The sequence below is a fragment of the Gossypium raimondii genome, chromosome 4, assembly GCF_025698545.1.
Source record: "Gossypium raimondii isolate GPD5lz chromosome 4, ASM2569854v1, whole genome shotgun sequence".
NCBI lineage: Eukaryota > Viridiplantae > Streptophyta > Magnoliopsida > Malvales > Malvaceae > Gossypium > Gossypium raimondii.
The window spans coordinates 43,772,611-43,916,789 of NC_068568.1; the positions used below are offsets into that span (position 1 = coordinate 43,772,611).

The 144,179-nt window shown below is 31.1% G+C and overlaps 6 protein-coding genes and 4 long non-coding RNA genes across 16 annotated transcripts in view; 4 read left to right on the forward strand and 6 right to left on the reverse strand.

The window, feature by feature from the left end:
- Positions 1–11,640: 11,640 nt before the first annotated feature.
- Positions 11,641–13,808, forward strand: LOC105780572 (transcription factor MYB16). Its single transcript, XM_012604968.2, has 3 exons — positions 11,641–12,001; positions 12,111–12,240; positions 12,811–13,808. The coding sequence occupies exons 1-3, from the start codon at positions 11,869–11,871 to the stop codon at positions 13,625–13,627; spliced, it is 1,080 nt and encodes a 359-aa protein (XP_012460422.1). The 5' UTR covers positions 11,641–11,868; the 3' UTR covers positions 13,628–13,808.
- Positions 13,809–55,739: 41,931 nt separating this feature from the next.
- Positions 55,740–56,791, forward strand: LOC128040586 (uncharacterized). The gene is made up of 2 exons (XR_008195356.1): positions 55,740–56,266; positions 56,358–56,791. It is a non-coding gene; the product is annotated as an uncharacterized LOC128040586 (long non-coding RNA).
- Positions 56,792–59,438: 2,647 nt separating this feature from the next.
- Positions 59,439–63,647, reverse strand: LOC128040587 (uncharacterized). 3 transcript variants are annotated; one of them, XR_008195359.1, is made up of 6 exons: positions 63,191–63,647; positions 62,496–62,659; positions 62,337–62,365; positions 61,616–62,186; positions 59,789–59,918; positions 59,439–59,687 (listed from the first exon to the last, which is right to left on the reverse strand). It is a non-coding gene; the product is annotated as an uncharacterized LOC128040587 (long non-coding RNA). The 3 variants fall into 3 exon arrangements; XR_008195358.1 differs by adding an exon at positions 62,987–63,064 and having other exon boundaries at positions 59,789–62,186; XR_008195357.1 differs by having other exon boundaries at positions 59,789–62,186.
- A 9,753-nt stretch (positions 63,648–73,400) lies between these two features.
- On the reverse strand, positions 73,401–74,421 carry LOC105780130 (uncharacterized). Its single transcript, XR_001129194.2, has 2 exons — positions 74,022–74,421; positions 73,401–73,724 (listed from the first exon to the last, which is right to left on the reverse strand). It is a non-coding gene; the product is annotated as an uncharacterized LOC105780130 (long non-coding RNA).
- A 20,927-nt stretch (positions 74,422–95,348) lies between these two features.
- On the forward strand, positions 95,349–99,329 carry LOC105780101 (cystathionine gamma-synthase 1, chloroplastic). The gene is made up of 11 exons (XM_012604222.2): positions 95,349–95,909; positions 96,434–96,537; positions 96,758–96,831; positions 96,941–97,109; positions 97,470–97,529; positions 97,622–97,825; positions 97,932–98,018; positions 98,292–98,399; positions 98,552–98,647; positions 98,774–98,892; positions 99,076–99,329. The coding sequence occupies exons 1-11, from the start codon at positions 95,438–95,440 to the stop codon at positions 99,200–99,202; spliced, it is 1,620 nt and encodes a 539-aa protein (XP_012459676.1). The 5' UTR covers positions 95,349–95,437; the 3' UTR covers positions 99,203–99,329.
- Positions 99,330–104,185: 4,856 nt separating this feature from the next.
- On the reverse strand, positions 104,186–108,247 carry LOC105779235 (phosphate transporter PHO1 homolog 9). Its single transcript, XM_012603007.2, has 13 exons — positions 107,536–108,247; positions 107,149–107,440; positions 106,969–107,017; positions 106,814–106,885; positions 106,587–106,716; positions 106,337–106,457; positions 105,960–106,218; positions 105,771–105,875; positions 105,605–105,649; positions 105,364–105,513; positions 104,819–105,103; positions 104,545–104,684; positions 104,186–104,466 (listed from the first exon to the last, which is right to left on the reverse strand). The coding sequence occupies exons 1-13, from the start codon at positions 108,110–108,112 to the stop codon at positions 104,367–104,369; spliced, it is 2,325 nt and encodes a 774-aa protein (XP_012458461.1). The 5' UTR covers positions 108,113–108,247; the 3' UTR covers positions 104,186–104,366.
- Positions 108,248–122,338: 14,091 nt separating this feature from the next.
- LOC128040588 (uncharacterized) lies at positions 122,339–123,288 on the reverse strand. Its single transcript, XR_008195360.1, has 2 exons — positions 123,005–123,288; positions 122,339–122,743 (listed from the first exon to the last, which is right to left on the reverse strand). It is a non-coding gene; the product is annotated as an uncharacterized LOC128040588 (long non-coding RNA).
- Positions 123,289–126,884: 3,596 nt separating this feature from the next.
- LOC128040589 (transmembrane emp24 domain-containing protein p24delta8-like) lies at positions 126,885–128,594 on the forward strand. The gene is made up of 3 exons (XM_052629682.1): positions 126,885–127,310; positions 127,424–127,500; positions 127,647–128,594. Exons 1-3 carry the CDS (start codon positions 127,257–127,259, stop codon positions 127,789–127,791), a joined length of 276 nt encoding a protein of 91 aa, XP_052485642.1. The 5' UTR covers positions 126,885–127,256; the 3' UTR covers positions 127,792–128,594.
- LOC105780551 (vesicle transport v-SNARE 13) lies at positions 128,436–132,326 on the reverse strand. Its single transcript, XM_012604948.2, has 6 exons — positions 132,160–132,326; positions 131,933–132,068; positions 130,125–130,183; positions 129,848–130,036; positions 129,573–129,743; positions 128,436–128,753 (listed from the first exon to the last, which is right to left on the reverse strand). The coding sequence occupies exons 2-6, from the start codon at positions 132,024–132,026 to the stop codon at positions 128,601–128,603; spliced, it is 666 nt and encodes a 221-aa protein (XP_012460402.1). The 5' UTR covers positions 132,027–132,068; positions 132,160–132,326; the 3' UTR covers positions 128,436–128,600.
- Positions 132,327–142,236: 9,910 nt separating this feature from the next.
- The window catches only part of LOC105780543 (ARF guanine-nucleotide exchange factor GNL1), a 5,893-nt gene continuing 3,950 nt past the window's right edge, over positions 142,237–144,179 (reverse strand). For all 5 annotated transcript variants that reach the window (XM_012604934.2, XM_012604931.2, XM_012604933.2 and 2 more), the window contains one exon: positions 142,237–144,179. This exon is cut by the window's right edge and continues 2,001 nt beyond it. In XM_012604934.2, the coding sequence (XP_012460388.1) occupies positions 142,611–144,179 (1,569 nt within the window). In that variant the 3' untranslated portion in view covers positions 142,237–142,610.

Below are 144,179 nucleotides of genomic sequence, written 5' to 3' on the forward strand. Positions count from 1 at the left end.
AACTTAAAAAGCGCATTTGACGTACAGTTGGGAAGTTGAGTCGGTAGTACTGTATTCAAAATCCCACGAACAAATTGTCGTGTTCAATTGGAAAAAGCTTGTTAAATTCCGTTAAGGGAGAGTAATCAGATTTAAACGACCACACAATTGAGGCCGTTAATTTGAGTTGGGCTTTTCAGATCGTAAGGTTGTTGAAATCTTGAATTACGGGTAAGTGCCACGTGGTTGGAAATTTGACAACGGTCGATTTGCAGGTGATATTGGGATCGACTACGAAAGGAAGAGTTGGCGGTTTGAGGGATCCTCGATTGCTATAACCAGCTTACCGCTTGGAAGGGAAATTTTGTTTCAAGAATCAATTCAAGGTTGGAGTACCCCAAGGCTAAGGCTAAGCTTAAAAAAAATATTTTATTTATCCATTTATTTTATTTTCTTAAATTTATTTATTTTTTGCATTTTTGATTCTATTTTATTTTATTTTTTGCATTTTCTTCTTTTATTATCTTAACCAATTTAAACCCCTCATTTTTATTTTTATTTTTATTTTTAGCATTTCTACACATAGGTCGTACGCACGACTGTGACCGCGACATTGATTCTGGTCACAAAAAAAGGAAAAATTAGATTGCCAGTCCCCGTGGATTCGACCCTCCTACTCTATACTGCTAATTACTATTATTTTGTCGTAGGAATTTATATTTGGTGGTTTTGACGCCCATAAAATTTTGGCGCCGTTGTCGAGGATTGGTAAAAAATTCTAATTTTTGTTTGTTTTCTTTATGACCGGGTCAGAATCGGGGACTCTAGCATTTGAACTAGAGATAAAAAAGTTGGCTCAGACATTTCGAAGGGAAGCTATTCGGCGCGGTAAACAATCACAACCCAATTTTGAAGAAGGATCTTACACTGAAGATATGTACTCATCTGAAGATTTAGACGAAATGGCAGATCAAACTATACGCCAACTGGCAGCTGCATTAGATGAACAATAACAGCTATGTATAACTTATCCGAAGGGTGAAACACTGTTTGAGTTAAAGTCGGGATTAATACATTTATTGCTTACTTTCCACGGTTTGAAAAATGAGAACCCCTATACTCATCTAAAAGAGTTCCACATGGTTTGTCTAAGCATGAAACTAGAAGGAGTAACTGAGGATCAAATAAAACTATGAGTTTTTCCTTTTTCATTAGCTGACTCTGCTAAAGAATGGTTGTTTTATTTACCTCCGGGGTCTGTTAATACTTGGACTGATATGTCTCGATTGTTTCTTGACAAGTTTTTTCCAGCAGCTTGAGCAGCCGAATTAGGGAAGAGTATAGTTGGAATACAACAAAAAGAAACAGAATCACTCTATGAATATTGAGAGCGATACAAGAAGTTGTGCACAAGTTGCTCACAACATGGCCTATCTGAACAATCGCTTTTACATTATTTCTACGAAGGGTTACTCCCAATGGAAATGAAGATGATTGATACCACTAGTGGAGGGACGCTTGTAAACAATCCAAACCTGAGCTATGGGTCAAACCCTCAATACAATCAACCATATCAACAAAGACCACCCCCACCTCAACAGTATCAACCTCCAAAGTCATCTCTTGAAGCCATAGTAGAAAGGTTAGCTGTTAGCACCGAAAAGTTCCAACAAAAGACTGAAGCACGTTTCCAAGAACTAGATCAACAAATAAGTAAGCTAGTACTTACGGTTAGTCGTTTGGAGAACCAAGGAAAATTGCTATCTCAAACCGAGCCAAACCCACATCAAAATGCAAGTGTTGTAACTATAAAAGATGGCACAGAGCTAGTGTTCGGCACAAGTCATAACCACGACGTTGAACAGAAAGCCGAACTAGCAGCTCCCACTGAGTCGGTACCTCATAAACCATTTGTTGTACCATTCTCATACCCTGAAAGGCTCGCCTAAGTTAAAAAGGAATGAGAGGAAAAAGAAATCCTTGAGACATTCTGAAAGGTAGAAATTAATATTCATTTACTTGATGCAATTAAATAGGTTCCACACTATGCAAAATTTTTGAAAGAACTGTGTACCGGAAAAAGAAGCTCCAAGGAAACAAATGGGTGAATGTGGGAGAAATTGTTTCTGTAGTACTACAAAGGAAAATCTCGCCTAAGTGTAAGGACCAAGATATGTTTTCTATATCCTGCAAAATAGGTAATATTGGCATAAAGAAAACCATGAGCGATTTGGGAGCATCTATTAATGTAATACATTTATCTATTTTTAAATTGCTAAACACTAGTCCTTTGAAAAAAACAAGGGTGATTATTCAATTGGCAGATAGGTCATGCGTATATCTAGAAGGGGTGCTGGAAGATGTCCTCGTAAAGGTAAATGGACTAATTTTTCCTATAGACTTTTACATCATTAATATGGAGGACGACTACTCAAAAAATGCTTCTGATATTTTACTCGAAAGACCATTCCTAAGTATCGTACGTGCAAAGATTGATGTTCGAAGTGGAACCATCACTATGGAATTCAACGGTGATGTGGTAAAATTTAATGTTTATCAGGCAATGGGCCAACCCAGTACAATGTCGAATATTTCTAATGTTGATATTATTGAACCACTAACGAAATTTCATTTTGAGTATGATAAAGAGGATGAGTTACAAACTGTGCTTTGTAGGAACTTAGACCTCAATACAATGGATAAACTGAAGGAATTAATGACATTCAAAGAGGCAATTCGTGAAACTGTCGTTTTCATGGAGGCACCATAGTTTCCTAGAAGTCAAGGTAAATATTTTGAAATTTGTCCTTCTAAAACTAAACTCTTGCCTTCTATTTTGCAGGCTTCGGAACTAGAACTCAAATCGTTACCGGGACATTTAAGCATTCCGATAGAGGAAAAGACAAACCTGAACGGAGAAGCTAAAAAACGCCTTAATCCACCAATAATGGAGGAATTCCAAGTGCACATAATGGAAAAATTAATTCTTGAGAAACCAAATAAATAACACTCAGGTCATCGAGCTAATGACGTTAAACAAAAGCGCTTTATGGGAGGCAACCCACATTTATTTTTATTTATTTAGTTTAATTTTGAATTCTAATTTAGCTTTAGAATTAGATAAAGTATCATTTTAATCTGTTTGATTGTGTTAATTTCCAACATGGACGAAGACAGTCATTTTTTTTAGAGGTCGAAATTAATTCATGGCATGAGCATGCACATACCTTGTCAAATTTCAGTGTTGCCATTTGTTGAAACATTCACCTAGGACCTAACCGACCAGAACCAACCTGAACTGCCCAAACCAACTTTCGCCAAATTAACACTAGGAGTACACTTGACCCTTCTATTCATTATTATTTTAAAATTGCATATTGAGGGTAATGTGGGCTAAGTAAGGGGGTTCGTAGGATCATGCCATACTTTCTTCTTTGCATGTGTTTTGCTAAGAATAATTTCTTAATTCATTTCAGATATAAAACTATAATTATTATGTTTAATTTACTTAAATAAGTGGGTGAATCATGAATAACTATTGCTTGCTTAATCAATGAATGTTTTGTAGAATTGAAAATGTTATGTCTTAGTCGATATTTCATGAAAATTGTTGGTTTTGTTGAACTTGCCTAATGAAAGTACTCATTTAAATAAATAAATTTGCTAATATCTTGGTTAAGAGTGAATATTCGGAAATGTGACCAAGTTGAATAACCGGGGTGAGGTGCTTGGTTGTCATCTCATTTCACGTCAAAAGGTTTGGTGATAAGCCGAAGCTTGTAACACTCCACTAACTGAGCTGTCTTGAGAAATAATCGATTAGAGACATGTGAAACTGAGTAACCGGGATGAGGTGTTTGGGTTGTCATCTCATTTCACGTCAAAAGATTTGACTATGTCTCAAATTCGTTAAAAATAAAATAAATAAATAAAAAGAACGTGTCGAGTTGAGTAATCGAGGTGAGGTGCTTGGGTTGTCATCTCACTTCGCGTTAAAAGACTTGACTACGTTTGAAAAAAAAATTAAAATAAAAAATAAAAAAAATGAATATAGATTTAAATAAAAGCATATATTGGGTATGATCGTTTTGCATGTTTGATTGAGCCTAAATTTACTGAAATAGTTGAGTTTGACATACTGTTTGAGATTTTATAAAATGCTTATTGATTGAGTTTAGCAATTATTTATTTTTTATTCACCTAATTGTTTGATGTATGCTAGACTAGGAAAGGGGTTCTGATTTTGAAAGGGATTGACAAATTATTTTTAGTGGATATCATGCTTGAGGACAAGCATCGACTAAGTAGGGGGAATTTGATAGCAAGATAAATTCGTATTTTTAATATATTTATTTTTGGCTAATTATCAAATAAACTGCTATTAAATTTGGATTTTTCTTATTAGGAATGAAGTTGATGTGTTGAATTAAAACTCTTACAAAAAAAAGGTTGAAGGGTTGATTGATTGAAAGATTGAATATTCAAATATGACTGGATAAAGATTGAAGGGTTGAGGATTTTTTTTAAAAATGGTGGATAAAGATTTAAGGAATTTTGATATTGTTGCAACTCTGTAATTAGTTTAAATTCTAGTTTAAATTTGATTTTTAAATTTAGAATTATTTAGTGATAATATTTAGAATTATTTAGTGATAATATTTAGGAAAAATCTAGCTAACTTTTAGCACTAAAATATGTATAAATACTTAGTGGCTACAACCAATTGAACACGATATTACCTTTAATTCTCTATTTTTCTTGGGTTACTTTTCATTTTGTTGTTTCATTCTTTTTTTTTCTCTTTTACTTTTAACTTTTTGGTTTAATTTCCTTCTAAGGCTTTGCCCTTTCTACTTTCCAAAATTCTATTTAAATAATTTATTTTCAAGTATAATTCTTTCCATGATTAACTAAATCCTTTTTAGCTTTAGCCCGGAAATTACTCTAACAAAAAAACCGTGAGAGACAAACGTGCTAAAAAAAAACCTCTCAATATGATATTTGCTATCTCTCTGGTGTAATACCCAAATTTTGCCCCGGCCTTAGCCCAAATATTAAAACCCAAATAAATAAATAAATAAAACCAAATTCAAAGTCCATTTACATAGTCCAGATCCAGGTTACAGCAAAATTACAGACCCAAAATCTAACCCAATTAACCTAGTCCAATAAAATAGGCCCAATTTAAATCCCAGACCCTAAACAGACCTTAAACTCAACTTTCATAACTCGATTACAGTGGCCCAAAATCAGAAACCCTAAGGGTTTCTAGACCATTCTGGTGTAGCCGCAGCATTGATCCTCTGCTCCAGCATCATAGGCAAACCCAAACTAGAGCCCCGCGCGTGCATCACCACCAGGCAGGTGCGTCATCCCCTCCGTACCTCCAAGCTGGTCGAATACCTGCAAAAACACACGAAAACAGTAGCAAATGGGGAGATAACTTAATAGAAGGAACCTTTTATTTATTCTATTTTTTATTTTTTCTGTAAAATCGGGCTATAAGAGGGCCATTCGAACACTGTAAACGGATTACGCATTCAGAATACAAAATTTGAAATATCAAAAGGTGATTACTGGGTTCTTTTTTTTCTGTTCTCATATTCGCAGTTCGTTGCTTTTCTTTCCTTTTTCTTCTTTCTTTATTTCACATTTATAGATTGTTATTAAAAGAAAGAAACAGTAGCAGTAAAGGAGGGAAGGCGTACCTGAAGGCCGTATTTTTGCCCTCTCCGCAGCTATCGGAGTTGAGGCGAAGATCGGAGGTCTTCGGAGGCGGTGAATTGTCAGAGCGGCGCAGAGAACATTTGTTCTCTTTAGGTTTTCGAAGTGAAAAGTGTTTAGGATTTTAGTTTTTAAACACAGGACTAAAACGTCACCGTTTGTCGCTAACATAATAGCTTCAAAATGGCGTCGTTTGACGACCAGATTCAGGCGGTGACCCGACCCGGGGTAGGATCCGCGCATGCTGGACTAATTGGTCTATTTACTAAGTAGGTCCCTGTGTGTTTACTGAGATTACGATTTAATTTCTTTAATTGGTTGTAATTTGTACGGTGCATTTAACTTTGTTTTCGTTCAGATCCAACTAGAAACGGTATCATCTTATGTGGTTGATTTTTTTTAATGCTTGCGTTTAATTGCTAGTTTGGTCCTTCAATGATGAAAGAGATTTCTATTTAATACAAATTCAGTTCTCCTTTTTTAAAATTCCACAATATTTTTAATTAATTAAATCCTACTTTCGTATATTATAGTATTTATTATTTGTAATATTTATTTTTAATGGTGTTTAAATTTATTATTATAGTTCAAAGTGTAATAACTTTTTATTTTCGTTTATTTTTATTCATTATACACCAAGATTTTGAGTCAATTGTATTTTAATTTTGCTCTCGTTTATTTTTTTCTAATTTTATTTAAGTCTCGATTTAGAATTTGTTGATTATTGTTCTCGATTTCAAAAAATGTTTTGCATATTTAATTTTGATTTCAAAAGTTTTTCTAAATCAAGTTTTATACTAAGTCATTGTTTTAATATTATTGCGACATTGGCTTAATATTTTCAAAATTATTATTGATATGATTTCTAAAATACAATACTTTATCCTTTTAAATTATCATTAATATGTTCTAATTTCATTGACAACATTTTAAATTTTCATTATATGGAATTATTTTAATATATATATGTGTAAAATGTATTGTAACATGTAACTTCTAAAATTTTATTCTACGCTTTAAAATTTTTATTCATTTCGATTATGTTGATTAGTTTACTTGTGATTAAATTATTTTTGTATTAATTATTCTCATTTTGTTATTTGTTAGTTTGATTATTAGTTTATTTGATTATAAATATTGATGTATTATATGTTTGGTTGCTCCAAATTGTAGAATTAGTTTGCTATTCATCATTTGCTTTGTATGTAGTTATTCAATTATATTGTTTGTAAGAATTGCATTTCATTAAAATATTATAATCGTTTTATTTCAAAATTCCTAAAAAAGGCTTGGTGTTCATAGGTTCTCGAGAGAATTATGCCCTAACTTACTGGGCTTCAATTCTTCTCAATGAACTAAGATAATCAAGTGTTCGTTTTATTAAAACCATTCAATTATTAAAATAAAATTCTTTAGATTTCAAAATGTTGGATCCTAACTTACTGGATACGATATTTTGTTATCTCGATTTTAAATAAAGGCAATATTTGATGTTTAAGAATTTCGAGAAATTGAACCCTAACTTACTGGATTCTGATTTCTCGATTGACTTAAATAATCAAATATCCTTCTTAAAACATGTTTAAATTTTTTTAAGAAGGGACGAACCTAACTTCGAAGATTGAACTGTTGCACTCTAACTCACTGAGTGTGGCGATCTGTTTCTTTGAAATAGGTCCGTCCACTTAACCAATTCAATTATTTAAGCTTTCATTTCATGGGATCGTATTTTAAAATCTTTTCAAAATTTCGACACTAAGACATTAAACAATCAATTTGGTACCAATTTTGGGCGTCACGAGGGTGCTAATCCTTCCTCGTGTGTAACCGACTCCCAAACCAATTTTCTCAAAATTCGTAGACCTAAAATCATTTTCAAGGTGATCCGATCACACCTCATTAAAGATCGGTGGCGACTTCAGTTTTCATTTTTTTAAAAGTCGATCCCCATTATTATTTTTTAAAATGAAAAAGAGGTTTCGACATCTGGTATATGGAATAGTACAAATTCGTCCCTCAAAGTTGATCTAATTTCAACTCAAAAAATACGCGTTGGGTTGGAATCGTTTGGCGTACAGTTGGGAAGTTGAGTTTGCGGTGCGGTATTCAAAATCCCGCGAACAAATTGTCGTGTTCAATTGGAAAAAGCTAGTTGGATTCTGTCAAGAGAGATAGTGATCAGATTTAAATGACTCACACGGTTGAGGCCGTTAATTCAAGTTGGGCTTTTTAGATCACAAGGTTGTCAAAATCTTAAATTACGGGTACGTGCCACGTGGTTGGAAATTTGAAAAGGGTCGATTTGCAGGTGATACCGGGATTGACTACGAAAGGAAGAGTTTGCGGTTTGAGGGATCCTTGATTGCTATAACCAGTTTATCGCTTGAAATGAAAATTTTGTTTCAAGGATTGATTCAAAATTGGATTACACCGAGCCTAAGGCTAAGCTTAAAAAAAATTTATTTATCCATTTTTTTATTTTCTTAAATTTATTTATTTTTTTGCATTTTTTAATCTGATTTTTTTTTATTTTTCACATTTTCTTCTTTTATTATCTTAACCAATTTAAACCCTTCATTTTAATTTTTATTTTCAGCATTTCTACACATAGGTCGTGGACACGACTGTGACCGCGACATTGATTCTGGTCACGGAAAAAGGCAAAATTAAATAGTCAGTCCCTGTGGATTTGACCCTACTGCTCTATACTGCTCATTACTGTTATTTTATCGTAGGAATTTATATTTGGTGGTTTTGACGCCCATTAGTAATATTTTAACAATAAATATATAGATTGTAATAAATATTTTACAATATAAAATTTGAGTGTTTGCTTAAATCTCTTCCTGCTCCAATATGTCACTATCCACTCTCGTACATGTAACTTTAAATTTAAGTTTTAAAAAGACATCCATTATTATTAAATGTATATAAAATAATATAGTTATTACAACATAAATTTCGATTATCAAAAGAAAAATACTTCAATAATATTTAAGAAAATTTATCAAACACTACACAAAGTCATCCAAACACTAAAAATAACAACTTTTCAGAAAATTAATCCTTTCAAAATTCATTTTCAACAAACCCAACCAAAATCTCTTTACATCTAACTCTTTATGAATTTTTCAGTTGTTGGATCTAAATAGGGATATTCCTTCTACAGTCCCTCTAAAAAGCATAAATTAAAAAACATATTTATTTGTTACATAACTCAATGAAAACTTTGACTCATTTATTTGGGGTGACAATATATTATCTTAAACTATATACATTTTCAATTACCTCAAATTTTTATTTTGATATTTAAATAATTCTTTTATTATTAAATTTAGTTAAAAAGTTAATTGTATTAAAAATACAAGTAATATATTTAGCCAATGAAAACATGCCACGTGTTTGCCTTTTTTCCATGTCACTGTTGATGTGTCCATTGACTGCTAAAGTGGCCATTTGATCAACTACTGACCAGCATTGACCAAGTTTTTATCGACCATTGGCTTTTATTTGATTTTTTTCCTAATATTTTTTTTTAATTTAAATCATCTTTAGAAATTAAATATATATTTTTATTTTCTTGCATTTTTAAATATATATTTGTTACAAAAAAATACTTTTTTGGTAATTTCTGAAAATGTAACTATTTTAAAAAACTCATACACATTTTTAAATTTTAGAATTTCCTTTTATTTTTAAATCATGTATATTTTATTTAATGTTTTATAAATTTCTTTTATATTTGATATATGATAAAAGATTGATTTTTTGAATTTAATAAAATTTAAAATTGATATATCATAAAAAAATTAAATTTTTGAATTTTATATATTTTCAATGTATGTCACGTACTCATTAATTTTCATATGTAAAAGAACATGTGTAATGTGTTGTTATTGGTTGAGTGTAAACCTATTTTTCTCAACATCGTTAAATTTTTTAATTAAAATTTATAATGAAAAAATCATTTAAATATGAGAATAAAAATAAGTTAAATAGAAAAATTAGAAAAAAAGTGAAATTATGAACAAAGGGGGAATCAAGTTTTGGTTTGTTGAAAGGGTAATGGGCAGTCAGCTGAAATTTTGAGAAAGCATGGGTTTACTCTAAATTTTGAGGTTGGTCCAATATAAAGACCTTATAGTCTCCAAAACAGTTAAAATCTACACTTTCTTTCCCAACTAGGGTTCTAAAGCTTCAAACCTTGAGGTCTAAGTTAAAAGTTTCATAACAGTCAATATTCTTTTATGCATTTATATTTACAATGCTAATTTATTAAATGATATGGAGTGTAGAATCCTTGTTACCACTATGAGGCCTAGAAAATTATTATATTTTAAAAGATATATACTATTAAAATAGTGAAACTCTATTTTTACTATCGTAAAAATAAACAATTTAATTTCGGTCTCTCAAAAAAAAAATTTCTGGCTCCGCCACGAAATACAATAACTATTTTTTTTAACAATCTCATTATAGATTTTGATCATATCTGCTCTCAAGGGCATAGCTAGGGGGCTGGCAGAGACTTCGGCTCCCTCTAAAGTGAAAAATTTTTCATTTAAACCCTTTAATTTTTAAAAAATTAAATTAGTAAAAGTAAAATTATACTTTGACCCCATAAAAATAATAAAAATGATTTAATCATTTAAAAATTATAAAGATATACGCTATTCAAATGGTGAAATTGTAAATTTGCTATAGTAAAAATTAAAATTTAATTTCGCCCTCTAAAAATTTTTTGTCTTCGCCCCTGTTTGCTCTTTTTAACACAATGCCTAGAACTACCTATAGCCCCTCCCTAACCCATAAATAGAAAGATAATGCGTTTCAATGTACTCAAACCTATGTCCTCCTGCATTGACAATATTGCTCATGCCAATCGAGCTAAGACTCAATCGGCTAAATACAGTATGTATTAAACAGAGTTTTAATGTTCAAACTTTTTCATGTTTTTAAGAATGATTTTGGTTTTTATGCCATATAAAATCATGAACAAGATTTCTCGTTCTTGTGTCAACATTGTATGTTTTTACCATAAATTATATTTCATTTTATTTAACAAAACTTCTCCTAAAATAAATCTAAATGCACTTGAAACTACAATATTATTTATTCTATTTCTAATTAATTATTTTTGGCCAATATTTTAATTAATTAAAACTTAACTTCACAAGCTAATTAATACAGCTTTTAGAGGGAAAAAAGGAATCTTTATTCTAGTTCTATTTAATTAAAATTCAACTTTATGAGCTAATTAATACAGCTTTAAAAAGAGTTCAAAACTTATAATAAGAAAAGTCACCATCATAATGAGTAGTATATAGTGAAATAATTTGAGAAACTTTAAATTTGGGATCTGGCCCCATATCATTTACTAACTCTTTTGCTTTGTTAATTGTAAGGACCAAAAAATCCTTTCATAATTTGTTTGGGGGTTTGAGGTTTTTTTGGGGGAATGCTACACATGATGAAAAGTAAGATAAAAAAAAAATACAACATGAATATATAAATTATCAACTTTTTTACCATACATGGGACATATTTTGGATGCCCCATGGGTTAAGTAAAGGTATATAATGAAGCAGTAATGCTATAGATAAAGGAGGGTTGTAAAACTTTTAATAAATAGACATCTAGTGCTGATAAGGTTTTAGGTTAATGCTAAAGAAGAGATTATAGTGAAGATGTAATTTCAAATATATATATATATATATATGGTAAAAATATAAATTTTGGGTCTTGAGTATTTAAATTTAAAATTCATTAGACGCAACTACATTAATCAGATTCCGAGCCCCATAATGTATTATTTAGTATTTTGATATATACAAATATTCTATTTCCAGACTATACAACCTCCATTGTAACAAAAAACGGTCGGTTTTAATTTCATCTATCATGTGACTTTAGCATATACTCTGATGAAAAATTTAATTTCTCTCTATCCCATTAATTTCGCTGACCTTTCTTCTCTGCCCCCCATCTCTTCATTTACAAACACAGACTTCCTTCCCTTTCTCACTGTCGCTCCCTTCTCTTCATTACTTTTAATTCTTTCATCAAACATTATCTCTTTGTTTTCAAAGTGTTATATAAAGAGTGAACTCAACTGCCTTGTTCCTTTGCTGCTTCAGTTTTTCACTATACACCACTATACCCAATATGGGGAGATCACCTTGCTGTGACAAAGTAGGGTTGAAGAAAGGACCTTGGACGCCAGAAGAAGACCAGAAACTCTTGGCTTACATTGAAGAACATGGTCGTGGAAGCTGGCGTTCCTTGCCCGCCAAAGCCGGTGACTAAGCCCTAACCCTAATTCCTTCTTGCTTTACTTATAGTACAAGTTATTCTTCAGTTCTCAGCTCATTCTTTTACTTGTTTTGGGTCTCATTGTTTTTTTTAAGGTCTTCAAAGATGTGGGAAAAGTTGCAGGCTCAGATGGACTAATTATCTAAGGCCTGATATTAAGAGAGGAAAATTTAGTTTGCAAGAAGAACAAACTATCATCCAACTTCATGCCCTTTTAGGGAACAGGTAATAGTAGTTCATTCTTTATTTAAAAAATAGAAAGAATCTTCTTTTTTTCTCATGATTTTTTAGTATCTTTCTGATCTTGGGTTTTCAATTTCTCAACACTAAGATTTTAATTTCCAATTTTTGTTATGAAATCTAAGCTCAAACTTCTTGAACTCAAAGGACAATTTTTTTTTGGGGGGGGGCGGGGGGTGGATTTAGTGGAAACATATAAATACTCTCAAATCTGAACGGCTAGTCTACTCTATTTATCACCTATATAATCTTCTCTTCTTTGTTTTGGTTTCGATCCTACAGATATTAAATTAAAATTGTGCAGTGTCTTCTATTTTTGCAATAAGTTACTGTCTCTTCTGACATCTGATTTTAATGGAATGCTAACTTTAAATGCAAAAATGGGTCTTCAATTCTTCATTAAAATGCAATAGCAAATCAGTTTTTTTAACATTTTTTGTCTACTTTATAATTTCTTCTTTTGTCTTTAGATGAGTGATAGATTGAGAAAATTCTAGGGTTTTGTGTGAAGATTACTCTCTATTATGTTTTTGCTTGTCTTTTTTTTGTCTTCAGGTGGTCTGCCATTGCCACTCACTTGCCAAAAAGAACAGATAATGAGATAAAAAACTACTGGAACACTCATCTTAAGAAAAGGTTAGCTAAAATGGGGATCGATCCCATCACTCACAAGCCCAAAAACGATGCTTTACTCTCCACTACTGATGGTCAATCCAAGAAAGCAGCCAACCTTAGCCATATGGCTCAATGGGAGAGTGCTAGGCTCGAAGCTGAAGCTCGACTGGTTCGAGAATCAAAGATCCGTTCACATTCACTTCAACATCATCACCACTTCAACCCCCCTGCTTTTACCCTTGAGTCTCCTACATCCACTCTTTCTGTCTCAGAAAATGCACCACCAATCATTACAGGGCTCGGTGTGAGTCCGATGCCCATGATCGAGTTCGTCGGTACCACCTCGGGTTCCTCCGAGACGGCGGGGATCGTTAAAGAAGAAGGTGAACAAGAGTGGAAAGAGCTTGGAAGTTCAAGCAATTTGGCTGATTACAAAGAGGGTATGGGGAATTCTTTGTCATCATTCACATCTAGTCTTCAGGATATGACAATTTCTATTGAAGGAGGATGGACTCCAGAGTCTTTGAGGCCAAACAACATTAATGTTAATAATGTTGGGAATATAATGGAGGAAGGTTTCACTAATCTTCTTCTTAATGATTCCTTCAACCGGAGTTTATCGGATAGCGGCAAAGAATCTGACGAAAACAGCGGAGGCAGCGGGGATGGCAGTGATTACTATCAAGATAACAAGAACTATTGGAACAGTATTCTTAATTTGGTGAATTCTTCCCCATCAGATTCACCAATGTTCTAAACAATTTAATTATATATATATTGCAATTGTTCTAAAAGCTGTGAAATACCATCAGGTTATATAAATCGGAATTTTCCACTGTTTCCTCTACAAAGGGAAAAGCTTTGACATGTTCTACGTAGTTGATAGAATTTTAACATGTTTTGAGTGAAATTCAATGACAATTTTCTCTTTGTATTGATATGTTCATATATATATATATTTGAAAAACCTTTGTAGTAATGAAATTTCATCATCTAGATCTGTAGCTCATAATCAAGAAATGGTCATCATCATTTTACAAAAGAGGTGTATGAAATTGGAAATCAAATTTACACTCAAAGTTCATTTCTTTTGTGTTAGACCATTTAAATATAGACAAAGAACAATTAATAAAGATATTATTTGTATGTATTTATGACAGACTTTAATGCTGGTAGTTTCAGGTCACATTCTGCTAATAACAAGCATGAAAATTTCTAGGTTTAAAACAAAAAAAAAATTCCTATAAGGCATTTTGGTATAATTTACAAATTCCAGCAGAAATGAATTCAAATCAAAAGTAAAAATTGAAATGATCAATGTGGTTTGATATTTCCTTGTAAAATAGAACCCAAAGACTACTTTATCAGCAGAAGATTGCTACTGTTCTATGCGTTCTGTAGATATAGGATATTGATTGAGACCTGTTTTATCAGTTTAAAGAAAACATATGAGAAGATAGATTTGTGTATTATTTGTAAAATACAATATATTAATTTTATTTTAATATTATTACAATTAATAATAAAAGTTTAAAATAATGATTAAACTTAAAATTAAAACTTACTATAATTAAATAATTAATGAACATTTCGAGCCAATACTAATATACATTGCAACTCTAGCCTATTCATCATAGGTGTTTATCTCATAACTCAGTCATTGGTTTAAGTAGCAGAAAATGTTCGTGAAAGTGATTTATTTTCTGCTTAGAGTGTTTGAGTTATATTTATATATATTACATTTTCAACTGGATAGTTTTTTCCTAAATTGATTTTTGATTAATGTGGGGTCATGATGAAATTAATGCCGCTATATATATATATATATTCAAATTTAGAAGTTTGAGGTAAGTTTTTGAAGTGGTTGTTTATGTGTTAATGCAAGTGGTCATTATGATTAGTATTATGATAAAACAACTTATTTTTCATATTTGAAGTCGATAAATTTTGAAATAAAATCTTTGGGCTATAATAAATGTTGATATTATGTTATTATTCAAACTCATCTATGAAGATCAATCCATTTGGAGAAACACATCTTAAGGACCAGATCATATCGGATCATGCAAATTTAATCCATTGGATCAAGGAAGTTGGATTATGACAGGCTTTGAAGACTTATCTCCAACAATTCACTTTACATTGGTCTTTTTTTATTAAGCTATTTTAGTTGTCATTTAATATTGGATTTATAATTGATCTCTACTATGTTAGCAAGTCTTGAAACTCTTATATATTGAGAGACTTGTATAGGTTTTGTAACTAAGATTTGAGTTATCTATTCATAGTGGAACGTATTTTGAGAGTGCATTTGAGAGAGTAAACAAGTGTTAGTTACTACTTAAATTTTTAGGGGAAGAACTTAGAGGTGAGCGAAATAAGTTTTTAAATGCAATAATGGGTGTGATAGAACTTGAACCACTTGTTGTATTGAAATTAAAGATAATAAATTTACTCATTAAACTAGGCTCTACATAAATAGAAAAACTACACTGCGTAAACACTATTGTGAATCAATGTTTTTATCACAGTAGCAACTAAAGTATTTATTAGTTTTGTTATAAAGATATTTATTAAATTTTATGTATATAAATATGAATACAATGTCAATGAATATCCTCGTAATATATGAATTTCTCTTCAAAAGATATTAAGCAATTATAGATAGAAACAAACAGAAAATCGAAAGTCCATAATATCCTTTTAGATTAACTCTCGTACAACTTAAGGAGATTCAAAAATACCTGTAGACTAATAAAATTTATATCAACTTGTTTGGCCATGAAATTCGCATCTGCATTATAATCCCTAAGAATATGACAGATATAGACTTTCCAATTACTCTTTAATTACTTCTAATTAAGTACTTGTCTTATTATTGTATTTTATCTTTTCATACATCTAACATCAATTTTGGCAAATTAAGATAACTTGAAAAATGAAAACCCTAATCTTTAGTCATCAAATTTTCCTAATAAACACTAATCTTTCGTACGAAATCAGATAACAGTGTTTGATAATCCTATCTTTCAATTGTCTAAAACTACTTGATTTTCTAAAATCCTAATCAACACTTCTATTTTCTGTTTTTGTTGTTAGGAATTTATTATTAATTGAAATGTAATGCTTCAAATTTAGGGATATAGTCAAAGCTTTCCATCATATGACAAGTGATTGCTAAAGTTATAGTTCTATACTGCTCAAGATTTGATATGCAGCAATTAATATATATGAATTAATTAAACAATATCCATCAACATCCCAGACAATTAAAATTATCATGCATTAAGCAATATTTAATTGAGGATCTTTTTCACCATATTATTTATCATCTTTTTCCAATTATTTAATGATATTTTAAAAAAATTCATGTCATTGACATATAATTTTGGCAATTTTTTACTCTGAGCCTGAATCACAAACCCTAGATCCAAAATCCCGAACCAATATTTGGAGTTTGAGGTTCAAAATTTAGGGTAAAAATATTACCAAAATTATGTGTCAATAACATGGGAAAAAAAATGCTAAAATGACATTAAATAATTAGAAAATTATGACAATAGATGATGTGGTGGGAAGCATTCATAAAATAATTTTTCTATAATTAATTATTCATTATACCCCAATTTTTTAGAGTTAATTGCACCAATCCTAAACTATGACTCTCATTATAAATTGATATTTAAACTTTAAAACATTCTAATTACATCCTCAAACTATTGATGTTATATAAATAAAGTTCTTACGCTATTAAAATCATTAATTTAACTGTTAAATGAGACACCGGATCTTATGTGACATAATTTAAAATGAAAATTTTAAAGAAATATAAATATTGTAAAAATGGATGTAAAAATTTTGGTTTTGAGGTTTTCAAAACTTTTACGAAAATATCATTCGCCCTCTCTTTTTTTTTTTTCAATTTTACTATGTTTTTAGTTTTTAATTTTAAAAGTTATGCAAGAACATTTTACTTCTCTTTAAAATTTTCATTTTAAATTATGTCATAAAAGATTTTACGTGTCATTTAATGGTTAAATTAACTATTTCAATAATGGAAGAACCCGATTGATATAACATTGATATCTTGAGAATGTAATTAGAACTTTTTGGAGTTTGGGGATGTTATTTAGAATGAAAGTTATAATTTGGGGATGTCTAGTGCAATTAATTTTTTTTTATTTGAAAGACTGACAATTTATTAAAACAAAATATTTGGGCTATGCTTATATTGTTGGATGATTTAAGCTCATCAATTCACTTGGAGAAACATATCTTGAGGATTGGATTGATCGTACCAAATCTCTTGGATCAAGGATGTTTGATCAAGACAAAACTTGAAAACTTATCTTCCAACAGTCCACCTTACTGTGGTCATCATTGTATGATGTTTAGCTATTTTAGTTGTAGGTCGAAATGGGTTATGATTGATCTTTAGTATGTTAGCAAGTCTTGAAATTTTCTACATATTTGAGAGACTTGTATAGGTTTATGTACTAAATATTGAGAACACTTATCAGTTCTTTGAGGAACGTTATTTATGAGGGTGCATTTGAGAAAGTAAAATCTTTTGTTGTTGTATTTGAAAGGTCTAGTCTTTGAAGTACAAAAATGAGGATTATTCACTAGAGTGTGTTAGAACTAGGATCACTAATTGATGGGTGTCGAATCCACCAATATAAATCTACGCCTAATTTGCAATTTAAGCAGTATAGGGAGTAGGGTCGATCCCTCAGAGACTGGGTTTACTACAAATTGTTTCTCTCTTGACCAGATTTATGTCAGGGCAGTTGTCGTGCCCAAGAAATTAGGGGGGAGGATAAAATCGAAAACCTGGAACCTGAAATAAGTAAATAAAATGCGTAAAAAGTAAAAGTTGAAAATGAAATAATAAAAAGCAGTTAAATAAATTTGAAGAAAAATTAATTAGAATAAGCTCAGCTTCAGGCACGGATTTTTTCTCGTCTTTGAACCGATCCTCGAAATTAGATAACTCCTCTTTTCCAATAAGCTAGTTATAGCTACCAAGGACGCCTCGGACACCAACTCTTCCTTGTGTAAATTAGTTATGGAACGTCCAATAACTAACCCTTACCGATCGAACAACCACGAAACGTTCGTGATTTAGAACTCCGGCAGCCTTGCGTTCTAGAAGAACCTATCTCGAACCAATGTCCTCAACCGCGTGGGACATTTAAATCTGGTTACTACTTCCCTTGACGGAACCAAACAGCTATCTCCACTTGGCACGCCAATGTGTTCACAGAAAACCGATTGAAACGTTCCTTTGGGAATTCCAACTGTACGTCTAACCACACTAACTCAAACGACGTCTTTTTTGACTTAGTGTTGATCTGACTTTATAAGCTGACAAAATCATACTCTTAATCCGGAGAAATAATAAGTACTGGAATTTAGGAGTTAAATTGCTCGGGTTCGTAACTCACGGATCTTGACGAGGCTAATTCCGACCTAAAGCTGAAAATGGATTTAGTTAACTAAGGTTTGGGGCATGTTGGTATTAGGCATAAATTAAATAAGGTAAAATGGGTGGAAAGAATGGTTAGCTACTGGAAATGAAAAGGGAATTTGAAAAAGGAATTGCAAATGGTTTAAGTTGGTGGCTAACTAGGAATTAATAAATTGAAGAAAAAGAAACTAAAAACAACAAATGCTACGTGAGTAGAAAGGAGAGAATGTATTGAAAGATAAAAGCTTGATATTTTACTTGATTGATTAAAATGAACAAAATAGACCACTATTTATACTAGTGGCTTTGCTAAATTAAGAGCCAACTAGTATAGAAAATCAAGGAAAAATATTCCATGATATAAAAAAATCCCAAAATAATCTCCCACTATGTCAACAATTTCAGCTAATTAATCTTGGAAAAATTCTGCTTTGGCCCTCCTTCTTTGCTTCTTTCTTCAATCTAGCCCAATTGTTTCCTTTTTCTTCTATTTAGCCCCAAATTGCATCCCTGCACAAAATTCAATAAATATGGCAAAATTAGTGGTGCATTCTCATAAATTAACCAATTTAATTATATAAAATATGTAAGTTTAGCATTTAATCACTAATTATATTAAGTTCGAACATAGCGGATTTATCTTAATGAACTAGGTTCTACGGATGTAGGAAAATTGTACCGCATGAACAATTTTGTTGTCCCTTATATTTCTGGTGTTTAGTGCAGTTTGATCAGAAGTGCCCACTTTCACTGTCACTTTTGCTCAGACATTGTTTCTTGCACTTAAAGACTATTCAGGTCAACAATCTTCTGTTTCCACATAGGGTAAGACCCTAATTTTCCATGAGTTTCAATATAGAAACCATTAGAAAATCTTGCAATGTTTCTAAGCAACTCCAATGTGCTCCTATTTTGATTTGTTTCCATTAGGAAGATGATTGAAGGCTCATAAGATTGATGAAGTTCCTTTAGAGCTTGAACCATTGGTGGTTATCTTAGGCCATGACAATTCCAAAATAAAAAGGACTGATAAAATCTAAGAAAAACGAAATCCATAATCAATAAGGCAGATGTTAAGGAAAATAGCTCGATCGCTGGAATCATGGAATTACAAACCCTAGAGGACTTTTGTGGTAGACCATCCCTGGACCAACACGAAGAAACCTTGAAATCCTTGTCAAACGAAAGAAAATCTCTTACTATTTGCACATGAGGTCTACATGTTAAGCTTTAAGATTTGCAGCAACATATGGGATGAGTAAGTGTTGTACGAAATCTTTTTTAAGGTTAGTATGAAAATAGGGAAGCTATAAATACATAAATCAATCAAATTAAATTAGGGTTTTTATTTGATTTTAAGACTACATATAATAATAGATAAAAAAAATTTCATCCTTCTCGAGGAAAATGTAACAATATTGCATCTTTATACACAACACAATAAATTTAAATACAAAACAAAATATAAAATATGGTTACTTATTAAATCTTGATAAAGAAATATAGTGGCAAAATAAGGAGATTTGTGTAGGGCTTAAGGTTGAGGGCCGGAGGCCCTCACGATACCGACCATGATGCATAAGTAGAAGTCGTATAGAACTACACTTCTTCTATTTGACATTGATTAAAATAAGGTTTTTCAACCTTTAAATAGATGTAGTCGAAACTCCCTTATATCATTTATTTTTCAACATTAGTAAATTTCTTTTCCTCTGCTCGTAATTTTTCCCGAAAGAATTTTCACATAAAATTTGTGTGCTCTTATTTTTTTTATTTTTATGATCATTCTATTGCTATTATCGACATCAATTATAACATGTTGTCATAATTTGAACCTTGCTTATCATACCAGAACATGTCATCTCTCATGAAAACTCAACTCATTATATATTTATTAATGAGAAAAAAAAAGAATTAACCGTTACTTTCTCATTAAATGGAAGGATGATGTAGCCAGGCTGTTGTGAAAGTGTTGGAGGGAATAATGGTGAAACTGTGGCCACACATTCAATTGTTCAAGTCATCAATAATTCAATATTTATTATGTTCGTGGTCGAATTTCACAATTTGTGATATTTATTATTATTATTTTAAGACTAGATTTTATACTTCCCTTACGTTAGGATTTAAATAATTAATTAAAAATATATTATTTTGATTATATTAAATAAGTTCTATTTAAATATCTTATATATTTTTATATTTTAAGTAGATGATATAGATTAAAATTGAATAATTAATTAGAAAAAAATTAAAAATTATAATAAATTATGTAAAATACAAGATAAATTAAAATAGATAAAAATACAATATGGTAGTATTAAAACATGGCATGAAGATCAATGTGTGAACCAATCTATTTAAATAACATAATTTAAAATTAATGTTATTTAGTAATAAAATAATTTTCCCTATATTTCTCTATTAATGCAAACTCTTTAAAGGGAGCTATTTGGTGTTCAGAACTTGTCCATAGAAAATCCAAACACCGAAATTTTGAATAGGAGAAGAGAAGGAAGTCATTCTAAGAACGATACTAATGCCAACCATGATATAAGACAAATAATGATTTGTTTGGGCTCTCTAATGCAGTATAATGAACGAAGAAGGAAGCAAAGATTCAAATAGAATAATTGAATATTTCAATCTCGAGGATGGTATTGGTGATGAGTCTCCTAATGATGAAGATATTCAACATTTGATTACAAAAAAATTTAACAAAGAAAATTCCATTGTTGCTGAAAATGAGATGCAATACGAATGTAATTTGAAGTTAGAATCAAGCCAATTAGTCGAATGTATTTTTCAACCATTGATGCATTGTTTGACTTTTATTAAGAGCATACTAAAGTTGAAAGGGTTTAGTGTGGTGAAGAGATCAATGTGCAAAAGGGTGGTGATATGTTCTATTAACTTGTGATAAAGGTGGAAAATCTTGTGGCAACAAGAGTAACGACAAAAGCAGTTTTCTTGCACGGGTCAATGTTGTATTAGATGGTGATGGGTGGTGGCGTGTAACTAAGCTACTCACAAATGATAGTCATGAACTCTTTCCGTTTACACATAGGCATGTTTCGCTTGATTCAAGAGAACCCTTGAAGTAAATGATATGGTGCATTAGAATTGCCAAGAACATTAAATTGATCGAAGTTCAATAGAGTGAGCCAGATGAAATTCAATGTTTAGCCGAGGATTGTAGAAATTTAATTTATATTATTAGGAGGTTAATTATGGAAGAGAGGGATGCTGAGTCATTACACAAGTTTTTTACAAAATGCAAATGAAAGATAGGATTTTTTATCATCATGTGAACATTGATGGTGATGGAATATTGAAAATATTTTATTTGGATCTATTCACAAAGTAAAGCAACTTACGAGGACTTTCATGTTGTTATTAAATTTAGGCTATCCTCCTTAGGTGTGCTTTGATTTCATGTAAAGATACTATAACAATCTGATTTTCAATGGTATTGAAAACGACGATTTCGGAACTCTATTTCCATAAAATGAGTTTGTAAATATTAATATTTAATATTTATGAGACTAATATATAAATACATTAAAGTTTGGTCTAGTAATTTTGCCAAATTGATAGTTAATTGAGGTATAAGGATTAAATTGTAAAAAGTTATTACTATAAATTTTAAATGATCAAAGGACAAAATGAGCAATTAGACCATTTTAAATGGTCAAATGGTGGTGGATGGTATTAAGAATCCACTAACCTTGTTAATCATAATTAATTTTTAATTAAATAAATTTAATTAAATAATTGTTGATTAATTAAGTTAATATAGGTAAAAAGGTTAAGCAAATGGATGTTATCATCCTTATTTCATTTTGTAACACCTTAAACTCGGCCTAGAGGTTATGACTGAGTATTGAGGAATTACATCAACTTGTTTAAAGGCTTTTGTTTTAATCAAACCTAGAATTTGAATTCGAAATCGTGTGTTTTAATAGTACTAATGTTGGCACATCATTTCCAAAACTAAGGCAAACATTTGTTAAAAACCATTTAATTATTTACAGAAAAACACTTAAGTGATTATTTAATCTTTGTAATGGAACTTTCTAGAGTTTTAATTTTGAAAACCAAATTTTTAGTTTGGTAAATCATACTTTCTAGAGTTTTAATTTTGAAAACCAAATTTTTAGTTTGGTAAATCATATGATTTTGCAGTTTAACGTTAAAATATCAAAATCCAACAAACAACACAAAAACCAAAGAAAAAATCCCAAAACAAATTTACAGTCCAAAAAAAATTAAAACATAAACCAACTTATATATTTAACCAGTAAACAATCCGAGCTCCTGCACGTCGTCGGTCCTAAGTCTGTAGTTCACCTGAAATGTATTAAAGAAACGAGTGAGCTAGAAGCTCAATAGAATTTCCTTATACTTATAATGTTCACATATACAAATATTAGATCAGAATGACACAATACCACAAATATATAGTAAATTAGAATATCATATTTCCAGAAGATATATCATATCAAAACAAATCCTACCCCCATCTGTTGCACACCAACTCCATCCAACCAATCACACCAATAGGACTACATGAGTGACACACAAAAATAATTCTCTTTTGCTCATGCATATATTCGAACATAAGACCAAAGGGTAAGATAAAGCCTTACCACTAAACCAGCAGGCTCATTCTTATCACAATTGAGCGTAAATATTATTTATGCTAGATGATTTAAATATAAGGTTAGGACAAAAGTAACAAAAAATTCAAAGAGAGAGATTTGAACAGAAGACCTAAAACACACATCCAGAGCATTTAACCACTGAACCAAATCAATTCATTTGACAACATTTTTCACAATCTTAACTCAAAAGCCAGACGTAACCACTCTTGGTTTCACTAACTCGATTTCCTCTAATCTGGTTTTTGGGATGTGACACATTCTCCTTCACCGAATGAACACAAAACCTAAAAGGGAAAACCATTTTTGAATAGCAAGCTTTGATCCTTAATTGGTAAGCCATTTTAAGTCATTTTCTTGTAATTTTTATGTTTTTAAGTTTGTGGGAGCTTGATTTAGCCAACCCATGTACCAATTTGTAAAAATATTAAAGTTTTTGAAAGCTTTCATTGTTGGTTTCTTGAAGAAATTTGTGTTAAATTGTTAGATTTTAAGTTTGCATGTGAAAAAGGGCTAGATTGTAATGTTTAATTGTTAGTTTTTGAACATAAGGACTAAAGTGTATAAATTGTGAAATTGATGTGAAATTACTGTAATAATAGATAATATAGAGTCATAGAAAGATGTAATTGAGATTAGTTTCAAACTAAAGCTCAAAAGTGAAAGATATTGTTATTTCGATTTTAAAATTAAATTGAATAAAATTAAAAACTTTAGGGACATTCAAAAATGAAATCAAAATGGTTCGTGTATTTTAGGGGTGATATTAAAGTGTTTGGTATTGATAAATTAAATTGAATAATTGTATAGATCGAGAATTGAACCAAATCAAAGATAATCGGGGAAAAGTTAAAATTATCGATTAGTCCTTGCAAATTTAACTTGTTTGCTGATTTGACCAAGTAAGTTAATATGATATGATTGTATTTAAATTGTTATGTATTTGAATTATAAATATGTGTAAGTTTAGTTATAAATTGAATTGTTTGCGAATTGGTACAAAATGTGAGATATGAACTAAATTGTAAAGAAAGGTAATATGAGTTGAAAATTTCCAGGTGAACTTAGTAAAGATTTTGTGCACACTGATACAGATTGATTACCGAGATCCAATATTTATTGCGGACTCAGAGATACATGTGATACAGGTTTAGCCTGGACCGATAACTTGATGTCATTTTAAAAGTTTAGCCTGAACTGGTAATCTGACATAAATATATATTTTTTTCAACTCGGACAAGTAATTAGTGTATCAAAGATACTTGTGACACAAGTTTAGCCTGGACTAGTAACCTGATGTCAATTTAAAGGTTTAGTCCGAACAAGTAACCTGACATGTATATATATATTCAGCTCAGATTAGCAACTAGTGTTTCAGGATACCTATGTATGATGTTAATTTGATATTCAAATGGTTACATGTTGAATTGATCATGAATATGATATTAAAAAAGTTGATTTGTTTTAGTTAATTGGATTGATATATGTTTGAAGTACCATTTTATGTGATTATATATTAAACTCACCTTATTGGTATGTGTTGCCATGTTTATGCAAACTTGTCAAGCTAAATAGTTTGTTGTATTAAATTGTAAAATGAGGTAAGTTTTTGTTTAATGCCTATGAACTTACTAAGCATTCAATATGCTTACCTCGTTTATTTTCTCTTTTCCTTGTAGATCATCTTATGGAACACGTCAAGCCGAATCAACATTCGAAGCTCACACTATCCCATCACCGAATCAATAGATATTTTATCATTTTGAACCTTGGGTTTGTAGCATGTATATAGGCGTTTTTGGCACAAGCTTGAATGTATGAAGTCTTGATGATGTTTGAAATTCATTTTTATAGATTGAAAAACATGATTTGGAAATGGTTGAAGCTTAGTTGATATAGTATATTTTGATTAAATGTTTGAGTTATGTATGGTATTGAAATGGCATAATTGGAATAGAAGAATTGAAATGCTAGCCTAGTTAATAAGTGATTGAGATGAAAATTAGTTTGAACACTTATAATTTGAAGTATGCTTGAAATGAACTTAAATTAAATAGTTGATGGTTATGCATTATGACATATAAGTCATTGGATTGTATGTGAGTTTGTAAATAGCTTAAATGAGATTGAAATGGTAAGTTTCAAGTTAGTTTTTTTATAGGTAAAGTCTAATGAATTTCATGACTTATTTGCTAGGTGAAATGTCATTGAATTGTTAGGCTTGAATGATATGTAATGTGATGTTGGACTTGTTAAAAACTTGAGCATTGATGATTGAACTATTTAGCATGCTTTTGGTGTTGTTTTGAGTTTTGGAAAATTTGTATCACATGGTCTTATTGATAATTTTAATTAAATAGTATGAGATAGGTACTAAATGATATAAAATTTACCAAAATAGTATGTTACATCGCGACGTCAAGAAATGGTTGTCGCAACGAGCTCTAGACTCCAAGCCACGACACAATGAAGAACCTTGTCACCATGACGAGGAGGCCATTAGTCAAGTCAGTATGTTACGTCGTAATGAGTAACCCCCTTACATCGTGACGTCAAATTGAAATTTTGAAACTTTTACAAGTTGGCTCTTGTTCGATCTTGGGTTAACTTTAGAGCATTCATACACTCGTGTGAGACGCAGGAAATGTTGTATAACATATCTATTGTTTGTAATGATTTTGATTGCTTGTATGTTGTTTTGGATTGAATGTTAAATTATTGTAATTGTTGCGGCAATGAATGTAGCATCCTATTGCTTGGACTCAGCGATTGGATTAGGTGAGAGGTCTTATAGATATTAGACGCTTAGGTGGTTGTTTACAACATGGTTATCTACTATTGGGGACATTCACCCTCGTTGCATTTTGAGACACCAAAGTGGAAGCATAAGGGTAGCAATCAATGAGGAGATCCCTAATGTAACCTATAAATTCTACATAGATACATTTACACTAAGCTTACTATAAAGTTGAAGGGTGTTCCTAATTATAATACAATAAAGAAAGAATTCAAGGTCATTGTCTAAGAAAACTTAACTATAGTTGAATTCAAGCATATTTGGGCTTAGTTTATTAATAATCATGGCTTGAATGAGGATGAATGGCTTCTGAAATTGTATAATGAAAGGGGAAATTGGGTTCCCATTTATCTCAGACACTTTTTTTAGGCTGAAATGAACTCAACTCAAATAAGCGAGGGCATGCATGCTTATTTTGATAGAAGCACTCTCAAGATCTTTATTTAGCATTACAAGTTGGATCTAAGAGAAAAGTATAAGCTTGAGTTGAAATAAAAAATACAATAAATCTAATTGTATACATTTAAACCACAAACAAAATTTAATGTATATAATTGCATCAGTCAAAGTTTAGGTACCAATACCAAATTGTACATTGGACAAAAATTCAAGTATAATTTTATATGGCTTTAATAGTAAAAGGCCCTTAAATTATACCCAAATTTCCAAATTGGTCCTTAATTTTTGTCATAAGTAACCCTAAAATTTTATTTTGTCACCTATTTTGTCCCAAAATCTAATATCATTAAAAACCCAATGGCATAATTCAAACATATCACTATTGAGGCTGCTTTTATATTATTAAAATGTTAATAAAATAAAATTATATAAAATAATTTATAAAAAAATTAGTAAAAATTATTTACTTCCCAAAAAATTACTATCAAATTAAAAAAAAAATCTCCAATTTTCATGCAAAAAGAAAAACCCATGGTTTCCTCTTATCCTCTGCAATTTCATTTCCGAACACTATAGTCCCTTGAAAGATTTGGCCATGAGTGAGAATAGTTGAATCTCAATCACATGAACAATTTATTCACCGTCTTTCACTTCATTCAAACGATTCATCTTCCATTTCTAAACTCACTTCTCTCACAACACTCAATCTTATTAATCTATTTTAGAATCCTCCATTCAAAATCTCAGGTTCTCCACTAAGTCTACCCCTAAACCTAATTCATTGTTATTCCCTTGCATGCATCCTATATATCCAACCTACATTTACTGTTTGAAAAAGCATGAGTTGCAAATAAGAACCCAAAGTGGCGGCCATGATTTTGAGGGTGTCTTTTTTAATGTTTCTGAAGTTCCATTTGTTCTCATTGACTAGAGGTGTTCAAATTTCGGTTTAAACCGAATTAACCAATCGAACCAGTCTAATTTGGTCAGAGGTCGGTTAATATTTTTTGAAAGTTCGGTTATCGATTAATTCAGTTCAAAATCAGGTAATTAACCGAATTAACTGAACTTAATAATTGATATTATGTATTAATGTTTTAGGCTTAGCCCACTGCCTACCCAAGCCCCAACCATCGGCCCACCCCAGCACTCCTAAGTCCTACCCAGTATAAACCCAATCCGATATAATTTATAAACCCAATCCAATCCTAAAAACTAAAAATAATTTAATAAAAAACCTAAACATCCAAATTCCTAAAAACAAAAAACACACAACAACCACCACACACCAGTAACCCTAAATTTAAAATCCTTTAAAATTCTTAACCCACTAATCTTAAATCCCTAATCAGTAATCTCATCTCCCCAAATTAAAAATCCTCTAAAATCTCCCAAAATCCCTACTGACATCAACCACCAATCAACACCATAACCCAACGTAGTGACATCCTAACCATCACCTTCGAGTTCACCTTCACTCACCATCGTTCGATCATTATCACCTTCGAGTGACGCGCTAACTCGATAGCTCGAAACACTCACCACCATCTGGTGTCCACCACCACCAGGTCACCAAATCCCCCTTACTTTTATCTATTGATTATGTTATTCGCGTTGTATTGTCTTCATGTTTTAGTTTTGTATTGTGTAATCTTATTTGTCCATGTATCAATAAGATGTTTTTAAAATTGTCGATGAACCCAAGTAAAAGACATCAACACATATAGACTCCACTCATGTCTTTTAAATTATTTGTAGGTTGTGAAGTTTAAGAAATTGTTAATGTCTTTGACTTTTCTCCATAAGAAGAAAAAGAGCTTAACTTGAGGACATGTCTTTTAAATTTATAGATAACTCATTTAATTTTTTTAGGGCTATATAACAAAAGAGAAGTGGATTTTTTTTTACTTTATTTCACTTTCTCTTAAGAAGATTCTAAATTGGAACCTAACATGTTGAAAAAATCTGGTGATCTTCCTTTACTTCTAACATCTATTTTGAGCGGTTAAACTTCTGGCCAATTCTTAACAACTATACTAAACTAATTAAGGCACATAAGTAACCTTTATTTTTTATTATAAAATAGTAAATATGGTTAATACTTAGTACATATATAGGGGAAAATCAATATGATGTTAAGTTGTGTAACAATTGGTCAAATGTATGCTCAGGCTTAAGCTTCAAATCCACTTCCTACCATATTTGATGTTTATCTTTAATCCAAGCGTTACTATATTTTAGAAACCAAAATAAATTTGTTTAAATATAATAATATATTGTTGTTAGGAAGAGTTAAATTTTCTGACAACCTTTTTGAATTTAAACTCAGTAGTTAAATGTGCCTTTTTATCAAATTTGTTTATGTGGTACCCTGGTCATGTTTCCTAACAAATTAACAACCTGAAGGTTGCAGTCTATTCTATACCCTCTCAAAACAGAAGAAAAGAAAAAACCCAAGTCTAGCCTAAGAACCCTAAGTCTAGCATCTCATTTACATTTTAGTATACTTCTTATTCCACTTTGTTGCTCAAGCATTATCGGTCTTTTTGATTGCACTATTGATAAAAGTGAATGATTTGTCAAATGGTTTCTACAAACATATTTACGAAATTTTACGTCTCATTGTATTTTTTATATGTGACATGCTTCATTCACATATAGTTATGTTCTAGCTTGGTCATCCCATTATTTGTTAACAATTATCACAACTGTATCATAATTTTTATTCTTGCAAAATGTTCATCAAACCAACATCTATTGAGGATAGTGTTACACCTCCTACTTCGAAAGATTCTGGAAATTCGATAAGTGAAGCTTCAAGCCAAACAATGGAGACTGTTGGGAAAAAAAAGTCATTCCTCAAAGGGTAGAAGTTTGGTCTCACTTCACTAAGATTATTAATAGTGAGGGTGCAAGTAAAGCTAAATGTAATTATTGTGAAAAGGAATTTTGTTGTGATGGAAAAAAATGGTACGAGGTCATTGAAATATCATATCAATTCATGTAAGAAAAATCCTAGTAATATTATTGACACTAGCCAAGGATAACTAGTTTTACCTAGTAAGGGAGTTGAAGGGGGAGGGGGGGAGGGCATCTTTCAACTTGGAGATTTAATCAAGAAGCAAGTAGGAAAGGGTTAGCACAAATTATTGTGATTGATGAATTACCTTTCAAGTTCGTTGAAAGTGAAGGCTTTAGGAAATTTATGTTCGTGGCATGTCCTAGGTTTCATATTCCTTCACAAACTACTATGACTAGGGATATTTATCAATTGTATTTAAATGAAAGGGCCAAGGTAAAACAAATTTTCTTGGAGTGCATCAGAACTTATCATGAGCTTTCGTGAGTTGAAGAGTATATTTACTATCTTATTGTTGTTAACGTACAATCTATTCCTTTGTTTATATTATTTGATTTTTTTAAAATGTATATATTTCTTTTATATGTTCATTTTTTGCACATATTTATAGGTATAATGCAAATAGAGATCCTTTGGAGAGAAGAAATGGATACAAATGGAGAATATTAAAGACTTACGTTTTAATTATCCTTTAATTTCAAGACTTATGTAGTGTTTCAAGACTTAAAATTTTGGTTAATTCGGTTAACCAATCAAATTAATCGAAATATTTTGATTTGATTAACGGTTAAAGGATTAAAATATTCAGTTAATTCGGTTCGAATATAAACCGAACCGACTGTTTGAACACCCCTATTTTTATTTATGTAGTGTTTCAAGACTGAAAATTTTGGTTAAGTTAGTTTATTTTGTTGATATGCTTTATACTTGTTTTGACAAAAAAAAACAAAAACATATAAATTTTGGTTAACCAATTGAATTAAACGAAAAATTTTGATTTAATTAACGGTTAAAAAATTAAAAATTTTAATTAATTTGATTAATGTTAATTTGATTCGATTAATAATCGAACCGACCATTTGAACACTATTACCGTTGACTTGGTTAGCGTTGGATGAAACGATGTTGAGGTTGAAAACCGCATTAATTGTATGGGTTCAATTAGGGTAGATGAAGTATATTAGAGGGTTAGTAAGAAAAGTGATAGAACACTAGCTTTTCCGCCGGCTACTAGCCATACCCATCGGTATTGGTGGCCATATCAACGCTATTCCTAATATTATAACGTCATATATACTAATAATACATCAAATATAAATTATAACATTAACTAAAATTTTTAATTAACTTTTTTTCTGTTTAATTTATTTGGGTATATAATGCGATCCACATGGGTCATAAATTATCTTGACTGCGCCCAACTGTGCTTGTTTAATGATCATCTTTCTTTTACTTTACGTGACGTTGCACGTAACAATGTCCATAGATAAATGTAACAAATTTATTTTTACATTTGTGTTGGTTGAACTTATCCTACATTATTATTTTTTTAAGTGAATTGTTGACCAAAAAATCCCACTAGATTAACTCAAATTATAAAATGCTTTGCGCAAGTGGAGTATAAATAAGTAGCAATTTAGCACCAACCATTCGTTAGATTTAATTTACTGTAATTTTTCCCAGAAAATAATTGTTACATTTAATTTAATTTGATTTTTGGTGAAATCTTAAATTTCAATTTTAAAACAAAAACGTTCCAAAATTAAGAGTGAAATTATAAATTAAGTTATAATTTTAAAAGATTCTAATTTTGAAATTATTCATATCTTTCTTATAAGCTTATTCATCAACCATTTCATTAACTTCTTTTTGTTATATATTTGGATGGCGACACACGTCACCATTTAGTTGCAACACTTATTTGTTTTCATTTTTATTTTTCGTTTTCGTTTTTCCTTTTTATTATTCCTTCATTTTTATTTTACATAAATAAATAAAAATATGTTATGTGGTAAATAAATTATTTTTAGATTTATAATTGAGTATGATATTAATTAATTGTATTAATTTATAAAGTAATCGCCCATAATTTTAATTAGTTGTACTAATTTAAAATATGTTTTCAATTTTCATTTTCCTTTTATTAATATAAAGTTTGAAAGATAAAAACTTAACCCATTGTCAGAAAATATCACATAATAGAGCTTTTTTGGTTATAAATTAATTTATTAAGCTCCTTCATTAACATTGACTGTTAAACTTTCTTCACATAACAATTGATAGAATATGATGATGACATGGAATTAATGTTGATGAGAGAACATTTCACATTACTAAATTATAAAATATAAAAATATATTATTAGAAGTTATGAAAATTTTGTGAAAATTATTAAAAATATAAAAGAATTAAAATTATAAAATATAAAAATTACAAAAGATAAAATAAAGAAATTATAAAATTAGGTAAAAGTTATAAAAATAATAACGGATAACTTTAAAAATATGAAAATTTATAAAAATAATAAAACTATATAAATATTATACTATTATATTATAAAATTAAAAAAGATTACTAATTTTTGTTTTCCCTCGTACATTTACTATACACCTACCTTAATCCATCTTTATAATTATCCCTCCCATTCCGCCTACTCAACTAAAACCATTAGCCATCACTCTCACTAAGCCACTAAGAGCTAAATGCATCATCATTCAAACTCCTAACTTAGCACCTCACACAAGTTGATCACCACACTTTAATTTTTCCATTTTCCTATTACCTAAGCCATCGTCACCCTTAACATATTCCTCACTAGCAACCTTTTCCAAACCAAAATCACCCAGTGAGACCATCTCACGACCTCATCTTTTAGTGGTGAGGAGATAAAGCTTGGTTTAATGGCTTTGAGAAGACAATTAGAGGTAGCGAGTTCTATTGCTGATTATAGCTTGGAACTATTGCAGGTTTAAGAACTAGTAGACAGTTCTTAACCTAAGGAGGCTTGTTGGCCATTAAAACTAATCATCTCAATAGACAATCCAACATGTATGGATTTTTATGGTTGACTGTGTTGACATGAATGGTGGATTGATCATGTTATGGAACGGTGGGATGGCTTTGAACTTGCGGTCTTACTCTAGCCATCATAATATGTATGTATTTAGTTATGGGCAGGCTCGCTTACGCATTATAGGTTTTTATGGTCATAATGATAGAAGGCTTAGGGATGCGTTGTGGGAATTGCTTAAATCTTTGAAGAGAACATTGACACTGCCATAGTTGTTTTTGGTGACTTTAATGAAGTATTAGCATATTGGGAGAAGTAAGGGGCATCAAAATGCTAGAGTTGCTTTAGATTATTTTAACAAGGCTCTAAATGTGGCAGGGCCAGTTGACATTAGTCAGATGTGGGATGATTTATATGAACCAATAATCGTGGTAGTATTAATCTTGTGAAAGAATAGTTTGACATATTTGTGGCTTCCATATAATGACTCCATTTTTATTTGAATTTATAGGTTGAGGTATTGTCATAGGTCACCTCGGATCATCATCTAATCTTCTTGGATGTCGATGCGTTACATAGGACTGATACTCTGATAGCAAGATGGATCATAAAGGTAGTTTAAGGTTTGAGGCTTGTTGGGCGAATGAAAAAGGCTACAGAAAGGTGGTTGTGGGTTTCTAAAGAGAGGGGGATAGGTTGGTTCTTGAGACGTTAGGGTTAGTGGGCAATGAGCTAGAGAAGTGATTGTTGGATTTAGTGTCTTAAGTGTAGTATTTTTCTCTATATACACTTATATATTTTTAAATCAATTGGTTTAATAAAATTATCCATAAATTACATTAATATCCTTTCTATATTGTCCTCAATAGTTTTTTCACTCAAAGCAAAATGGAAGCAAATATTAGCTCATTAATTATCTAATGTTTAACAAATACTAAGTGGTATTATGTGGTCCGATCGTAATACAGAAAGACAACTTATATTAGTAGATGAACTTAAACATATCCTTAGTCTAATCGAAAATAAGAAAACCGATTGAAAGACTAATATGTTGTCTATCAAGTCCAATTGGGAAGATGCTTTGTCTTGGGCATCAGAGCTAATGACTCTCAGAAGATAGAGACATAAATGTGACTGACTGAACTAAAAGTACATTAGATAGGACCCAAGTAGAATAGATCTTGAATTCGTTTATGAATTTATTCACTTGTGACGTTAATAGTGTGACATGCCTTAATCCTAAGTGGATGATGGACTATGTATGTGTGATTTGTATACTTTGATGTAAGTAAAAGTTTAAGTTCAAATAGATAAGGAACCGGAAGCTAGTGTATTGGGTATACGACTCCTACAATATGTAGCATCATTCACAATAGTGAAATTCATAGCCCAAGAAATGAGTCAATGATATTCTCTTATCGACATTACATGACTTAATTTCTATTTGATAGTAATTAATTTTTCATAAAGGAAGATGTAATAGTTACCATGAGATAAAATAGGATCATATTGAGATAATGAATTTATCCCAAAGAGATTAAGGATATCCTATGAGGGTAACACACTTATAACAAGTTCATTGGACGAGCACTGATCGAGTAGCTTTAGTAATGGTATGCAATTAAAGAGATCTCAGTCGCGATACTATAGTGAAATAACTTCGTGACTAAATGAGTTTATAATTAATAGGTGAAAAGTCAAAACTTAATTATAAATCATTTCAACCCTAATTGTATATTTATAATCAATCCATCCGTTAACTCGTTGAAACTAAAAATAAATTACATTTAGAATCAAATGAATAGAAATAGATAGAAATGATAAAGTTAGAGAAATAAGTTACATTCGAAAATGAATGTGGTTTCTCACGAAATATGATAATGACTTAAGAATTAATTTAAGTTTTCAAATTATTATTTAATTAAATAATTGAAGTTCGAAAATGAAATTAAATTAATTGATCATTGTGAATTCGTTAAATATGAAAATTAAATATATTTTATCATATATTCATTTACGGTAAAGTTGTCATGACTTTAACGAAATTAGAATTGGGTTAAGAAAGTTATTTAATTAAAAATTAATTAATTTAAATTAATTTAATAAATAATATTTATTTTGGGAAATAGAAAAAAAGTATATTGGGTTAGATTAAATTATAAAGTATTAGGTTAAAAGTCCAGGAAGCATATATAATTGGACTCAATATAAGAGAAGTCCAAAACCCCTCATAATATGTATGAGAGGCGACAAACCTAGTATATTTAACTAGGGTTAGCCACCCCTCTCTCCTAATAGAACTAGGGAACTTGTTTTCTATTAGATAAGTATTATTTGTATTCTACTAATTCAACCAAGATCCTCCAATCTCTCCCTATAAATAGATGGAATTGGTAGGGTAAAAAACACACAACTTTGGGATATAGTTATTCTGCCCGAAAATAGTTAGAATTTATTTCTAAGTATAAATTATATTTTCCGAGAATAAACAATTCTACCTGTTTCTATTGAAATAGAGAAATATTTTCCTACTAAAAGTAAGAAAATTATTTTTGATTCTGTGTTTGATTCGAGATTGTTCGAGCCCACACTCGAAGTGCTTTGTGGTACGAGAACAGTGGAGAAGGTCGTTCGATTGAAAGCCAGGAGCATTTAGTATCCATCTCGCACAAAGCACATGTATTTTTTTGGAAAAGTTTATTGCTATAAATATTGTCGAAACCTTTTTTGAAATCGACATTTATTTTAAAACAAAAATGGAGTCGCCACCAATCCTTTTTTATTTGGTGTGATTGGATCACCTCGTAATTTGATTATTTTAATAAAATTTTAGATTTTCTAAAATGACGATTTTCGGTTTACAAAATCTCAAAAATGGGTTCGGGATTCGATTACGCACGAGGAAGGGCTAGTGTCCTCGAACGCCCAAAATTGGTACCTAGTTGATTAATTAATGTCTTAGTGTCAAGAATAGAAATTTTGAGGAGAACTTAAAACACGATCCCACTTTGTATAATGTTATCTTTAATTAAAATCACTTAAATAAATTAATTTTATGAAAAATGACCTTATTTCGAGTTAATCGAGAAGGAAAGATCATATCTTGTAAGTTAGGACACAATCCCTCAAATTCTCGAAAACCAGAATAACCGTCATTTGATTGTTACCTAAATCTTCTTTTCTGTTATTTTAAATAGGTTATTCGGTTACTTCGGTTCTAGGGAGATGCCATACTCAGTACGTTAGAAGCACAACTTCCTCAAATCCAAGAATAACGAACATTGCGTCGGTTTTAAATGTTTTAGATAAAATGAATGTAACCTTTAAAACGGTATTCATTTAGTTTATTTGAGCATAATGTAAAAATGGATAAATATGTTTTAACAAGATAACATGGCAATTGGCCAAATGAAGTTACATAGTGGCGAGTAAAAAATTGATGATATTAACATGGTAGATAAATAAATAAATGAATAAATAAAATAAAATGCCATGCTAATTAGTAATGATAATGAAATAATAATGAAAGTAAAACACCAATTTAGGGTAATAACAACGATATTGCGTCGTGATTACTACCATAACATTAATATAAATGATAGAAATAATAACAATAACAATAAAAGGGATAAAATAAAATGCATAATAATAAAAATAAGTAACAAGGATTTTGAATGTTAAAATAAAGCATATCGTAAATGAATAGGCGACATTAAATAAATGAGGATTAAATCAAAATTTAAACGAAACATAAAGCATAAATTGTGAATAAATAAGAAAAAGGAAATAAAAGGCTAAATTGAAAATATAACAAAATTTATCGCCTAAATTACAAAGAAATAGAATTAAAGGATTAAATCAAAATAAATAGAAAGTTAAAGGGGGTCAAATGGCAATTATCCCCATCATATTGACACATGTCACTCCCCAAGGGATTCACAATGAGTCAGGGGACTAAATTGCACAAGGATTTAAATTATGGGGCAAAAATTTAAAAAAATAAAAAATGAATAGGACTATATTAAAAAGATAAAAACAAAGCAAAGAGACTAAATCTGTAAATATCCCTTTTCCTTAAAAAACACGTGGATCTTGAGGTATTTCAGGTAGGGCAATCGGTTCGGCCGAAAATGATGTCGTTTTGGCGTCTGAAAGTTAAGCCCAAAACGACGTCTTTTTATAGGGCCCTTTTTTTTTCTCTCTTGGCTCTCCAGAATTCAGCCACTGGACCTCTGTGGCCCCGCCGTGGCCACCGGTCATCGACAATGGCAACCGTCACCTCCGGTGGATGGAGCTTAAAAAATTACTGTTCTTAACCTTTTTAAACCCTTAGGAGCTCTATTCGAAAGCTAGTGCCTAAAAATCAAAAATAGAAAAAGGAAATCTCAGCCTTGCATGTTCGTTGAACCCTCGGCAGATCCCTAATGGGATCTGAGGTGTTCGTAATTAGAGGAGGTCCCCAACGGCGATAGAAGGCAAAACCGCAAGTAAGAGAGCCCTCCCTTTTTTTATATATTTATTATGTCTTTTTTAAATGGAAAATAAATAAATAAAAACTACCTTTTGTTTTCTTTGTTTTCGAAATATGGCTTTGTATTTCTTTTCTCTCTGTTGTGTAAAAAAATACATCTCAAATCAGGCTTTTATAGCCGATTATACATATTTTTCTTTTTATTTTATTGTTTCTACCATCTTTATCATCTGTTTCAGTTTCTTTTTCTTTGCAGGCATTCGTGGACAATCAACAGCAACGATGGGAGTCGCGTTTTAGCCACTTCGGTGAAACGATGGCAGAGCACCAGACCTCGTGCTGCGGGTGTCTTCGGGCGAAGTGCCCACTGACGTGGCAAGGAGCGGCGGCTCAAAGGGCTAGGGTTTTTTTTAGCTTTCGGAAAACTTAAGGTTGTGGACTATTGGTAGTTTGGGCCTGGGTTATTAGGTTTTAAGGTTAGGTTATATTTTGGGCCTTGGGATTTTTTGTATTTGGGCCGTTTTTTGTAATTGGACTTGGACTTTTTATTTGATTTTTTTATTTTTTTATTTATATTTTTGGTTTCTTATTTGGGCCAGAAAAAATGGGGCCCTTACAAATATCATAAACCAGCCTCGATTTTCAAAATTTAATTTCCCACTGAGACAAAAAATTGTTTTTAATTCGGATTTGAACAGTGGCAACATAAGCACTATAATGCATCTAAAAATAGAATTTCCAAGCTCACTTCGCAACTTGGTCGATTGAAAATTACACCTATACCTTATGCTTAATTGCAAGCATACCCGACTATTTGTGGCACTTGACTTCAAAAATGGGCTTCAAGGGGCATGATGGGTGCCAAATCCACCAAAAATAATATTGCTATGCCTAAACAGGAAATAAATAGCAGTATAGGGAGGAAGATCGATTCCACAAAGGCTTTGATATCTAAAATTATTTTTCGTTTTCACCAAGTTGCGCGTCTAGCTAGTTGTTGTGCCAATGTGTGACAGTATGTGCAAAAATAAAAATGGGAATTTAAATATGATAAAAGTAAAAAAAAAAGATAATTGAAATCTAAATAACCATGAAAATAGGAAAAAAACAAATTTTAAATTAAATAAATCGATATATTGAAATTCCAGGTTCAGGCTCAATTTTGCTCCGGTTTCAAACCGGTCTTTCATAACAAATATTTTCCTTCAACCAATAAGTCAGTTATAGTGATTAAGTACGCTTCAAACCACCAACCCTTTTGTTTGTAAATTAATTGCAGGAACACCGAACAAACAACCATGACACACGTGTCCACGATTTAACTCTCTGTTAGCTTTGCCAACTAGAAGGGCTCAACTCAAACCAACGACCTTAACTGCACAAGTCGTTTAAATCCGATTGTTGTTTCCCTTGAGGAAATCCAACCAACTACTTAATTAGACACATCAATGAGTTCTTCGGTAGACCGAATACGACAAACGATAAGCTTGGTACTTCCAATTGTACATCTATCAATACCGAATCAACGAACTCTTTTTGACTTGGCGCTAATACAATATTGTGAGATGACAGTGTCTATCTCTTAAAGTGGATAAACAACAAATATCATAATGTTTTTAAGTGCAAGCTTGAATCTCACGACTCTCTAAAGAATTATTTATAAGTTTAAAGCTAGATGAAAAATTGAATTACTCATGAAAATAAATATATTAATGGAGGCTTTAACAAGGTTTAATTTAAGAAAGGGAAAAAAAAACAGCAATGCGCAATTGCCCTAAAAGAAACAGAATTGGGGAATTGAAAATTTCAATTGATTTCAAATTCTAAAGTACAAGGACGTCTCTCGACTTGCGCATATAATATAAAAACCCTTTACTCTAATCTAGTATTAAAGAATCATCTAAAAATATTAAAAGATAAAATATTAGAAAATTAGAACTTGTCCTAAAAATAAAATATTATCGTAATGAAAAATTAAATTATTACTTTAACTAATGAATCCTTAAAATAAAAATTTTCAAAATAAATCATTATTCATCAACTTTGTTCTTTGGCCCAAAACTTTTATGACAATCCACTTCTTCAACTCTTCTTGACTTTCATGGGTTTGCTTTTATACATAATAAAAAATCAAATAATAAGCCAAAATTAACAGCATCTCATTCAAAAATATATCAAAACAAAGCACAATAAACATGTAAATTGGGCGTATTATCAAATTCCCTTCCACTTAGCCAATGCTTGTCCTTAAGCATCTCATGCATTTATCAATCCAAGCATACCATAATCATCCAAGTTAGTTCAATTATCAAAATCCTCAATTCAATCAAACAAATAGTCATTAGTAAAATTTCGACCCTACAACCATCTTCCTCAAGCTAACACTTCGATTCACAATTCAATTAAGCATTTACATAATTAGACTTCACAATATCAATTCATACTAAATTGTCAAGACACCAAAATTAAACAAAAATTTGCAACCATAAACAACCACTTGTCCCATTTCTTGTGTTTTTTTCCTAATTAAAAAGCTTATCTAGAGTGTCCTTAAATCTTTTTACACGAAGAAGATGACAAACCAAGCACTCCATCCCGATTACTCAATCTACCACATATCTAGACAACTACTAGCTCTACTCATAACTATTAAGATCAGTGGAGTAAGTGAATAACTTAGAATCTCATTCGATCTTTTGACACAAACACATATGACAACCAAGCACCTAACCCCGGTTACTCAATCAGTCACAACTCTAAGACTTCACAATTAATCTAAACAATTAAAAGATTATTTACTAAACTTTTTTCTCCTTTTTTTTTATTTTTTTGAACACAAGATAAAACAAAAGCTCATTTACGACAAAAAAAATCATGCAAATAAAGCGTATCAACCAATTTAACACAAAATTAACATAATAGAGCATTCAATTTCTCACAAACATTTATCTCAAATAATTAAGCGAATCTACGTGTTATCTTATCAAAATCAAATTATAGAATCAACATTTTCCTAATGTCTAGATTCTTCAAAGAATTGACAATATAATTTTTGAATAATGAAAGTAGCATGCAAGGGCAAAAACACAATTAATGCTCAAGGACAAAGTAAACAACAACACAATTTATTGAGGCAATTAGAAAATATAAATTAACAATTTAGTTCAAACTTCCCCTTTCTTAATCCATACATTTTCCTCAATGTATCGCAATAAAATTAAATTAATGAATTAAGTATGAAGAGGAAATTTCCCTATAGCTATGGAATGTGATGGGGCGGCAATGCAAGGAACAATAAGAGTCCAATCCTATTGAAGAGAAATAAAAATAAAATTGTGTTACCTCCCAAAAAACACCTTTGTTTAACGTCATTAACTTGACGTTTTTCATTGTTCAGCTCAAGCCGGATATCTAATTTGAATTTCTTTCACATCTTGAGGTGGAAGCTTTCGGTGGTCTCCAAATAATAGGTAGTTAAGGAGACTGAGATGATCAAACAACAGTTTCAGTTCCCATGTCAGAGCTTGCAAATTAGGTGGCCAAAGTTCATAATAAGTGGGCAATAATTTCGCGTTATCAGCGTCATACTCTAGAAGCTTCAATACCTACGTCTTACGCATTAGGTCTAAAAAGTTTTCTTCAACCACAAGATGTTCTCCAAGTTGACTCAACTTTGTCTCTTTGACGTTCCTACAGGGTGTAACACTCCTATACCATGTTCGACTCAAGGAACCTGATATAGGAATATTACATTTGGTGCCAAATTAATTCTTGGCTAATTACTAATATATTTGAACATAAAAACGGACACTTGGAACATACTTAATATCTTTCCTAAGTACATGTCATTCTATTCAAAATTTGAAAACATACCCTGTTGTTGCTTGAAGATGTGATGAGATGAAAGCTTGCAATCTCAAATTCAACTCTTTAAAAAAAATTTGTATATAATCTGCGCACGGAAACAAACCGTACGCTGAGTATACATCCAGTGGTATTACTATAATTCAAATACTTAAGGTAAAAACAATATATATATACACATTAAATCTTACCACTATTTTACCTTTAATAAATCATTCATGCATTCAAACTTTAATTTTATTTTAATAATATGTATTTTAAATAGCTTTTTTTCATTTTAACTTATATATCTTCTTACTATATCAATATCCATTTCATGCAATTCATCAATAACCATTTCATAAAATCATTATTTCATATATTTCATTTTCACATCTCAATTCAATGTATCATTTCAAATCAATTTAGTTCAATTCAAATCGCTTTTAATTTCCAATCAATATACCTTCAAATATTCACATAATTCATAATTCAATATCATTTCTTACTTCAATTCTTTTATTTTCCCCCTATTTCTTACTTCAATATACCTTCAAATATTCACATAATTCATAATTCAATTTCATTTTCACATCTCAATTCAATGACTCAGACTTTGGCGGATACACGGATCCAACCAAACATACCAATACGACACATTGTGCCTAAAACGGTACATAGTACTTGATCAGTATACGGCACATAAGTGCCTGAAATACGACACATAAAGTGCCTGATCGGCAAAGCAGATAAATCTCGTACTCTTCCAAATCCTATGGCATGCCAACTATAACCGACTCAGCCCGACTAGTTAATAGGGTATTCAATATATATATTTCTCAATTCAATTTCAATTAATGCCATTTCAATCACAATATCTCATATTTTCCATTTGATTCAATTTCACATTTCAATCGATATTTCATTCAATTTCGATAAGCAAATTCACTTCCAGCATCAGTATCACCAATTTCAACTTTCCAGTTCAATACCACAATAGTTCAATAATTCAATTCAAACAATTTCAATTTCTATTCAATAATCACATTTCAATTTCACTTTCTTAATTCAATATTCATCTCAATTACTCACATATAATCACAATTCAATCTAATTTCATTCAATTCAATATCAATACTTAATTTCAATAATCATATTCACTTGAAATCAACTCCATTCAAAACAACATTATCATACCAAATTTCTTACCTTATTTATTTACCATGCATTTCAATTAAAACACAATAATTAATAATAATTAAATTTGAATTATAGTAATACAAACCGTGATTCTTGTGTCTACTCCTCGTCCACTTTTTCTTTTCCTTTCTTCGTGGATACCTCGGGTGTGATATTAGCTACGAAAAATTAGGATAATTTTCATAATCATTAATACAATATTAATTTATGTCTAATATTTAAATTTTCCTATTCAATTTCTATTCAATTTCTACCGTAAATTCAATTTGGTCCTAATTAAATTCACTTACTTTCCTATCTTAATTCATACTTTATTTCTACTCAAATTTCAACCAAACTTAGACATAACTATTTAAATTTCATCATAAATACCTAATTTTGAAATTCTTGCAATTTAGTCCCTACTATGCAAAACTTATAGCTTACTTTACAACTTAATCCTTTAATCAATTCTAACTAAAATTTCTATCAATTAAACCCCTAATTCAACAATTTGTTCAACATGAACTATATTAAAAAACCTAATAATTTCCAAAACTTCAACTTGATTTCAACAAAACGTTGTTCCAAAGCTTCTAAAACATCAAAATTAAGTAAAAAAGACTTAATTGGCTTACCAATTAAAGCTTTAAGCTTCAAAACCCTAGTTTTTCCTTTTCTTCTTTCTTTTCCCCTGTTTCGAATTACTCTTTGTTTCTTTTCTTCTTTGTTTTGTTTGTTTGTTTCTTTTTTATTTTACTTCATTATATATATTAGTTAACAATAATAATGATAATAATATAATATAATAAATATCTACTTACTTAAAAAGTAATTAACTAAATAATTACAAATGTATAAATACTATTATTACATTTGTATATTTTATCACCATACACTTGGCTTTAATTTAATTCAATTTATAATATGATATTTATAATAAATTAATTTAATAATAAATATCTTTAGTTTAAAATATAAGTAAATAAATAATTATACTACAAATGTTTACATATATTTATTACACATGTGTTTTATCATCACCATACACTTGCCCTTATTTTATTGATTATAATATAATAATTATAATTTAACATAATTAAATTTATAACTAATTTATTTTTATATTAATTAAACAAGATTTTTGTTTTGTTTGCCGCCTCAACTTATGCTAAATGACTTATTTGTCATTTTGGTCCTTTTTATTTTCTTTTAATCTACAATTCAACTTTTACCCCTTATTTACTTTAGTCCTTTCTCCTAATTACTCTTAATTAAGCTAAATTCACCTAATTAGAACCTAATTAGGCACACCACTAGTCTAATAAATATTTATAATAATTATTTACGAACCCATTTCACTAAGACAGAGGCCCGATATTGTACTTTTTTTATGCCCGTGAATTTGGGGTCATTACATAGAGCATCAAAATCGATTCAGTTTCATCATGTAAGTCCAAAGATTCTTGTATCGCAGAATCAATCATATGCTCATTGGATACCTCAAAAATTTCGCTACGATGTTCTAACAAATCATAAATATTGAATTCAACAACCTTACCATTGAATTCCATAGCAAGTGTACCGTTAAAGATGTCTATTTTGGTTCTTACAATGCTAAGGAAAGGTCGCCCTAATAGAAAGTCAAAAGTGCCCAAAGAGTTATCATCCTCCCTATATACAACAAAGAAACCTACAGTAAATATTATGTCGTTAAGCTTAACCAAATCATTTTCCAACACTCTGTTTAGGTAGACTGTAGTGTTGTCTGCCAATTGGAGGCTAACCTCTATATCTTTCAAAGGATTGACACTAGTGATTCGTAAATAGATAACAAAATTTTGTTAATAAATTAACCTAAATCAAATATAACTCTATTAATCCTACGTTGCCTATTTTACATGTAACACCCTGGTATCTTATTGACCTAAAATTTAGGGAGAGTTAGGATTAAATTGAAAGGATTAGTGAATTGTTGGACTTCATCGAGTAATTCAAAGACTTAAATGGCTGATTTTTCAATTATTTGGATCTCAATTCTGGTTTGGTTAGGATAGAACCGACTGGTTCCAAAGTAGAAGACAAAATGATTAAGGATTAATGGTAGAGACGGACGGTGACAGTCTTGCTAAAGGTGTATATATATATGAGTGTGTGGAGACCAAAATTTTCTATTCTGTTTACACCTTTTTCTATCCATAACATCATCTTCTTCAATCATTCTGAAGAAGAAGAGGATGTAGCTGAAGGAAGCTCTGCATGTCGCGAAAAATGAAAGAATTGAAGTTTGATAGTAGAGAAATTTAGAAATTGGTAAGCTTTCTTACCTTTTCGTACTTGTGGATTGAAGAAAGAGTAAAGTGGTAACTCTTAAAAGATCCAACAGAATTCTAGATTCTGAGTTTTAAAAGGGTTGACCAGTAAATGGTTGCCATGCTTAGCTGCCAGGACAAAGAAGGCTCTGACATTTGAACAAGATAAGTTGAAAAAGATAAGGAAATTCAGGTGAGTTTTTATACCATGCCTTCTGAATAATAGATGTTATTGTGTGACTTGCATGTATCACATTGATTATGTACCGATGTTGCTTAAGATATGGTGTATAAATGCTTAAAAAAAGAGTAGGCTGTGTGTTTACATAATACTATGTGAGCCTTTGCCAGTTGATTGTTTATTGTTTTATGGTAGATAATTTGGCGTGATGTTTGTTTAATGATCAAATGTATTATCTGCTTGATAAATGTATGCGTAGTGTGATGGGAAGAGTTGACAGGATAGATAAAGTTAGAATTTAGGAATAAGAATTTATGTTAGATACTGCCACACGGTACTGTTGTATGCAAACCGTGATGTTTGAAGCTACGAGCCTTGTGGAGCGGACACTATGATTTTTTAGCATCAAGGTTAGGAATGGCGAAATGGAGGAATCGACGGAGTAATAGGGAAAATGGGATTCTTGTTAGATATTACCATACGGTGTTGCTAAGTGCAGACAATGATGTGCGAAGCTCTAGACCTCGCGAGGGGGAACACTTCAATGTTCAAGCATCAAGGTAGATATGAGATGAATCAATGTTGATAGTTATAAGGTTCCATAGAGCAACACCGCGACAGCGGTCAACAGGTTCTATAGGGTGACATTGCGAAGGCAGTAAAGTTCTATGGGAAACGCCTCAATAGAGGTCTAAAATGTAAGACCATAGCTCGACTATGGTGACCAGTATAGTTCATCAGGACAGTAAATACAGTGTAGTTCGTCGAGACAGTAAATACAGTGTAGTCCGTTGAGACAGTAAACACGGGGTAGTCTGCCGAGACATACGGTAGATATGCGATGAATCGATGTAAACAATTGCAAGGTTTCATAAAGCGACATTGCGATAGAGATTAATAGATTTTATGGGGTGACACCGTGACAACGATAAGGTCCTACAAGGCGACACTTCAATAGAGGTCTAAAATGTAAGACTTTAGCTCGGCTATGGCAACCAGTATAGTTCGTTGGGACAGTAAACACCGAGTAGTTCATCGGGACATGAACACAGGATAGTTTGTCGAGACATTAAACACAAAAAAGTATATCAGGACATTAAATATAGGTATTACATTTAGAAATTTCACAGATCAAGAGGGACACCAAGGGATTTAAGTGAAGCTCGCGGTATGACTAGGACAATAAGTCACAAGAATGAATGAGTTTGGTGTGTTCAAGGAATATAAACCACAAGGACAATGAGAAAATTTACCAATGGTACATCTCAACTCAGTTAGGGTGAAAAGAGAAAGAGACTCCTTAGATGAGGAGGTATACATAATAGATGATAAGACGAGTGTGCCAGGGAAGTTGTGGATCCCACATGGTTTAAGCAGAAATGGAATAAACTCTACTAGGATGAAATCATAGACTATAATATGGAAAAAAGTCAATTGAAGGGTCTAATAGGCCGATAAGGATCGTCATGGGAGGAAATGCATGCCTAAAGCTAAATGACCAATAATGACCATTAGAAGATAGTGGAAAGCGAAGGTCCAACATAACCACGAAAAGTGGCAGAGAAGCCTCTTTTGGAAATAGACCGAAAGAGCGAGTACTATGGTGTTGTGTGGTAAGCACTACTACTCCATGGCAGTTAGGACATTAAAATTTGGTAAATACTGCAATTATAGTGATTTCTTAGGTAGATGCCAAACGTCACCCGATAGAAATTATGAATTCAATTATCAAGGACTTCAATTCCGAGCTGGAAGTCTTACATTTTCCTTAAATTTGATATATGGATCTCACTAAGTTCTTGCAAACTTATAAAGTTTCTGCTTGATTACAAGTTAGTTAAAGATTCGAAAATCAAGAGGGACCAAACCATACTCCGCTAGAAGCTAGGTGAAATGCAATAACTTTTCGTGTGTATAGAGGGGCTTCTATAAAGGCTTCGCCTTAGGTTTAAGTTGTCTATATATGTTATCGAGTATCTGTCCAAAACTTGTAAACGATCGTTGGAATCAAAGTCTTAAATTTTTATTATTAGATTAATACGAGTCGAAATTTTAGTTAGATTCTTAAGTTCAAGCTATTTATGTATGTAATTAAATCAAAAACAAAAAAAAATTGTTAAGTCATTTTGGTTAGTGTAGTATCCGATACCCGGACTTGGAAATTGGGTCAGGTAAAAGGTGTTACAAGTTTAGTGGTATCAGAGCTTTGGTTTAGTCAATCCTATAGACGTAGAAAGACCCTATATACATGTTACATTAGATCTGGCTTAGTCCCTCATGAGTTGTTATGAGATAGCAAATGTGACAAAAATAAGTGCAGGATTGGCAACAACTATAACGCAAGAAAATAGAGGGAAGGAAAAAATGATAGTTTTTATTACTACGAGAAATTTAGTACAAATATGCGGGAGGATTAAGCATTATCCCCAATTGGCAGATCAGTTGTTTCCTCTATTGTTTTCTCCCCCTCATCATTAGCTTCCTCTATATAAGCAGAAGTGGTGGGCTCAGGCTCTGATGGGAATATGAAACTATTAAAATCTTTCCATTTCTTCTGAAACTCTTTACGCATAGCACCAAAAGGTCTCATCGCAGTAAAGCTCAAATACTCGATGATGTACTAGTACAGCCAGCTGAAGTCCATTTGGCTCACATTGAAGGGGCCATGACAATCTAGGCATGAATGATGTAATTAGACCTCTGCTTGGCAAGATATTCCGTGATTCCCAAACACCTATCAACTGACCTTTACCGAACGAACAACCACGAAACACACATCCACGATTTAGCTCTCTAGTAGCCTTGTGAACTAGAAGGACCCAACTCGAACCAACGACGTCAACCGCGCAAGTCGTTTAGATCTGATTGTTATTTTCCTTAATGAAATCTAACCAACTACTTAATTGGACACTCCAATGTGTTCTTTGTTAGAAAAAATCCAATTCGAAAATAATTTTTTTACGTAGCGGAAAATAAAAATTTTGAAAATCAACTTGGTTTGTGATATTTATAGCAATAAACCCTAGACCGAATTTGCACTTGTATTTTTAGATAGACGAATCATTGTCATTCTCAACTTTTAACCAAACGGTCTTCTCCGCTATTCTTGTACCACAAACTACTTCAAGTGTGGGCTCAAACGATTCAAATCAAACACAGAACTAGAAATAGTTTTCTTTTCTTTAATTTGAAAACGAAAATTTCTTCTCCAATAGAAACTGACATAATCATTATTTTGTAAAATATATTTAATTATTAAAGAATAAAAGTCTCTCTATTTTTAGGCAGAATAACGATATCTGGAAATTGTGTAAATAGCCCTATTAGTGTCATTTATTTATAAGGAGAGAAGGTAAAACCCTTGTTGAATTGTAGAAGTTTATTTCAAATAGAAAATAAAACTCTTATTCTAACTAAGATATAGGAGGCAACAACCCTATTTAATAATACTAGGGTTTGTCATCCCACCCTATTACATAAGGGGATTTTGGGCCTCTTCCATATCGGGTCCAATTACAAGTACTTCTTGGGCTTTTAACTCAATACTTTATAATTTGATCCAACCTAATATTTGTTTTTCTATTTCCCAAAAATAAACTTCAATGTATTTCCAATTAAATAATTTTCTCAACCTAATTCTAATTCCGTTTAAATAATGATGACTTTACCGTAAAAGAATCTATGAGAAAATATATTTAATATTTCGCATTCAATGGTTCACTATGACCAAATTATTTATTTCCATTTTTAACTTCATTTAATTAAAAAACATAAATTCATTTTTCAGGTCATTTTCCTTTTCCTTTTTCTTTTTCTTTTTCTTTTTCATTTTGGAGAAAACCACATTCATTTCCAAATTATTTCATTTTTCCATTTTCATTTTGGAGAAAACCATAATAATTTTCAAAATGTTTCCTATTTCTCCGTTTCACCATTTTTATTCATTTTTGTTCATTTGATGCAACATGCAATCTATTTCTAGTTTCAACGAGCTAGAGGAGGGACCAATTGGACATATGCGATTGAAGCTCAAATGATTTATAATTAAGTTATAGCTTTTCGCCTATTAAGTATAAACTCATTTAGTCACAAAGCCACTCTACTATAGTACCGTGACTGAGCTTTTCCCAATGACATATATACCATTATGAAAGTAACTCAATCAGTGCTCATCCAATGATCTTATCATAAGTGTGCTACCATCATAGGATACCCTTAATCTCTTTGAGATAATATCCATTCTCCCAATATAATCCTATTTTATTTCATGATAACTATTACATCTTCCTTCATGAAAAGTCAATTACTATCAAATAGTAATCATTTACCCATGTCTCGGGCCGTGAATTACACTGTTGTGAATGACGCTACATATTGTAGAAGTTGTACACCCAACACACCAGCTTTCGGTTCCTTATCTATTCAAACTTTGGTTTTTACTTACATCGAAGTGTATAAGTTGCACATACATAGTCCGTCATCCACTCAATATTTAGGTATGTCACACTATGAACGTCACAAGTGAATCCATAAATAGGTTCAGGATTTATTCTTCTTGGGTCCAATCCGATGTACTATCAGTGTAGTCAATCACATATATGTCTTTATTTTCTATAAGTCATTTGCTTTGATGCCCAAGACAAAACATCTCCCAAATTGGACTTGATAGACAACATATTAGTCTTTCTATCAGTTTGCTCATTTTCAATTAGATTAAGGATATGTTTAGGTTCGTCTACTAATAAAAGTTGTCTTTCCATATTACGATCTGACCATGTAATACCGCTTAGTATTAGTTTAAACATTACACAACCAATTAGCAACATTTGCTTCCATTTTGTTTTGTGTGCAAAAATCATACAAGGACAATCATACAAAGTATATTAATGTAATTAATGAATTTGTTTTACTAATCAATCTCGAAAAAATTGTAAATTTACAAACGAATATACTACACTCAAGGCACAAGATCTAACATTCTTTGATAGACCAAATACGACAGATGATCGACTCGGTACTTTCAATTGTCTACCTATCAACACCAAATCAACAAGCTCTTTTTTACTTGGTGCCAATACAACTTTTTGAGATACCAATGTCTATCTCCTAAATCGGAAGAACAACAAATACCAGAATGAATGTTTTTAAGTATGAATTCAAATCTCATGACTCTCTACTGAATTGTTTATCAACCTAAAGCTAAATGGGAAATTTAATTACTCATGAGAATAAATATATTTAATGGAGATTTTAACAAAGATTAATTTAAAAAAGAAGGGTCAATGCGCAATATTGCGCGAGCAAGGAAAGAAAGAATTGGAGAATTGAAAATATCAATTGATTTCAAATTCAAAGTACTGGGACGTCTCCTTGCTTGCGCATATATATAAACTCTTTTTTTTTTTTTTTCATCTCGTGCGAATTAAAATATATTATATTTATTTTTTGAAATTTTATTATAAAATTTGTAAAGTTTAAAAATAGGTTAAAATATTAGTTTTAAAAAGGTTAATATATGCTAAAAGTTAACGTAGTATTCGTAAATTTAAAAATAATTCTTTTACTTTAAGCAAGTTCAATTGCTAATCTCGCTAAAAATTTTACGTTAAACAAATATTTATTACAATATTATTTTCTATTACATAACTATTAAATTAGTTTTTCTTTAATGGAGATATCATTTTCAATTGTTTAAAATAAAAAGTATATATAATTGCCGTCAAACCGTATTTCATCAAAATTAATTATTATTATTAAAATAATTATTTTTATATTTTATATAGTTTATTTTATAACTCTGGAAAAACTAATAAATCATTATTTTCAGTAAAATTTAGTTATTTTTTCTTGAAACCCTAATATATCATATTGAAGAAAAATATTATACATGCAAATTTGATAATATAAAATAGGAAAATTCTTAACATTTTTAAAAATTAAAGTAGTAATTAAAATAATTGAAATTGGAAAATTAATAAAAACATTTTAAAAGTAAATGTCTATATTAAATTTTGTACATTTATAATAGCACAACTTTTTCATTAAGGATAACACAAAATTTTAAAAAAAAATCTATATGTGTTTATTTATATGAATGGCAAAACCATTTTAAGTGTATCTCAGAACAAACAGTTAAAAACAGTAAAAGGCAATATGAATTTTAAAATAATTAAGATATGATTTGCAACTTTTAAAAGATTAATCAATTAAAATAAATTTAAATTGAGAGTAATTTATTCTTTAACGATTTAAATTTTTAATTATAAAATGTGGTGATATTAAAAAATCAAATAATGAAATTTATCTAACTTAATTTTTTTGGAAAATATACATTTTTCTATAATTTTTACATTAATTACGAAATCAAGCAACAATGATGACACTTGATAATGAGACGAATATATTTTTTGAAAAGTTTTAACAATGATATCTCAAAATCAAGCATGGGATAATTTTAAAATTTTACCTAAAGGTATATATTAACGTTAATTTTACCTAAACGTATATATTTAAATTAATTTTAAAATTTTCAAAAGCCCTCTTGCTTGCTTCCCTTTCCCATCCATAAATCAAATTATTTCGTGGATTGGATTTCATTTGATTGTCTATGGTTTCATTGCATGTGCCCGGGGTAGAAGTTTTGTATAAATGTATCGCCCTACTATTAAGTATTTTGATTTAAGTTCTTTTCGTTCTAAGAGGTGGAATAGAATAACCCGGTTGAAGCGTAATGATCATACGCCTGTAATGTATTGTATGTCCCATAATAGGTCCCATTCTTCTAGGGAGTCGATGATTAATGATTCTTGATTTTCTATCTTCTTTCTCCACTATTCCAAGGATGGTTCGAGCCTTCTGAATATGAAGTCAATAAACCTTGTGGCTTTCACCTCTCAATCTCTACACCAAACCTTGAGATCGACTTCCTCAACCCTAAAAACTAATATATGCTTTCACCAAAACCTTTAACTCCAAATGAACATAATACCTTCAATGAATTTCCTTGAATTTTTTGGTGCGATTATTTTACGTATTGTTGTAGTTGTGATTTTAGTATAGATATGACTTTCGAGTTTAGATATTTACAGGGTTTATCCATGTGGGAGGATGAATAGGAGTGGTTCTAGATGTGTACGCAGTGATGAATATTGGCAGAGGTGGTTGATAATGGGGTAAGTTAGCATCTGGTATGATTGGTGAATAACGGAGTCAACAATGATGGGTTAAGGATCGTGATGAGATAATGGATAAAGCTGAGTAAACTATGGTTTAGTGCTTTTCTTTTTGTCTGTCATCCTCTGTTAGAACTTAGAAGTGGTTCTTAAATAGAAATTTAAAAATATCAAAACATAAAATGCTAGAAAATTAAAATATTACCTAATGAAAAATTAAAAGTATTATTTTTACAAATAAAAGTTTCGTTTCTTCAACTGTTTTTTACTTTCCTGAGTTTATTTTATACCTAATAAAAATTAAATAATAAATTTAAAATTAATGAAATCTCATTAAAAATGAATCAAAATTAAGTACTATAAACATGTAAATTGAATGTATTATCAGGACGATTGACATAGACATGTGGAAGCCCATGTTATCATATGTGATCTACAGTTAAATAAAGATAGAGGCTTTGATAATTTTATTATTGAGTCGATTAATATCTTGTAATTTCTAAAATTTAGGACTTGTCTTTATTAAGCTATGTAAAGCTTAATTTGCACCAAGAAGGAGATTAAAACCTTTGCAAGAAATATGACAAATAAAAATTGACACAATTATTTATAGTGGTTTGACGACAATTGCTTACATTTACTACATTAATTCTTCACAATTAAAAATTTTTTAAATCCACTAAAAATGAAACATTTTAAGGAAAAAGTTTAACCTTTACAACACTATCTTTTGAGAGTCACTTTCTCGTGAGATTTTCTACCTACAAACCTTAAGTAAACCCTCACAAATGGAGATAATACAAGAATGATTGGGTGGTTAGCTCTTGAAAGTAAATATACAATAAATTTGCTCTTACATATACAAACAACACTTAAAAGAATGAATAAGATTGTAACTCACAAATGTTTACAAGTAAAAATAAAAAAAAAAAACATGGTAAAGGATTAGATTTTTACTCTTTGATCTCTGAAGGCTTGTTTCATGTCTTCATTTAGGACTCTTTGAACCATATTTATACCCTCTAACAAGTTTGGAGATATTCGTTGCAATATTAAATTTGTGCATTAATTGCAATTTGCAGAGAACTTGTATTGATATAAGTGTTTTGGTATTGATATAAGTGCTTGAAAATTATAGTCGTTAGAGGCCATGGTATCAAAACAAGTTAACTTGTGTCGATACAAGTCCCAAGGAAAAAATCAACGGAGCTCATTGCCAGACTTGTGGCGATACAACTCCTCTGGTGTATCGATACAAGTCCCATGAAAAACTTGAGGTGCTCACTATTTGACTTGTTGCAAAAAGGTCTAGACTAGTGCCAATACAACTGAAGTTGTACCGATACTCTGGGGTGTTGTTGCGGATACAATTGAGCCAGCATAATAATAGTTAGCTTAGTTTATGTATGTTTGATACGTAGAAAAAGGTGATTTCATAAGTCGTCTAAACCTCCATTGATATCTCCTTTGGTTTAGAGTAGCGTGAAAACATTGATGAAATGTTTTTACTGACGTTGTTTATGGCTAATTAATAAAACACCCTCATCCATCTTTATATTTAAAATTTCCATATTTTAGTTTTCTTATTTATTTTAGTTGATACCCAAAATGAAAAATGTTTTTATTTTGTATTCCATTTCGTGAGATGATCTCGGACTTCCCAATTTCATTTATTACGCTCCAAAAAGCGAGTAAATATTGTTGGAGCAGTGCCTGATCAGAGACAAGCTTTACTCATAACTGTCAAAGAAGACAACATAAATTAATTCATTAAAAACAAACAAAACAAAGAACAAATTTACAGGTAACATTGAATGTGGATTTCTCAAACCTAAGTCTCCCGACACTTATTTCTGTACTTTTTCTTCCTTCTTTTTAATAGCAGAGCATTTAACTCATTGTTCTTATGACGAAACTGTCTATCTCACTCTGAGCTCACCCATCTAATTTATATTTTATATTAATCTCCCAAACCTAGCTACAGTACCACACACATCTTGACTTTCATGGAAAAAGAACAAGAAAATGCACCAAACCATATTGTTTCCAAATATTATTCACCCTTTTTTTTTTCTTTCTCATGATGCTCCACCATATTATAATGTAAATTTATGAAATTGATTAGGGTTTTGACGAGATATGAAATTTGAAAATCCAGTGATAAGATGTGTCGACAAAACAAACACATCGGGAAACAATCACCCTTAAAATAAATAAATAAATAGATAGCAGACGTAGGTTTACTTGTATTTGGATGGATGGGAGGTGGTAGCCGTTTCCGAGTGCTATAATTATCATTTTCTTTAGGGTTCAATGCCAAAACCATGTCATTCTCCGGTGAGAATAATTCCACCTCATGAGGTTTCAATCTCTGATTTTATAGAAAGTGTTTTTTTTTCTTTAATATTTATTAAAAATTCGTTCAACATTTTAATAAAGCCAAAAAATTTATAATAGAGGAATTGGAATTAAACCAAAAATTTTAGAGAGGTCCAAACAGAAATTTTCCTATTTATTAACTAAAATTTATCAAAATTTAAGGGTTCAAAGAGATAAATATATCAAACCAAGCAGGTTAAAGTCCTTGCCAACCCCTATTGATTCCACCCCTGTTATTAATGATGCATTAATAATGTATAAAACTTATGTATCGATAGTGCATTAAATATTATCTTTCAATTAATAATAATTTCATTAAGAATTAAGGTCACAAATTTTGTCCCTAACTAGTAGTTATTTTCGGAGATCTCAAAATCGTATAAAAGAAAACAACTTGTGAGGAATGCCAGTGGTATTCTTGTTTCAAACTTTCCATAATATATGTGTATTTGTAATGAGAAAATTAAAGAAAAAATATATCACCGATGTTTTGTTCATTCTATATTATTATTTAATTTATTGAATTGATATTACAAGTCAATTGAATATTAATTCAATTAAAAAATTAAAAATCAACCGGATTTGAACCTAAACTACTATAATTTTAACTTTTAATTTTTCCATTTCAGCCAAATCTTCATTTACTTCTTGTACAAATTTTTAGTACGATATTTCTTAATTATTTTTCATCCAAATCATGAGTATATCATAATGTATTCTAAATAACAGTTGTTAGAAAAAAATGTATCATTCTGCTATTTTAGTTAGAAAATCTTCAAAATTTTTGTACCAAAAACATGAGATTTATATCAAATAAATTATAATAGTTATATATAGGGGTGAGCATTCGATCGAATCGAATCGAATCGAAAATTTTCGTGTTAATCGAGTTTTCGAATCTCATTTTATCATCCTAACTTTATTTGAAGTTTTCTCGAATCGAGTCGAGTGAGATGAAATTCGAATCGAATCGAATATATTTGTTCGAGTTAAATTTTAAAAAATAATTTTGGGTCCTTGTAACCATCGTCACCCATCGTAATAAAAATTGTCCACCTTAATCAAATTTTTTATTAACTTTCATCACTTCATAATTTATTTATTAATTTTTATATCTTGGTTAGCTTCTTTGCTTACTTAGTTGTTTCAATTATCTTGATTCTTGTCACTATGTATTTTAGAATTAAAAATATATTAAATGTAAAAATATGATTTTTAATAAAAGTTATTTTAAAAATAAAATGTGAAATTGATACCAATATAAAATTTTAATACTGAATATTTTATGGCATAATTAATAATTCAATTTTAATATAAATATTCAATATGACTAAACAATTCAATAATAAAAATAATATAAAATGTGAAATTTAATTTAATAATATAAATAGTAGATATAAATAAAATTATTACTATTTATGTTTAGTGATTTTTTTGGATAATTTTAATTTTTTATTTGAGAGTAAAGGGTGAGAAGTAAAAGTTTAGGGGAAAAATAAAAAGTTTTGGGGAATAAAAGTTTGAGGGAAAGTAAATAGGGGGGAGTAAAATTTTGGAGGGAAAATATTAAAAAAAAATTGGAGGGGAAGGTTTGGGATATATGGGAGGTGGGATGGGAAGGGAATAAAAGTTTTAGGGAAAAGTGGGAGGGAGTAAAAATTTTGGGGGAAAATAAAAGGTTTGAGGGTTTTTGGGAGTAAAATTTTGAGAAAAAATGAATGGGAGAGTAAAATTTTGGTGGGAAATGGATTTTGGGTAGATTGGGGGGTTGGGAGGGGAGGGGAGTAAAAGTTTTGGGGAGAAAGTGGGAAGGAGTAAAAGTTTTGAGAGAAAAGTAAAAAGGTTTAGGAGTTTGGGGTAAAAATGTAAAATATTATAGTTTGATATTCGAATTATTCGAATTATTCGAGTTATTCGAATTCGAAAACTCAACTCGATTCGAACTCGAAATTCGAAAAAAAAATTCGAGTTGATTCGAATAACTCGATTAACTCGATTAACTCGAATAACTCGATTCGTTTAACTCGAAATTTGAATTTTTTTTAAATTTTTTCGAGTCGAATCGAGTTTTGCTCACCCCTAGTTATATATGAAATATATCAAAATAACAGTTTGAAACGTTTCATGAAATGAAATTGCCAGCACGCAAAATGAACTAAAGATAAGATAAAAAACCAAAAACCAGCTACTAGGAAAGTAGGTGTAAGATGGAACGCCTTTGTTTGCTTCAGACCCTTTCCCTTCTACTACGTCTCCTTCAAATTACCCGATCATGGAGACTCATTACACCCCCTCTTCAGACGTGCCCTAATCAGGCGGATCCGTCCACCATCGATCCTCCTCTACTGCAGTCACAGCAAACATGGGCACACCATTTGACAGATAAGTTTCTTTCCATCTCCTTATCCCCTTTGTCACCAATGTGTGGGCTACTTCATTTGCTTTTCTCAACGTATACCGGAAACTACAACTTTCAAAACCCCCTTGACAATTTTTGAGTTTCTAATGTGTGCCCCTATTTTAGATCTATCATCACCATCTACCTACAACTTTTTGATACTTGTTAATGTGTCCCCCTCAATCTCCACCTCTCGATGGCCCATACACAGTCCCAACTGCATCGTCTGGCAGCACACAAGGGCTTCCACCATAAATGCCAATGGTATGTGTTCATTTATCTCTAACCACCAAACCTATGCAGGACTTCTTGAAATGGTTTTGAAAGGCGACATCAAATTTGATCTTCACTACAGAGCTCTTCGGCAACCTCCATCTCTCCAACTCCAGCCTCCAAGGCAATATGTTTTGGGCAAGTGCCTCCATCTCCTGTATGTAACTGTATATTCGACTTACAACATCCTCAGCCCTCTATGTTTCCTTATCACGAACCAATATGCTTTTGGCTAACCATATTGCCCATACTACGCATCTTATTATTCCGCATTGGAATAGAGAATTGTTTGTAAAAATGTATGTCATCCACTATATATAATTAGTTTCTGACATATCTTGTGGCCATATGTGTAGCAACTGCCATATCCCTTACGAAGCTAATCAGTCCCGAAAGACATGTTTTGTAGTTTCAGATCCCTCACCACATCTTGGGCACTTAGTTGAACCCATCACCCTTCGTACTGTAAATTAGAAAAAATAGAGATAAAATTATAAAAAGCTTTCCAGCTTCTAATCTTCATTTTTGCTAGTAGATTAAGACGCCATAGATTTTTGTAAAATGTTATATAAGTGGAGTGATTGTGGTGAAGCATAGCTGTTATAACTTATTGTAGCAGCAACTTGTACCCACTGTGGATAGTGTAATCTCTTAAGGCTTCCCCTCGCCATACGATTCCGTAATCATGTGGATCTCGTGCTAGAGGGATGCATAAAATTCTTTCTGCATCAACAGCATCAAAGGTAGAATTAATCAGTTCCTCCTTCCATAAACTTGTATTAGGGTCTATTAAATCTGCCACCAATCATAGATTTGCATCACTAACAAGACTCTAAATTCTAAAATTTGCAAACCGCAGTATCCAGGCTACATCTCTGATTAAAACTTGGGTCCCTGTTCCCACTCTCCAGCCCATCCTTCATTCAATAGACCCTCAGCAGCCCAAATACTTTTCCAAGTATAGGATTGGTGAGTTCCCAACCTTGATTCTAAAAAACTTGAATTCGGGTAGTATTTAACTTTCAAAGTACGCGTTAATAATGAATTCAAATTATTGATAAGTCTTCATCCTTATTTTGCCAATAATGCTACATTGAATTTTGATAAGCTTGCAAACCCCTTTCTCCTTAAGCGCACACAATTGGGACCATTCACTCCAATGAATCCCGCATCCCATAACTTTTTTGCCACCAAAACTTACCGGTTATTCATTCCATCTCCATGCAGAACGTGTTTGGCAACAAGAAACATGACATTGAATACGTTGGTATAGCTTGTAGGATGGACTTAATGAATACTTCTCTACCCCCTTAAGAGAGAGATGTTTACTACTCCAATTTTGTATTCGACTCCTAATTCGGTCCTTTAGCAACTGAAAAGACAACCTCTTTCTCCTCCCCTACCATATTTGGCAACCCAATGTACTTCTCTGGATCATCCGAAGAGCTAACATTTAAAATATTTGTAATATTTATTTTGTCTTATATTGTAACATTCGTACTAAAATAAACCAATGACTTATAAAAATTAATGCTCTGACCCGAACAGTTGCCATATTCATCCAGAATGTTCTGCACAGTATGCGCCCCTCTTTTTGTAACTTCACTAAAAAAGATACAGTCATCAATGAATAACAAATGAGATATTGATAAGGGTCCTCACCTACTTACCTTTACACCATTCAATATTTCCCCAGCCTCATCAACGAAGACAAACCTTCACTATATAACAAAAATAGATAATGACTCAACGGGTCACCCTACATTAAACCTCTGGTGGGCTTAAAAACCTCTCCCGCCTCTTCATTAATCACAATTAAGAAACTGTGTTAGTACAGTTCATGATAGAGTTTACCTATTTTGTAGCAAACCCTTGTTTCAACATTATACCCCTTAAGAAAGGCTACTCTACCCTATCATATGCTTTCCTCATATCTAACTTGAGTGTTATAAAGCCTTTCTGCCCTGTCCTTGATACTTGAAAGTGTTCAAGATTTCATAGGCAAATAGGACATTGTTTGTAATTAGTTGACCTGGTACAAATACACTATGTGCTTCAACTATACATACGTCTAAAACTTTCTTCAATCGATTAGCCACCATTTTCGATATAATTTTGTATAGCACCATACACAGGCTTATGGGTCGAAAACTTAACAAAGAGTTTGGGTGGGCTACCTTCGGTATGAGAATAATACGGGTTAGATTAAGAGCTTCTAGTGACATACCTCAATTTAAAATGTCAAGGCAAAACGTACCAACATCTTGGCTAATAATGTGCCAAAACTTTTTATAGAATATCACTGGTAGGCCATCAGCCCTCAAAGCTTTAGTTGGTCCCATTTCCTTCAATGCTGGCCCAATTTCTTCCATTTTATATTCTGCAATTAATTGTTGGTTCATGCTTTCAGAAATGCATTTCTCAACTCCCATAAGAATATGATTAGGGTCACTAAACCTTTGCGTTGAAACGAGATCATTGAAATAATTTCTCGCTATGGATCACATCTATTGATTATCCGAGATAACCTTACCAGCATTATTTTGCAGCTCTTGAATATGGTTCGTACACCTCATTTGAAACGCAAATCTATGAAAACAGGTCGTATTTTGTAGAATAAGAGTAAAAGAAAACTGCTCAAGTATATTTGATGTAAAATGTGTTGTCACTACACCAAAACAGGCTTTTAGCGGCGCTTTTCCCACAAACGCCGCTAAAGACCGCTAAAGACCACGACCTTTAGCAACGTTTTTTCCACAAACGCCGCTATAGATCAAGACCTTTAGCGGCGCTTCTCCACAAACGCCGCTATAGCTCAAAATCTTTAGCGACGCTTTTTACACAAACGCTACTATAGATCAAGACCTTTAGCGGCGCTTTTCCAACAAATGTTGCTATAGCTCAAGACCTTTAGCGACGCTTTTCTCACAAACGCCGCTATAGATCAAGACCTTTAGCGGCACTTTTCACAAAAACACTGCTAATAACATATCTTTAATTTTTTTAATAATATTTATTTCTATGATAAATATTATATTATGTTTTAAGGATAAATAAAAATATTATTTAAATTAAATTTTCTATGAAAATTTTAACTTTAAAACTAAATATAAAAATTAATGAATTTAAATTTAGAATTTAAAATAATAAATTAATAACACAATTAAAATCCAAAAGTTAGAACTCTTAAGTAAAAATAAAAATTTAGAATCAAAACTAAAATAAATAATACATATGCAAGGTAATAAAACATACAATGCATTTTCTTAATCAAGTAAATCTTAGTAATAAAAGATATAATACATTTACTTAATCAAGGAAATCAAAGATATAATACACCATCAAATCTGTACCCATCAAACTTGTACTCCTCCAGCCACAATCTTGCATTTGAAAGAAGATACCTCAGTACCTAAAGCAACAATTAAGAAATAATATTTACAACTGGAAGGGAGGAAGCCAAAATCTTTAAACAAGCTATTCATTAAGAAATGTTTAGGTAGAAGTACATACTTCCCAGCTTCCATAATTAAAAAGGCGAGAATCCCACACCGAGTGGTGACCCCTTGACTCCGTATGGAAGTAATAACCATCAGTTCCATCAAACATGTTCAACGCATCTAACACATTATTGGAAGCATGGCTATATTCATAAAACATCATTCAGATACACAGGTAGATAAGAAAATAAAATTAGCAACTTAACTATAGAATAAAAATGAACGGGGAAATAGCAAACAAATGCTTTCACAACAAGCTGGTCGTGAACAATCATACTAGAAATTTTATAGTATTCTAGTCATTTATATGTTCTCAATCAATTACGACTTTGCTTCTCTCTTTTAGATTTATTTTTTAGCAACCTTTTAGGAAGCAAAATCAACTACAGAAACGAAGGAGTAAAAGTGACAACCAATAAGAGCCTAAATTCTCATGGCCATATTTGCATCAAGTCTACTGGAAAAATGAGCATAAAGCCAAAGCAGGAAAAGAATAAGAGTCCAAGTTCTCATTTCCTGTACAAACAATCCAGGAAATTTTGTCTGCACAAAAAATCTAACAAACACAGGAGTTTAAGTTTTCATTTTATTTACAAAACAATCAGGGAAAATGTTTGCACAAAAAGTATAACATCAAACATAGTTGAAGGGCATGTTTCTAGAAATTATATTCTCCTGCAGACATAACTATATAGTGAAGATGAAACAATTATAAGGAAAATTATAGCTTTAGTACCTTTAATATCTAATGAGCCTTGCAAATGGTTGGTGTACAAAGACGCAGGAAAATTATAGCTTTAGTACCTTTAATATCTAATGTTTCATAATTGCCCAAACATAAACATGAGATTTTAAGATGTTTCTTTTATGTATAATAATGATTTGGTCTCAAGAAAAAGTGAACACTCAACCAATAGACAATAATTTAAAGTTTCTAATATTAGTATTTATTTGTAATAATTATATTTGGTTACATTAAATAAAATTATTGATAAATTTTATTTTATTTAATAATGATGATGTATAATATTATTATTTTTAATGATAACTGAGACCCATGCATCCATACATTATAACCTAAAAATCAAGCATTAATTTAGTTTTCTATGTTAAAAGATAGAACTTGTTTTAAAAGGTATTAATCTGAAATAAGATAATTGACTAATATTTTATATTAACTTCTTTACTTGTATTAATACAAGTTATTGCCGAAACTATGATGAGAAGAAAGTAGAGGAACAAGAAAAGAGATTCTCATAGTTAAGACAATACTCTTAGGGCCCAGGGAGCAGTACAGACAGAACATTCTATGGACAAAGAGATTCTCATAGATGATTTTAAATGCACAAATATGATGTCTAAGAATTAAAAAGAACAAAAGCACATTAACAGATCAATTGAGTCACACTTGCTGCAGTCAATGCCAAAACTAATAATTTGCGGACCAATTTTTCATACACAGTAAATCACGTGATACAAGAAAATAAAAAATAGAACAAATAATGGAAGAAATGCATCATTAAAGAAGTAATGAGCTTACTTGCATCCACCAACACCTCAATGGAACATCACGTACAGTTTTATAAAAACATTTTTATAAAAATGGTCCAACTCATTTTCACCTGACTATTAATGTATTATGGTAAAAACCCGTTCTGTCAGTGAAGTTTTTAGGAGAGTTGCCTAGATTTAGGTCTCATTATGCGCAAATGCGATGAAATTATGTGAACTCTATCCATATTTATTTTGATCTAGCCTGGATTTGTAAACTCTTCAGTGGTTGGTTGCTAGTTAAAATTCAGGAATGAAGAAAAGAAGTCTTTGCAATTGCGGTACTTACATTTTTCTCCAGAAATATGCACAAGAAATAGATGCCAAAAGCTTCAGCTGCTCTTTGAACTTCATCTGAGTTTAATTCACCAAAAGCAAAAACCGGGACAATTTCGTTTGTTCTTTTTATAACAAATAGAGCTACAAATTACTGCAGCAGACAGACTATTGGTCCTCCTCAAGATTTAAAAAGAGAAGATAGGCAACTAAGCCAACCACAGGGATAAATCTAAGATAACTCACTACACCAACTTTGCTTTTCTCAACATTTTGTAGGTTCTCACCAATAAACCAAGGCTGGAAGACTGTGTATAAACATATGTCCCAAATGAAGGCATAAGCCAGTCTTTCTGAACCTAAATAACTTACCAAGAACTGCCAACTGTCTGTTATGTTTACAAACTCACCGTCCATTCGACCATAAAGAGCCCATATTGCAGAAAACACACATACAGCCCCACCAATTAATCCCACTACGGCTGCACCATTTGTCATTACGGAGCCTAGACGAGAAAGCTGGCTAGGACGGCTATCTGCATCAGCTTCGTTCAACCGGATTGCCATGTAAGGAATTAAGAAAGCTGCAGCAGGTCATGGAGGAGTAATGCAATTAGATTCATCACATGCTAGATAGGTTATGTTATAATTTTGATAGTATGGTAGGGAAAGAAGCGTACTGTTAAACTCAATTTGTGCATAATTAATATATATTTAATTATATATTCTCATACCTGATATCTTTAATCTTTATTCCTGAAACCTATAATTATCAAATGAAAAAAAAAACCAATAAAGAAAGTAAAGAAATTAAGCAAAATACAAAAAAAGAAAACAATCCAGTGATAGTAGATAATTATTTGAAAGTAGTAGTAATGGTAATTTTGTTATACCTGACCCGGGCAATTTTCGCTGTGAGGGCAATAATTTTGATCAATCACAATAGGGTTTTGAACATTTCTCATCAAATTAAGATGAGAAATCTTTACGTACAGTTTTATCAGGCAAGGTAGCTGCAATCTTTATGTACTTCATAATACTTGGTTCATCTTTATACCTATATACACATACATTAAAGTAAAAGCCAGCACTTAATCTCATCTCAAAAAGAAGACATACCTAATAAATACCTCCTTAAAAACAGTTATACCATAAAACGTATCAGCAAAAACACACATTAGAGAATCTATTACTTAATATTAATTACGTAATAGACCACTCGACAGCAAACCCTGCCTCATGCTTCTGCCGATTTCACCCAAAATCCACTTTACCTATAAACTCAGACCAAATTCAAATATAAAAAAACTTCCTTACTTCCACCTTATTATCTCATGCTCACATATCAAAAAACTTTATTCATTTCAGCTGCTCAAAAACTTACAGTTGCATAAGGAGAACAATACCAAAAACAGTAACAAAAATGTCATATAATCTCTGAAATTCAACCCCGATATTGAATCTAGAAAATAAAAGAGAGCCATCAATTCGAAGTAAAACAAAAAAGAACCCGAGGTTGAAAAACAACACCAATAAATAATAAACAAAAGGAAAGGAGAGGAGTGAAGAGGGTAGGAGGCAAAATTACCTTGTAGAGGGCGACTTTTCTAGAATCCCTAATTGATTTTGCCTTTTTCTGGTCAAAGCTTACCCATGAGATACCATCAGAAAGAGATGCTTCTGCTATTGCTCTTCTAAGTGAAGCTTTCCGGTCTAACATCTCTTCTCGGATCTTAGGGTTCCATTGATAGGGTCAGGTGGAGAGGAAAGAGAGAAAGGGAGAGGGGAAAGGGTAATAGGAGAAAGGGCTTGGTGAATGGAATGGGAACGAGTATCAAAAAAAAGTTGACCCACGTGAGGGGATTTGAGGATGAAGAAAGCGACGCCGTAGATGGTGGCGGAAGAGAAGTCTAAGAAAAGGGGCGGGCACCACAGCGGAGAAGGGAGTGAGAGGCTGTGGAGTGGCCTTTGGGGTCTCATCAGCCATGGGAGTGCAGAGTGTTTGTTGGAAAGTGGCAACTGAGAAAATATTGTCGGCCATGGGAAATTAGGGATTTCTGGGGGGAAATTTTGGGGTAAAATGGCGCCATTTTTTAAAGTTAAATAATTTTTGCGGCGTTTTCTGTAAAAATGCTACTATTACTTTTTTCATTTTGAACAAAAAATATTTTATTTAAATATATTTATTAATTCTATTTAAACTAATATTTAAATATTTAAATATATTTTATTTTAAATTAATTTTATTTAAACTAATATTTAAATATTTAAATATATTTTATTTAAACTTATTTATTAGTTCTATTTAAACTAATATTTAAATATATCAAATGGTTTAGATTAAATTTTTAAATATAAAAGTATTAATTAATTGTATAAAATTTTATCATTTAACAAATCTCAAGTAAACCTTAACCTTAAATCTTAAATTAACCATTCAATACATATAAAGTTTATCTATTATATATCTATTAAATAATTTAAACTATACTCATAATTTCAATATATTTAATTTATTATTATCTCTTTTACAATTATATAAGAACATATTTAAAATATAAATTAAAAAAATAATTAATCTAAACCAAAAACCCTAACCCTTAAACCCCTAACCCATAACGTCTAACCTTTAACCCCTAAACCTTAAATCCTTACTCTTAAACCCCTAAACCTTAAATCCTTACTCTTAAACCCCTAAACCTTAACTTAAATCTATAATCCCTAAACCCTAACTCAAATCCCTAAACCAATTAAATAACCTTATTTAATATATAAATTAAAAACTAATTAATCTAAACACTAAACCTTAACCCGAATACCTAACCCCTAAACCTTATTTAATATAAATTAGAAAACACTAATTAATCTAAATCTAAACCCTAACCTGACACTAAATCTATAAACCCTAAAACCCTAACTCTTAATCTCTAACCCTTAAACCCTAAATCACAACACTTAAACCAAAATCCCTAATCCATAATCCCTAATTCCATAATCTATAAACCTTAAAATTGTCACTCCTAAACCAGCCTTAAATCTTAAATTCACCATATACATTAAACCATATATATTAAACCCTAAACTATAATGATAATTAATTAAATATTTTAAAATTAATACTATCATATCTTTTACAATTATATATGAAATTATTTAATATATAAATTAAAAATCAATCAGTCATGACCCCAAAATTTTAAAATTATTTTAAATAATAGTATTTTAATTTTTCCATTTTTAACAAATATTCAATTAAAAATAAATTAAATTTTAATTAATATAAATAAACAAATTAAATAGTAAATAGACAGATAAAATATTTTTGTGGCGCTTTGTCAAAAATGCCGCTAAAGCCCCGAGCGTTAGCGGCGCTTTGTCAAAAACGCCGCTAAATCCCCGAGCGTTAGCGGCGCTTTCTCACAAACGCCGCTAAAGCCCTAAGCATTAGCGGCGCTTTGTCAAAAACCTCGCTAAAGCCCCAAAAAGTCAGAAAACGATGTCGTTGGGCTTAGGTTTTTTGCGGCGTTTTTTCAAAAAACGCCGCTAATGCCCATTTTTAACGGCGCTTTCCTTAAAGCGCCGCTAATACTCGATCTTTAGCGGCGTTTTTTATCCAAACGCCACTAAAAGTGCCGCTAAAAGCCTGTTTTGGTGTAGTGTGTTATATACAAGTAAGAAATGAAATAACAGAAAGAAAATAACAGAAACATAACTGCTAACTAACTAACTAAAAATTAAATTAAACTATATGACTAACAGCCCCCCTCAAGCTGGAGAGTGTATGGGAAACGATCCACTTGGACAAAATAAGTTGAAAAGGAAAAGAACAAGAGCTTTAGTGAAGATATCAACAAGTAGATCCTTGGAAGAACAAGGAAGCAGTTTAACAACACCGGACAACACCTTCTCACGAACAAGATGACAGTCGATTTCGATATGTTTAGTACGCTCATGAAACGCAGGATTTGTAGTAATTTGAAAAGCGAAATTGTTGTCACAAAACAAGGCAGTAGGACCAGAAATAGACAAATGCAAATCACACAAAAGAAATCGAAGCCATTGAATTTCACAAACAGTAGAGGCAAGGGCACGATATTCTGCCTCTGAGGAAGAACGAGACACAGTGTTTTGCTTCTTGGCTTTCCAACTAACAAGAGAATCACCATAAAATAGGCAATAACCAGTCATAGAACGACGTGTGAGATGACAACCAGCCCAGTCAGAGTCACTAAAAGCCTTCAGTATAGGTGAGGAAAAAGCAGAAAAGAAAAGACCAAAGTCAAGGCAGCCTTTCAGGTAGCAAAGAACACGATGAGCAGCTTGAAGATGAGTGACTGTAGGTCGGTCCAAGAATTGACTCAACTATTGAATTGCGAAAGCAAGATCAGGTCTAGTAGAAACCAGATACAACAGGCGACCAATAAGTTTCCTGAAAATAGTGTTGTCAGGAAGCAAATCTGCAGAGGCATCTCAAGGAAATTTGGTGGCCATTGGAGTCTTAACAGGCTTGCAATCTGAGAAACCAAAGTCAGACAATAGGTCTAGAGCATATTTTTGTTGACAAAGATGAATACCAACAGAGCTGCGAGTAACCTCAAGGCTAAGAAAATACTTTAGATCACCCAAGTCTTTGATGTTAAATGTAGAATCCAAAAAGACTTTCACTCTTGTTATTTCATCTAAATTATCACCAACCAGAATAGCATCATCAACATAAACCAATAATGCAGTAAAAGAAATGTCATCCTTTTTAACGAACAAGGAAAAATCAGAACTGGATTGAATATAACCAAGAGAAGTAAGAGTTGCTATGAGTTTTCCAATTCTTGTAATAGCAATGTTGAGTTTTCGGTTCATACAATTAAGTTCTTTTTGCACATTCATTTGTAGTTCTTCGAGCTTTCGTGGCTTATCTTCAATTAATAATTTAGGAAATCCCATATAGATTATCACCTGAATTAGATCCAGTCTTTTTTGAATCTCTATACATGCAATTCCCTCGACACCAGAAGATAGTCTCATATTTTTTTGTACATAATTCTTGATACAGACTCTTATTTTTTTATCTTCTTGTAGACCTCGGAATACTTTTTCAGTTGTGCAAACCAAAGAGAATGATGACTTGCAAACCACTGTCGACTTGCTTGCTTTAGACCATATAAAGATTTTTGCAACTTACAGACCTTATGAGGAGTGGATGAAGCAAAACCAGAAGGTAAAACCATATAAACCTCTTCAGTCAAATCTCCATGTAAAAATGCATTGTTAACATCAAGCTGGTGCAAAAACCAATTCTTAGAAGCAGCAATAACAAGTAACAAGTGAATGGTGGTAAACTTGGCTACAGGGGAAAAAGTATCAAAATAATTGACACCCTCGGTTTGTTTGAACCCTTTTGCAACCAAACAAGCCTTGTAACACTCAATAGAACCATCGGCTCGATATTTCACTCGATAGACCCATTTACAATCGATTGCAGTCTTGCCTGGAGGTAAGTCCATAATGATCCAGGTGTTATTTTGTTCAAGAGCAGAAATTTCAACTTGCATTGCTTCTTGCCAATGGGAAATTTTACTAGCTTGTAAATATGTTGTAGGTATAAAAGAAGCATTAATGGCAAGAGTAAAGGGTGTGGAGCATCGAAGATGATTGGTAGCAGCCTTGCTTAAAAAACAGTGATATTGGTCTAAATAAGAAAGTGGTTTCCTAAGACGATGTGGCTTAGAAGGTTGTAAGGGAACAGGAGGTGGGACCTGTGGTTGAGGTGGCAAATCATAAGTAATGGAGGGGTCAAAGGTCAATTGTGGGATGGAGGAAGGAGATGGTTGATGAGAAAAAAGAAAAACTGACTCATGAAAGAGGACATTCTTGAGACAAAAATGGCATGAGTTGATAAGTCAAAAAGAATATAACCTTTGACGTTTGGTGGAAATCCAAGAAAAACACACTCACGTACTCGATGATCAAATTTGTGACGATGAGCAGTAAGGGTGGTAGCAAAACAAAGACAACCAAATACACGTAGATGCTGAAAATTAGGCTTAGTTTGGTATAGTTTGTCGAAATGAGTAAGGTTAGCCAAAATAGGAGTTGGGGTATGATTAATAAGAAAAACAGAATGAAGAACAGCATGTCCCCAAAAATGCTTAGGTAGACCAGAATGAAATAAGAGAGCCCGTGAAACATTAAGAATATATTGGTGCTTACGTTCAACAAGATCGTTTTGTTGTGGAGTTTCAACACATGAGATTTGATGAATAATGCCTTTGGAAGCATAAAAAGCTGGAATAGCAAACTCACAGCCATTATCGGTTCGAATGACTTTAATTTTGGAGGAAAATTGAGTTTTAACAAGTGTGAAAAAATTCTGAATATGAGTACGAACTTCAGATTTGACTTTCAATAGAATGATCCAAGTGAAACGACTGAAATCATCAACAATGGTTAGAAAATAACGATGACTAGTGATAGAAACAATATCAATCGGGCTCCAAATATCAATATGAACAAGTTCAAAAATTTTATTGGAAACAAAAGTGCTTACAAAAAAAGGTATTTTCTTTTGTTTTGCCAAATGACATGCTTTACAATTTGCATTATTTGTCATGGACAAAGAAGGAATGTAAAGGGAAAGTAGCTTCAATCTAGAATCAGAAAAGTGACCGAGATGATGATGCCAAAGGGAACATGAAGTGGCGGTAGCTGACAAGGTAGTGGGAACAGGAATGGAGAGGGTTTGAGCTGGTATTTTGTCAAAGTAATAGAAGAATCAGATGGCAAAATAGCAACAGACTGTAAAGAGTCCAAGAGTTGTGCAGCACCATCATTAAGCACTGTGTGTGCACGAGAAGCCCGACCACGAGACTTATAACCAAGTGGATAACCATGCTTCTCATAGCAAGTATCAACAGTATGTTTGGATTTACCACAAAAGGTGCACTGCCGCGAGTCAGGAAACGATTTTGCCTGAGATTTCTTGGAATAAGGGTGTTGACGCAGTGTGCTACTAACAAACATTTGAGAAGATCCAGCAGTAAGGTGACATTCCTGTTGAATGACTAAGGAAAAAGTTTTATTGATCGTAGGCAACGATTAATGAGCATGATTTGAGAACGAACAACAGCAAAACGATCATGAAGGCCTTTAAGAAAACGAATAACATAATCATTATCATGATATTTCTGAAGAGTAGCAAAAACACCATAAGAATAATATATTGGACAAGAACATACGGGAATCGGTCGAAAATTCATCAACTCAGTAAAATAATCAATGACCGAGCGATCATCTTGCTTGAAAACATTGATCTCTTCTTGTAGATCAGAAATGCGGAAAACATCTCTCTGAGAAAAACCTTCACAGAGATCGCACCAAACAACATAAGCAAAATCGAGCCAAAGAATACTGTTCATGATCGAAGGCGATATGGAGTGATGCAACCAAGAAAGCACCATAGTATTACACCGTTCCCAGGCTAAATAAAGAGGATTTGTTCGGAGCAGAACTGTGATGGTGCCATCAACAAACTGAAGCTTATTCTTGGATAAAAGCGCCATTGTCATTGCTCGAGACCAAGAATGATAATTCGAGCTAGATAAGATAGGAGAAACAAGAACTAAGGCTGGATTTTCATTTGGATGAAGATAATACGGACTAGAAGGTAGTGTAGGATCTTGGAGTGCCATCGTAGGGAAAAAATCAAAGAGACAGAGTGTTTGGGAAGCAAGAAAGTCCAAGAAAATTATAACAGCAAGAAAATGCAGGAGAATAGAAAAAAATTTACATCTGATACCATGTAGAATAAGAGTAAAAGAAAACTGCTCAAGTATATTTGATGTAAAAGGTGCTGTTATATACAAGTAAGAAATGAAATAACAGAAAGAAAATAACAGAAACATAACTGCTAACTAACTAACTAACTAAAAATTAAATTAAACTATATGACTAACATTTTTCGATCTCTTAATTTTAGCCAATTCACTCTTGCCCGCTACTCCCAATATAGTTCCTCTTTTTCAATTTCCATGCTAAGGTGCAATTTAACATCCAATATTTCCGCAATGGTCTCCTCATTATGGTCCATCTTATCCAAGGAATCCAGGCATTATAAAAGATTCCTTGATAATCCCATTTTTTGTTTCTTCAATTGCTTCACCCAAATTAGTAACCCCACACATAACTCTACAAGTCTAGTGGGTATATTCCCCGAAGTTATTTCCCAAAGCCGCCTAACTTCTGGTTCACATGACTCCTCCATTGTCCACCAAGCTTCAAACCAAAATCGACTCATCTCCCTTTTTTGGTTGTCTTGAGTCGTGTTGATAAGTAGGGAGCAATAATCAGAAAAAGAGTGAGGTAGGTGACTCAATGAGTACCTTGGGAAAATATTACACCGTACACCATTCACTACTTGATCTAGCCTTTCTCTAATATTTGTTTCCAGCCTATTACCTCTTTCCTATGTGAACCATATTCCTAAATAGCCCATATCTTCTAATTGACATTTCGCTAATATTATCTAAAACTCTTTTATTCGTCTTTCATCCTTCGGCAAACCTCATTTGTTCTCACAAGCATATAAAATTTCATTGAAGTCGCCACACACCATCAATGATAAACTTTGGTTGCTCCCTAGCATTCGTAATAAATTCCAGGTCTCTGTTCTATTTCGAGCATCCGAAGCCCCATAAAACCCCGTCATCCTTCACCTCGGACTATCTACCTCCTCTTGGATCTCAACATTAATATGGTTGCTAGAAAAACTTCTCAATATGACACAACTTTTCCCATTCCATCCAAGGTTAAGACCCCCTTAGTACCATCTATTAGAACATCTATGTCGTTTTGGAACCATGTTGTTTTCTTACTTTCTCCCTTCGAATTGCATTCCATTTTGTCTCTATGAAGAAGACAATTTGGGGATTATAACACTTTAGAATGTGCTGAAGCTTCTGCACAACCCGTGGATTTCACAATCCACAGACATTCCAATATAATATTTTCATTGTGGCTGGTCGACTTGCCTGTTAAAAGTCGTCGATATCCTTCAAATACGAGTTTGATCGCACTCATCTAAACTCTCCAGTCCGTCCGTGAATTCAGAAGAATCAAAAATAAGTATTTTATATCTTTGTCGTTTTTTCCTTTCATAGTTTTTCAAAGGACTCTCTTTCAAACCATGCTCCATATCATATTTCCCAATTCCACTAAACAATTCTATCATCTTTTTTTCCCAGATCATATAGATTCCCTTCCAGATTAAACCCCAAAATAAGGTTGATCTATTTTCGTGATTCTTGCCTTAAATCCCCCACCTATTTCTCATTATTTTTGTGCTTCCTGAATTGACACCCATGAAATCTACATTAGTTTCCTCCTGGAGCCAAACACTCGTTATGGTAGCGGCTCTTCTCAACAATGCTCTTAATGATAAATCCCACCGCAACTCCAACTCCTGCCCATTTTAAGTAAACCGAATAGGGAAAAAGTTATGTCCATAGCCCAAGCATCCATACAAAAAACAGAACAGTGTCAACCTCTCATATCGAAACTTAGTATAGACAAAATTCAAGTAAGAGATTAGAATTTTCTTTCTTCTTTTCAATGATATTCTGACATCCAATTGAAACCACATCTGAAGAAAATTCTTAAAGCCTCGATTTAATTGCTTTGCGTCATACTTCAAAAACATACCTATGAAGTCACCAAATTGCTTTGCTACACTGTTTGTGAAAAAGCTTGGAGGGAGATCATGTACTTGGACCTAAAAAGGTGTCATAACCAATGGAACTTGCACCGGATCGTCATGTCCTTGTATCCGATGAAAGACCAAAAGGTGATTATTAAAAGTCCACAGGGCCCCTTAATAACTCAATCAATATCGACTTCATGATAGAATTTAAACAAAAAAATGCTTCCCCCCCAAATCCGAGATTAGAACCCCTCCAGGAGGATGGTAGAGGTTGGCCATCGTATTTTGCATGGCTGGAAAATGAGCTACACTCTCCGTAAGAAAACACCTAACCAAGCAGAACTCATAAATCGATGGCTGAGATTCAGGTCCACTATGGAATTGTCAAGCTTCCTCCTCCACATCCTCAATACTCAACATCGCTAACTCCTTTTCCACCAATCCGACAATAGAGCAAAACGAAGCAGAGATTCAATAGAAAAATTGTGATAAAAAATGTGGATTAGGAGCGAGATCTAGAAATCAACAAAGAAACGTCACAAATCGTGCCACTATAGGCATACCAAAGAAACAGAGAAATGTGCCATTATAGGCAGACAAATTTTTAGCATTGTTATAAAAAAGTTGATTAATAAATAAACTTTCAATTTTAAATAAATTTGTATTTGATATAGTAAATTTTAATTAAAAATATACTATTTAGTGTACACTACATTTTAAAAAAAACATAATTCCAAACCTTAAAAATAATATTATCAAATAGAGTTATTACAAATCTCGAATATAAACAATAAAATAAACCTGGAATAGAAAAATTTACTGTTTGAACTTGTGGAAGTATGGGCTTGAAGTACTTGGATGTTCTCATATTAGCCGAATTGTGTCATAATAGGGCTCAATCAACCTAGGCCATGAGGGCAAAAATAAAATCCCAAATTATGAAAACAAATCCCTGCGTACGCCTGGGTTTCTAATTTTTTTTGAGTATATTTTCATATTTGGTATCTATATTTTTATAAAATGTTCAATATGATATAAGTACTTTTATAATTTTAATATGGTACTTAAACTATCAATTTATTATTATTTGGTACCTCCACTTTTATAAAATGCCCAATGTGTTATTTATACTTTAAAATGTTCAATGTGATAAATGAACTATCAATTTGTGTATACCTTTAGCAAATGGTAAACCAACCAATGAAAATTTGGCATGTGAATTTGTTTTCCAAATTATCAAATTCTACATGAATAATGTAACGTTATGTGAAAGCTAAATAAAACAAAAAAAAAACTAAATAAATGAATTTTGTGCTTTTTTTAATGTTAAATTTATGCTCTTTAAGTTTAGTTATTTGTTTTCAATTTTTTATTTAGCTTTTATGTAATGTTATCCATGTAAGATTGATGGTTTGGAAAAAGAAAATTTCCACGTGTGAAACTTTTAATTGATTGATTTAACATTCACAAATGGCATTAACTCCGGTATTATAATAATATACAAATTGATACTTCAAGTATCACGTTAGACATTTTAAAGTACAAATACCACATTGGATATTTATGAAAATATAGGTACCAAATAATACACAAATTGATAATTCAAGTATCACATTAAACATTTTATAGTACAAGTACCGCATTAAACATTTATAATAGTATAGGTATCAAATTTAATATTATCCCTTTTTAATAAAATGTTAATTTATAAGTTTTAAATTAAATTCATTAAATGATAATTATCTATTCAATTTTTAAGTAGTAATATTAACATATTTTATTTTATTGATTATGGAATTAAATTATGATAATTATTAAGATATTGAGTACATATTAGTCTAAGTTAATGTGTGGGTTAAATATGAATACTAAAGGTCATTTGATTGGCGGTAAAATGTTTTCCATAAAATAATTTCGGAAAATGTTTTACTTTTTGTAAAATGATTTACTCGAAAATATTTTCGGTGTTTGATTGAATCTGTGTAAAATATTTTTTGCTGTTTGACAGATTTCTTGAAAATATTTTCCAGAAAAGTTATTTTTACATATATTAATATATATTAATAAATTTTTATATTTTAAATAATTTTTACATATATTGCAATAATTTATTTATAATAATACTCAATTATTAAGCTATAGTTTTTGTTACCGTCTTTAGTCCCCTTTGCATGATCATTGTAATACCCAAATTTTGACCCGGGCCTAACTAACCCAAAAGCCCAAAACCATTTACACAACCCAAATCAAATACTAAAATTAAATACAATTGAACCCAATAAAACTTGGGCCAAGCTAAACCCAATTACAGGGCCCAATTGACCTAAAACAGCAGAAATCCTAGCAGCAATTAACAGCACCACATTCCCCACGTTCAGTAGCCTCCACACCGTCCCACGTTCAGCACTCCGCGCACGCCACACGCTCGCACCTGCAACAACCACGAACAGTAAAGGGTGGAAAAGAGGTTTTTGGGGGGGTTTTTTTTTCTTTTCATGATTTTGGCTAAAGTCAAATCGAATATGTAATGGGGGTTAGCAAAATTTTGTTAGAAAAATTCTGTATTGAAAAATATCAAAGAAAATACAAAAGAGAAAGAAACAAAAAAATATTTTTGAAGGTATCTCGTTTTGTTTTTTTTTTAGAATCTGTGGGATTGTTGTTCTTTTTCTTTTTTTATTTTCTGTTATAAAACAAAAACAAAAGGGAAAGGAAAAGGAGGGCTTACCGTTGCGAGAGTCGTCAGAGAGCGTCCTCGTTTCGTCGTCATCTGGTCGGACATGGGAGGGGACTGGAACGGCGGAGGAGAACTGCTGCGGCGCGATTTTGAATGGCAGAGGAGTTCTCTTTTAGGGGTTTGAAATGGGTTTTATTGGCTGCAAATGAAATGAGATTCTATTTATGGGTTATTTATGTTTTTAATCCTTCCATTTTATCCTATCATTTCAAAACCATTTTTTTTTGTTTTCAAATTTTTCCATGAAATATCGAATCTATTTTATTTTAGCCCAGTGCTGTGCAGTATTTTTGGGTAATTTGCTCCTTCGACCCTTCCCTTGTTACGCGTGTTTCAAATTACTCCCTTTCTTGTTTTGATTTTCAAATTCAAATCTCAAATTCTGTTTGTTTTCTGAACTTAATCCTTAATTTGTTATTTTTAGTTTTTTTTATTATATTGTTTATATTGTTTATTAGTATAATTATTACTATATTATTATTGTACGTATATATGTGCGCATATATATATGTTAATATATATATGTATATTCTAAATGTTTTAAATACCTATATGTAGTACGTATATATTTTATTATCATATCATTTTATTTTTATAGTTTATATATTTTTATATACATTCATATTTATTTATGATATTTACAATTTCATGTTTTATAATTCATATGTTTATACATTTTTATAACATGTACATATATTTTTGCATTCCTTTCAAGGCTATTATAAATATTTTTCATGTTTTTATATTTACTAATACATTATACTTATACATTTTTTTAAATGCATTAATATATTTTATATGTATTTTATCATTGTTTTTTTTCTATGACTTACGTCTTTTCTCTCATATCCATATACATATTTGCTAAAATTGTTTATATATCATACTTATGTATACACATAATTTAAATAAAATATTTGTTTCATATTGCATTAACATTTTTAACATATTTTAAAATACATTTTGATTTTGTCAAAACATTAAAATCATTTTTTATGATTCAAAGATTTTCAAAATAAAAACAATATTCAAAGTTAGGGATTTTCGAGGAAAATTGAGCCCTAACGTATTGGGTTCCGATTTTCTTATGTCCTAACGCATTGGGCATGACATATTGCTTTCTCGAAATGAAGATTTTCTTTAAAAAAATTAATGGAAAAGCGATATTCAAAATTCGGGGATTTTGAGAAATTGTACCCTAACGTATTGGGTCTCAATTTCTTCGCATGACTTGAATAATTGATTATCCTTTTCAGATTTCAAAATTTGAGTTTAACAAAATCTTTTTAATTTTCGACACTAAGACATTAAATAATCAATTTGGTACCGATTTTTGGGCGTTACGAGGGTGCTAATCCTTCCTCGTGCGTAACTGACTCCCGAACCTGTTTTCTCAAATTTCACAGGCCAAAATTGTTTTTAAAGTGAGCCGATCACACCTCAATCAAGGATCGGTGGCGACTCCAATTTTTTGTTTTTTTTAAAGTCGACAACTTATTTTTGTTTTCAAAAAAATGGTTTTCAACAATCATCACTGCAGCTCTAGGATCTTTTATATTAGCAGAGAAAGTTCACTTGGAAAGGTATTTTACTTCATCATTTTACACCTTAGATTTTCCTTTCCATTTAGCATTATTCACTCATGTAAATTTCTTTTGTTTTTTCCAAGCATAATAGGAACTGTAATCATAATATTTGGACTCTACACTGTGCTATGGGGCAAAAGTAAAGATCAGAAGAACTCAACAGCAACAGAGAACGGTAAAGTTCAAGAATTACCAATCACTGACGGTTCTAAATCGACCAAGTTGGAGGATAGCATGGAATTACTTGCTACGGTGTTGAAGATTCCAGCTGAGAGTCAATTAACTAGAGAAACATGAAACAATGACTGTAGACTTGCAGCCAAGTTTTTTTGAAGCTATAATATAGTGATTTATATATCTAAATCTAATCTCTTCCTCTAAATGGACTATTGAGTGTTTTGTTAGAGAATAAACCAATTGTCGGGCTTTTAAAGCTTTTTAAGTTAAAGGTTCTTCACTGTACTATGCTACAGTTCTTGTCTATAAATATAATTTTGCTTTTGCAAGGATATTGTGCTTACCTGTTACTGATAAAGCTATATTCATACGGTAAAATTTAGCAAAGATAGCAGAAGCTATATAGCATACGCATGCATGATGAGGTGCTAAAGTTTGTAATTTTGTATTGATGTGGTTGGTTTATGTGGGTTGGCACGACTGTGTTTTATGTGCAGTACAAATGCACTGGACCAGGGGCAAGCTTTGCAGGCAGGGTTTCATGGTCAAGAGAACTTACAGATGAAGAAGCCAAACCTTTTCTTTCTCTTAAAAAGAATCATCCTTAATAGCGAAAATTGAAAGAGAAGACATGACTATCTCTTTGCTAACTGATTTGGCCATGAAAGTATCCAAATTACCCATTTTCCAGTTAACCCAGAAACTGATTTGCAGAAAACTACCCATTTGCAGAAAACACATCTACTACAAAAACTTGCAATAAAACTTGCAGAAATCAACAGATCCCCTAACCTAGAGCTTACAATTTTACCTTGGATAAACCAGCAGAGGTGAACCAGCACGCTAACGAGGCAAGCAAAGAGAAGAGGTGAACTAGCAGAGATGATGAGGCTGCAATCGATAAGGTGAAGAGAGTGAAGAGAGGAGCTGTGGAAAGGGTGAAGAGAGGAGCTGTGGAAATGGTTTCAAGAGTGAATAGATGAGCTGTGGAAAATGTCTTACCGATTTCTAAGGGGTAAGACATTTTCCGGAAAGATGAGATTATTTTACCCGTGTTTTGGAAAATATTTTCTTTAGGAATTCATTTTCCAACAATCAAACACCGTAAAATGTGGAAAACCAATTCTGAAAAATATTTTCCCCCTATCAAACAGACCTTAAATAAAATCGTGAGTAAATACATAATTTAATTCTTTGTATGCATTATTTAATAACAAAGAAAAATTAATTATAATGTGAGCTGTGGTAGTTGCTCACTTATCCCTTAACTATTTGGTTGGGGGTTAGATTCTTAATTATAGAAATGGAACATATTTCATAGTCAATCATTTACCTTTTCGAAGAATACCTACAACAAAAAAATTAATCATTCTTGTTGATAGTGGATATATTGTAAAAAAAAAAACAAAATAAGATTAAAACATTGCTTTTCCAAACAAATCATGATCCTAAACCAATCAATGAATGAATATATTAATCAACCTATTTAAATATATCATTTAAATTAAATTTACTCATAATTTTTCTTCAATTATTAAATAAAAAATAAACACAATACAACTGCTCGAATCCAAACAAATCTTGCATACCATCGAAAACTAACACACTACAAAATAAACAATTTATATATATATATATATATATATATATATATAAAAGACTTAATTTGATATAGTCTAAATACAATCATATTTATCAATAATTATTAAAAAAATATTCGAATCACGATATAGTTTAAATCAAATTAATTATGAACAAAACTTACATATGATAAGATTTAATTTGATGATTTAATTTATACGTATGTAAATGTAAATTTGAATATTTAGGATTGACATGAGGATTGTTGTTAATGTAGTAGGACGTGAATTCGAGTGCGCTAAAATGCGTTATCCTCCTATTTAAGAGTTGAAGAGACTATAAATAATTCTAGGCATTATATAAAAAAACATATATTATCCAAATTTACAATAAAATTATTTAAAAAAATTCCTAAAACTCAATCCCACCACATAACCAAAGTATTGTATATTTATATAAGTTTTAAAAGCACTTAATGGGAGAGCGGGTGATAGTAATAAGGTCAGAGCCTTAGTCTTTAGGATGCCAACTAGATGCTTAATTACTACTCCCTTTAGTTGTTGGCAAAAATATTTAATTAGTTATTTTTACCTATTTTCTTAAAATCTTATTGATAATTTTAATAGAAACTACAAACGACGATAATGATTGAACTAAAATTTTTAAATTGAAAAAAATAAGAAGTACAAATATAATTTTTCAAATTCAAATTGTGTAAAAGTATAAGGCTAACAACATAGGATTTTTTTTTCCTTTGCAGAAAAGGTATTAGATACCAACATATTATGTACTTGTAATATAATTCAGGGTGAGTTTGAATGGGCAATCGGGTGCGGTGAGTTAAGACTCAATCGACAATAAAATAAATTTAATAAGCTAAAAAAGGGGAAAAATTGAATATAATTATTTTTATAATTTTAACTTTTTTATAATATTGTTCTTAAAAATATTTTTACTTTCCTTTCCCTTATTTTCCCTCAAATTTAAAATAAATAAAAATTAAACACTTTGCTAAAAATAGGAGATACTTAACTTTCTTAACCTTTTTCTTTTGCTTGCAATACTTCAATCCTAAGATAGGATAAGAGTGAGGTAACTTTTCGAAAATGGAAAAAGTTTTCATTTATTCATCCATTTAAAATCTAGAGATTGTGCATGCATATGGAGATCAATGATTTGTTTTTTATGAACTTGTTTTCCACTTACTTTTTTGACCAACTTTTTAAAGTCATATATTTGCTACAATGCCTTCCAAATTTTCTTTGTTAAATAGTAAATTTGATTATTATAATACAAATTATCCAAAGGTAATTGAGTAAATAAGTTCTATTGTTGTCCTATTTCTTCACGTTTTTTTCATGCTTGGATTTCTCTTCATAAGTCATAGATTCAATATTTTTTGATAAGCCTCTTGTCCACCAAAATAAATGCGACATTCAAAAGAGTCAAGTAGAAAACGTGTTTCACTTTCATCTTTTATAATTTGCACCATGAAAGTAGAAAAGACAGTCTAGATTCTAGCTGGAGTAGTTTTGGTCAAGCTTTCAACAATATTGTCCATAAGGAATTCGTGTTTAAATTTGTTAGAGAATGTTGCACAATAATTTATCCGGATAAGAGTATAGAATCAATGTGTTATTTTCAAACTATCACAACTCTGATAGTTAAATAGGGTGACAAAGATTGAAGCATAGCCTAGATAACTCTTCATAACAACTGAATTTTCAGTTGTAGTGGAAAAGGTAGTTCCTGAATCCCATTTTAGTAAACCAAGTCCGTAAATATTAAATACGAATATTTACGGGATTAATATAAAAGTGTATTGATGTTTGGTCCATTAATTTTGTCAATTAAATAGTTAATTTAGGTATAAAGACTAAATTATAAAAGTCTAATCACTATAAATTTTTAATTGGTTAAAGGCTTAGGATTTAAATTGCAATTAGTCAAAGGTCCAAAATGGTAAATAAATTATTTTCTTAAATAAGATAGTGGATGATGAAGTTGTTCTCCACTAATATGATTAATGATAATTAAAATAAATTAATTAAGGTAATTAAAGTATTCAATATTTTATTTTATTGTTCGTTCGCAAACATTAAGATCACTTAACAATTACAAGATTACGCCATTCCAATCACATCCGATTCAATCCAGTGCGCAACTTCTTACATTTCTCTTATTTAGTTTATTTGTGTGTTTTTACATGTTTAAATTAAATTTAAGAGTTATGGCATCTAAATCCATGAGAGGCTAAGTCTCTAGGAAGATTAACGAGAGGATGTGGGAGTAGTTATTGAGTAAATTGTGATTTATCTTGGTGGGGAAAGTGAGGTCGGGAGATAAGTGAGTACCTGTCGATTAGTTAATTAGTAGAGGCTGGAGGTAATACTAGTTAATTAATATTTAATTCCATTTAAACCTAAATTCTGATGTTAACTACAACCACTGAAATGAGTTAATCTTCTGTCGGTTAATTTGATTTGGTTGTTTGTTTATTTTCCGTCCTTTCAGTTAGTTTAATTAGGTTGTGATCTTTATCTCTATTACTGATTGTCGTAATATAGATTTTAACTATTACTATTTAGACTTATTATTGTAGATATAGATTTAGGATTTAATTCGTCCTCCCTTGGGTACGATCCTCGGAATACTTCCCTATGTTCCGTTGTAACATTTACTTTATTACAATTTAGCTCATATACTTGCGAACACTGTTGTTTGATTTTTACATCTTTTGCTGCAATATTTTCTGTCTAAACGTTCGCATGTTTGGCGGCAATCAGATGCCAAGCTTTCTCACCAATAGTTTTGATATAAGCTTTCAGATGCCAAGCTTGGTTTTTCCGGAAAAATTAAATCAATGAAATTGGGTAAAATTGATGGTTTAGATATGTAATTAGATTATATTTAGGATGTATGAAGTTGAAATCTAAGCTTAGAAGTGAGAATTGAGTGGTTTAACACATTTTTCGATAAAACTAGTTAAATTTTTGGTATAGAAGTTAATAGGCTTTGATCTAGAGTTTTGGAATGATTTAATAGTGTTTGTTGTTGTAAATAATGTCTTTGTAATATGTTTGGCGTGTATGAAAAGTTCCAATTCATTTGAGAGCCTCTACAACCATGGACAAAGGCAAATAGAAGCTTACTTGAGCACGGTAGATGAAGCAATGGTTGCTCAGGTGAGTGGTTTGATATACTACATTTAAACTCTGGTACAAAAGCTAAGCTAACATATGCAAATCCCTTGCTTAATTAGTATGCGAATCTTGATTTCACCTAGTGCAAACCATTGCAATTTCATTGAGTGTAGGGTATGCATGTTGTGCAAATTTAATGAGCCAAAGGCATGAATTTAAAATGTGCATGTAGTTATAAGAATAAAATAGGTAGGTCGTAGCTGTAAACCATGTAGTTGACATGATAAGTGTGTGTGAATTGTGCGTCCAATTATTGCGTTTGTGTGTGAACTAAATATTAAAGGTGAGTTGAAGTACTAAAAGGTATGTGTATATATATAATAGATACGTATAAGAGTTTTGTTATTTATATATAATATATGTGTGTGGGTTTTATTATATATAATATATATGCATTTATAGGTTTTGTATTATCTAATATATATAAATGTATATGAGACTTTTAAGGTATCCTGAAATTTGACGAGACAAAAGCCACTAAATAGTTATGTATATATATGTAATATATATTCGTATATGGTTTTGTAATACTTGCAAATGGATATAAAATAAATAAATAACATAATGTGGACTTCTACAATATGTGGATTTTATTGACAATGCATATTTATGCATGCACGAACCCGTAATTGAATTATGAGTTTTACGATATTGGGAGTTTTGATTAGTACAAAATTATATTATCGTGAAATGCTAAATGCAAGCTCAACTGTAGTGCGAGCCAATTATATTTGTGTGTTGTGTTATATTGTGAACCATGTTAACTTGGTGGATTATATTATTATGGCGAACTGTGTTAATTTGGTGATCTGTATTAATCTGGTGAACTGTATTAATTTTCCAAATTGTGTATTGTGAGATTTTGAGTTGTATTGTATGTAATCTAAGCTATTGCGTGTCTTATGCTAAATAAAATATGCGAACAATGATTTAAGTGAGCTATGTCATGAATGATATATGAATTATGTTATGTGTGAAATATATGTTGCATGGAAGCGATATTATTTGCAAACCATGCTCCATTACGAATTGTGAATTGCAAACTGTGTTATAATATGCGAGCTCTATTTAACCGTGAGCCTTATTATACTGAATATTGTGAATGTGTTAAAGAGATATTTTGGCATTGTGACCTTATGAAACCATTGGATATAGTTGGCATGCCACAGGATTGTGAGTACTCACCCTTTTTTTGTTGCGATGGCCATTGTGACCTGGAGATGCATTGGAGAGATAAAGGAATGTCAAGTATAACTCCATTCACCATAGGTAGCATGGTGTGTTTGGAGACTGTGAGCATATGTGCTACACTTACATAGCGATAGCGTACGACTTCATGAGTCATGTGGTGTGTTTTGGAGATCCGTTTATCCAATGTGTGGTAATAGAGTCCACTTATAAGTGGTGTTAGAGTCCCCTATAAGTTTCATAATCACGAAAATGTCAATTTATCATTATTTGAGATATATGAGTTATGATGGAGCATGAACTGTGATTTTGCATGAATTGTTATTCAGTATGAACTGATATTTCATATGAACTATTATTTTGCATGAGTTGTAATTTGGTAAGAACTGTTATTTCATATAAATGATGTTTGGTACGAATTGATAATTTATGTGATCTGCCCATTTTATAAGTGGTGTTAGAGTCCCCCTAAAGTTGCTGCAAAGAAGATCGAAGCTACAAGTCAAATCTTTCTGAAGAGCAATGGAGTGAATCAAAGCAACAAGACCCAGTGGAGGGGAATGAGACTACCTGAAGAAGAAAGGTACCAAGAAATCAAGATTTGGCAAGGTCTGGCAAAATGGGTCTTTCTTAGTCTTTGCTCTGTTCTCGTTACACGACAATGAGCAAAGAGGGGCAATTGTACAAGCCCATTTTGCCCGGTCCAAAACCCAAAATTTTTGCAACCGAAATTCCCAAACCAAATACCCAAATCTAATACCCAAACCTAAACCCACTACCCCAAGGTCCGATAAGCCCAAAAAGTTTAAAATTTTCATAAAACCCTAACCTCCAGAGAACCCTAATGCGCCGCTCATCTGCCCTCCACGTGAATGGACACACCGCCCGAGGTTTGACGCGATTTTGTCGCCTGTCACCTGCAAAAGAAGAAGCAACAGTAGAGCAAAAAAATAGTAATCAACAGTGGCATCTTTTTTATTATTATTTTCGACTATAAAAGCCATATGAAACAAAATGTAAAAGGGGACGGATTCAAAATAAAAAAAAAGATCGAAACATATTCAAAAAGAGGTGCTTTGCTTATTATTATTATTTTTCTTTTTTATTTCGAAATAAATAAATAGCATAAAAAATTGAATAAATGGGCGAACTTTATTACCTTGGAAGCCGTAGTCGAAGTTTTCTCCAGCCTTGAGGGCGGTTGAACCAGTGGGTTCACCGGAAGCCCCACCGGCGGTAATGGGAAGTCAGAAGGTCCCTAACTTTTTCTTTTTTTTCATTTTTTTTGAATTCGGAGAGTCTTTGGGACTTTTTTAAACCCAAATCGGGGATTTACTCAAAAAAAAGGGAGTAAAAAGGTGTTTTTATTTTTTTCCGGCTACCGCGCACGGCGGCGCCGTCGCCGGCGACCAGAGTCCAACACGGTGGCCATTGGCCGGAGCCAAGATCAAAGGGAGGGGGACTTGAGAGAGTTTTTAGTGTTTTTTTTAAGAAATGGATGAAGAATGAAAAATTTTAAAAAATTTTAACTTTAATAGGGTCCATGAAACGACGTCGTTTTGGGCTTGAGCACCAATAGCAAAAACGGCGTCGTTTCGCTCTTTTAACCCTAGGGTCCGCGCGTCGACCCGACCCAACCTTGAGGATCCGCGTTTTTTGGATTGTTGGGATATTTGCGCAATTGGTCCCTCCGATTTTGTGGCGCTTCCAAGTCAGTTTTTCGTATATTTGCAATTTTGGCCATAAAATTTTCTTATGTTTTAATTTGGTCCCTAAACCATGAAATATTGCGGCCCCTAAAGCGGCGCCGTTTGAAGTACTGGGATTATTTCCGTTTGGCCCTCCGTCCTTTCGTGCGCGTCACATTTTGGTCCTTTTCGTCTTTTTTATTTCAAATTCACCCAGTATTTTTGTTTTATTTCGATTTAGTCCTTCTTTCAGTAGTTTTATTATTTTGTTCATTATTATTATTATTATTATTATTATTATTATTATTATTATTATCATTACTATTATTATTAGTATTATTACTAATATTATTATTACTATCATTATATTTACACTTATATTTACTTATATAAATCTTAGATATGTGACATATTATATTATTATTATATAATTTCTTACATATATATATATATATACGTATATATATTTTTATTTTTAATCCATACATAAATACTCATTTATATATATATATATATTTATATATATGTATATTTATATTATATTTTTCTCACGAATATGTATATACTTACTTATATATATATTTTACATAATAATTTTAAAATATGTACATATGTTTTTATTTTATAATTTCAAAGTATATATATATACACGTGAATACATTTACATAATATATTTATACGTACATAGTTCTTTTTTATATAAAAGTATACATATATATATACATGTTTTATATATTTCCATTTTATGTATATACACATATATATATATATATATATATATATATCTTTTATATTTTTATACATTTTCTTTGTTTGTTTTTTATTTACATTTTCATTATTTGGAATGAATGTTTTAATTTTATTGCTTATGCTTGCGATTGTGTATTATATTAGTTTGTCTTCATATTTATTTTACTTCATAGCCCTCGCTTGTATTATTTTGCTTATATCATCATCATTACACCCATTTTATTTAGATTTCAAAAGAAATTTTAAAAATATAAGTAATACTCGGTATTTGGGATTTTTGAGAGAATCGAGCCCTATCGTATTGTGTTTCGATTTTTTCGTTGAATCTAAATAATCGAGACTACTCTTTTTTTATAAAAACATAAATAAAAGCTCATTTTCGAGAATTCAATACGTTGTGTCCTAACGCATTGGATATGACACGTTGTTTTCCCAAGATGAGGATTTTTTAAAAAAAAAGTGATAATAAAGGCAATATTCAATGTTTAGAATTTTGAGAAATTGTGCCCTAACGTATGGGGTTGCGATTTCTTCATTTGACTTAAACAATTGAATATCTTATTAAACTTTACTACACGAGTCTTTTTTAAACCAAAGTTTTAAATGATCTCGAGAATTAAAAAGGATCGTGTCCTAACTTACTGGTCGTGATCCTTTTTTAAGTCCGAGATAGCTAAATACCTTTTAAATAAGCAAATTTTCAGCATTCATTCGCGTTTCGGAAATTCGAGACATTGTGTCCTAACTTACTGTTTCTCGATTAACGTGAAATATGCTCCCTTTTCCCGAAAATTTTCAACATTTTAATACAAGGATCGTATTTTTAAAATTCTTCAAAGTTTTCAATTCTCGACATCAAGACATTAACTAATCAACTAGGTACCAATTTTTGGGCGTTACGAGGGTGCTAATACTTCCTCGTATGTAACCGACTCCCGAACCTTTTTTTTTCTGAGTTTCGCGGACCAAACTCGTTGTTTTAATAAAATTAAATTGTTTATTAAAAACAACCCCTTTTACGAGGTGACCCGATCACACCTCATCAAAAAAGATTGGTGGCGACTCCCATTTTTGTTTTCTTTTTCAAAATTTAAGTCGACCCCGTTTTCATCCAAAAAAATATCTACAACAATCCCATTAAAACATTAATACAATAACATATTTACAATATTAATAACGTGAACTCTTGGCAGCTAATCTCATAGAGTTTCAATCTAATCCAAATGTTCGCAATCAAGGGATCAACTTGAGTGACTTGTTTCCAATCCAATCTTCAATATGAGTTTCTCAAGCAATATAATCTTCATAAATGGGCTAACTATCTTCTAAATTAACAGCTCAACCCATTTATCTTATTCAATAAATTGCCAATACTCAAATACGAAATCTATCATTTTACAACTCCAATATTGAGGAGGTGGATAGTTCCTTCATATTTTTTAAAAACAACAATGCCAATCACTTATTATACATCTTAGTGATTTACATAAAATAAAAAAAAATACTTTTCTTTTACCCAACTCACTGTTTATGGTATGGATTGGAGCAAGATTCAATGGAAGTGAACTGAACAAACATTTAGTAAATGTTCTTCTATTTCTTTTTTTATTTTAAAAAAACGTTTTTGTAGTTAAATTACTCCAACATACAGTGTACATTGAATCTACCAGACAAATAGAATAAAATAGTGGAAAGCTTAATAATCCTGATTACCTATCAAAATTTTAAAACAGTTTTTTTTTCTAACTTTTTAAAACATTTTGAAGGCTCATTCATCCAGGAAAAATAATAGTGTACTATCGTCTCTACCCCATCAAATCTTTTCCCTGTAAATATTACTGTTTAAATGATTCTCTTGCAACGTGGCTATTTTGTCTACTCCTTGTGCCATCGCACTGTTTAGAGATTGTGCATGTCATTATCTTAGAAAACCTAAGTAATAATTTAAATTTAAGTAAATGTATTATGTAAGCATTTACATCTTGCATTTTATTCTTCTCTATTAAAAAATAAATAAATTAGTTCATGTATATTAAATTAAAGAATAAATTGTTCATTTTACTATTAAAATTGGTCTTTATACCTCAACATGAGGTACATATAGCACACCGCGTATTCTTGTTTTGTTATTCTGTTAACCATGCTAATTTTTAATAATAGAATTAGATACATTTTTAATAAAAGAATCGATTTATTCTTTGATCTAACATATAAAAGCCTTCATGATATTTTTACCTAATAAATTATATTCTTACAGGAAATTTGACTTTCATGTATAGATAAAATAAAATTTGCATATTCCACTTACAATATTCACTATTTACAGTAATGATTCTTTTACTTGATTCAAAACGTTGAAATTACTTTCCTTGGAGAAAAGCATGTTTAATAGAAAAGGTTCAAAGCATTAGCACCAAATATTTGATGTGGTATTGCAAAATTACTATAAGTACTTGACACATCGCCTAGTATAATATTAATATAATTATGAACTCATAATGGAAAAAGTTGAAAGTATTCGCACCAAATATTAGAAGTATAAATTAGGAAATAATATTACATGGCATTGTAGACTTAGGACAAGCCAACACTCTCATGGTTTTACATATCTTCTACATTAAATTTAAAATGAGTAAAAATATTCAAATAAATTTTGAGTTAAGCGGTAAATTAAAGGTTTTATTAATACAATTAGTATGAGTTTGAATCTCATCATACGTATATTTTATTAATATTTTTAAAAGTGAAAAGGCTTAAATGCCCTCAAATAATATTACTTATTTTAATTACGAATTGAATTCGATAATTTCCTAACCAAGTAAGTGCCCTCTTAATCCGTGCCACCAACTCAGTTAACAGTTTTATTAATAGAATAGATATACAATTGGTGGAGATAATAAATTGTGTAAATTAGAAAAAAAACATAAAAAAAAATCAAATTAAAGCTTTGATTGAGTGGTAAATTTATGGTCTTATAAATTCAATTGGCGTGGGTTCAAATATCACCATATACTTATTTTTCTTTGTTTTTATTAAAATGAAAAAAAACTAAAACATCCTCAAATACTCATTTTAGTTACAAAAGGATATTTTTGTAATTTTCTAATCGAGTTAGTGTAACACCCCCAACCTGTATCCCTCGCCGGAACCAGGTTACAAAGCATTACTGGAGTTTACAAATCAAATAGACAGAAATTTTAAACATTTCATATCATCAGAACAAGTCATCAAAGCATCACTTTAATCCAATTATAACCATACCAAATCCAAATCAATTTGCCTAGTTCATGAGCACTTAAACATAGAATTAAATTCACATGCACCTATCTAGATTTAGTTCAATTTATCATGCCATAATATGGCTTCAAAAACAAACACATATTTATATGTATAAAACCAACCAAAATTAAACTTATAACCTCGTTTACAGTCAAACCACAAAATAACTATTATTTAGACACCTTAGGTACATGCCGGCACAAAGGATAAACATCACCACATTTGAGTTAGGGATCGTTGTTGGATGCTGAATCGGTGATCAAAAGTTGAGTACCTAACCTGTGCACAGGAAACAAAACCGTACGCTGAGTATAAACTCAGTGGTATTTCTATAATCTGAATATTTAAAGATAAGAAATTACAAATATACAATTGAAATTTAAACATATATTAATATTTAATTATTACAACAACCATGTCATATTTTATTTGTTTCACAAATATTTCAACTCTCATACTTGCTATATAAATAGCTTTTCACAATTTATTTCATATTTCATTATACAATTGCAATATCCATTCCATAGTCATTTCATGAGTATATAACTCATATATTCCATATATTTGCAATGATTTCACATTCTATTTTCAATTCACTATTTCACTTCCATTTCTCATACTATACCATTTCAATATCAATTATAAAACTTTATTATTCATTTACCACTATTAACACGACTCGGACTCAGACGGATACACGGATCCAACCAAAACACACCATTTTGGCACCCAATGCCTCATCGGATAATTCGAAGAATAAATTGACACCTAGTGTCTCATTGGTTAAACTAAAGTAAATTGGCACCTAGTGCCTCATCGAATTAATCCGAAGTAGTAAATTGACACCCAGTGTCTCATAGACTCGAAGTCGAAGAAATCCCTGAACTCTTCCAATCCTATGGCATGCCATCTACATTCGACTCAGCCCGATACAGTTAATAGGGTTTCAATTCACTTTTCAAATACAACTAATATTCATTTCAATTCAAATAATCAATATATTCAATATATATGTCAATTCAATCAATAAAAATTCAAAAAATTCATCACATACTAAATCAATCCATTTCAATTGCAAAACACAATAATTCTCACATCAACACTTACCATATACATTAAATTGAATTATAACAATTAACAACTAAATTCAAATTATTTAAATACAAATCAGAAATTTCAAGCTATTCCTCGTCGACTTTATCTTTCCCCTTTTCAGTCGAGGATTCCGGTACGACGTTAGCTACGGAATTAAAACAATTAAAATTCATCAATACAACATTCAATCTCATATTTAATATTTTAATTTTTACTCAATATTTGTCTAAATTCTAATTTAGTCCCTAAACCAAGACTAATTTTATTTCTTCACAATCAATTCTATATTTTCATTCAATTTCCACTTTAAACTAGATTTAACTCTCTAATTTCACTTAAATCCCTAAATTTTGAATTTTCACAATTTAGTCCCTATTACTCAAAATTTACAATTTATTCTACAATTCAATCCTTTTTCACTTCTAACTTAAAACCTATCAATTTAATCCCTAATACTAAAATTATTCAACATTAACAACATTTAAAAATCAATAATTTCTAAAATTTTGACATGGGCGGGTAGTATTTAATACCGAGATTCCAACAACATAAAAATTAAAAGAAAAGAGACTAAATTAACTAACCAATTGAACTTGGAACTTTGAAACCCTAGTTTTCTACTTTCTTTCTTTTCTCCTACTTCATTTTTGCTTCTCTGTTTCTTTCTCTATTTCTTGTTCTTTTATTTCTTTGTTTTATTATATAATATAATATAAATATAATATATATACTTAAACAAGAAGATATAATATTAAAATATTAATTTTTAATAATAAACACTTATCCTGCCTCATTTATGAGTAATGGCATAATTGCTTCTTTAGTCCTTTTACTTTTTCTTTAATCTATAATTCAACTTTCACCCTATATGCAATTTAGTCCTTATACCTAATTACTTTTAATTCAAGCAAATTCACTTAATCGAAACCTAATTAACAACACAAATAGCTTCGTAAATATTTATAATAAATATTTACCAGTCCGATTTACGGGAACAGAGTCCCGGGAATGCACTTTTTTTAATTTGATCCTTTTTAATTAATTAACCATCGAAACGTTAAAATTTCTTAACGAAACTTTAATACCACCTTAATGACACTCCGTAAATATTTTATAAATATTTATGACTCAGTTTATAAAAATAAGGTCCCGATACCTTATTTTCTAAAATCACTTGAACTTAATAAATCACTTATATAACATAAATTATCAAATCAAAAACCTTTTTAAAATCACATTTGACTTGTAAATATTAAATAATAATATTTACGAACTTACTTGTCGGATTTGGTGGCCCCGAAACCACTATTTCCAACACCACTAAAAAGCGGGTTGTTACAGTTAGTACCCGATAACTCATGACACCAACTTTGACCAAATTCCATACTAAAGCACCGATTCACTGATATTGAAAGCACTACAGTAAAACAGGTTATTAGCAGTGTTTTTTGGCCCTATAGCGGCGCTTATAAGCACCGTTAAAACAATTTGCAAGTTTTGATAAGTGTCGTTAAAACAATTTGCAAGTTTTGATAAGCGCCGCAAAAAACGCCGCTATAGATAACGCCGCTAAATTTTGCGTCATTTTTAACATGACCTTTAGCGGCGCTTTTACTAAAAACGCTGCTAAAGAACATGATCTTTAGCAACGTTTATGGGAAAAGCGCCACTAATGATCATATTTTTTAGCGGCGTTTTTAGTAAAAGCGCCGCTATAGAACATGACTTTTAGCGCCGCTTGTGGGAAAATGACACTAACTTTAGTAGATTTTACCAAACTATTTTAATTTATATAGAACCCGAATTTTCAACATAATTGCCTGTAATATAAAATCCAACCAAAAACTTCAAATCTAAATGATACTATCACAAAAGAAATATATGTATATGATCTAAATTAATAAATGAAATGAAAAATTATTATATTCAAAAGTTATATTGTTAAGATATTCTCACAATAAGAAAACAAAAATCTAAGATGGCGGATTCTGCGACTGCTGAAACATCTTCATCATATTCTGAAGCTGTAGCTGGAGTTCGTCATATTTTCTTATTGCCTCTGCTTCCCTTGCTGCTGCCTCCCTTCCCTTGTTGCCTCTGAAGCTGTATTAGGGTCTTGAAGCACATGCAATAATTACAACACTTAGAATTGATTAGGATGAAGCACATGCAGTGATTGACATTCATAATCTTTCCACTGAATGATGCTGATAATTTACTAAATTAGTAACAATGATCAAGTAAACCATACAAGTAATAGCCTAAAAAGAGAAAAAAGGGTAACCATATGATACAAGTAATCAAAGCACTAAGTAACGTTTGAATAAGCAGAGTGAGTCTAGCTTTTAATTTCTAGAAGAAAAGAATGGTAAAGTGCTGTTGAGGTGAGGTCCTGGATTAAGTCTAGACTATGTGCAGTCATAAAAATTTTGCAAATCAAACACCACAAAAGACTAGACTATGTGCTAGCCAAACTTTTCAATGAACCAAAAGAATCCATCAAACGAAAATCAAAGCTACATGTAAGCTATAAAGTGTTATACACTTTTCAACCGATATCTAACAGTCATATACCAATGCATAAAACAGTATACTAACCAAATTGATTGTATAAAACAAACAAAAACTAAAATCTTCCTATAACCGTTTACTGCAAATTAATCCATATACCAATCTGTTCTTCAATATCTTACAGTCATATACCAATGCATGAACAGATTAAATGATTTTAATTCTAAAAAGACAGAACAAAGGAAAAGAATAAAAAAAGATAATGATATAACCCAAAAAAATAACAAAAATTAACCCAAAAAATAGATGTTTCGGGGCAAAATTGTTTCTGGGTATAAAAAGACAAAACAAAGAACATTATCTGAAATTTAAAAAAAAAATAGATATGAAAAAATAATAGAATAAAATGAAAAATTACCAGATGAGGTTGTTGTTTCGAGGCAAAATTGTTTTTGGGTTGTTGTTTATACAGAACAGATGTTTATGTGTTGTTGTGGGTTAGAATTTGAAATATGAGAATAAATTAACAAACAAACTAGACCCTAAACAAAAAAAATTACACGGCGATACGGTAGAGGAGTGTCGACAGCGATGGGGTAGAGGAGTGTCAATGGCGATGCAGCAAATGGGACAATCAATGGCGATGAAGCAGACGGTCGGGGAAAATCTAAAGGATATGGGGAAATTTTTAGGGGAAAAAAAAGTGATTTCGGGGATATGATTTGGAGATAAAACTAAGCAGAGCAAAATGCCGCCGTTTGGTTTAAAATAAAATTGTACTTTGCAGCTTTTTTCTCATAAACGTCGCTATTGCTTACCTTTTGCGGCATTTTCCTTATAAACGCTGCTACTGTTTGACCTTTTGCAGCGTTTTTCTCATAAACGCCGCTATTACTTTACCTATTGCGGCGTTTTTCCATTAGCGTCACTAATGTATAATATTTGCGGCGTTTTCCATCCAAACGCCACTAAAAATGCCGCTAAAACCTTAATTTCCTGTAGTGAAGCACCTTTTGTTAAACATTTGACATGTATCTAAAGGACACATTTTCCCACGCCCACATTTGGCTGAATCAAGACTCTAATACCATGCTTGTAATATCTCTTTTAGAGTAACCCCTTTGTGTCTCCTAACTAATTCAAGACAACAACTAACAAGACAACCAAATCAACTAAGTAGAAACACACATCTTAATCAATATATAGAACTCCATTTAAGTTAGGAATAAATATAAATATTTTCTTAATATTTTGAAAAAAAATCTATTTTAAGTTTTTAAAAGCAATTTCAATTATAAATGGATTTTCCTTTAAACATTTTATTAAAGTAAAAAACAATTTGATACAATAATTTTAATGTTATTGTTTGAATTACTTTAATTATTTGAATATATTCTTTCTCAATTATTATTTTGAATATATTATATTTTCAATTACTATTTTTCTAATTTTATTTATATTATTTGTAAATTCTTTAAATTTATTAAAAATAATAAATATATTTTAATAATTAAATACAATAAATTTCAATGTAATCTCTCTTCTTTCATTTTACAAAAAATAAAAAAATAAAAGGTTAAATTTCACATTTGGTCTTTCAAATATGCTCAAATTTGATGTTTAATAAATATTTAATTTTAACATAATTTGATCCCTATATTGTTATAATGTTATTAAGTTGTCTAAATAGTTAAAACCGTTTACTTTTCGGTTAAAATGTTACATGATTATATATAATTTGAATACCCTAAAAGTCTAAGTGAGTGACACGTGGCTTCTTATTTCTTTTAGGTTTACGTCAATGCTTATCTCTTTTTAGTTTTAGAAAATGGTTAAATTTCAATTTCGGTCTCTATATTATGCCTAAATTTGATATTTAGCCACTACACTTTAATTTCTAGTGTAATTTGGTTCCTTTAGTTTTATAATATTATTAATTAGCCCAAATAGTTAATATCATTAATTTTCCGATTAAAACATTATGTGATTATATATAGTTTGAATGTCCTAAGGGTCTTAGAGACAGATACATGGCTTTTTGTTTCTTTTATGCTTGCCTTGCTTTTTTTTTTTGCCTTTTTTTTTATATTATAAGACAACAATCAAACTTCAATTTAGTCCTTACACAATGTTGAAACTTGGAATTTAATCTATATATATACCTTATTATTGACATAATTTGATATTTATACTTTTATAATGTCATTAATTAGTCTAAATATTTAATATTGTTAACAATTTCAATCAAAATGATTATGTCAATTTCTCTTAGGAACATGATTCTAACGAAAAATTTATTTTATCATGACGAGTTCGAACAAATGTTTTGAGAAAAAACTATATAAAAATTTTTATTTTTATTTTTACATAATTTTTTAATTTCAAAATGTCACGTGAATGAATTTAATAGAAGAATTTTAATAATGATAATAATTGGACCCAAAATTTTAAATCCAATAAATAGAAGGTCAAAATTTTTAAAATAAAAATAAATTTAGATTATATTCTGAACTTCAAATTTATAATCCATAATTCAACACAAATAAACTATTAGTGTGAAAATAATACTAATATACATTAAAAGTAATAGTCCCAAGTTGGTAATTAAAACCAAGAAAGTGACTTGTGATCTTGTTTGCACCAACTTTTATGAAATCTATGGATTGCACATTGTACCACCAATTTGTCCACTAACATTTCATAAATCAACTTGAGGGCGTTTTTTTTTTTGAGTGTAATGCAATTCAGTTCAATTTTATTTTAACTTTCTTTTAATGAAATCAGCGATGAAATATACAAATAGGGTGTAAATGAACAAAACGTTCAATAAATTGTTCGTGAACCGTTCGTATAACGTTCATTTATTAAGTTAAATAAATGAGTATGAATAAAACTTTTATGTTCATTTAATAAACGAAGGAACACGAACAGAGATGTGTTCGGTTCATTTATGTTCATGAACAAGCTCGTTTATAAACTTATTTATTAATGATATTTTCTTATAAAAATATTAAAATAATATTTGTGTAGATGTATTTATTGTTTATTTGTTTATTATTCATTAACATTGTTTGTGAACATGTTCAATTATATGTTTATGAACATGTTATGAACATATTCCATTAAGTTAAATGAACATGTTGGTGAACATTATGTGCATTCATGTTCGCTTGTTTAATGTTCACCAACATGTTCATTTAACTTAATGGAATATGTTCATTAACATGTTCATAAACATATAATTGAACATGTTCACAAACAATGTTAATGAAATCAAATTCTTTATTGAATTTCAAACGGCAATTTAATCCTTGTACCAATTTACAAATTAACATATTATAAAAAAACTTCACAATGTATATTGGATATTTGAGAAATTTTAATTAAGTTGAGACTTAATTGATGATGCATTATATTAATTCAATCAATTATTTAATATAAAAAATTTTAAATAAAATTAGAGATTAGTAAAATTCTATTTGATTTGAAAAATTTAAAATTTTTGAATTTTGAATTAATAAAATTAAGTTATTATATTTTTTCGAGTCAACTCGAATAAGTAATTCGGTTGAATTTTACAATTTGAATAACTCAAATAATTCAAATAACCGATAGGTGTAAATACTCCTTTGGTCCTTGCCAATTTTGAAAATGAGCAAATCGGTCTCTCTCAACAAAATTACAAAAAGAATCAAAATTTATATTTTTAAAAATTATAAAATTTTAAAAATTCTAAAGAATATATAAAGAAGGGTAAAAATTTTAAAATATTAATTTTAGGTTCTTAATAAGTTAAATAAATATCAAGTTTATTTATCATAATGACTTATTTTGTTTTAAAATTTTCCAAATATATATGGTTTCAATTTATATGCTCTAATATGAAACTAGTTATACTATATCACGATTTTAATTTGACATGTTTAAATTTTTATTTAACTCAAACAATTTACTCAATTTGAATGTAACAAAATATTGTGATTGCATAAAAACAAAATCATATGAATAATTGAATTGAAGTTGTATGTACATATCTCAAACACCCAAATATTCCAGGATTAAAATTAGGGGATATACTCTAGGGGAAAATGAAAAAGATTACTCACCCCACTTTATAAACAAATATTGAACCAGTCACTATCTGCCACGTAAGCAAAAACAAAGATCAACCTAACCCTAGTTAAAAGCTGACTCCGAAGATTAAAAAACAAAATTTCACAAAACGACAACGGAATTCGCGTATTTAAGGAGTTGGAAGCCGTTGAAGGGGAAAGAATGAAGGGAGAGCCTCTTCGCATCTCGGAGAAGTCGCAGAAAAGTGAGAGAGCTGAAACGGTGTCGTCAAACAAATGGCTGTCTCCTCGTGTTCCTTTCCTCCTAGGGTTTTCAATGCTTATTCTTCATTCGAGTGCCGTTCCGATCCCGACTTCTCCGGTACGCCGGCCGGGGAGAAGCCTCGCATCGGGTCTAACCGACGAGTAACGGCATCGTTGTTTTGTACAGGCGGTGGGGGTTTGTCGTCTTTGATCTTTCGTTTCCCCCCGAACTTCGTCCGCCAGCTCAGCGTCAAGGCTCGCCGCAACTGTAGCAACATCGGTGTCGCGCAAGTTGTCGCGGCTTCGTGGTCGAACGGTCCCACTTCCGGTTACCCCTCATCGGCGGCTGCTGCTGCTTGTCAGGCAGCCGCAGCCTCCGTCCCCGTCTCTGATGGCGTGGCGGTTGTAGAAGGTTGTATTGACAACGATAGTGTACAGATTGGGGATTCATATGATTCCAAGACATCGTTTTTGAGCTCCGATGGGAGCATCACTGTTCATGCTGGTAAATGGATTAATCGTTTCCTCTCTCTCTTTAACTTTTGTTAAAACATTTCTTTTTGTTTTATTTTTTAAATGTTTTGATTTTGAACGGAAAAGAAAAGATATCTATATTTGTGGTTTTTGTCGATCCAATATTTACTATAATTGGCAAATATAATACTCAGCTTCTTTCTTATTTTTATTTAGATTTATCATTAATTCATACTTAATTATTTACTGCTTACTTTAATGTATCTCTAAATATTTTCAAATTTTATGTCACCTTATTACATATATATATTCAATATTTTTCTTTTCTATCTCTAATATAGTTGGTTCTTTTATTATTTTTAAGTGTTTCACTATTACCTTCGCAAGTTCGATTAAATACAAATATATTATGCTATTTGTTTATTATGATTATTTTTTATCTCACCAAATTCATATCCGAACAATGCAACTACAAATGTGAATATTTTGAATTGATGCAATTCAAATGACTCATCCAGACGCTTTTCTAATGGGTTTTACGTTTTATTTATGCAGGTGAAAGATTAGGTCGCGGCATAGTTACTGATGCAATTACTACTCCAGTGGTTAATACTTCTGCATATTTCTTTAAGAAAACTCAGGAGCTTATTGACTTCAAGGTATATTAATAGCATCGATTAATCTGTTTTTGCTGTAGATAATGTTTATGTTAATCTATTAGGGTTCTTGTCAAGGTTTCGATTTCAAGAAATGTTTTGGTCTTTTATATGTTAAGTTGCCATTGTCAGGGTTTGGTGCTATATGTTTGCAGTTGTCAAGAAATGATGGTTGTCCCAAAAGTTTTGCTTTGCATTAACATTTTGTCTGATATTATTGCAGGAAAAACGCCATACAAGTTTTGAATATGGGCGGTATGGAAATCCAACCACTGTGGTTGCAGAGGAGAAGATAAGGTTTGGCTGCCTCTATTGTATTTTTCATTACTTTTTGTTAAATGGCATTTGCTTGTCTCTTCTATCCATGTCATTGAAACATTCGTAAGGTGATCTTTCTTTGTTTCAGTGCACTTGAGGGGGCTGAGTCGACCCTGATTATGGCATCTGGAATGTGTGCTAGCACAGTCATGCTGATGGCATTGGTTCCTGCTGGCGGACATATTGTGACAACAACAGATTGCTACAGAAAAACTAGGATATTCATTGAGACCATCCTACCTAAAATGGGAATCTCAGTATGACTTCAAATTTGTTCACGTTTAACTTTCAGTGAATAGTATTTGAGAATTATGGTAACCAAAATGCCCAGAGTTTTTGTGCCAGTCTTGTTTTATTGGGGGCAATTATGTTGAGATATCTTCTTACCAAAATATTGATGCACCTAGATGAATGTAGTTTTTAACTTAAAAGCTTACACCAGCCCCGTTTCTCTGTTGGATTTTTTTATATGTAAGAAGTGAAACTTGATCAGCAACCTAATGAAGTTTGCATCAATTTTAATGCTAGACTTTTCTTGAATGTTTATATTTATACAAAGTAGTATGTTGAAGTTTGGTTCATTTCTAATCGCAAACTTGCTATCATCCAACATGCAGGCTACTGTTATTGACCCTGCAGATGTGGATGGCCTGGAGTCTGCACTCAACAAGAACAAAGTTAGTAGCATAGAAAGTGGTTATCTTTTTATGTTTAGCTTGGACATAACAATACATTTTTGAGTTGAGAGTGAATTATGATTTTCATGCAGGTTTCTCTTTTCTTTACCGAGTCTCCAACAAATCCGTTCCTTAGATGTGTTGACATAGAAAAAGTTTCAAAGTTGTGTCACAGCAAAGGAACACTTGTCTGCATTGATGGTACCTTTGCTACACCTCTTAATCAGAAGGCCCTGGCTCTTGGTGCTGATCTTGTTTTGCACTCTGCAACAAAATTTATTGGTGGACACAATGATGTAAACACTTTCTCTTGTTAATTTAGGCAGTTTGAATTACTTCTTCATTCATGTTTCAATAATCATTAATTCAAGCAATAAACATGTGTAATTCTCAATGTCACAGGTCCTTGCTGGTTGTATAAGTGGTTCTGAGAAGTTGGTTACAGAAATTCGTACTTTGCATCATATCTTGGGTGGTACCCTCAACCCGGTGAGTTGTCCTGACAGAACATATTCTTGATGTCTCGTGTTTATGTCACCATATTTTCCGTTGCAACTAGATTAATATTGTAATTGCACTGAGTTAAGAGGGCTAGATTGCTGAGGTGGGTGGTTGGATTTCTAGTCAGGAAGAATATGTTGTCATTTCTAGAATGATGCTTTAGTGACTTTCAACTTATTCTTTGAAGATTTGTGTCTGAAAAATTCCCCATTATAAGTTGCATGGTTTAAAGTAATATGTTTGTTTATATTGTTTAAACAGAATGCTGCGTATCTAATCATCAGAGGCATGAAGACACTGCATCTTCGTGTACAGCAACAAAATTCAACAGCATTAAGGATGGCCGAAGTTTTAGAGGCACATCCTAGGGTATGAAATGCAATGACATTTTAATAATTCCATTCTTGTTTATCCGTAAAATCCATTTAACGCCACTCAATTTAATAACATTTGATTTATCATATCCTATTCTAACTTGAATTTATTTTCCTGATCCTTGGCTTATTAAATTTCTATGGCAGGTGAAACGCGTCTATTATCCAGGCTTGCCAAGTCATCCTGAACATGAAATTGCCAAGCGGCAAATGACTGGCTTTGGCGGTGTGGTCAGTTTTGAGGTTGGTTTCTTCAACTGCTTTTTAGCATTTTAACTGGGAATTGATCTCTAACCTCTGTTGCTTTCATTTGGTGTTTTATTCATGTTAAAAACTTCTCTAACTTTTCATGCTGTCAAAATCATTCAGGTGGATGGAGATCTGACGACCACCATCAAGTTTGTTGATGCATTGAAGATACCATACATTGCTCCATCATTTGGTGGCTGTGAAAGCATTGTTGATCCGCCAGCTATAATGTCCTACTGGTATGACAATTTATCCATTTATATCTTGCTTTTGTTTATTTATTTGGTTCCGGTGAACATTCTCTAACCACTGAAACAAAAGCTTAGACATGGGTCTCCCAACATGGATGGGAACCTTTGTGGAGCTAATGTTACAATGTTACGTGATAAATATGTGGTAGTTTGTGCAAAAATATGAAACAGGGATCTTAGCCGAGCTGAGAGGAGCAAGTACGGGATTTTGGATAACTTGATTCGATTCAGCTTCGGGGTTGAAGACTTCGAAGATTTGAAGGCCGATATACTGCAGGCCCTGGAGAGCATAGCTTAAATAGCGTTTTGATGTGTTTAGTATTTTTCCTAGTTTAAATGGGGCATGTTGATCTCCAAAAGTATTTTCTGTTGTGTTTGATTTTGGTAGATCCACATTGGTTGAATGAAGTCATGATTTTGAATAATTTGGAACTTTGGGGGTGCTTGTTTTTAGATCTACCGAAAATGTTTTCTGTATTTTCTTAATCTTATTTTATGAAAATAACTTATCAAGTGGAAAGCGATTTATTGGTTAAAATAATTAAGTCCATTTTATTGGAAAACCATTTTCCTCCAGTAATTTTTAGAAAACAATTTTTAGGCATAATTTAATTTTCATATGAAAATATAATACAATTTTAGTAGGGAAATTTGTTGGGGTTTTTAAATTTTATAAACAAGGTTAGGGGTTTATAAGCATCTTATCTGGTATAATAAAATAATGTGTGAATATTTTAAGGTTGCTTGTGGAAGAAAAGAAAAGGAGATAATTCACCCTTTTAAAAATATTTATTATTTTAAAGTATTAATCTCACATGCAGTAATTTTAATATTATTCAATATATATATTTTATATTTATATTTAAGCATGTAATAAATTATTAATATATATTGTTTTCTTAGTTAATATTATAATTTTATTTTAATAATAAAATTTACCATTAATAATATCTTTAAATTTATTGAAAATTTTATATTAATATTTTAATAATAACTATATATTATAATTTATAAATATTTAGTAATAATTGTTTTATAATATACAGTTTTGTTCAACAATTGTTTTATAATATATTAATATACAATCATATTTAATTTCATTTACCCTTTAAAGTTCTAATGTGAGGTATCACTGTTTGCTCTAATATATTATAAAATATATATCTTTAAATTAAGTTTTAATTAGATATTGGTTATTATTAGGCACAGTAATAAATTTAATTATCAACGTTTATAATTTTTGTCAATTTTATTCTTATTCATTTTTAAGTTAAATTTGGTCATTAACTTTTAAAAATAGTCAAATCGCTTTTTTAACAAAATGTTGTCTAAAACATTAATTTTAATGGTGTTTGTGTAGCAATCCACATGTATTTCATGTTGATACAACAATATTTTTCATATATGCCACATCATTTAAAAAATATAAAATATTCAAAAAATATATAAAAGTTCATAAAAATTTGAAAAAAAGAATGATATTGTAACAACCCGGTTTCCGATGGTACCGGAAAAGGTAGTTTTGGGGCCCTATTTTCGTAAACTAGCCTCTAAATACTTAATAGAGATGTTTACAAAGTTATAATATTGTTGAATTAAAATTTGTTAAGCCATTTAGTGAAAATTGTGAGTAATTAGGATCCAAGGATTAAATTGTAAAGTTCAATTACTATAGATTTTTAACTAAAGGTTCAAAATAGCAATTATACCATGTTAGATTATAAGCTAGTGGACTTTATGATTAATTAGCCACTAACTTCAGTTAATTAAAGTTAATTTAGTTAAAACATAATTAAATAAACTAATTTACAATTTAATCCTAATATATATAACAAATCGATGGGAAGAAAGAGAATATCATCTTCCCCAATCCAATTCTAAGCAAGAAGAATTGCAAAACACCATAGCCAAGGGTTTTGAGCTTTTTGGCTTTAATTTCAAGTAAGTCCCTAGCCATTTTTCTTTTATTTTTACAGAAATTGAATCATGGGAACTTGATCTAGCTAACCCATGTACTGATTTGAAAAACTGTTAAAGTTTTAGAAAGTTTCCATGGTAGGGAATTGAATGATTTTGGTGTTAAATTATTAGAAATTAAGCTTAGTATAAGAAAGGACTAAATTGTAAAGCATAATTTTTAGTTTCGTACATTAGGGGCTAAATTGAATAAAATGTAAAGGTATCATGAATTATTGGTAGGAGTTAGAAAATAGAGGGTCCCTAATGAGTTTTGGTGAAATTAGATTTTAATCCAAGGTTTTAAATTGAAAGTTATGATTGTCCCGATTTTAGGGACTAAATTCAATAATTTGTAAAATTTGTAAAAATGGGTATTTGATTATGTTTTGATTGAGATTGATAATGCATTGTGTTTTATGATTATTTGTATCTAACGATAACACTGAATCGTTGAGAGGGAGAGGAAAAACGAAAGTGATTGACGAGTAACCAAAAATTCTAGTTTGTACATTTATAATTTAAAGTCATATAAATTGCTTGTATTTTCATATTACATGCATATGGGGGTACTGGGGTAAGTATATAGTAATGGTATAAGATATTGGATCGATCTTGAATGTGAATTCTCATAATAGAGGACTAAATTGAATAAAATAAAAATAGTATGAATTGTTTAAAATATGAATTATGCTGTAAAATTGAGTGAGAATATGTATTGGTTGATATGAAATACATATGTTATGTTAATGAATTGAATTATTATAGTATACATGATTGAAATTTTTTATATGTGTGCTAAATTGTAAATGGAATTGAAATTTGATTCCTTATTAACTAGTTGGGTTGAGTCAGATATAGGGCTGAGAAGTGAACTTGAGGCAAGTGTAAATCTTGTTTGTGGTGCTTGTTTTAGTTAAATGACTTAGAATTTTATCCATGTACTAATATGTATTGAGTAGGTACAACTAAAAGCAACTCAAGATAATTCAGCAATCAAACAATCTTGCATACAACAATTAACAATTAAGGTAAATGGTTGTGGCCTTTTTTATTTTGTTTGATGGTTTAGCAACTAACATTCAATTTTTTTTTAATGTTGGAACATCAAAATGAAGAACTAAGGTATTAATCATTTCAAGTTACATTCCAAACTCCTCATGCATCAGTAATCGGTGCAATTTCATCACAACAAGGGGAATGTCAACAAGGGCACCAACATCTAGGGAACCAACAACAATATGCATATGCAAGTAGATTGAGAAATGTTACAACATCTACAACACTAGCAAAAAGGGCAACAACCAGGGCTAAGGTGACTCACTCCTAACCTCCCAAACAACAACCAATTAAGCATGTTGCACTTGGATCATGCAAGGCCTGAAAATGTATACAAATGATAAATTTGGTTTGTAAATCTTTAATGTAAGTAACTTGAAGTTAACCATGCTTATTATGTTGTGTTTAATTGATTTATTCATTTTTTATCCTGGAAGAGAAGGCTAGATACTAGTTTCAAGGCTTCACACCAAGCAACAAGTAGCAAAGAGAGTAATGAAAGCTTCAACAACTTTTACCCCTCCTACCCCAACAACTAGTGCGTTGGACTTGGCACCAACCATTGTGCATCCTACAACAACCACCTCAAACCAACTAGCAACCACTAAGCCTCCTACATCAACAACCTTAAACCAAGCAACAAACACTAAGGCAAATCCAATGTCATCTCATAGAGGTGATCTATTAAGTGGAACCACAAAGCTAATTCCAAGAAAGACAATCCCAAAGCAACCGCCAAAACCAACCATTTGGAGACTATAAGTATATTTACATATTTTGTGGGTTTCATAGACTTTTGGGTTGGATTGGTATATTTTTGTGCATGGAAACTATTTTTGTGAGTTGTTTTAGTCTCAATTTAGGAAGCTTCTTTGCAATTTTGTTTTTATCAATTGTTTAACATACTTTTTAGAAAACATGTGAAAATATGGAAACTTGTTTGCCATTATGTTTTGTGAACTGTTTTGGTCTTAATTTAGAGGGTTGCACGAAAAAAACTCTAATAGAACCCCATCAACCCAAATAACATTTCTACTCGCATTCATGTCTAAATAATCGATTTCAAAGGAATTAACAATCTAAATGTTTTTGAAATTTGCAATAAAATTATAATTAAAAAATTCAACTCATTTAAAAACCCAATAGTGTTGTCAAATTAAAAGTCAAATAAACACTAAATACCTCTTTATAGTTTAAACAACCATAATTTCTCCCCCTTTACTCCAAGGCATATTGGAAGCATAAATTGGTGCCCTCAAATGGCAGTAATAATAGACATTGCTTGAGCTTCTAAAAATTGACATTGTTCAAATCTTGTGAAATATTGTAGATTTTGATACATAAGAGACGAGTAGAGGAAATATGAAACAAAACTTGAAGAAAAAAAGGTAATTATGTGTAGGTTAGATTGGATTATTTATTTTTACCCTATTTTTAATTTACAAAATAAATATTTTATTTTATTTTTCATTTTTCAAGTATAATTAATGAAAATACATTTTAATAACATGTCAATTTTTATTGGTTGCAAGGGGTTTTAAACGAAGATATCGACTAAGGTTCATATTTGTTATGAAAATATAGTTTAGGTATTTGATTTGACCAAAAAAGTTTAGGTATCTAAATCAAATACAAGATATAGTTTGAGGGCTAACTATTCAATTAAGTCATAAAAAATTAACGTTTTAGCAAGTATTTTCATTTAAAAATAGCAATTTGATTCTATCTAAAAGGTTGATAATCCAATTTGATTTTAAAAAAAATTTGAAGGTCAAATTTAACTAAAAAATAAGGGTCATATTCACAAAAGATATAAATTAATGTTAAGGATTAAATCCATCATTATACCTTATCATTAAGTCTAGATAAGATATTATTTCAATTGTTAAAGGAAAATGTTTCTATAATATTTTATAGCAAATATATTTATATTGTATTTGTATCACTAAAATCAATTTAAAAATAATTTCATGAAAATTCGTCAAACAATAAAAAGTTTTACATAAAATCATCTAAACATTAAAATTATTATTTTTTTAAAATTAATTTAATTTTCAAAATATTTTTTTTGGAAAAGTGTTTTGTAAAACAAACCCATCCATTTATAATGCATTTTCTCAAATGGCTATTTGATGTTTATTTTCAATTTTATTGTGTTAAGAAGTAGCAATAATAAAATTAATGTGTATGCTACAAAAAGATTATATTGGTTCTACATATCAACCATTTTTCTTTTCATAAATTTATCAATCTTCAGATATCCGTCAAATTTTATAATCAGTCCTTTTACTTTACAATTTTGTAAATAAATTCAAAATAGTAAGACCTTTTTTTTTTTTTTCATCTAAACTTACAATTTTTTTTTTAAATTAAAACCCTCAAAATTATTTTTTGATTAAATTTTGTTACATACTCTGGTATAAGTTCTCCTTTGGAGAAATTGCTTGTTACATGCTGTTGTCCCCATTGTGATCGTAGCAAAAAGGCAAGGGGACTGATTTGAATGCCCTGTATTTGCCCACATTGTTCAAATGCTCATTCTCCAACCTATCAAATTTCATATCATATGTTTACCAAAAATAACCATGACAGTATCTAGTAAAAAGAGAGAGAGTTTAAAAATACCTGAAGAAATTCCAAATTCCACGACGAATGATCTCCAAGGAAGCAACAACAGCAGTCAAGGCGGTCCCGTGAAGGAAAAGTACAGTTTGAATACCTAAAACTTGTTGCATCCAAACCAGTCTCAACACACAGTTCAACGCCTGCAATTTTACACCCTTTAGTTCCTTAACCTAATCTGATGTTCATTCAAGAGATGGTATTACAATTGAAAATCCAACATCAAACAACCATGAACATATAGGTAGAAAGAGAAATTAGTGGGATGATTTCTTACCATGGCTAAAAAATAAACAACTTTGTGTGGTAAAACAAGCTTATCCCTAAGCCAAGGATTGCTTGATTTTCTTCTAAGAAGACCCCAATCGATGACAATGTCCCAATATGTATTAAAAATGGTTGCCATCCCAGAAGTTGCAGCCGCCAAGACCAGCCATGTTGTTGCCTTCTGCTTTTGGAACTGATAAATTGTCCTAAGGGCAACCGCTGCTATGGTTGATAAGTATTTCAGACCATTCACACCATGTGCTGCATCTTTTTCTTCCAATAAACGTCTAAGGCACTGCAAGATATGCACAACAAAGCTTTTAAACAAATGAATATGGTAATTTTACAATAGAACCATACATACCGATCTTATAAGGTCTAAGTTGGATTGAAATTTTATGGATTCAAGTTATTTTACCGACCTTAAATATGATCTTTTAAATCGATACAAAATATATGAAAATTGTTAAAAAATTAAAAATACCCATATGTAATATATACCCATAATCCGTACAGATATTTTACATGCAATTTGAACTATGTGTCACCAATTACCTGAATGAAACGGAGCGAGTAAGGAACAATGGCTACAACAATGTAAAAAACTCTATAAACTTCACTGTCCTCACACTTGTTCGATCTCTCTCTAAAGTTTCCCCAAGCATAGTAGCAAATGTAGAACTCCAAACTTCTAAATGCTTGAACCTGCGCTTATATATGTATGTATAATGTGAATAGATATTGACAAGAAAACAAATTTAAGCAGGTTTCAGTAGTTACAGTAAAGTTATCGAACCTGGCTTGTAAGTTGATCTGCCAAGAAGAAATCAGGGAGGGTGACCTACATGGTCATAAAATGAAGATAATTTATATGTAAATTGGTCTCCGAACTATGCACTTTTTAACAATTTGATACCTAAATGGAAAGGGAAAAAAGGATCACAATTGAAAGTTGCAGGTACCTCGTAAAGAGGTGCACAAACACAGCGAAATGCACATCTGATAAGAAAGAATCGGCTTGAACGATATATGATATTGAAAGGACAGAATGCTATTGAAACCACAAGCTGAAATTCACAATAAGAAGAACTTGGTCATTTTTCAGTGAGAAAAAAGGAAAATATAGTAAATAAGTTATGTAAAAGACATACAATGAGGAGGAAGAGTGGGATTAATTCGGTTAAAGTTCGGAATGTTTGAGTGCGAGGGTCAATCTCTATATCCAAATGTGAGATGGCAGCAGCTAATGTAAGCAAAGAAAGACCAGAAGTGAGGAGGAGGAGTTGTCGATATCCCAACTCGGTGCCTTGCTTGAAACCAAATATAAATGGGAAGTTGATTCGATAACGCTTCCAAAAGTATATGTTTCCAGCGTACATGAGCATGTGCAGTGCTATGTAACCGAACAGGCTGCAAAGAACAGTGATGAAGCACAATCATCAAATTTATCACTCAAGTATTAATTACTCGTATTAGATGGCATGTAAGCTGGCTCAAATTGATGGGTTCTACATTCGAGTAACTGTACCTGTAAAGTGGAAATATGTTGACCATGTACTGATCACGTTCTACACTCTTAAGAAGAGCTCTTGCATGTAAATTCAAAATGATTGCCACTGTTAGTGCAATGGAGCAACCTGAGAACAAGCCTGCATGTCAACACAAATTTGTTATGGAGACAGAATAATCCCAATATAGTTTAACTCGGTTGCTTGTCCTTTAAAAATTTAAAACTTATTTTTCCGATCTCATTTAGTGCCAAAAGAAAAAGTGTTTACCATATAAAAATGTAATTCTATGCCTTTCCCTTTTAGCTTGAGGTCTTAGCTTTTTCATTCCTTTTCTGCGATTTCCATTAGCAAAGTGTTTAGCATATGTATCCTCCACCCTTTCCGTAAGTGTAGTAACCTGTCAAACATAAAACAAAAAGAGCTAAGTTGGGTGGCAAAGGGGATGTAGTCGTATTTGAAGAGTCATATCCTTGTGCTACTTAGCCATTTCTAACCTCATCAGAGCTGCCAAAGTAAGACTTGTCAACCATCTGTAAGTAAGCTTTTGATGCATTTCGAGATGAGATCTGCATGCTACCAGTTCGAATCTACCAACAATATTCTGATTTCATTTTATTTTTAACCCATAAAAAAGGTGAATTTCACTAACCTTGTCATATTTCTTCATGATCTTGGAAAATGCCAATTGATTCAGAAAGCTGATAAATCAAACAAATACAGATATGATTGACTATCAAATGCCCCACCAATAAAATAAACAGATTTTAATTTACTTATTAAAAACAGAAGGAAAAAAAAAAAAAGAAACAGAGGAAGCCATTGAAATTACCAGTAGCTTTTCAAAAGTCTAAGCTTTCTGTAGAATTCAACAATAGCCCTCGTGATTTTCTCTTCAGCTGTCCTCAGTTCTTTCCTGCTGAATGATAAGTCTGATTTTGAACTTCTGATGACAGCTTTGAGTGTTGATAATGGAGTTCCAACCTCAACATTGATCTTTACATGATCCAAAACCTCTAATGGAGCTGCCTTAAAACCCTCTTTCTTATTACCTTCCCCTCCATTGATTCCATCATTATCTTCCTCCTTTTGCTCTTCTTGGATAACATTCATCATTGACCATGCTACACACAACCAGAGTGCAACAACTTAAGAAAACTTGGAATCGGACTCCTTAAACAAAACCCAGATTTTTTTTCCTGGTTTTCAGTTCACTTACCTTGATTTCCACCGTTAGTGGGATGATCAATTGATGATGAATTGGAAGAAAATCCATTAGGAACAAGGTTTACATCATTTTGTACAATAACTGGATTATCAACCTTAATCCTAAGAGCAATCAAGGCATTCATTTGTTTACTCAACTCATCTGCTTCCACAATAACTTCTGCAACGTTCTTCTTGTAAAACTTGATAACCTTATTGAATTCATCATCAAGTCTCCTAAAGAAAACAAGTTCATGTTCAGCTCCTTCTTCATTTGACCTGAGAAACATGGTCTGGTAATCCCCTTCTCCGTCTCCTTCTTGCACTGCACTTACCAATATCACTTCATCTTCATTGTTCTTCAATGTTGAATCTGGTCGAAACCGGCTTGTTAGTCCACTGAAAGCTCTGTAAAGTGATGCATTTCTCTTCAATTTTCCTTTTATTGCTGCTGCCATTGGAGACGGTGCGTTGTTCAATTGCTTGAACCTTAAGATATCTTTCAGTATTGATTTCAGATTGCTGTAATCCACGTATGTTTCCTGCCATTCCTGCACCATTTGTGCTTCAAATTCCTTGCCAAACTTCATCTTCTTCCACCATAAATTAAAGAACCCCGAAGATTAAAACAAAGAAAATTGAGAATTGCAATGTGTTTATTTTTTTTCAATGATTTTGATGAGTTTTGAAGTTAAATACAAAGAAACTTCAATTTGCAAACTATGTACTACACTCTTTCTTACTTGCTTCCTTTATTAATGTGATGTAAAAATAAAAACAATTATATTGCTCAAAATGAATAAAGCATGAGCAGGATTGTATAAATTAACCTAAAATTTTTGTTTGAAATGATGATTTAGCGCACCACATCAGTTTAACGTTACACCGTTAACGACAATTAATGGTTCAATGACTAAAATATTACAATGCGATAACTCAAGTGACTAAAACATAACATTTCAAACATAAGTTATTAAAATGTATGAGGTAAACAAAAAAATGACTATTTTAATAGTTTACTCCTTAATAACACTCTTTTACAATTATTTCATGGTGTCCAAACACGCTTTCTCAATTAAATTAACATAATTAATTTTCTTAAAATGTATTTATTATTTTGAATATTTTAATTAATTAAACTTTACAAGATATATATTTTAGGAATTACTTCAAATTCTTAAAATACTTTCTTTCCCAAACTTTATTACTAATAAATAAAAAACTTTAACCAATAAAAATGAAATTATAAAAAAACAATGAAAAAGAGTTATAGGACAGTCTTGGTAATGGAGGATAAATGTTTGGCCTAACTCTCTTAATAAAAGTCAATTTCCATGGCAACAAAAGTAAGAGACGTTTTGCTCAAAAAAAATTAAAATTTTATTTTGGAACTGAAATTATTCTTTAAAATTTTAATATATCAAAATCATATGAAGAGAAAACAACTACAAACGCGTTTAAGAAAATTTCAAATTAATTTTCTTCACATTTCACATATTTTATTTTATTTTTCAATATTTTATTTCAAAATATTGGGATTTATTTTTTAAAAGCTAATAACAAAAAAATCTCAAAATTACATTTAAACTTTAATTTAATGCGTAATTTAATACATGAACTTTGATCTGCTGCTATCAAACATACGGAATTTTAATTTTGATTCAATTATACCTATTTTAAGAAATAAATTATTTATTTATATATTAGATAAATATTATTATGAATTGTAAAATAATACAATATTTATTAATAGAAGTGAATTTAGATGGCAACAAAAATAAACGAAATTTTCTAATGTCAAAATATTATTTAATAATAATCAAACAAAATATGAGTAGCAAAACAGCTAAAACCGCGTTTGACAAAATTTCAATTTCCTTTTATTTGCTACTTACACATAGTTTGTTTCATTTTTATTTTTGATTTTTTTCATTATGTGTTAATTTTTCAATATTTTCAAATTAAAGCATTAATTTAAACCCTGTTATAAAGTCAACACCAACATTATTAAATTTTCAATTTCTATTTTTCATTTTATTTGAGGTCAAGTTTATTGTATCCAACCCATTGGAAATTTGAATAATATAACATAAGTATCTTTCCATGTGCATTTTTTAAACTCGTCAACGTTAGTTAAATGAAGCTGATTGAGTCTTAATTCGATTAGTATCGGCATTGTTGTCAATATAGTAAGACGTGAATTTGAGCACGTTGAAGCGTGTTTATCACCATATTTAAGAGTTGAAAAATGATCATGAATAATTTTAAGTATTATATAAAACCAATGTAGCATGATATATATATATATATATATATATAAATTTTAAGAAGAAAAATTTAAATAATATAACATAAGTATCTTTCCATGTGCATTTTTTAAACTCGTCAACGTTAGTTAAATGAAGCTGATTGAGTCTTAATTTGATTAGTATCGGCATTGTTGTCAATATAGTAAGACGTAAATTTGAGCACGTTGAAGCGTGTTTATCACCATATTTAAGAGTTGAAAAATGATTATGAATAATTTTAAGTATTATATAAAACCAATGTAGCATGATATTTATATATATATATATATAAATTTTAAGAAAAAAATTAGATAACAAAAATCCAACAATATTGTTTAAAAAATTTATAGACCAATCAATTTTTTGTGCTAATTTATTTAATCATAAAATATTTTTAATAAAATTTTAATGAGCATTTATGTAATTTAGGTTATAAAACAAGTTGGTAAATTTTACCAATAGCCACTAGCTCTCCAAAAGGTTTGATGAATCATAATTTTTCTTTTTTTGATACAATATTAGGAGTAAGGGTAGGGCTGTCAAATTGAAAATCAACTTGAACTGAAGTATTTGAACGTTCGACGGAATGTAAGTCAAAAAATTGTGGTTATTTAAAATCGAATTGAATATTTTTATTTAATATATAATTAATTTAATTTTTATGATATAAAATAAATATTTTATATTTAAGATAGCAAAATAATTCAAGAATTCTTTTAAATATTTATGAAAAAATTTAAAATTTCTTTAAAATAATATTCAAAAGCAATAAAAAAGTTCATTTTACCATAATAAATTTAAAAATTAATATAAAACAACTAAAAATATAAAAAAAAAAAATGGATGGAACTGAAATGAGCCGTAGTTGTGTTATGGAAAGGAGCCGCCCTTTGAATTTTCTTATTACACATTTTCAAACGTTGAGGTTTGGACAATCCACATCAATGTTTTCAACCTTATTTTGAATTTTTTATATTTTATTTTAATTTAATCTAATCTAAATTTTAATTATTAATTTAATAAAAAATATAACTTATAATGATTTATTCTTTTCAACTTTATAAAACCTTACATTTAATTTTTCACATTTTTAGTATTTGAAGTTGTATTATTTATCAAATCACTCTTAACATTGTTAACAATTAATAATTTCTATACTTTTAAAATAAATTTAATAATTATATCTTTTAATTTCTAAAACTTTTAAACTTTATTAATTGTTGATGTGGCATACGCATGGATGTCATGTGATATCATATCTGTAAAGTTAACAAACATTACATTATTTTTCATCCGATGTTTTGATAAATAATACAAGTTTAAAAATTAAAAGAAATAAAATTTAAAATAACTCTTTTAAAAAATTAAAAAGCTAAATAAATCGAAATAAAATAATGGGAACGCGAATGGAATTAAAAAAATGAAATCCTATAAAAAAATATGAGCCTTCAATTTAATACATTAAGATTTATAAGATATGAGTTAGGATATAATCTTTTCAATCACATTCTAATATTCTAGTCACAGTTATTATTATTATTATTATTATTATTATTATTATTATTATTATTATTATTATTATTATTATTATTATTATTATTGTGGTCTTTTTTGGGCGTGAAAATAAAATATTGATATGACATTTTCCTATTAGTATAATAATAAATTTAGTTCTCTAATATTTCTAAATTCTATAAATTTGGTTTTAATTTAAAAAAATAAAAAATTTAACACTTAACTTTACGCATTCTACCAATTTAGTCTTTATTCTTAAAAATAAAATTTTAAAAATTAAAAATGTTTAAATGTTTATTTTTGATAAAATATATAAGATTTTATAAAAATACATATAAAATTATCTACATATTTATAAATAAATAAAGATTTATTTTTCCCATTTTCTAACACACCATTTATTTATTGAAATAACAATTTTATAAATAAAACAAATTAAAGGGAAAAATATGAAGAAAACTTAAACAGATTCAAAATTTTCCTTTTTTCAACCACCATGTTCAGGTTGGGTCAATAGAGCCCGAGGTTAAAAAGGGTAAGAATCAAGGCTTTAGATTGTTGCTTAGAACAAGTTTGTTCCATTTGAGGTTGTGCTTGAGGGCGAATATGACTGGGGACATATAGGTAAGGATGAGGTCTTGGAGACCTAATAGGCAGAAGGCCATATCAGTAGCTCTACAACCAATCCTAGTTCTATGGCTCGACAACGGAGGATGTGAAAATGAAGAAGTTCGGAGTAAGGGTTATTGGTGTTGATGAATGGGCGAAGGCGATGCCCAGTGCTCAACAAATTTGGTGAGGACTAAGGAACAAGACCAGATGTATAATAAATAAATAAATAAATAATATTTATAAAATAAAACTAAAATAAGAAAATGTTTGAATTTGGTAAGGACTAAGGAACAAGACCATATTAGAGTTTATTACTATAAATATCACAAAAGGGCTTAGTTTTGAAAGTTTTTAAAACTTCCGCTATAACTATAAAACCGTTTTCTTAACCAATTTTTTTCAACACCTCGAAAAAAAAGTTATCCCTCAAATCTAGTACCCTTTAAGCTATGTAAATACTATTAGTATCAAGGCAAAATGCATCATGGCTCGAGATAACCTGCCTCACCACCTCCATCCTTAGTTTAAATGAGCATAGATCTAATCCAAAGATGCCACAAAATGGTTACTCACTCCTTTATTAGGCTAACGTTACCCTAATTGTTGATTTAGCTGAACCAAGCAACATCAAGTTTAATTGTTGATTCTCGATCCAGTCGGTCCGATCGACTAATCTGATCTAGTTCAAACAAAAATGTTTTAAATAGAGGGCAAACTCTCCTAATGTTATTTTCTCTAATAATAAGATTTGAACTTGAGAATTACTTAAGAGGTATTAGCATCATACCGCTCAACTCAACAAACATAAGTAGTTTGTATATGATTTGTGCTCATCATGAGTTTAATTTAGGTTAAAATATGCTCCAGGTCCTTGTAGCTTTTGCACATTCAGAAATTAGTTAATCTACATATATTTTAAGGAATTTAATTTCTCTACTTTTTAAGGAATTTAGTCCATTGCATTTCAGGTTTCAAGACTCAAACTTAATTGTTAACACCATTAAATTTATTCTATTAAATTCGATCGTATGACATTTTGAAATATATATAATAAAAAAACCTTCACTTGGTACTCATGTAATAAAAAAATGATGTTTTAATGAATCTAAAATTAAATAGAAGAATTTTAACAATTTGACTAGCATTTTAAATCAAAAGTTGATAAACTAAATTTCTTAACATAAAAGTAAGAAATTAAATTTCAAATTATAGTGAATTTGAACATATTTTAATGGTCACTCAACTTTCATAAATCTTTATTTTGGGCTCCAAAATAAAAGTTTTGCAATTTAGGCACCTTCGTTGCATACTTTTATCATTTTAGTCACTCTGATTACATTTATCATTTTAGTCATTCATCATTAATTTGTCATTACATACATTCATTTTAGTCACCCAACTTTAGTATGTTTTCATTTTAGTTACTCATTTTCTTTTTAGAATTAATTTTATTTTAAAAATTAAATTTTATAGGAATTAAATTATTCAATTGTTGAGATGAAATTCACGTTTTCACTTGTAACTCAATTTCATGTAAAAACTTAAGTTTTTCTTGTAAAAACCCAAGTAATTCATGTAAAACCCAAAATTTCCTTTTACTAATAAACTAAAATTAATTCTAAAAACAAAAAACTAAAGGAAATTAAAAGGTAGAATTATTTTTCCTTGTAAAAATCTAAGTTTTTCCATTCTAAGTAATTTCCTATAAAACCCCATATTTTCTCTTTTATTGAAAAAAAACTAAAACTATTTCTAAAAAAAGTAAATGAAAAGATAAATTGATTTTTTTTTTTGTAAAAGCTCAAGTTTTTTCCCATAAAATCCAACTAATTCCCTCTAATACCTTGGGTTTTTCCATTCCTTTTACTAAGAAAAACTGAAATTAATTCTAAAAGGAAAAATGAATGAAATTAAAAGCTAACCTAAAATTTCCTTGCAAATTTTTGGGTTTTTCCTTTATTGAAAAAAATATTTTTTTAAAAGGAAAATAAATAAAGGAAATTAAAAGATAAAAAAGAGTGACCAAAATAAAACTTACTAAAGTTGAGTGATTAAAATGGATGTATATAATGACAAATTAGCGGCGAGTGACTAAAATGACAAAAGTACATAACAATAGTAAGTAAAACGATAAAAGTATGTAACAACATTGCCTAAATTACAAACTTTTATTTTTATACCCAAAATAAAAATTATAAAAGTCGGGTGATTAACGTGTAATAAAAAATGTTGGTATTTAATTGCATTGTTAACTAATCTTTCTTTGCTACTTTTCTAGTTTCTTTGTACTCTACTTTTAAGAAGTAATTAGAATAGTCCATTCACGCTTTGCTTTGGGTTGATTATTTATTTGTGTTAAATTATAGAGTAAAAATTTAAAAATTAAAATATACTCTAAAAAGAATTTCAGAACAAGATTAGTGGTCGAACTAATCACAGCACTGATTCATATGGTTTGATTAAATAAATTATTAAAAATATAAAAAATTTCTAAAAAAATAAAAAGTCAATTCAATTGGGTTTTTAACTTAGTTCAACTAGACCGTACTGATTCATGGGTAAACTAGTTTGATGCTTTTCTCCGGAAAAATACCCCAGTTGGTCTAATTTTATTCAAACAACCATGACTTTTTGTGAACAATCTCATTATAGGTTATGATCATATATGCTCTTTTTGACACAATGTCTAGAACTACCCATAGCCCCTCCCTGACCTATAAATAGGAGGATAATGCACTTTAGCGTACTCAAACCCACATCCCCTTGCATTGGCAATGCCCATGCCAATCGAGCTAAGACTGAATCAATTTAAACAACTATGACTCTTAAGTCTCTACACATCATACATTTGGAATTTAGTCCTCATACTTTTATTTTCAAGAGTTTAACCCCTCTATTTTTTAGATTTAAAAATCTGCTGTCAATTTATATATAACCATATAACATTTTAATTGAAAAGTTAACAATATTAACTATTTGAACTAATTAATAACATTATAAAAATATTGAGATCAAATTATATTAAAAATTAAAGTATAAGGTTTAAATATCAAATTTAAGCATATCAGAATGATCAAAACTAAAAATTAACCATTTAAAAAAAGGAGTATGATGAGTGTGTGCAACATGTAAGCATGAGGAAGGAGGTTAGGTTGCAAAGAGTAAGCGCTCAAGGATGATTGCTTAAAGGAAGAAGGATCCCTTTCTCATCATTTGGGAGATATTTACAAGAGAGGTCATCTTGTTTGTTAGTGTGGTGTGGCAGGTTGTTACAAAGCAGGTGGCTAGGTCCTGAGGTGAGTGGGTGGCTTATGACGGATAGTTGAGCTGGGAGGTCAATCAACTGAAGACAGCTTGACAGATGGAGGGTAAAGGTCTACTCTCAAACGTCCAATTGGCACATCCTTTTTAACTAATGATATACGCGTGTGATAGAATTCTTAATGTATATGATTCTAATTAACCAATTATATACAAGGAATTTAAATTAAAAATTAATACAAGCAATACCTTTTTATCATTAAATTATGATTTATTATAATCATAAAATAATAATTCTGAATGCTAAGAAAATGTCACAAACAGACTTTAAAAAAACAAAGGTGATTGGAGTCGCCTTTGAAGAAATCGATTTTGAGTCAACAGCGAAGTTTCAAAATAAGGTGAAAATGTCTACTTGGGCTGCTTTTTTTTTATATAGAAATAACAATATGATGGTTACTTCCAAGATTTGAGAATGTCACCCAACGAGTGGAAGCCGAAATAATGGAACAGTTCAATCTGTACAATTCTTTTGGAGAATGAAAATGATGCATTTTGTCCTGTCTCATCCAACATGCACAATAGTACAAAATGAAGTGTTCATCTTTGGGTTGGTTATATTTGCTTTTTGAACCCATAATTTAGACTCAATCACACATATTATTCATTCTTCGTTTTTCTTTTTTTAAACATAGATTATGTAACTTAATTTTTAAATTGTGTACCCAAAAAAAAGTTACATTCAATTGATTAGTTCGATCTAAATATATTCTTTCGAATAGCTATATTACTTGAATTGTATCTATTTAAATAATTAAAACCCTAAAATGGATACAATTTTGTAGGATTTGGTATCTTAAGTGTAGTATATTCGTTTTGTATATTTGTATTTTTGAACAAATTAGTTTAATAACATTCATTAATTACATTAATACAATTTGTATATTTTCCTCAATGTTTTTGCACGCAAAGAAAATGTAAACAAATATTAGCTCACTAGTTATCTAATGTTTAACAAATACTAAGCAATATTATGTGGTCTGATTATAATACGAAAATACAACTTGTATTAGTAGATTAACCTAACATGTTCTTAGTCTAATCGGAAATAAGCAAATCGATTGAAAGACTAATATGACATCTATCAAGTTCGATTAAGGAGATGTTTTGTCTTGAGCATTGGAGCGAATGACTCTCAGAAGATAGAGATATAGATGTGACTGACTGGACTGACAATACATTAGATAGGATCCAAGTAGAATAGATCCTAGATCCGTTTATGGATTTATTCACTTGTGACATTCATAGTGTGACATACGTTAATTTGAGTGGATGATGAACTATGTATGCGTGACTCGTATACTTTGATGTAAGTAAAAGTCTAAGTTTAAATATATAAGGAACCGAAAGCTGGTGCGTTGGGTGTACAACCTCTACAATATGTAGCATCATTTACAATAATGGAATTCATAACCCGACTAATAGGTAAATGATATACTCTTATCGGCATTACATAATAGATGAAAAATAAATGTGGTCATGGATTGTTTGTCTTTGTGATCAATGACTTAATTGCTATTTGATAGTAATTAACTTTTCATGAAAGAAGATGTAATGGTTACTATGAGATAAAATAGGATCATTTTGAATAAACAAATTTATTTCAAAGAGATTAAGAATATCCTATAAGGGAAACACACTGATGATAAGGTCATTAGACGAGCACTAATTAAGTAGCTCTCGTAATTATGTGTAATTAGGAAGAGCACTTCATGACTAAATAAGTTTATAATTAATAGGAAAAAAAAACTAGAATTTAATTATAAATTATTTGAGCCCTAATTACATTTGTCCAATCGGTCTCTCCACTAGCTCGTTGAAACAAAACATGAATTGCATGTAGAATCAAATGAACAAAATTGAATAGAAAGTTAGAGAAATGAGTCACATTCACAAATGGATGAGTTTTCTCACTGAGTATAGAAAAGACTTGAGAATTATTAATTAATTAATTAATTAAAATTAAATAACTTAAGTTCAAAATGGAATTAAATTAATTAGTCATTGAATACGAAAATTAAATATATTTGGATCCATTGAATACGAAAATTAAATATATTTCGTCAGAGATGCATTTATAGTAAAGTCGTCATGACTTTAACAGAATTAGATTTGGGTTGAGAAAATTATTTAATTGGGAAATTAATTTAGTCAATTTAATTCATTAATTAATATTTACTTTGGGAATAAAAAATAAATATTGGGTTGGATTAAATTATAAAGTGTTGGGTCAAAAGTTCAAGAAGCACATATAATTGGATCCAATACATGAGAGGCTCAATTCCCCTTTTTACATGTGAGGGACGACAACCCTTGTGTTTTTACCTAAGGTGTGTTGCCCCCTACTAGTTAGACTAGGAGAGTGTTTTTCTATTAAATAAATATTATTTGTGTTATACTTATTCAACCAGGATTCTCCTATATCTCTTTATAAATAGATGACACTAGTAGAGCTATTAACACATGAGTTTCATTTATTGTTATTCTTTTAGAAAGTAGTGGAAATGTTTTTTCTTATAAATTCTATTTTCTGGGAATAATAATTTCTATCGATTTCTAATGAGAGAATTACTTTCCTACTGGAAGTAATAAATAGTTTTTGATTTTGTGTTTGGTTATTATTATTTGAGCCTACACTCGACGCAATTCGGGGTACAAGGAAAGCAGAGAAGGTCATTAAGTTGAAAGTCGGGAACGTTTCGGATCCATCTCACACAAAACATTGGTACTTTTTGGTAGAATATTTATTACTATAAATATCATAAATTTTTTCGGTTTTGAAATTTTTAAACTTCTGTTGTAACAGTAAATCGTTTCCATAACCGGATTTTTCCACTAATTTTAGGGTGATTTGATAAACAATACAAGTTTAAGGACAAAAAAAGGTAAAAAATTAAATTAAATTATTGGTTAAAATAAATCTTTTATAAAGTTGGAGAAGAAATAAATTATTAAGCCTTTAAAATTTTATGATAAATTTGTTAGTCACAAAAGTAATCAAATCTTTAAGGTAATTTCAACTTACATAATGAGTTTTAATTACCCATAAAATTTTATGCATCCATGACAATTTATTTATTATTTTATGGGGAAATAGAGTTAATCATTATAGGATATTACTAATAACCAAATGTTGATTAAAAGCAGAGGTGTTCACGGGTTGGGTCAGATTTGGATAAAGCCTATGCATGATATTAGCACACTTTATGCTTGTCCAAGTTCAGTTTGTGTAACAGCCTGTTTTTCAGTTGTGTTAGAAACAGTGATTTTTGGGCCACCAAGTCTGATGAGTAAGTTTGTAAATATTAATAATATTTACGAGTCAACTATTTTTTAAAAGGTTTTTGATTTGATAAATTATGATTTATAAGTGATTTATTAAGTTCAAGTGGTTTAACCCTAAGGTCAAGTGGTTTTAGAAAATGAGGTAACAGGACCTCGTTTTTATAAATCAAGCCATGAATATTTTTATAAATATGTGGCATTAAGGTGGTATTAAAGTTTCGTCGAAAAATTTTAACGTTTCGATGATTAATTAATTAAAAAGGACTAAATTGTAAAAGATGTAAAATTTAATCACTATTTGATTTGAGTGATTAAATGGTTAATTGAATAAAGAAAAATGGCCGTAAATGGTAATTAGACCATTCAAGGGTTGGTGGACGTTAGTGGGCTTTTAAATTGTTAAAGTTTGATTATATTTATAAGGGTAAAATAGTAAATTATTAAATAGGTATAATATAACAAAAACATGATAAAAATTCATTATCATCTTCTTCATTTTGAAAGCCTCCACCGAAACCCTAAAGGAGAAGAGAACATTCGGAAAATTTTGGTTTGGTGATTTGGTAAGCAACCTTTGCCCGTTTTTAATAATTTTTATATTTTTGAGATTATTGCAACTAGGTCCAGCTAGCCCGTATCTTCGATTTGAAACTGTTAAAGATTTTGGAAGTTGCCATTGATGAATCTTGTGATTTTTTATGTTAAATGATGAATTTGAAATATTATTTTTTATTTAAAAGCATTTTGTTAAGTGATTTTTGATGAATTTATCGATTAGGGACTAAATTGCTAAAAGAAACAAAATTTAGGGGCAATTTTGTAAAAATGTCAAAATGACTAAATTACATAAAATACATTGTTTTATTGTCTAAATTAATAAATTGAATGAAATTATTAATTTAGATCAAGATCAAGTGGAAAAAAATCGAGGAGAATGGAAAATTACCAAATAACCTCTATACTTTGACATTTCTGCGAGTTGGCCAGGTAAGTTCGTACGTCTAAAATTTTAATATTTATTTAAACTGATTAATGGTATAACATGATGTATATATTTATTCCATTGTTGGAAATGAATCGTTATCTGAGTTATAATATTGAATTTTGATGTTCGTTTTGAATTGAACACGGGATAAAGTACATTTATGTTTTAGTGTATTACAGGGGTTTGGAGTGGTGATGGTATTGGAGGGAGATATCGACATATTACCCAAGTAAATCGAGATTCAGCATTTGTTGTGAAATCTCTCGTTATACTTTCTGTTTGGCGTGATTCGGGTGGATCAGCTCTTTTGAGCTTCTGTTCAGCTCTTCTGAGCTTCTGTTCAGCTCTTTTGAGCTTCTATAAGTGTGTTCGGGTGGACCAGCTCTATGAGCTTCTGTTGACAATGTACTCTTACCTGTAAGTTATTCTTCGAATGGAAAATCTCGGTAAGGTAATCTGTTTAATAAATTTGAAAGATCTGTTATTTATTGAATATTGATCTGTACATAAATAAATTCAACAGTTGAGATTGAGGATGATGCTTAGATTTATGCTAAGCTAGAGTTACATTATATCATGTTTAATATTAATGATATACAATAAAGTGGTAAATGACAAAAATGGAAATATGCTTATGTTCATGAAAAACTGGTATGATTCAAAAGGTGTTTTTCTTATAAAATGGTTTATCATGTGATTGACTCGAATGAGTTGTATACATAAATGCACTAACTTGTGTATTGATGATGGTGATTAGGCTTATGTTAAGCTTGAGATTATGATTGATTTTTATGCTTATGTCTAGTATTATACAAATGAAACAGGTAAGAAAAAGGTAATGAAATGGTAAGTTCATTATTGAAATGTGATATGACGAAAAAGGGATTGATGAATTATATGATGATGATAGACTTATTCATTTATGAGTTGACGGTTATGTAATGGATAAATCTTGAGGTATTGATATAGGTTTATATTTAATCTATAAAGTTCATTGTTGAAATGGAATATTATGTTTAAAGTTTATACAAGCTTACTAAGCATTCATTGCTTACGTAGTTGTTTTTCCCTTACTTCACAGATTACCGGAAGCTTGATCAGATTAGAAGCTTGTTGGAGATCCATCACACTATCCAGCTATAATATCGATAGATTTTGACGTTTTGGGTCATGGTTATAATGACATGTATAGGTGGACTTATGTTTAAGGTTTAGTTAATGTTTATGACTTGTAATGTTGTTTTGAAGTGTGGAATTAATGGTATTTTCATACCTTGATGGTTGGTATGTTTGTGGCTAAATGGTTGATGTTTATTTTGTCAAGTTGATGCAAGGTTTTATGACCAAATATGGTATGTGATGATGAGGCTTCATTGTGGTCATTTGAAGTAAATTTTGGTATGGAAATAGGTTAGATATAAATGCCAAATGAATGATCAATTATGCATATGTTTTGGGTGAATTTGATGAATTATGTTTGCGGTGCCTAAATGGCATATTGGTTGTATGGATTTATGGCATATTGAAAGTGGTTTTATTATGCATGTTTTGGCATGTTTTGGTGTTTTGTTCATAGATGCTTTTGGCTTGTAGGTTCAAGGTTGATTTGGGTGAAAGAAATGGCTTGAAATTGGCCTATTTCTTGTCCACATGGCCTAAGGCACGGGCAAGTGTCTCAGCCGTGTGTGACACACGGCCACGCGACAGAGCCGTGTGTCCCCTATAGGTTTTTAAGGTTGCATTTCGAGTGTTACACGACCTGGCACACGAGCGTGTGGCTTGACCGTGTGGCACAAGTCAGTGAGTTACACAGGCACGGACACGGCTGTGTGTCCTTATTTCGATTGTTACACGGCCTGAGACACAGGCGTGTGTCTCAGCTGTGTGACCCTTGCAGTCCAAATTTTTCTAACTTTTTTTTAAACTTTCCAAATGTTTTCGATTTAGTCCCTGGTTGTCTCTCTTGTATTTTTAGGGCCTCAAGGGCTCGATTAAGGGACACTATGAATGTATTTAAATGAAATTAGATTTTATTTGGATTGATGTATGAATTAAATGGTTTACTGTTCTGTTTGCTAGGTAATGCTCCATAACCCCGTTCCGGTGACGGATACAGGTTAGGGGTATTATAGTTTGACCTGAAATATAAGTCTAAAATTTTTCTCAAACCCGCTCATATTTGTAAATGACAAACCCAAGCCCATTTTAGGCTCACTCATATTGTTTTGTTTTTTTAATTTAAAAATATTTTTATATAATTTTTATCTAATATTTAATACTTTTTATACTTTTTATTTATTAATTTTTATATAATCATCTTAACCATTTTTAATGTTTACACTATAATAATATTATAAATTTAATTTTTATGTACTACAAATTAATATATATATATATATATATATATTAAAATAACATAATATAAAACATTATGAAACTTAAAAAAATTGAACCTGGCCGAAATCCGTTACAACCCAAACCATAAAGTGATAGCTTTGTTTACATGGGAGATGGAAATAAAGTTTCAATTAACGACATTGACACTTACAGTGTAATTTTAGATATTGAACATCATTTAGATTTATTTCAAACTCTTTATGTCTTAAAATTTAATTGACTAGATAAAGCTAGTAACACTTTTCCTTGAAAAATTGGTAAAAAAACCTTGGTAAAGGATTTTATAGTATTTTTAAAAATGGAAAGATGACTAAAAATAAAGTTTTGGATCTAGTTGATTTGCTTAAAAATTGTAAAAGAAGATTATTGTAAGCGTGACTCAAAAGACAATGCTGAACGATTTAAAGCTAGACTTACCACCAAAGGTTTCAATTAAAAAGAAGACATTGATTACAAAACCATTATAATTTAGAGTTGTACCCAATGGATACAAAACTATCTTTCTTAATGGGGGTTTAAATACATGGTGTATATTAAGTTTAACTTCCTTTGATTTTAAGGAACACACCATTGATCAGGTCAGTGGGAGCAAGTTTATTTTTCTTATTCTATATGTAGAAGCCCAAATTTGCCCGGGCCCGTACCAAATAAACCAAACCAAAATCAATTAACAGTCTATAAGTCTAAAAAAATTTTACCCAATTCAGCCCAAAATAAACCTAGCCCACAACCTAAACTAGTGACAGAAACCCTAACCTACCCTAGCCACCAACTGTTCTGCCCTCGCCGCTCCTTCAGCGCCGCTCTTCCACCTGCACCTGCAAAATCAAATAGGAAGTGACAGCAAATAATAATAGAGAAAAAGTGTAAAATGGCTATAAAAGCCAAGCAAAAAACCATTGTAAGGGGGGGCTTCATCACTGTAATCGGAGGGGGGGATTATTCAAAGATCAATAAAAAGTTAAGGTTTATATTTCTGTTTTATTTTCTTTCATTTTTAGTCTACTGCTATTGTGTGTTTCTTACCTTATTTTACGCGTACAAAAATAAAACAAAAAGGAAAGAGGAAAGAAAAGCACCTAGGTTCGCCCCGCGGGTCCCGTCGCCGGAATCTTCTTCCCCATCGCCGAAGTTGGACCACGTAAGGGCGAGAGGGGTTTTTCTTTCAGCCATTGAGGCCTAGGAGGCTTGACCTTCAAAGATTTTTTTAAAACGGTTAAAAAAGGGTAGATTTTGCGTGGCCCCAACCACCGTCCACGGCGGAGCCACGGCGGCGCTGTGATGGCAACATGCCGGAGTCGGCCGCACTAGGGTCTGAAACTCAGAGAAAATGGAAAGAAGAAATTTTAAAACAGGGGAGGGCTGCTGAAAAATGATTTTTAGGTTAAAATTTTATATTTATCTCAGTGCTCATACGACGTCGTTTTGGGCCTAAGGTTCAGGCGCCAAAACGGCGTCGTTTCAACGTTAACATGATCCGACCCGACCCGGAGATCAGATCCGCGTGTTTTCTGTTAAATGGGCCATTTCGCTTTTGGCCCCTTCTAATTTTCAATTTGTTTTGATTTTCTATTGCTCATTCATTTGTTTTTTTAATTTAGCCCCATAATGTTGTTTTCGTTTCAATTTGGTCCATTTCAGTGCTGCGTTTTGGGACTTTGGCTTATTTCCGATTTTGGTCCCCTCTATTTCGGCGCATGTCACAATTTAGTCCCTTTAGTCCTTTTTTATTTATTTCGAATTCGCCCAGTATTTTTGTTTTTATTTCGATTTAGTCCATTTTTTCAGTAATTATTATTATTATTATTATTTCTATTATTGTTACTTATCATATTATTATTATTACATAATAGCTTATATATATATATATACATATATACTTTTGCATACCTTTTATAGTTTTCATATACGAGCATGTACATATACATATTTTTTATATTATAAAACTTAAAAGCTTTAAATATGTACCTTCATAGATTTTATATCTTAAAATTATATATACATATATTCTTTTTATAGTCTTAAAATATACGCATACTTCTATAATTTATTTATTTACTTCTTTCTTTCTTTCTTGTATCTTTGTTTTACTTGATGTTTATTGGTATATTTACGTATATCTTTGTTGTTTTACTTTTTAGATTTTATGATTTCCACCTACATATGTTTATCATTTTATAATTTTGTTCATCTTCATTTTGATTATTTATTCATGTCTTTATTATTATTTTAATCTAATTCGTTCACGTATTTGTTATGTTGCATGTCATTAATTTGTCCTTTTATTCATTAATTTTATCACTGCTGCTCATATTATTTTTACTTGCATCATCATAATTATTATTTTATCATATATAGCTTTTATTCAAATTCGTAAAAAGAAGTTTTAAAATATAAGTAATACTCGGTATTTAGGATCTTTGAGAGAATCGAGCCCTAATGTGTTGGGTTCCGATTTTCTTCGTTGAATCTAAATAATCGAGATTACTCTTTTAAAAATAATAAGAAGCTCATTATCGGGAATTCAATACGTTGTGTCCTAATGCATTGGATATGACATGTAGTTTTCTCGAGATGATGATTTTTCTAAAAAATAATAAAGGCAATATTTTGCGTTTGGAAATTCGAGTAAACGTGTCCTAATGTGTTGGGTTTCGATTTCTCGTTTAGCCAAATAGCTTGATATCCTTTTAAAAATTTCAAAGTACGGGTTTTGGAAACCATAAGATGATCTTGGTTTCGAGAGTTTAAAGTATCATATCCTAAGGTGCTGGATATGATATTCTTTCGGAATAAGAGAATCTTAAAATTCGACGCATATTGTTCAAAAGTTTTTATGATCGTATTTTTTAAAATTCTTCAAAGTTTTCAATTTTCGACATTAAGACATTAACTAATCAACTAGGTACCAATTTTTGGGCGTTACGAGGGTGCTAATCCTTCCTCGTACGTAACCGACTCCCGAACCCATTTCTTTGAATTTCGTGGACCAAAATCGTTATTTTAATAAAAATTAAATCGTTTATTAAAAACAAACAATTTTCGAGGTGATCCAATCACACCTTATTTAAAAGGATTGGTGGCGACTCCCGTTTTTATTTTCATTTTTCAAAACCCAAGTCGACCCCGTTTTCATCAAAAAAATGGTGTCAACACTATACGTTGACGATATTTTGCTAGCCATTAATGATTTTGGTTTATTCTATGCAACCAAAAAGTTTCTCTCTAAGAATTTTGAAATGGATATGAGAGACGCGACATATGTGATAAGAATTGAAATACTTTATGATAGATTAAAAAGATTACAAGGTTATTTCAAAATTCTTATCGCATATTTCAATTCTATAATCTTTATTGTTAAATCATGAAAGTAATAACTTTTGAGTCGAAGTGGGAGGATGCAAGAATTTACATGACCTTTATGATATTTATTACATATTATTGTATATTATTTAATAATTTATTTAAATCTAAATCCAATTGATTAGTTAAACATGTATTTTTTAAAAATAATAATTATATTATTTGAATTTGTGTCTATTTGAATAATTAAAATTCTTAGAGACATGTTATGAAAATGAGTGTTGATAGGAAAGATACACATTCTATAAATAATGAATCTGGTCCTCTCTATCCCATTCCAATTAGATACACATTCTTCATCAGTGTTGTGTTATTAAAGAATTTAGAGATTAAGTGTCAATTTCTACAACATATGTGGGTTTTTTTATTCAAAAGCATCATGGACAAAAGTAAGCTTTTCTTGGATTGAATGTGAATATATTAAATTCTAATTTCATGAGTATAAACACCTTTACTTAAAAAAAAACCTTAATTTTTAATGTTCATTTTATGATATACATATAGGGAGGGATCCAATTATATAATGTAAAACTAACAAGGTTTTACTCTCTTTTATAACCTTTTTGGGATTGATATAATAACAATTTAAACGTCATATCTTATTTCTATTCATGGATCATGCATGTCAAGTTTATAGTAAAAAAAATTAAACTATTTACTTTATATAAAAAATTTAACCATTAAATATATATTTAATATGGGCAATATTTTAGATCAATATGATGAGATATCTAATCGATTTAAAATTTTACATGCATAATATGTGCAATTATATGGATAAATATCAATCCTAAAAAAATTATGAAAATGATGTAAATCGATTAATTTTACACCGATATAAGTGGATGTGTATATATAAAATATATTTCTAATGGAATACAAATTACCGTAATATACATTCAATGATTTAAGAAAAAATGGAATGGAATGGAATAAAGTGGGTAGCTAGAGATTCTGAAAGTAAAATGTGGTCACCATCCTGGTAAAATTACTCATAATGTTGTAATATATATGGTCCCCTAGCATTGCCATTTCTCCATCTCTATAAATGCTTCAACTTAAATACTCTCTTCATTACCAAGCTTTTCTGATTAAATGATACAATATCATATAATACATTTGTATAACACCAGCAATAAACAAGGCTTTGGGATACAAGTTTTCTGATGAATTACTTACATATTATGTATGTACAAAGACTGAGTTTGTATTTCAAAGCCTTGGTTTTGTTGCTGCTGTTGTTTTGGAGTTGTGCATGAGCCAATAGTAAGTGAAAATTACTTTCATACAATTGATTTGTACATATTATTGTGTTTAGAGTATAGATTATGTACAAATGGTAATGTTTGATTGGAAAAGTCTTAATAAAAAACATCTAAAATGTCGTGGTGGACTTTTAAAATTATACAAAAGTACTAACTTTGTATCAGTTAAAGAACTTACATCCTATGATTCAGCCACTAAAATATATCTCATCCGAAGTTTGGGAAGTTTCATATTAAAAAAAAAAACAGGGATTATTGGTTTTTGTTAATCTAAGACAAGAATGTGTGGATTAAATCTGGGTTTAATCGTGATAATGATAGGATTAGTGGTGGAAACAGAGATAGGGGAATCGATGAGATTTGAGCTGGATTCTGGGAAAACCAAATGCATTGCAGAGGACATAAAGGCAAATGCAATGACGGTTGGGAAATACAGCATTGTGAATCCAAGTGAAGGTCAACCTTTTCCTGATTCTCATAAACTGGTAGTCAGGGTATGTTGTAAACAATTTTGATGATTTTTGTGTTAAATGTTTCTGTGTTTGCGAAATTAAATAAATGATGAAATAGGGTGAGTTCACCAAAGGGGAACAATTATCACCTAGGAGATCAAGTGGATTCAGGTACATTTGCATTTACAGCAGCAGAGAGTGGGGATTACACCACTTGTTTTTGGGCAAATAAACACAAGCCTCCTGTCAAGATGACCATTGAGTTCGATTGGAAAAGTGGTGTTGCTGCTAAGGATTGGTCCAAGGTTTATTCTGAGATTTTTTATTTGTGAATGAATGTCAAATACGAGTATTTTTTTTATACGAATATGTCTTAGACACCGCTAATGGCTTAATATTTGGTTTCATTTGATGCTAGACAAAGGAAATTGAGTTGAAGAAACTGTATGACACAGTATCAGCCATTCATGAAGAGATGTTCTATCTTCGTGAGAGGTATGAAACAACCATTGCTGTTATAATAGCTGTGAATTCATGACTCCCCTAGTTGAGGACGAAGATAGTTTAGGGGAAATGCAGGGTCTGGAAAACATCATAGGCTTGGATTCCATGTTTCCTTATTCAACTTGCATGTTTTACAGGGACGAAGAAATGCAGGAGCTAAACAAAGAAACAAATTCAAAAATGGCTACTCTAAGTTTCTTTTCGCTGCTTCTTTGCTTGTCTGTGGCTGGCTTGCAGATATGGCATCTAAAGTCATTTTTTGAGAGCAAGAAGCTCCTCTAGTTTTCCTTCTATTCCCTTACTAAGAGCCATGGTGAGGTGCGATCCCCAGAAATTAAATGAAAATAGACTTATTTATCAATTTAAAGTGGAAATTTTGTAGTTTTTGTTCTATTCCCTAAAGCTCAGTTTTGGATTAGAAGGGAGCAACTCTACCTTCATTTTTCTTTTATTTATAAACTTTAATTTAGTATACTTATACACGTAAAACTCTAATTATGGTCTAAATGTATACTTAAAACTTTAATTTTAATTTAATCACACACACAAAAATAAATACATCAATTTATTTTTATATTAGATAAATATAATTATTTATGTATACATCATATAAACATTTTATATCAATAATTGTATTAATAATTTACATAAAGTGAATCAAATCAAAATTTTATATATAAAATTATACAAAATCAAAATTCATCTATTACATTTGTACATTAAACCATAGTTCATGTATAGTTTTAAGATTTATCCCTTTCAAACAAGGGATTGGCCATTTTTCGGTTGCACCTTCATTGTTCTTTCCAGAAATTAAATGTAATAAGACTATTTAATTAAGATGAAATTTTTTGTTGTTTGCATAAACCCATTAACAAATTATGCTACTTTTTCTTTGTAAGCTGATGTGCAAGAGTGGACAAAACTATCATAAAAGTCATCAAATAGAATTGAAACGATGAATAATACAGTGTCTTTGGGTTTATGAAGCACACATTTCAAATTGGCACTCAAAATGGGAAACAAAAAAAAAAAAAACTTCTCCAAAAAAAACCCAAAAACCAAGAGTTGAAGATAAAAACAAACAGGGATTATTTAGCAAGTTTGAAGTACAAAATAACGATGATAGCAATGATGAGGAGTGATATAATGATACCTACGATCCACTTGTTCCGGCTCATCCTCCTCGACATATTTGTCAAAATTCTCTTGCTCTTGCCAATGTTGTCATCCACTCCATGAAGCTGTAACCAAATAAGAAACCCAACTTCAGATGTTTATGATCAACCATTACATCTTGATGAGATAAAATCCATGGTTTAATTATCGAGTAAGAGGTCCTCTTACGACATCGCATGCTCATGCAATGGAAAGGTTCACAATCAACAACAAGAGTTGACAGGGAAAATTTATGGTCAAATAACCGTAATCAAGTAATAAATTGGTGTTAAAAACATCTAGACAGTCCATGTACTATGGTAAAGCAATGTTTCATGTACAATAGATATTGGTTCAAACAAGTAAAACATGGATCACAATATTAATGAAAAACTGTCTAAATGTGGACATGATTCAAATCTGACAAAATAATATGTTTTACCTACAAGTCTGTATTATCAAATTTCATAAATTCACATCAGCATTGAGGCTGTTTTTCATTAAGAACGTTATCAATTTTACTTGTTTGCATCAATATCAACAAAGCGATATTAAATTACTGAATACTACAGTAAAACAAATTGCACCTCTGGACTACATTAAAATTTACAAAGCCTCCTAGATACTTAAACCAACAAAAAGGGGTTTATAAGTCTAACTATTAAATAAGCCTTCAACATAAAAACTCAAGTAATAGTAACTCAAAATGGGGAGAAAGAAAATAATAATGCTTGCTTTCTACAAGGTAGCATGCTGATGCCTTTTTGGGATGAAATTAACATCATAATCAAACAGTTCCTAAATAGAGATGGAAAGAAACAACAAATCCAATATGATAAAACTAAAGCTAAAAAGAGCATACTACTTGTTTAGAGTATTATAGAACATAAGCCGTAAAGAGATACCGTGTTATTGGCATGTAAGAGAGACTGTCGTTGAGAATGCAAATCTTGAAGTATTGAAACACCAAGCTCTTCAGTTTCCAGCATGGTTCTTCTGCTGTCCTTAATTCTGTCACTGCTTTGATTCAACCGCTCCGTAGTTGTCATCAATCTTGATCTTTGATCAGCTGATGCCTATTGCATGTTCATTTATAACTAATCAAAAGTTAAACGTAAAGAACAGAACAATTATAGAACAACAGCACATTAAAAATTTAGGCATAAGAACCAAAATATACCGTGAGGGCATCAGCCATTCCAGACTCCAACAACTCATCTCGAGCAGCTGGATTTAAATTGCCAGATGCAATTCTTTTAACTTCACTTTTGAGATTGTTAAGATCTGACTTATATTCCCGTAACTTAGCAAGAAGTACAGCCTTCACATTTGGCTGCAAGCTTCTTGCCTCAAGGTCCATTTTCCGAATCTGAGAAACAAAATGAGCAATATCAAGTTCAATACTCAAATAAAGGAAAGAACAAATGAGAATCTGAAACATGCAATGAACCAGGTACCAGAGCTTCTGCATCTTCTAGTCCAGCTTTTATTTCAGAAAGTTTTTGTTTCTTCTTCTCTGAAAATCAGGAAACCAATTAAGAATTGGAACAAGAACAATTGGCTAATTAGAAATGCTGATGCTCAAAGAAATTGGAAACATTTCTCACTGAACACCTCTGATGAATTACACATGAACCTCTACAAAACTCCTTACACAGGTGGAAGCAAAGGTAGCTTTACAACAGTTTTTTTCTTAAAATAAGGTAACTTAAAATTTTTATTCCACCAGGGACATACATTGATCTTTCTTATTCCTTAAATGGTATACCATTAGCCATATCAGCTCAATGTCATTATTACCAGGCCATAAGTCGATGACTTCAATTCAACTATGTTGCTCCAAGTCTTATTTTTTCTTGAAGTACCCATGTTGGACAGATATCCAAACAAAGGCATGGGTGTGTGACCATCCAAAGGCACTCCAAATAAATTTTTATTCCACCAGGGACATACATTGATCTTTCTTATTCCTTAAATGGTATACCATAAGCCATATCAGCTCAATGTCATTATTACCAGGCCATAAGTCGATGACTTCAATTCAACTATGTTGCTCCAAGTCTTAATTTTTCTTGAAGTACCCATGTTGGACAGATATCCAAACAAAGGCATGGGTGTATGACCATCCAAAGGCACTCCAAAAAAATTGGAAAACTTTAAAGAAGTAAAACATACCTATGTCGAAAACACACTTATATCCAACACTCACATTAAGTCCGAGTAACATAGATAATTTTTTCCTTTGACTTCCCTTTTTTACTTTGTTTATTCTTTTTTATATCCAAATGTCTTAATCTCTGTCTAGCAAACTCTTTTCCATCGCTTCCATGTTGTAGATATTCACATGATACAAGCAATTAAGAACAAACTAAGAGCCTTCTTAAAGCTTCACCATCGCACACTAAAATATGATAAGGTTATACAAGTTGCTTTAGAAAATTCCAATTCATGGCTTTTTCCTTTGACTTCCCTTTTTTACTTTGTTTATTCTTTTTTGTATCCAAATGTCTTAATCTCTGTCTAGCAAACTCTTTTCCATCGCTTCCATGTTGTAGGTATTCACATGATACATGCAATTAAGAACAAACTAAGAGCCTTCTTAAAGCTTCACCATCGCACACTAAAATATGATAAGGTTATACAAGTTGCTTTGGAAAATTCCAATTCATGGCTTTTTAAATATATCGGTATGCAGTTAAATAACTGAAAACTAATCCCAATCACAAAATGCATTCCACTATATACTTCAGAATCACGTTCTAAATTTCACTTTATCGCCTAAATTCAGGGCATTTCAAATGCTTCAATAGATGTATTTAGGTCAAAGTCCTAAAATTAAGTGGCAAATGTTCGAGTTTTCCCCAAATCTACATCAACGCCTTAGAAAAATCCACAAAGAAGTATAAATAAATAAACAAATACATACTTTAAGCAGAAAATAACATCGTGAAAATCATGAATATTAATTAAATTATATTAAATTTGAATTTAAAAACAAAACGAGAGATAAAGTAAATCCGATCTTGATTTATTCTACTTAATATCTCCCAATTAAGCATTCTTTTTGTTTCAAAAATTAAATTAAATCCTAAACTGTAATCAGCATAGTTGCAACAAAGTTAACACAAAATTACCTGAGCATCCTTAATCACGCTAAATTAGAAACAGAACCACTGATTATGCCATTACGTAACAGCAATCAGGAGCAAAAAAAATTAAAGAAATAAAGAAAATCGTTTATATGCATAAAGATTTGAATTATAACCTCCATTCAGAGCACCAGAAGCCGTACACTTCTTGGAAAGATTCGCGGATAGCTCGCAATACTGCCGTTCATATCCTTCGAAAACTTCACCCATCTTTTAATTACCTTTTTCTAAAATACTATTCTTTAAAATCAACTGAAAAATATGGAAATTCAATTGAAAATCAGCACAAAATTTTATTAAAAAAAAGTTGAAAACATTAGAGAGTGAGCGACCGAGGGAGAACCTGAGATGGCGAGGATCGTGGCTCGGTGGCTTTCGACAATATTCCTTACCTTTTAAGTAAAAGGAGACGGAACGACATCTCTTTTGGTTATTATTGTTTATCGTTTTTCTCGTGTGAGGAAGTGGTGAGGGGGCGATGATAAACACACCTTAGTAATTTGATTGCTTTTGGGAGTCTCGAGGTCTGTGATTGACACGTATACAAGCTATAAACTTTGATTGTATTGTTCGAGGTTCTCTTAAAAAAACTAAAAAATCACAAATTAACTCCGACGGTTATTGAAATACAAATTTAAAAATAGCTATTACTTAAAATTAAACTGAATTTTATTTTGTTATTTAATATATAATTTATTTTAATTTTTATTATAAAATTAAGTATTTTATATTTAAAATAGTAAAAATAATTCAAATTTCTTGAAAATTTAATATTTTTTAAAATATTTATGAAAAATTGAAATTTTGTTAAATAATATTTAAAATTCATAAAACAAAGCTTATTTTGTCAAAATATTTCTAAAAATCCTATACAAAAATTAACATGAAAAAAATCAAAAACCGAACTAAATTATAATGGACAATTCAAAAACTCGACCAAATCGATATCACCCTAGCAATGTTCTACTTTTCTCTAAAACTCTTAGTACGATTAGCCTTTGCGTTCTTTGTTTCGTATTAGCAACTATATATTAGTCAATAAAATTATAATGGACAATTCAAAAACTCGACCAAATCGATATCACCCTAGCAATGTTCTACTTTTCTGTAAAACTCTTAGTATGATTAGCCTTTGCGTTCTTTGTTCCGTATTAGCAACTATATATTAGTCAATAAAATTTTCCCCCCAAGGTATGCATTCTTAAGTACTATTATAGAAAAGATGAAGTCTTTCATGCTATTAACAAAAAAAGAAAAAGAAAGGAATGATGGCTATTAATCTTATGATTTGTGGATTGGGGATTTCTTGAGCAATTCTTTTTGAAGGTGGGGTTTTTATGAATGGAGGGTTCAAAGAATTGTGGAATATATTACTAATGTCAATTTTCTCTATGGTTGTGAATGAAATGAGAGGAAAGGAATTTTGATCATAGGTTAAGGTAAGGTGATCCACTTTTACCTTATCTCTTTCATTTTGTTGTTAATACTCCCTCGACCCTCTTCTACGAAACGATTAATAATAATCAATTCAAAGGTTTCAAAATCAAACCTTGATGAATTATTTTGATACATTTCCTTTTTACGGACGATTGTCTCATTTTCAGAGTTACAAACAAAAGTAATTGTGTAGATGTTATTGACAGTCTACTACGATTCGAAAATGCTTCAAGGCAAGTAGTTAACTTCAACTAGTCTTCCATATTTTTTTACCAATACGCTAACATAGGTGAAATGCTCTTTGAGAGGCACGATAGAAGTAAATGATATACAAAATGATTCTAAATACCTCGAACTTCAAGTTATATGGGGGAGAGCAAGAAAGAAGCCTTAGATTTCATCCATGAGAAAATCCATGTCATAACTCAAGGGTGAAAAGGAAAGTTCTTATCTCATGCGGATCGAGAAACTTTATTCAAAGAAGTTGCTTTAGTTCTTTCGATTTATTTCATGCAATATTTTAATTACCAAATATATTTTTCCAATCACTCAACAACACCCTCAATAAATTTTGATGCGACAAGTCAAACTATAAAGAAAGAGGATATTAATAAATGAGTTGATACATCTCGCACAAGCTAAAACAATGGAGGAATGGGGTTTAGAGAACTTGAAAATTATAATATTGCTCTTTTAGACAAACAAGCTTTGTTGTTGCTATCTTTCCCATATGCTTTTTGGGCATGTATCAGGAAAGGCATTTACTATCCTTTCATCATGCTTAAAGGCTTTAATCTAATGGGTCTTCATGGGCATGGAAAAGCTTACTTGAAGGTTTTTCTCTTTTGAAAAAAAACCTTAGGTGGATGTCGAAACCATTTTTTTTGAAAAAGGGGTCGACTTTTATTTTGAAAATAAAAACAAATATAGGAGTCGCCACCAATCCTTTTTATTAGGTGTGATCGGAGTACCTCGCTATTTGATCGTTTTAATAAATAGTTTGATTTATTAAAACATTATTTTTCTGTCTACAAAAAATCCAGACATCGGGTTCGGGAGTCAGTTACGCACAAGGAAGGATTAGCACCCTCGATATGCCCAAAATTGGTACCTAGTTGATTACTTAATGTCTTAATGTCGAAAATTAAAAACTCGAAAAGAATTTAAAATACGATCCATTGTTAAAATATTAAAAATTTTCGAGAAAGGAGCATATTTCACGTTAATCGAGAAAGAGAATTATGTCCCGTAAGTTAGGACACAATTTCTCAAACCCCGATACGAGAATAAATGCAAATTTTCTTAAATAAATCAAAATGTATGTTAAAGACCCTTCTATCTCGAGATAACAAAATGTCACGTCCAATAAGTTAGGATACAACACCTCAAATCCTCGAGAATAAACTTTTCTTTTATTTTTTTAAGACTCACATATTTTAATTTTAAAAGGATATTCGGTCATTTAGGTTCAACGAGAAAAAATCGAAACCTAGTAAGTTAGGGCATGACTTCTCACCTTTCTAAATACAGAACATTGTCTTATTTTGAAAATTTTCTTTATTATAAAATTTTGAATGACGTGTATTTTCCTTTGAAGTATGGTGTAAAAGGAATATACTTAAACGTGGCTTGCGATATAATTATAACAATAATGAAATGAAAATAACACAAAAAAATACGATAAAAATGAAGGCAATTTTAAATACTAAAGCACCAAGAAATAATAACTATGTATTTAAATGAATAAATAAAAATAGTAAATATATATATAAAACAATATATATATATATATAAGGAAAATAATAATAGTAATAATAATATTACATTAATTAATTTAATAATGAAATAGCCAAAATAACAAAAAGGACTAAATTGAGCTTTAAAACCAAATTTTGGGGTGAATCAAAAATAAATAAGAAGATAAGGACCAAATTGAATGCACGAATAACAAGGAGGGACCAAATGGGAATAATCCCCAACCTCCAAAATGCACAGCTTCATGGTGGACCAAATTGAAAGCCGAAATAAATTATAGGGCAAAATTAAAAAATGAAATAAACTTGATTGCAAATAATAAAAAGGCGGAAGGGCTAAAAGCGCAATTAGCCCTTCCGTTAAAAAACGCACGGATCCTAGGGAGCAGGTTGGGTCGGCACGCGGGTCAGACTTAAACGACGTCGTTTTGGCGCTTGTTAACCCTAGCCCAAAACGACGCCGTTTTGTATCTCTATTTAAACCAAAATTTTTTCTCAAAACTCATTTCTGCCGCCCCTCAAAAAAAATTTTTAAAAACCTTTTTCTTTTCTCTGCTAGGGTTCCAAGCCTAGCCTTAGAGTCCGTCGTCGGCCCGTCACACCTCCGCCGTAGCCCCCACTGTGGGCGGTGGTCGGAGCTACGCAAAAATGGGGCTTTTAGCCCCTATTAAAATGGATTTGAAGGCGAAGCCTTCCTAGTCCAGAAAATCGTGAAGAAAATGACCCTATACCCTTTTTTAAACCCAACTTCGGTGGCAGAGAAAGAATCCCCGGCAAGGTGGTCACGGGCGTTCAGGTGAGCCTTTTCTTTTTATTTTTTTATCATTTTTGTATATAAAAAGAAACAATGAAAAATAGAATCGAACAAATGTTTAAAATGAAAATAAAAATAGGGATTCACCTCTGAAGTATTGTTTTTTTGTTTTTTTATTTTCTAATGTTCGTCATTTTTTTTAATCAGTTTCTGTATTCTCCAAAAACCCCTTACAATCCGTTTGAATCCCCTCTATATAGCCATTTTTACACAATTTTTATTCTATTTGTTTGTTGTCACTTCTTTCTCTGATCTTTGCAGACGCAAATGGCAATGGCAGGTAGAGTTGGTGGCTGCGGCAGTGGTAGTGGCTACGGCAGCGCTGAGGGCTAGCTAGGGTTTCAGCTTTTCTAAAACCTTAGTTTGACTATTGGGTCAGCTGGGTTTGGGTCTGATTTGGGTATTAGGCCTGGCATATAATTGGGTTTAGTTTAGTTTGTTGGGCTGGGGTATTTTGGGTTAATTTTGTTGTAATGGACTGGGATTGTTTTATTATTTTTGGTTTGTTTTTATTTATTTTTGGGTCTTGGGCCCAGGCCAAAATTGGTCTATTATAGCTGCCCCTCTTTGATCATTGTCGTGTAACGAGAATGGAGCAAAGACTTCAAAATGCTAATTTTGCACGGTCTTGCCGAGTCTTGACTTATTTGGGTGCTTCTCTTCTTTAAGTAGCCTCCTTCCAGTCCACTGTGTCTTGTTGCTTTGATCCACTCTACTGCATTTCAGAGAGATATGACTTGTAGCTTCAATCTACTCTGTCGCAACTTCAGGGGGACGAGATTTATGGTTTTAGTCTGCTCCACTGCAACTTCAGGGAGATAAGACTTGTTATGATAGATTTAATCCGACCTACTGCAACTTCAGAGGTATAGGATTCATCATTTTAATCCGCTCCACAACAACTTCAGGGAGATAGGATTAGTAGCTTCAATCTGCTCCACTGCAACTTCAAGGAGATAAGATTGGTATCTTCAACCTGATCCACTGTAACTTCAGGGAGATAAGGTTTGCAGCTTTAATCTGCTCCACTGCAACTTCAGAGAGATAAGACTTGTTATGGTAGATTTAATCCGACATACTGCAACTTCAGAGGTATAGGATTCATCATTTTAATCCGCTCCACTGTAACTTCAGGGAGATAGGATTAGTAGCTTCAATCTGCTACATTGCAACTTCAGAGAGATAAGATTGGTATCTTCAACCTGCTCCACTGCAACTTTAGAGAGATAAGGTTGGTTATCTTCAGTCTGCTCCACTGCAACTTTAGGGAGATAAGACTTGTTATGGTAGATTTAATTCGACCTACTGCAACTTCAGAGGTATAGGATTCATCATTTTAATCCGCTCCACTACAACTTTAGGAAGATAGGATTAGTAGCTTCAATCTGCTCCACTGCAACTTTAGGGAGATAAGGTTTGATATGATCTGCTCTACTGCAACTTCAGAGAGATAAAATATGTTAGCTTTAATATATTCCACTGCAACTTCAGGGAAATAAGGTTTGTTACTTCAACCTGCTCTACTGCAACTTCAGAGAGATAAGGTTTGTGGCTTTAATCTGCTCCACTACAACTTTAGGGAGATAAGATTCGCCATGATAACTTCAATCCATCTCATTGCAACTTCAGGGGTATAGGATTTGTGGTTTCACTGATCTATTCTTTGGGAAACATGACATGTAGAATCTATTTTATGGACCTATTTATGCCTAGTGATTAGGATGTCATGATCAGAATGAATCAAATACTCCTCACTAGATATGTATGAATGATATTTACATGAATGCAGAATGTCATTTTTCGAGAATGATCCCTCTTTAATGCTTAAGTTGTCATTGCTCTTTGTTCATCAAGGCTCTATCATTGATGTGTTACCATGCCTTCTTGTTTAGCTGGTATCTTTAACAGAAAATCTAAAGAAATAGTCTCAATTTAGACCATTCTTTCTCAAATGTTGCCAACCTTTAGGTTAATTCTAAACAATAGTCCTGTTTCAGGTCCTCGTACTATTTAGAAGCTTTCAGAGTAATATGCAGAACTCCTTTTGCTTGAATATTATCAGTCCATTAATCGTTATTTCAATGGAAAATACTTGAAAAAGATTATCACAATGGACAAGATGAAATTTTATTAAAATCAAAGCTCGAAATGAATAAATTGATTAAGATAGCAAATTTTTCTAAGATACGAAATGAATAAGATAAAAACAGGTGGCCCAAATATCGCAGTATAAGCTTCTCCGCACAAACTTTTTGAGGACCTTTTTGACTTGTTATGTGTTTCGAAGATTCAAAATGCTTTGTTGATGCCCTAAGATGTAGCATCCCTCCTTCTTGCTAATTCAGGCATAGTAAGACTACCGCATGCCCCACCTTCAATTAAAATTTGAATTTTCCTTTTCCTAGGTTTTCAATTCAAAACTTATTTGGTCTCAATGCTCCCTTTGCGGGTTTTTGCCTTGGCCTCTCCTTTCTCTTTTCTTTTCTTTTTCTTCTTCTTTTTTTCTTTTTTTCTTTTTTCTTTTCTTTTCTTTTTTTTTTTTTTTTTTTTTTTCTTTTTTTCTTTTTTTTAAAATAAAGTATTTCTTGTTTGAATCAGAATTCACAGGGTTAAGCAGGTTCTTGTCATCCATCCTGGTCAATATCGACGCTTTTCCAAATAAGGCCTTTCACAAAAGGTCCTTCCCAATTTAACATCCACTTTCTTCTGAAGTCCTTTTTGTATAGGAAGGATCTTCTTCGATAGTAGGTCCCCCTCATGGAATTTTCTGGCGCGAACCCTTTTGGTGAGCTCGCATCATTTGTTTTTGGTATATTTGACCATGACAGATAAATTTGAACCTTGCTCTTCAATCAGGATTGGATCCAAAAAACTCGGAGAGAAGGAATCTCGACTTCCATGGGAAAAATTGCGATAAGTCAAAGAGAAAATCGTAACCCCGGTAGAGGCTCTTTTTTGTTTTTTCTTTATTTTTTTGTTTTTTTGCCTCCACTGCACTGTTCACTTTGGGGCGATATAGTGTTAATCTTGAACAGACTGTAAACTTCTGCAATCGTACTGTTGTTCAAGTTTAGTGCATTTTTCAGATATGATCATTTTTGGAATTCCATACTGACATATGATTTTTTTAAGAATTCGCTGACTGTCGACTTTGTGACATTGGCATATGAAGTAGCTTTCACCTACTTAGTAAAGTAATCGATGGCCACAAAGATGAATCAATGACTGCTAGAAACTTTTAGCGAGATTGGTCCAATGACATCCGTGCCCCACATAGAGAAAGGCCATGGCTTCCATTGATTCTTTGTAAGGTAGGATCTTGCTCTACCATCCTTAACAAATCAGGAGATAAGTTGCAGTCTCGACCATCTTTAAAGCCCCGAGGTTCCTCTAGACACATATCTTGCTCAAAAGGAGGTTTTGAGTCAATAGCAGTGTCACTCATATCATTGATATCTAGAGACCTGTTATAGGGACGAAGAAAGATCCAAAGAATAAAAGAATCTAAGAATATTTATATGTATAGTATGATTATGAATGAAATTGAAACAATAAAAGAATATTTGCTCGAATTGAGAAACAAAGATGCATTTTATTGAAATAAAGATATTGGACATAAGCCTATCTCACACAATGATTCTTATTACTCCTAGGCTTAGAGCATTAAGCGTGTTTTGGACATTACTCTGGATCAGCTCTAAAAAATACAGGGATCTCTTCCACAGTCCCATTATTCAAAACACTCTCAAGTGCGTAAGGTAACCTTCTTCTCATGTCACTTCTTTTCTATCTTCTAATGCATCAAGTCCATTGCTAAAAAAAGACCTTATTGATTATGAAAGGCTAGCATGGAAGTCCAATCTAATTCGTGAACTTTTTAATCATGAGGAATGCAAAACCATTGAAAGAATTTCTATCAGATATTTTGAAACTAAAGGTAACCTTATTTGGCATTTCTCAAAAAATGGTTGTTACTATGTCCGATTTGGATATTAATATCTTTCTTCTTCTCATGCAGATCCTTCACGATCAAGTAACTCTAACTCTTTGTCTGAGGCTTCTTCGAATTGATGGAAATGACTTTAGAAACTCTAAACAACCCTTAAAGTCAAGCACAATATGTCATAATGCTATTGCTACTAAAAAAAAACTTGTGCAAAAGGTTTAGGGATGTAGATCCTCTTTGCCCAATGTGTGATGAAGAAATCAAGACTATTTAAGGTGTGTTGGTTTTTTGCCCCTTAGCATGTGCAACATCAGGTGCTTTAGGTTTCAATTACTGTCCACGATGTGAGAGGTTCTCTAATCTCAAAGAATGGTGGGATAGTATCAATGCTTTATTCCCTCCTTCAAATCCTTTTGTTCAAAAAGTCTTGGGGGGTACCTATGTTGGCATTTATGGAAGGCTCGTAACTGGTTCATCATTGAAAGAACTAATTCAAACCTAGTAGAAGTGTGCCATAATGCCTTATTTGACTTCACTAAGTTGAATGATCTTAGGATTACTTTCACTACCCCTCGTAACAAGAATCAATTGAGTGCTTGGGTGCAGTGACGGAGCTAGGGGATTGGAAGGGGCCCCGGCCTCCCCTAAAATGGAAAATTTTCTATTTAGGCCCTTTATAATTATAAAATTTTAAATTAATAATGGTAAAATTTTACTTTGGCCTTCCAAAATAATAAAAATTTGATTTAATCCTTAAAAAATTATAAAGATATAGACTATTAAAATGATAAAATTACATATTTACTATTGTAAAAATATATAACTTAATTTTAGTACTCCAAAAAAATATTTCTGACTCCACCATCGCCTTTAATTGTGAAAAGGGAATTTGTGATGCATCTTTTGATCCAAATACATGCAAGTTTAGTGTTGGAGTGATGTTTAGGGATGATACTAAAATTATTTTGGACGAATATGTTGATCTTATCATTCGTCATCCATTGACGTTGCGGAAGCATTGGCTGTTTGATCGGAGTGCCTAAAAGCTCGCAAGAAAGGATAGACTCACCTTGTTTTTGGATATGTTCGTCTACCTATCATCTTTAGACTCAACTTGCATTCCTCTTTTGAAGTTATGGTCTACTTTTTGCCATTGTTCAACATACTTTATCTATTTGTTTTTGTTTTACTTCGACTTCTTTTTCTCATATAGGCAGGAAAGGTAACAAAGTTGTTGACTAGGTTGCTCCTTATATTAGAAATGAAAGCAATTTTTTTAAAAAAAATACAAAAGGCATCCACTAATATCAGTATAAAATTAACATGGATTTACATATTTTTATTATATTTTTTATAATTAATATTTTAATAACTTTAATATTCATATTTCATGTTTTATTTATATTTAAGTTTGGAGTAAAGTAAAATTTTTGAACTATTTATTTATGTAAAAAATTTAACCATTAAATATATTAATATAGATGGCAAAATTAGTTATAAATGTTACTTTTAAAAGAAATAGGAAATAAACAGTTTTTAACATTATTTAGGAAATAAATCATTTTGATGTTGAGAGGACAAAACACGTTATGTAGCATTTTAGAAAAGCACTTAACGCTTTCACTTACTAACCCATGTTGAAATTCCTTTTTCTTTCTTTATTTAAACATCTTATTTCAACCTTTTTGCTTTTTAAATTAAATGTTTTAAGTTTTTATTTTATTTTTAATTGATGTTTTTAATTAATATATTCTCTATTTATTTAGATAAAATAATAAATATGTAATTATATAATAAAAATATTATATATATATATATGATTATGTTAAATATATTTTATTTTTAAAAACATCAAGTAATTATATATATATCTACTAAAAATAATGATATATGAAATAATTAATTGATTTTATATATGGATGGTAAATTTAAGTATTATATATTTTTGTATGTGTATTTGAAATAATTAATTGAAATATTTCACATAACATAATGATATTTGAAATATTTCACATATAAAAATAATGATATTTTAAATATTTTAAATATAAAAAATAATGATGCTTGAAATAATTATTTGATTTTATAATATTAGAATCTATCATACTCACGATGTAGGTGGAAAAAATATTTCACATATAAAAATTATATTTACTAAAATAATTATATTTAAAATAATTAATTGATTTTATAATATTAGAATTTACAATACCAACAATATACATGAAAAAACTAAATATTTAACATATAAAAATTATATATAAAGAAAAATTTATCAAAAAATTAGTTGATTTAAAAAATAAAATATATTTAACATAATTATATAAATAAAATATATTTAACATAATTAGTTGAATCTAAGTTAAGCCAAGAAAGATACAAGTATTTAACCATTCAGCCAATAGTACTAAATTTTAAGGAAAGCTTTAAAAAAGTACATACAATGTGTGTGTAAAAACTTGCATCAAGTTGTCAAAATTTTAGATGTACTAAGAAATTGTAATTTCATGAGTAAAAAGTATACAAATAAGGAAATTTTATGTGCCAATACAAAAATAGGCTTATATCCTACGGTGGAATAAATGCATTCTACAAAATCTTTCCAACACTATGAAATTTCAGAGAGTGGAAAAATGAAGGCTTTTTTTCCGACCAAGATAAGATTCAAGAACCACATTATGAAACTTCAATTTCGATGTATACTTCCTTTTTTGCAGCTTCGGCTCTGGATTCCTGACTTTTTTGCAACGGGGAAACATGTATAGTATGCAGGGTATGAATGCCATTTACATCATATTAACAAATATTATACTCTAGGATTTTTCCAGTTAGAACCATGTTCTTCATGTTGTGGTCTCATTTGATGGAATGAGCATCGTCTCATTGGTTGCGGGAATTCCATATATCTTTTTGTGTTTTGCTTGCATCTGCTCCAATTCTGGTTCCAAGAACACTTCAGATTGCAAAGATGGGAGTATCTTCTTCACATTTAGCCATGTCAATTGCCAAAGACTATCTCTGCCAACATCATCACTAGGCATGAGAATACCAGTTGTTTTCATCACCAATAGGGTATTCTTGAGAAGCTCTGGGATTGATTCATGAATTTTTTCACTATGCTTTCCTCGGAACTTAAACTTCATATATCTCTCCATACGATCGAGAACTTCGAGCCATAGTTTGCAGAAGGATGCTTGCTGTGACAATTCCTCAAGTGATTGTAAGAAAGCTTTCAACATTAGTTTTGTGGCTAAAACAAGTGTACCTTCCATTTTCTTGTATTCTTTAGAGGAGCTCTCCAGTGCAATTTCTAGCAAATCATCCATTAATGTAAAAACGACAAGATTAAAACACTGGAACCAAATAGTGTTCGGAATGTAAATTCCACCAACACCTGCAAAAGACCGTTGTAACATTAAAATAGCATGGTTTCGCACCTCCTCCCTCTGGTCTAAACATACAACCTTCAGTGCCTGCAATAACCTCAGCCACATCTCTCCAAGGTCCTTACTCACTTTCATAGCAGCCTCTTCGTTGACAGTATTCTTGGCTTCGTAAGACCATCTTACGAGACAAACAACAGAACTTGCCATCATTTCTAAGGAAGAAATAGACCTATCAATCTGTCCAACCCAAGACTCAGCAAACTCCCTTGCTGCATCCACACAAAGAACATAATTAGAAGGCAAAAGATGTGCCCCATCGAACATGATGAATGCTAGAGCCTCAAACCCAAACTCTGATGCTTCTGGATGTTGAGCAGTGATACATAGCAAGGAGATGATTGTGCGCCAACCAGAATGGGATCTGATGTGAGACGCATTAGCTTTTACGAGACGCATAACTTCTTGAGTAATAGGTTCACAATATGCATCAGCAACTTGAGCATCAAGTCTCAAAATTAGTTGCATTGACTTTAAAAGCTCATCAGTTAAATTTTCTTTGTAAGGAAGCAAACGTTGGCATATCTTAAGGAGCCCAAACACAGCTTTCTCCACTAGAGCACAAGGCATTGCCTTCTGTTGAACAATATCTGATATAAACTTGTAAACATTTTTCCAGATAATCAAAATCCTATCCCGATTATTTAGAGTAATAGAAATCAGCAACTCCAGGCAGAACACGGCACTATCTTCATCTTCTATAATGTCACTTCCCTTGCTGAATTGAACTGTAGCCAAGATGATAGCCTCAACAAGCTGCAATAAAGACTCTGCTTGGAGGAACTTGCTATCCATGAATATATTGTCGATGTGGCATTTTAGCACTATCTCTCGAAGGAACTGTTGAGCAGCAAGTTGTTCATGAGTTGGATGCAACAGTGGTTCCTCCACTTCAAAGGATAAGAGTTGGCTGAACCTACCAAACAAGCTGAAGGACCTGCGGGGGATGGCTGCAGGAGTTGTCCGTGA

Excerpts from the sequence above, each read along its gene's own strand:
- LOC105780101 (XM_012604222.2), top strand. The coding sequence starts at position 95,438 with ATGGCTGTCTCCTCGTGTTCCTTTCCTCCTAGGGTTTTCAATGCTTAT. Across the intron at positions 95,910-96,433 it reads GAGCATCACTGTTCATGCTG|GTGAAAGATTAGGTCGCGGC; the intron begins GTAAATGGATTA and ends TTATTTATGCAG. Across the intron at positions 97,826-97,931 it reads TTATTGGTGGACACAATGAT|GTCCTTGCTGGTTGTATAAG; the intron begins GTAAACACTTTC and ends TCAATGTCACAG.
- LOC128040589 (XM_052629682.1), top strand. The coding sequence starts at position 127,257 with ATGACCATTGAGTTCGATTGGAAAAGTGGTGTTGCTGCTAAGGATTGG. Across the intron at positions 127,311-127,423 it reads CTGCTAAGGATTGGTCCAAG|ACAAAGGAAATTGAGTTGAA; the intron begins GTTTATTCTGAG and ends ATTTGATGCTAG. Across the intron at positions 127,501-127,646 it reads ATGTTCTATCTTCGTGAGAG|GGACGAAGAAATGCAGGAGC; the intron begins GTATGAAACAAC and ends CATGTTTTACAG.
- LOC105780551 (XM_012604948.2), bottom strand. The coding sequence starts at position 132,026 with ATGGGTGAAGTTTTCGAAGGATATGAACGGCAGTATTGCGAGCTATCC. Across the intron at positions 129,744-129,847 it reads GAATGGCTGATGCCCTCACG|GCATCAGCTGATCAAAGATC; the intron begins GTATATTTTGGT and ends AACATGCAATAG. Across the intron at positions 128,754-129,572 it reads TCTTACATGCCAATAACACG|CTTCATGGAGTGGATGACAA; the intron begins GTATCTCTTTAC and ends ATTTGGTTACAG.
- LOC105779235 (XM_012603007.2), bottom strand. The coding sequence starts at position 108,112 with ATGAAGTTTGGCAAGGAATTTGAAGCACAAATGGTGCAGGAATGGCAG. Across the intron at positions 106,458-106,586 it reads TAGAATTACATTTTTATATG|GCTTGTTCTCAGGTTGCTCC; the intron begins GTAAACACTTTT and ends GTTGACATGCAG. Across the intron at positions 105,650-105,770 it reads TTTGTGCACCTCTTTACGAG|GTCACCCTCCCTGATTTCTT; the intron begins GTACCTGCAACT and ends ATGACCATGTAG.
- LOC105780572 (XM_012604968.2), top strand. The coding sequence starts at position 11,869 with ATGGGGAGATCACCTTGCTGTGACAAAGTAGGGTTGAAGAAAGGACCT. Across the intron at positions 12,002-12,110 it reads TTCCTTGCCCGCCAAAGCCG|GTCTTCAAAGATGTGGGAAA; the intron begins GTGACTAAGCCC and ends GTTTTTTTTAAG. Across the intron at positions 12,241-12,810 it reads CATGCCCTTTTAGGGAACAG|GTGGTCTGCCATTGCCACTC; the intron begins GTAATAGTAGTT and ends TTTTGTCTTCAG.